This window comes from Martes martes (assembly GCF_963455335.1).
Source record: "Martes martes genome assembly, chromosome: 4".
NCBI lineage: Eukaryota > Metazoa > Chordata > Mammalia > Carnivora > Mustelidae > Martes > Martes martes.
Genome location: NC_137891.1, coordinates 85,691,506 through 85,830,813, shown reverse-complemented (window position 1 = coordinate 85,830,813; position 139,308 = coordinate 85,691,506). Strand labels below are relative to the sequence as shown.

The 139,308-nt window shown below is 47.0% G+C and overlaps 4 protein-coding genes across 5 annotated transcripts; all 4 read right to left on the bottom strand.

The window, feature by feature from the left end:
- Window positions 1–2,542: 2,542 nt before the first annotated feature.
- Window positions 2,543–26,498, bottom strand: RORC (RAR related orphan receptor C). Of its 2 annotated transcripts, XM_080802133.1 has the most exons (11): window positions 26,408–26,498; window positions 24,185–24,214; window positions 13,152–13,237; window positions 12,649–12,790; window positions 10,936–11,439; window positions 10,586–10,707; window positions 9,550–9,682; window positions 9,275–9,382; window positions 8,979–9,089; window positions 7,523–7,632; window positions 2,543–4,636 (listed from the first exon to the last, which is right to left on the bottom strand). In XM_080802133.1, the coding sequence occupies exons 1-11, from the start codon at window positions 26,445–26,447 to the stop codon at window positions 4,475–4,477; spliced, it is 1,548 nt and encodes a 515-aa protein (XP_080658259.1). In that variant the 5' UTR covers window positions 26,448–26,498; the 3' UTR covers window positions 2,543–4,474. The 2 variants fall into 2 exon arrangements, with proteins under 2 accessions (XP_080658259.1, XP_080658260.1); XM_080802134.1 differs by lacking the exons at window positions 24,185–24,214; window positions 26,408–26,498 and adding an exon at window positions 21,316–21,534.
- Window positions 26,499–31,590: 5,092 nt separating this feature from the next.
- Window positions 31,591–32,622, bottom strand: C2CD4D (C2 calcium dependent domain containing 4D; the record flags this gene model as incomplete). The annotated part of the gene is made up of 1 exon (XM_080802260.1): window positions 31,591–32,622. One exon carries the CDS (start codon window positions 32,620–32,622, stop codon window positions 31,591–31,593), a length of 1,032 nt encoding a protein of 343 aa, XP_080658386.1.
- A 9,398-nt stretch (window positions 32,623–42,020) lies between these two features.
- Window positions 42,021–49,956, bottom strand: THEM5 (thioesterase superfamily member 5). The gene is made up of 7 exons (XM_080802129.1): window positions 49,900–49,956; window positions 49,646–49,811; window positions 48,100–48,301; window positions 46,706–46,844; window positions 42,903–43,013; window positions 42,462–42,586; window positions 42,021–42,197 (listed from the first exon to the last, which is right to left on the bottom strand). Exons 2-7 carry the CDS (start codon window positions 49,766–49,768, stop codon window positions 42,154–42,156), a joined length of 744 nt encoding a protein of 247 aa, XP_080658255.1. The 5' UTR covers window positions 49,769–49,811; window positions 49,900–49,956; the 3' UTR covers window positions 42,021–42,153.
- Window positions 49,957–72,717: 22,761 nt separating this feature from the next.
- On the bottom strand, window positions 72,718–111,018 carry THEM4 (thioesterase superfamily member 4). Its single transcript, XM_080800445.1, has 6 exons — window positions 110,826–111,018; window positions 103,471–103,654; window positions 83,471–83,630; window positions 82,383–82,493; window positions 77,514–77,638; window positions 72,718–73,297 (listed from the first exon to the last, which is right to left on the bottom strand). The coding sequence occupies exons 1-6, from the start codon at window positions 110,922–110,924 to the stop codon at window positions 73,257–73,259; spliced, it is 720 nt and encodes a 239-aa protein (XP_080656571.1). The 5' UTR covers window positions 110,925–111,018; the 3' UTR covers window positions 72,718–73,256.
- Window positions 111,019–139,308: the final 28,290 nt, after the last annotated feature.

Genomic DNA, 139,308 nt, shown 5'->3' with positions numbered 1-139,308 from the left:
CATGGAACCCTAGTTGAGCCTGACTCCAGTGGGGAAAGTTTCCTATGGATGGGACAGGAAACAAGGAAGTAACTCTGAGTCTTCCTGTATTGGGTTTTTCCTGTATCTGTGAGATCCAGGAATACCTCTGGTCCCTTCTCCCTGATACTTGTTCTCCCCAAGCCCTGCCCTCCCACTCTCTGCTGACCCTTGTTCTCCCGTGTTATCTGCCCCAGCTTTGCCCCCCTAGCTCAGGGGGAATCACATCCTTGGATTAAGATTGGAGTGAGGTCCTCACCTTGACTGAGTCCTCCAAGGCTGGGAAACCTGCTCAGCTCTGCTCCCCCAGGCTGCACTTACTGCCCCTCTGGCCTTCTCCAGTCTGGCCTGGGGCCCTGAATGAGCAAGATCCAATCTCCCTGAAATGCCCATGTGGACAACAGCCAAGTTGCACCTCAGCCACGGTACAGGCTGCAGGGGACACTTGAGTCCCTCACAAGAACCCTAAGGGTGATCCCCTAGTAGATGACACTGGGGTATGTGAGGGACCCAAGGGATGCCCAAGTTTTGAGGTTGTTGCTTGGTCCTTAGTCTCAGGCTTCTCTTCTATTCCTCCTCGATGGTGTTTTGATTTAGTCCAAGGTGTTAATCTGAGGGAGCTCTCTTGTCCCCTTTGGGCTCAGCTGTCCAAGTGATACACAGGAGACAGGCTGTGAGCCAGGGACGCATAGACAGGTGAGAGACAGCACCCGGCCCGGTGCTGTGGGTGGGGAGTGTGCGAGCCCTTGGCTGGCACAGCGATCGCTGGGGGAGGCCGTGTGCAGAGCCTGTGGACTGCAAGTGAGTTTTCTGGGAACCGAGGGCCTCGGTGGAATCACGATGATGGTGGGCAAAATGGCCACCAAGGAGTGATCGAGGTGCTAGAGGAGAAGGGGCCTAGTAGATGGTGAACTCACCCTCAACTTCCCCTGTTCAATGTCAACAGGGCATTGAACAAGGGAGGGGAGGCATTGGAATTGGCAAGTGAGGGCTAAAGAGATGGGACTAGAGACAAGTGATGCTCCCTGGGTGTCAGGCTGCCTGGGTTTCTTTCTAGCTGCGGATCCAGATGGCCTTTGGGGCTTCAGGCTGTCTGGGCCCTGCAGGGTCAGTTTTCTCCCACACGCCCCATTTTCTCCCATGTGGAACTTAGGAGAGGCAGTTTAAGAGATGGTAGGACTTCTTCCCATTCGGGGGGATCACATCCCCAGATCCTGATTGAAATGAGGCTCCACAGCCCCCCTTTAGAAGGGCTGTTCTGGTGGTGCTCCTGCTGTGGTAGTGGGAAACTGAAGATCAGAGAGGCAGAGGGAGGCAGGACACTGTCCCCAGTCTTGGGATGAGAGAGAAGGGCATGGGGCTGGCCAAGACTGCTGCTCAGTCTCCTCTTGTCCCCAGCCCAACCTAGCAGGTATTTCTGGCATGGGACAGACGTGTCCCAGTGTCCCTCATTGTCCCTGTGCCTGTTCTGGGAAGTCCACCCGACAGCTAGCTCTTTATCACAACCGCTGCAGTTCCTGCTCATCCTTTTTGCTGTGCATTCAGCAAAAGTGCAGTGAAGCATGTAACCCAGCTTCCCTTCCTCCTACTCCTGTGAGTTTCCTCTTGGTCCCCAAAGCCTGCTGGGCCAGGGGCTGGGGGATCTGGGGACAACCCCTTTTCTTTATTTTTAAGGTGGCTAATTTAATCACAAACTTCCCTTGCCAGTCTCCATGGCTACAGGACTGGCTTCCAGCCACTTTTGCAGGAAGAAATGGGTGTCAGAACCACTTCTTTCTCTAAATGGGGTGGGGTCTGGGGCATCATCTCTTCAGGGAACAGGAAGCTTTCTTCTTCTTGTGTCTATGTGGCAGTCCAGAAACACATCTGAACCTGGATTATCCCTTTTAAAGCAGACCTGACAGAGGTGTGGGGACCTGCATGGGGAGAGGGCTCTTGGGAGAAAGATTTCTGGAATTTCCACATTGAAATGTGGGAAAAACCCATCCCAGAGGTAGAGGAAGCACTGGGGAGATGGAGGGAGGTCTCCTTAGAGTCCTTCCCCACAGGGGCCTCTGGGACATTTTAGTTTTCCCATTGAAGTCCAGCGGGGCCAAGATCAATGGCTGGCCAGAGCCAGGAGGGGAGGCGGGAGGTGGGGGCTGGGGACAGCTGGCAGGGAGGGACAAGAGGGGCACAGACCCTCCAGCCTGACAGGCATGTTGGTCTAGCCATGTCTCTGAGAATGCTATAGAGAAGGGCAGCTGCAGCCTTGGGACAGGGGGTGGGGTCACTTACCGGAGAAGCTGGAGGGCGGCATCAAGTTGGACACTGCATCTGTCTGGGGCTGGGGGCCGTCCCATTCAAGCTGCACCCCAGAGCCGGGGTGGGGGCTGGCTGTACCTCCGGGTGTGTCTCACTCCTCGCTGCCCGCCCGCCCGCCCGCCCGCCCGCCTGCCCACTGTGGCTGCTGTCGCTGCTGCGGCCGCTGCTGCCAAGACCGAGGTAGAGAAAAGAGCCAGAAAGCATTTCTCCTTTTTTTTTTCCTCTCTCTCTTTTTAAACCAGGCGAGAATGAGTCTGCAGCAACCCTGTTGGTGCAAAATAAATAAATAAAGCAACCAGGGAGGGCTGCAGCAAGCGCCACTACAGGAAGGTGAAGGGGAGGGGAGCGCACAGGGAGACTTTGGGATCCAGGAGGGGTCAGGAGGTAGAGGCAGCCAGCAACTTAAAAGGGTCTTTTGTGGACATCCTGACTCCCCCCTGGGGAGCTCTGGGGCCCAGCACCCTCCTCAGGGTTGTCTTTTAGTCTCCCAGATGCAGGGAGAGTCTGTGCAGCCTCTCAGTCTTAATGTCCCCCAGGGGTAGCGTTTTGTGGGGAAAGTTCTCAGTCCAGAACATCTCCCATAGGGCTTAGTTTGAGACTCCTTTGGTGGGGGTTCCTGAGCAGCAGCTCCCAGGCCTCCCTGAAGGGCTGTGCAGAGTGGGGGCTGCAGTCCTCATGATGTTCATGGGTTGCTGGGTTAGAAACCTGGGTCTCCACACGGGAATGAGACAGGAGAGCAGCTTGTCTGTAATCAGATTTAAGAACCCCTACCCCTGTCTCTGGGCTTTAAAGTTGTCTTATGAAGAATAGCACAAGTTGGGGTTTATGTTTAGCTGACTAAACCCCTCCCCCGAGAGGAACACAATACCCCCACATCACCGGCTGTTTATCCCTCAGAGGAGGGCTCACAGTGATTTGTAAAGCCAAGAGAAGTTCTGGGACATGATCACAGCCAGAGACACAGGTGTCTGTCCTGTTCCCTGGTCTCCCCCCTGCTGGAGTCGGGATGAAATGACGTCTATTTCCTTTCCGCACAATGAAGGAGGACTCTTTTAGGGGTCTGTCTGTGGGCATCTGACCGACCAGTGTCCAATCATCTCTTCTTTTGGGGTTTCTTGTGCTGACAACTGGGGTTGGGATTGAGTTTGGGCCACCCCAGGTCTAAGGTTGGTGGACTGGTACATCATGAGAATGTTCTGGGGTCCCTCAGGATTGGGACTCTTTCCCTGAGGCCACTAAGTACCTCTGAGCTGTGACCTCGAGGAAGACAGAAATCGTGTTAGGTTAAATGTGTCTACAGAGGTGCAGAATTGCAGTTTGAGTTTGTGAGTGTGTGTTTCCTTGTATGTGGATGTGTGTCTCTCCTCAGATTTATGCTGACGCCTGAAGTCTATTTCTAAAGAGCACAGAAGTGGTTTGAGTTCTAACTATCTATGATGTTCTTGGCCTCCAATTGTACCCTATCCTTGTACCCAAATGCCATAAAAAAAAAAAATTATCCCAGCCTCTTACCCCCGTTCCATCCATATTCTCCACATATCCCGGGGGTTTTTTGGTGTATTTTTTTTTTTTTTAAAGACCCTGAGAAAAGGGCAGGGTGCCCAACCATTTCCTTGCTGAGCTAAGAGGAAGGGGGAAACAGAAAATCTAAAGATTTGGATTCATGTTATGTACAGGTTCTCCTGGGCTTCAGCCATCAGTCTCTGAGCTTGACATATCTCACCAGCCAAAGCCCACGGGGAAATGCAATGAGGTATTTTAAAGTCCTATTCTTAACTTCTGAGCCCAGAGGTGAGTTCTATTCATCCAGGGTGTCCTGGATCTGCCTAGTGTCCTGAGGACACCATGGTCCTTCTAGAGGTCCTTATGTGCCACCTGAGGCCTCTCAGAAGCTGGGGGTGAAGGGTCATGGGAAAGGAGACGCAACAAAGCTGAGGCTGGAGATGGTGTTCCTTCATCGCCACCCTCTGGCTCTTGGCCCCACTGCCAGGCAAGCCTGTGGGGGAAAACCAGTCTCAGCAAATGCGCACCCCTCAAGAACAGGCAGGGACCACCCTCCAGGGGCACAGGTAAGAAAAACGTGAAGGTGGGATGAGATCCGGGGAGGAAGGCCAGTAGGCTATAGGGAAGGGAAAGGGGTCCCTCCTCCAGGTCACTCGGACAGGCCTTCAGGTGACTCAATTTCAGTGCTGAAGAGTTCCTTGTAGAGTGGAGGAAAAGCAGCTTGGACCACAATGGGGTGGAGATGCTGGAAGGTCTGCAGCTTTTCCACGTGCTGGCTACACAGGCTCCGAAGTTTCCCCTTGGGTGGCAGCTGGAGATGGGTTAACAGGGGAGGAGGGTCAGTACTCTGGCCTTCCTCCCAGAGCAAAGATGTCCTCTCCTCCCTGGGCTAGGGCAGCCTGCCTTGCTTTCCCCCTCTGCACTTGGCACTGGAAGAGGGGCTCGATAAGAGCCCATCACAGGGGGGTTATGTGTTTAGGAAACCGGAGGCAAGCGAGGGCTGCTGCTGGACAGGTGCATGTTTTCTGAGTGAACAACCCCCGCCCCCATTACACTCCTGCTATTCCTAAAATGAACCCTGGTGAGTACTCTAATTCGCACTTTCTGCTCTTAGAAGAGTGATGCCCTGTGGCTCTGTTGTAATCCATTGCATGCCTCTGGGACCTTCCTTGATGCTGTTCTCCTCACCTGGAATACCTTTCCGATCCTTCTTTGCGTGGCTAATACTTCCTCACTTTCAAGTGTCCCCTCCTCTGGGAATATTTCCCTAACCTGGATGAGGTGCCTTTCCTTTGGGCTTCCCTCTGTGTAGTAGCACTTAAACCCCATTTTAGGAAAACGATCTAATTTGTTTGCCTTCCCACTCTAGCTAGGTTTAATTTCCTTAGGTAGGGTCTCTCCTTGTCTCCCTCTCTCCGTCTCCCTCTCTGTATCCTCTGTTCCTGTCATAATGCTTGGCACATGACAAATGCTTAATACCTCTCTGAATTATAAACGGTTTCCAAGCAGGTACCCAACACCACCAGCACTCAGCCAGAGGGGAACAAAAGAGGCCCAGAGACCCATGAGGAGACAGGCAGGGAGACCTCACTGGAGAAAGGCTGAAAAAACCATTCAAACTTTGTAGCTTCCTGTATAACCAAGCTGGGCTTGAAAAGACCGCTCACTAGCTGCCCCCTTTTCCCCCCACTTAGTTTCCTAGGAAAGGAGCAGTCAGAGAAGACCAGGCACATAGATCTCTTGGTATCTCTTGGATTCATCGTCTTCTCATTTCTGCTGGTTTAGTCTGAGTTTGTCTGGACCGCCACAGTAGCTTCATCTGCCATCCGTTCATCACTAACTGTTGAGAACCTACTCAACTAGGTACTGTGATGGGCTATGGTGATATGTCACTGGATAAAATAAAGCATAATAAAATAAAATATCTAGCTTTATTAAATGCATATTCTAATGAAGGAGCCAGAAAACAAACAAATATATAATAAGTTTGAGAATTTCTTAAAAAACAGCACTGCCAGGTGAGGGGTGGAGGGCTTTTTGCCTCAGGCGGTCAGGGAAAACCTCTCCAGAATGAAGAGAAGGAGCCATTTGGAAGACTGGGGAAGAACTTTCCGGGCAGCAGGAACAGCAGATACAAAAGCCCTGAGATGCACGTGTGTGTGATGTGCTGAAGGAATGGCAAGGAGGCCAGTGCTGCTGGAACAGGTGACTGAGGGGGCGGTGGGAGGAGAGGAGGTGAGAAAAGAAGTCGGGGTCATATCGTGCATGAGGCCAGTGAGCCGTGACAGACTCTCGGGTTGCCTCTCAGCAGGATGGGTGGCTACAGCAGGACTGAAGCCTGTGCTAAATGGCTCTCCTGCAGGATGGCCGAGCGGGGACTGGGGGGCCTAACAGGCCACAAGAGAACGGTTGGGGGTTAGGTGTGATGGTGGAGGGTTTGTATTCTGAAGGTGGAGCCAACAAGATCTGCTTTCCAGCTGCGCTCCCACGCTCCAGTCTCTCCTTCCAATCCCACCGACCGGACTCGAAGTTCTTTAGGACTTAGAATGTTGTGTAAGTCATCTCTCTACCCTCAGGACCTAGCACTCACTGTGCCTGGCACATAGCAAGGGCCCATTGCTTGAACGATTACATAAATGCTTCCTCTACGTGGGTTCCAAATTAAATTGCCTAAATAATAGCTCTGATGATATCATTCCTCTAGCCTTCGGAGCTCTCCATTGCCTGGAAATAAAGCCTTCATTCTTTAATATGGCACTGGAAGTCCTCTCTGATTTGCTACCTGACCTAATTTCAAGCCTGTCTTCTGCTACTTCCCTGCCCTCATCAATCAATGCCAGCTCTCAATCTTACACGTTAGAATGTACCACGAGCTATTCCCCATATATGTGCTATTTTGCCTCCTTATTTTTGCCAATGGTTCCCACAGCCTGGAATGCTTGCCCTACCCCCATGAATGTCTGTTAAAATCTGACATACTTCATTGCCAACCTTAAATGCCACCTTCCTAGGAAGCGTTTATGACCCACTCCTTTTACCCTGAATTATTTTTAATTCCTGTTTTATGCTGTAATAACATTCCCCCACTATCTCTTATCGAAGTAACCTATGAGTAGTGAGGGGATATGGTAGGAGAGCACTGGGATTAAATCTTACATTTATTACTTACCAATCGTGCAAACTTGGACTAGTTGCTTAAGTCTCTTCATCGCTAAAAGGAGGTTTTAATACCTGTCCTATTGACTAAGCTGCCCTGAGGATGACTGCACATCTGGGACAGCATCTTGTTAATTGCATTACTATTGTATCACATACTGTAGGCTACTCTATATTAGAGTCACTGGTATACGAGCCTCTTTGTACCAGACCAGAAACACTCGGTGAGGGCAAGGACCGCCTCTTGGGATCTTTCCATTCCACGGTGCCTTACACAAACAGGTGCTGGGTGAGTGTTGGCTAGATTAAGCCAAATTATTTCCTGGCAGTCCCTCCCAATTCCAGGTTCTCTTAACCTTCCGTCTGTATGCACATGGAAGCGACGTCTCATCCCCTTGGTTCCCGAGCTGCTGCAAGCTCTCAACACAACATGGCACTCAAGGGCTTCCTACCCCCAACCTTGGAGCCTGGCCCTCGCCAGTCCTGGGGGCCCTGCTCCTGCACTGGACCTGACCTCCTCCACCTCAGGGACTGCTCCTACCTTGGCCAGGATGCCTTGGCGGTGAGACTTGTAGAGATGGTGATGAAAAGCCAGCTCCAGGTTGTGCTGCAGCTGCTCTACTTTCCTCTTCTCTTGGAGCCCTGGCCGGTCTGAAGGAGGGCATGGGACCATAGTGAGAACGAGAAAGAACATGGACGTTAACGGCCCCCAGAAGGGTGTATAAGTTTGGACATCTGTGCTGGACAGTGGCCTTCTCAGCTGAGTGTGTACGCACGTGCATGTGCAACCTGGTTTGGTCATGAGAAGCTCTGGAGCCTGGGGCTTGGCTAGCTGTCTACAAGGAAAGCTAGGGAGAGATGAAATGGATAAGGACATCCAGTCTCCTGGGGAGCCTGGGTGACTCAGTCAGTTAAGCATCTGCCTTCGGCTCAGGTCATGGTCCAGGGTCCTGGGATCAGGCCATGCATCTGTCTCCCTGCTCAGTGGGGAGCTTGGTTCTCTCTCTCCCTCTGCCTCTCCCCCTGCTCCTTCCCTCTCTCTTGCCTTCTCTCTCTCAAATAAAATCCTTAAAAAAAAGAAAAGACATTGAATCTCCTGACTCCAAGCGGCCTTCTCCCTGGTACCCTGATATTTCACATAGCCCATTCAATGCTCGGATTCCAATGCTCGGGAAAAAGTGAGAGGGAGCCCTGTCTCCTGGCCAAGGATGAGCCTGACAGCAGGTGGCCCTGCTGAAGACTCCGAGGCCAGCACCAGGGCCTCTGCAGCCATCTGGGGCTAATTTCAACAGACAAACCACCTTTTGCCCTGGCTCCATAAAACGGCCAGAAGTCATCTTTTAAGTCTTTATCTCTAGTTCAAAGGATGTGTTTAGGTCTCTACCCATAGGCAGAGTCAGACAACAGATAATCTTGATGGGCAAACTCAGGTTAGTAGCTCGACCCACTTCTCCGGGTTCTCCAAATACTTAGCCTTCCCCGGCTCAGCCCAGCCTGCTCCATTCCAGGGGGGTGGGCCCCCCGAGTCCTGCCATGACAGCGCACAGTCCTCAACCCAGCTTACACAGAGCAGTGATCCCCACACACATGGCAATCACCTGCGGGAGGCTATAAAAAATCCTGGTGCTCTGGCTGTTCCCCAGATCAATGACCTCAGAGTCTCTGGGAGTGGAGCCCAGGGAAGAATCACTTTTTTTAAATCTCCAGGTGATTCCAGTGTGTGGCCTCACTGAACTGACTGATAAGAGAGCTCAGGAGTGAACGAACCTCTCCCTGGGAAGCAGCGCCCTTCCTCTCCTCCTCACAGCTCCCCGGCTCCCCACTTCTCCAAGCCCACCTTGGAGGGTGTTTCCCTCCCTGAGGCTCCTCTGAAATCTTCTCTCTCTGCTCTTTAAAGCCATTTCCCAGATTTAATCTCATTTGAAGTTCCAGGCCCTTCAGCATCCGTCTCACTCCAGCCACCTGCTTGTCCCTCAGGCAAGCCCAGCGACACTCACTGGCATTGATGAGCACTAGCGCTGTGTAGAGAGCGATCTCGTCCTCAGAAAAGCGCAAGGAGCTCAGGGAGTGGGAGAAGTCGAAGATGGAGCTGATGAGCTCACTGCAGCCTGTGAGAGGGAAAAACCAAAGGATGAGCAAGGTAGATGAGGTCACAGTGCCCCGAGGACACCCGCCCTCTTGGTGTTGGGAGCAGGGGGGGTGACCTGCCCTGAAAAGAGGGAGCCTGGGTCTTGAAGCTTTAGATGGACTTGCCATCCAATTCTGGTCTCTCTCATTTCCCCCTGTCCCTCACCCAAGGCTCGGAACAGCTCCATGCCACCGTATTTGCCTTCGAAAAAGACCGTGTGGTTGTCAGCATTGTAGGCCCGGCACATCCTGACCAGCACCACTTCCATTGCTCCTGGAGGGGGGGGTGGGGACAGGCAGGCAGGAGTCAGGCAGAGCCAGGGAGCTGGCTAGGTGCCCCTCCAGTGTCCTGCTTTCCCTAAGCCACCTCCCTCTGCTCAGCCCCGCCCCACTGCATGCTCTCTCCCCCTCCCTCCAGGCCTGCCCCCAGTCTCCGGGCACCTGCTTTGAGAAGCACAATCTGGTCATTCTGGCAGAGCTCCATAAAGCCCGAAAGCCTCTTAGCAAACTCCACCACGTACTGAATGGCCTCGGTGAGGCGGTGGGCACAGCGTTCCCACATCTCCCACATGGACTGCAAAGAAGGAGGAGGGTCCCACTGTAGCCCCGTTTATGACCCTGTCACCCTCCCATGCCCCTGGGAGACCAGACTGATAAACTGCGGGCATGAGGTTCAGAACTCCCACACTCTCCACTCTGGCATTTTCAGCCTATTCTCAGCACAGATACACACTTGGGGTCAACTCCTGTCATTTGGTCCCACTCACTGAGCACCCACCAGCCACTGGCACCAAGTTAGCTGTCGTGGGGAAATGAAAAAAAAATCTGAGATGCAGCTTTGCCCTCAAAGGGTTTGTGTTTTGTTGAGGTGGGAAGCACCTACTGACCCCTCTCCCCGTGAAGACCTATAGAGCAGGAAAAACTGAATGCCCAACGAGTGTTTTTTAGAACAGGTGTGATAAGCAAGAGCACAAACTTTGGAGCCCGATGGATCTCAGTGTGTCTGTGGCTCTGCTACTTTATGACCTATGGTAAGTCTGTTAACTTCCCCGAGCTCAGTTTCCCAGTCTGTTAAATACAGAAATAAATGCCAGCCTCGTAGGTTGCTGTGGTGAGGGTGGAGGATCATTTCTGGGAAGCGTGCATTTAGCACAGTGCCCGGCAGAGAAGGGGTGTTTAACAAATGGGAATCAGGGTTCTGACTACAGAGGGGACTGGGGAAGGAGAGTGTACTGAGGGCTGTACACACTAAGGTCTGGGTGCTGGCGGAGGTAGGATGAAGTCCAGGCAAAACATCAATAGGGGAAAAGGAAAACCTATCCATCTGCTACACATAGACACGTAAGCACGCACACACCCCAGACTTAAAAGCAGGTACACACTTGTGTTTGTCTGCTTCGCCCCAGCCCCCCTGCGTGTGCAGGTAGCCATCTCTTACCCTCCCCCGAGCCCCTCCCACATGGTCTCCTGGCCTCACCTTCCTCTGGTAGCCGGCCACCTCCTCCCGGGAGAAGATGTTAGGGCGCTGCCGTAGCAGGTCCTCTAGCCGCAGCTGACACGTCTCTCGGTAGGACTTACAAACGTTCTGCACCAGGTGCTCTGGGGCCAGAGGAAGGCACAGGCTTCATCTCAGCCAGCTGCGACCCTACCCATACTTCTTGGGTATGCCCTTGGCCTACCCTTGGCCTGGCCCACCTCTGCTCTACCTCCCCCCACCCCGGCCCCTCAGCTCCCTCATGTTTGGTGTACACAGGGTGCTGACTAGGGCCCCTCTCTTGGAAGCCCCTCCCTCATCATCCCTACCCTCTCCGCCACCCCGTTGCTCACCAGTCTCTGTCAGGGAGGCATAAGGCCCCTCTGGGGCGCTGTGGAAACTGAGGCTGCAGTAGCTGTCTGGGCCCCGTCCTGGTTCCTCAAGCCCGGCATCCTCAAAATGAAGTCCACATCTGTCAGGGCTCAGCTGGATGCCTGTGCTGTAGAAGCCCTTGCCAGCCTCGGCCTTGCCCCGCTCAGGGCTATATTCCAGGTGGTATGAGGCCCCGTCAGGCCCGGCCTTGGCCAAGCTGCTGGGGTAGGAGGACCCGGAGCCCGGGGCTCTCAGGAGGCCAGGGGGGCAGGCCGCGTCCTCGGGCAGGTCAGGTGAGGAGCCCAGGGGCAGCTGCCCATCAGGGAGCCCTATAGGGCAGGCGAGGGGGTCGGCCCCCTGGCCCCCCGCTGGTGGGGTCTTGGCCACCTGTCCCCGCTGCTGCTGTTGCTGCCGCTGAAGCTGTTTCTGCACCTCGGCGTGCAGGCTGTCCCTCTGTTTCTTGGACATGCGGCCGAACTTGACAGCTGAAAGAGGTCGGGGATCAGGAGTTTTCAAGGCAGGAGCTCGGGGTACAGGACAGTATCGACAGGCATTTTGATCATTACAGAATTCACTTGCTGTTCCCTGAATAGCTGGCTCCAAACAGAGCTTCTCCAGTGTGGCCTAAGAACCTCCCCTGGGGACCCCCACTTTTGCTTGAGAGCCCTTCGACCTCTTGCAGGTGTTTGCCGCGGGCTGTGTCCAGCCCGGTCTCCCAAGCAAACTCTCCCAGCTGGAAACCAGCTTCTGCTGGTAGCAGAATTCAAGCAGCAAGTCTGGACTGAGGACTCTGGCCTCCTGATGTCGGGGCTGGGGGTGGTCGAGTTGGGGACCTTGAGCTGTATTGGGGTCACCTCGCCTGTCTAGGAGGGTCGGAGGAAGAGGAGAGCTGAGAACACAGGTCTCCCTGTGGTCAGGCCTGCAGGCTCCCTGGTGACCTAGATACTCACCACAGCCCAACCCAGGCTCCGCGGCTTGTTTCTGAACATCCTCTTCTGCTCTCTCTTTCCTGCCTTTTCACTACCCCCCCACACCCCTCCCAGGTGTGGGGGCACAGCCCCTCGCCCCGCCTGCCCCTTTGCACCCCTGCGTGTTTCCTTTCACTTTGTTATTTTGGGCGCTGAAAAGTGCTGACAGCCTCTTTCTGGCTCCTCCTCACCTCATGCCTCCCCCAACCCCACCCTGGGCTCCCTCTGTGTTGGTGATGGGGGGCTGCACTGAGGGGGTGGGCAAGGGCTGAGGAGAAAGGCCTCGGGAACTGCAGTCCTCCCCACCCTCATGCCTTCCAGGTGGTTCTCAGGCTGACTCTGGCTCCAGTCTTTAGCCACTGTCCCATGTCCTAACAAGGGGATGGGGGTCTGGGGGGATGGAGCTAGTTCCGGAGCCATGGGGCAGGAGGGAGTGTGGAAGCTGGATGGTAACTGGGCCACAGGCAAAGGAAGTAAGGAGAATCCATCCCAGGAAGAAGGAAGTGAGGAGCCTGGGACACTGGGGGAAGGAGGGCTGTTCTAGCAGAGCCTACAGTTGGGGACCACGAAGAACTTTGGTGAGGTAAACCCCCACGATGCGTGGCCAGCCCATGCCCCATGGATGGAAGGACGTTTCTACGGGGCAACCTCTGCCTAGCACAGCAGGCCCGCCTGCCTCTTTGGAGACTCCAGGGAAACCCCAGGGGGCTGCCTGCTTGGCCTCACCATCTCGGGACATGCCCAGTGCCAGGCATTTCTGCAGGCGACAGTGCTGGCATCGGTTTCGGCTGGTGCGGTCGATGGGGCAGTTCTGCTGGCGGGTGCAGGAGTAGACCACATGGCACTGCTGGCTCCGGCGGAAGAAACCCTGGGGAAGGCAGGCAGAGACCTCAGTTACCCATCCCGGCCAGCCCCAGCTCTGTCCCCAGGGCTTCCAGCCCAGGTTCTGGCCCCAGCATTCCCAGACCCCATGACCGGTCCATTTTCTCTCCTCCCTTTCTTAGCAGAATTATGACTTGCCACACAGTCATGTCCCCAAGAGGAGGGGGAGGCCCTCCCGAGTCAGGCCCTCCCGAGTCAGGCACTGCTCCAGCAGCCCCCCAGTTGCCTAAGGAGACTGACTTGGAGTCAGAACAAACACCACAGAAAGGGAACAAAGCCCACATCACCCCTTCTGTCCACCTTGGAAGAGAACCTGTGTGCAAGTGTGCCTGTGTGTGCATGCTCACCTTGCACCCCTCACAGGTGATAACCCCGTAGTGGATCCCAGATGACTTGTCCCCACAGATTTTGCAAGGAATGACTTCAATTTGTGCTGAAAGAGAGAAGGAACAGGAGGTCAGCCCAGGGACCTGATCCGCCTCCTATCCTGCGCCTCTGGGCTGTAGATACAGGTACACGGTGCGTCCCCACCCTGCTCCGGCTTGCTCTACCCCGTCTTGCAAAATGGAAGAAGGGCAGTGCCAGTGCTGCCCCGCAAAGGGTCTGGGGAGGCCGTTTACAGTTTCACGGGGCAACCAGGAGCTGTCTCAGCTCCATGGGGGCAGAAAATGCAGCTGCAGAGAGGACACCTGCTCCACCCTTGAAGTTGAAAAGCTCCAGTCGCCCCACTCACTCCTGAGGACCTAGGAGTTCTTGCTGCTTAACACCTGCTTCCCGCCCAGGGGGCTTCCTCTAGGCCACCCTCCCCCACCAGGCTTTGCTCACATGGGCAGAGGCTGAGGCGTGGGGGTAGGGGGAGGAGATGTGGTATGTTAAGGCAGGAGGCCCCAGGGGACCAAATAGAGATGCTGGCCATGCTCTGGCCATGCTCTGGCTGTGCTCGGCTGGCAGTGAAGGCTCAGGGATGGACTGGGCAGTGACCAGGGGCCAAGAGGACAGGGTCCACCGAGTAGGACCCAGAGAGGGTAAGGAAGAGTGAGATGGAGCCCAGGGGAAGGCTCAACAAGCCAGGTCTGTCAGATGCTGAAGATCCAGGCAAGAATCAAACAGGATGCTGAGGCCCCAGGCCCTGGAGCAGAGAGTGGGCAGCTCTGCGTGTGTGCGCCCATGAGAGTGCCTGTGTTTATGGGCCCAATCACATGTGTGCCAATCATGAATGTTAACTCTGGCTGGGACTAGAGACCATCTCATGCAACCTTTGTCCTTTCCTTTCCTTTACAGGTGGAGGGATAGACCAGACAGGGTAAGGTGGTTGGCCTGGAGTTCATGAAGCTAGTTTCCCCCAGAGCTGGGTCTACACTCTATCTCCCCTGCTTTCCATTATGTTGTTCCTTATACCTGGCTTTGGGGTCCATATGCCAGCGGGCATGTATGAGGGTGTGTGCACACATGGAAAGTACGTTTGTTTATTAGTCAGCAGGCACAGTTGCCTGTTGGTGTGTTAGTGTTTGTTCATTGGCCAGTAGGGCCCCCGGCTGCCCACTGAGCCCATCGTGGCCTTTCAGGGCTCCAGATTCTTCTCCTCTACTTCGCCCTGTCCTTGTCAATGCCCAAAGCTCTCTACTGAGTTTCAGGGACCAGCAGTTGGGCTTCTCCCAGCTCATCTTTGAAGGGGAGTTGGGATTGCTGCTATGTCAGGGGTTTTTATCCATCCCAAGGGGACAAGCGTCTCTTCTCTGCTGTGGATGCCCTGCTGCCTCCCCTTTGAGCAGGGAGGCTGAGTCTGAGCAGGCCAAAAAAGTGATCTAAGCCCACATTCCCAGGTCATCTCGGACTGGTCCCCAACTGTGTCCCACCGTGAGGGTCAGTGGAGGCAACAGGTTGCCTTGTAGGGCAAGCCTGTGTTCCGTTGAGCTTATCTCCAGCCCAGGCCTGGACCCTGGTCCTGCAAAGGGCCTCCTGATGTGAGGTGGGGAGGGGGACAGTGGCTTGCCCACCACCCTGTGGAATTTTGTTTCCCTCATCTTGAAACCATCATCCCCTCAAGCCAACTTGGAGCTGAGTCAGAGTAAGCAGCTGCCTTCTCCTGAGGGACAAGGCCCACGGGTATCTGCAATTCCTTCATGAGAAGTCACTTCTTTCCCCAACCTCAGCCCCCACTTGCCTGCCCAACATCCACATAGGAGGCAGTGATCATCATGGACAGACGGCAAGAGAGCCTTTCAGATTCTTCCCAGTAAATTAAGAGCAGATTGGAACGCATGGAAGGGAAGAGAGAACAAGAGGGGACCGGTAGCTGGAAAGGGGGCAGAAAATGTGGAGGCACCTGCATGTCAAGTCACTTAGATTCTCTAGGCCTAGGTTCCCTTGTCAGTGAAATCAGGATTAAAAAAGAACTTTGCTTGTCCGTGGGATGATTGTAGGTAGGACAGTAGGTGTGATGCCATTACCTGCGGAAAGCACTGTGTTTAAGAGGCGAATTCTATGTATGCTGTTACCACAGAGCACAGCTGAAGGTGAAGAAATGCAATGGGCACCTGAGGCCCAGCAGAAGCCTTGTGCCCCATAGAATCTGCGCTTGCCTTGATACCTTCCCCTCCAGCAGCGTGGGTCCTCTCCACGGTGGCCCTCAGCCCAGAGAGGGGAGAAACCAACGTGGGTCACCCAAAAATGCAAGCAGAGGGGAGATTAGGCCAAGCCACAGTGGGAACTCGGACTCCAGCCCAGCAGTCAACCACAGGCCTCCCGGCCTCTTCCCTTCTCCCAGAGCCACATCCGCGTGCGTGTGTGCACCAACCACACAGGTGACCCAGACCCATCTCTCTCTGCCCCACACCTGACCCACAGCTGGTCCCAGCCCCAGGAACCTCACAACGCTGTGAACCAGACCTTGCTCTTCTCATGGGATGGTGTAGCCAGCCATGGACCCCTTCACAGATACCTGTGCCTGGGGGGATGCTGAAGTTTGGACCCCAGCCACCAGGCCAGCCAATCTTCAGGGTTTCCCAACCACAGGCCCCCAAGACAGAGGTACACAGTGAGGTAGGAACATGGAGTCAGAGGTTCTGAGCTAGGGGGTTCAGACCCTGTAGCCTCTGAGCTAGAAAGACCAAGAGGCTTGGGACTGGCAGGCAACAGAGATTTAGACCTTGAGATGGAGAAACAGGGGCAGAGACACAGAAAAACCTGCAGTGAGGTCCCAGTCCCAGTGCCCTACGCCTGGCCCTGGTGTACCATCAGGCCCTCTACTCCCACTGCTCCCTCCTTCCCCTGCCACCTGTACCCCGTTCAATGCCATCTGCCTGAAACCTCAAAGAGAAAGTACTGGTGCGCATGAGTGTGACTTGTGGAGGCGGGGAGGGGAGAGGACGGGAAGGGCTGGCAGAGGTGGCAGTGGGGTGAGCAGGAGCTGAAAAACACCTCGGATCCCTCACCTTCACAGCCTACCCCTGAGCCCCTGCCTGAAGCAGCAGGTGATGGGAACCCAGGTTGGGGAGGGGGAGCTGAGTAATCACAGGATTACTCAAACTGTTGCGCTGGAGCCTGGCCTGCCAGGAACTTACCATCTAAGGGCCTGCGGGTGCCAGGAACTCGAACCAAGCAAAGGTCAGGGCTGTCTAGGCCAGCCCCTATGGCCCCCGCTGCTTCGGGAAGGTCTTTGTATCTCATTGTTGCTCTCTCCCGGGGAGGGGGGGGGGCCAGCAAAGGAAACCCTCACACTCCCAGGAGACAGAAGTGCCTCCTTGCTCAGGAAGGCTCCCGAGATCATCTAGGGACTTTGTGATTCTATCCTTTTGCGTTTCACACAAGATCACCGAGGGATCTTGTGAACGTATTGCGAGCAGATCCCTTCTCAGGTCTGGGGGCCCAGACTGTGCATTTGGACAGGCTCTGGTTGGTGCCCACTCTGGCTGGTCGTCAGCCTATGCTTTTGAGTAGCAAGAATCTGGGCCCTCTTGAGGCTTTTTGGGCCAGGCGGATCCTCCGGGGGGGTGAGGGTGGGGTTGGTCATCTCCTCCCCTAGCTCATTCTTGTGTCTTCTCTTCAACCTGGGAGACCTCTAAAGCTTCAATTCTGCTAGGGTGCTGGAGAGAGAAAAGGAATCTCTTCTGGATTGCTTCAGAGACTGAAGTATCCCCAAGGAGCTTGCTATGCACATCTCCTCTATGGGGAAATCCGGTGGCAACAAAGTGGTCTGTCTGCCCCTCCCTCCAACCCCTCTAATCTCGCCCTTCCCACAGCTGTGAGATTCATTGATAGCGCTCTCTGAATGCATCCAGAGCCTGGCCCTGGGCCACCTTAGGAAGCCAGCCGTGGGCTTTGTCCAGGTGCCCTATGCCACAGAGAGGAAGTGGTAGGAGCAAAGGAGGGGCTCTAACCCAAGGGGATCTCTCCCCTCAAACCCCAGAGCCTCCCCTAGCCCTGCTGGTGAGTGGGTGCAGTCAGAGGAGCCGTGGGATCCTTAGCTTCTCCTGGTGCTTTGTCAGTCTTCCGCTGGGCCTTCCCTCTCTTCTCTTTCTCTCTCCTTTTCTCCACCGGACAGTGATTAAGGTGGGATGGTAGTGATAGACATCAGCCTTGGCTGAATTCTTACTCTGTGCCAGGTTTTGCATATGTGTTTCCTTAATGATTATGCCAACCCTGGGAACTAGGCATTACTTGCCTTGTCCCCATTGCACAGATGAGAAAGCAATCTGGGAGGGCGTAAGTGGCTTGACTACGGTTACACAGTCTGAAGTGGCATATCTGACATTTGAACCCAGGTCTTTGTACCTCGAGAGCTCATGTCCCCAACCGTTAAGCTACACCCCCTCCAAGGATGAGATGCCCAAATGCATCAAGGAGATGGGATAGGGGACAAGATTACTGGCTGTAGGGGAAAAGTGTGAAGTGTGGAGGTGGGCTGGGAACAGAATTCAGAGAGGACCCCCTGTGGAACTAAAGCTGACACTCGTGTCTAGTGTAAAGACCCATGGAGACATGGCTCCCTCTGTCCCAGCTCTTCCTCTCTGGAGCCCACCTCCTCCTGCTTTTACTCATGTCTTGGGGCAGGCTTCCAAGGCCAAGGTGGAACAGCTCGCCTGACCCAGCAGAGCTCCTTCAGGGGTGTGGACTGGTTTTCATACATCTTAGTAGACCTCTGCAGAGATGAATGAGTGAATGGGAAAGAGGAATGCATCTCTTTTCTTAGTTTAGCTCCTCCCAACCCCCCACCAGCACAGAGACCACAGCTCGGCCCAGGGGTCCCCTGTGTACCCCAGCCTGCCACCAGCCTCCCTCCTTTCTCAGCCCTCCTTCCCACAGCTTCTGCAAAGCTGGAAACCACGGTGGTGGGTGCCACCACAGGGGAGCAGGAGGGGGAGGGTCGGTGGGGGGCCAGGAGAGAGCCGCTCTCTACCTGCTGAACACTACTCCCAAGCCAGGGCGAGGATTTTCTGCTGATACACCCAGATCCCGGGGCTGAGAAAGTCGTGAAGCTAAAACTCAGGTGGGCGAGGGAGAGTCTGGGGTTCTGAAAAGCCACGAAAGCCAGCCAGCCACCTGAAACCCCTCCTGGTGCCCCCGCCACCCCCGCAGTCTGGGACAGGAGAAAGGAGGGGAAACAGAAGAATTGAGTGAAAACAACCATGGTGGGGGGGGGAGGGGATGAATCACCAGGAGGAAGCTCTGAGGAGTGGGAGCCCCAAGTCCCAGTCATGGGCTTCCCAGTCACCAGGGTGGGAGCTCCCTTCCACAGGGCTCTGCTGTTCCAGGACACACGGAACCCAGTGACACTCCAGCTCTGGTGCTGAGTCCCGCCCTGTTAGTGTCCCTTCCCGAAAGAGACACCCTTGTCTGTTCTGAGGCCAGAGTCCCAGGACAGCATTGCGGTGGCAGGAGGAGTAGAGGTTAGATCTCAGAAAGGACTGGCCATGGAGGATGAAGGAGACCCCAGGGCTTCCTTCTGTAGAGGGCTCTTAGCATGGGAAAGTCCCTGTTCCCTGTTTGAGTCAGGGACACAGAGGCAGGCGAGGGGAGGGGTGCCTCTGGGACTGGTGGGGACACCAACGCCCATGCTTCGCTATATGGGACAGGCTGGGATACTCCAGCTGCTAGTATCTTGGGCTGGGGGTGTTCGGGATTCCTGTTAGGAATGGAAGAGAGGAAAAGGCAAAGGTGCAGGGGTGATACAAGGAAGGAGGGGGCCCTTTGTAAAGTCTTCAGGTGGCCCTGGGCTCTCAGGATAAGAGCTGTGACCCCCTGGGGACCTAGACTTCTTTCTGGCCCACTGCTCATCATGATCATGACCAGACTTGGGAAGATCAGGGCACAGCAAAGACAGGCATGAGACCTCCCATCTGCCCCCCACCCCCCCACCTCGCCATCCATAGCCAGTGCTGGGGCCTCATGCCTCTTGGCTCTACACTGGCATGTCCTCAGAGAGAGATGACTAGGGCCACCATCCCTCTGGCTGGCTGGGGAGTCTGTTTGGCCAATGGACTTTTTCTCTCTACTTAGCAGCAGGTAGCCATGGCAGCGAGCTGTGCCATCCCTTCAGAACCTCCATGCGCTCCATGCCTCCCTCTCTCTGCCTTCCTGGCCCCTGTCATTACTTCACGGCTCCCCTTGGCCACCCATCCTCCTCCCTCTGCATCTCTCTCTCTGTGTCGGTGTGCCTTACTATCTTCTGTGCTCCAGCTCTGTCTCGGGTTTCATACCTCGATGTTTTGGTGGTATTTCCTGGTACTTCTCCATTTATAGCTCCATCAGGACATCACTGGCCTCTGCTCCTCTCTTTATTTCCTGGTCTGTGTCTGCCTCTTGGTCTCTGGGTGTGTCGTAGTCCCCAGCCCCCAATGTACTGCCTCTCTCTGACTATGGTCAGAGGGCATGGAGGTGGCTGGCACTCACTAGGAGTGTGTATGGGGCGGGAGTGGGGGACAGTCAGGTAACCCAGGGCCATGAGATACCCAGAGATGTCCAAGTGAGAAGCATTGGTGGCATCTGGTCCCAGATCGGAGGGGACCCCTCTCTCCTATCTACCAGCCTGGATGGAGCTGTTGGGGGATATCATGTGGAGCTGCCTAGAAGCTCCCTCATTCAGTCCTGGGGACTCCTGCTCTCCTGCTGAGTTCTGAAGCATATCCGATCCTTGCTTGTTAGGGTGGATTTGCTGACTGGAGGCCATTTCTGGGAAGATTGGTTTGCTAACCTTTGCTGCTAATCGGAAGAAGCTAGAAGGAAACGAAAGCTCCAAAGGGCCCCTCTTCCTGTGGAAGGTTTGGCTTTTTTCCTCGCCTCACTGACCCACCCCAGCTCATACACCTGCACTGGGATCTCTGTCCCAAGCTCTTCCTTTCCTATGGCCTCCTTTTCGTCTGTGTCCTGGGAGCGTTGAGACGCTTTCACCAGCCTTGGTGATGCTCACCTCGGGGACCAGGGCTCTCTTCTTGGTCGTGGGTCCTTAGAACTGGGAGCCTCTCCCAAGCTGGTTTTGTTTTTAGCTTCAGCTCTCTTGTTGATGAGGAGACCAGGGCCCAGTGACTTGCCTAAGGCTACATGGCGAGTCAGTGACAGAGCTGGCACCAGAACCTGGTTTTTAGACTCTCGACCCATGGGTCTTTCCAGGACCCAATATGGCTTCTCTTCTGTGGTTTGTGGGAAGACCCCAGGTTGAGGCTGGGGCTGCCTTAGGCCTCAGGCCACAGGGACATGGAGCTTCCCTTTTGCGCATTTGCCTGCTGCTCTGAGAGGTTCTCTAGCTTTCCTTACATGAACACAGGGATTGTCTGATTCACTCATCCTTGCTCTGCTAGAAGGCACAGGGACCCCAGACATCTGCCCACTAGTTGTTGGCCCATGGCTCCACACCACGAAGGGGGTGAAGCTGAAGGCTTTCTGCTCCCATCTCCCTTCCCCTATCCCCCTCATCAAATGGGTGACTGAAACTGGGGACACACACACCCACGCATGTTGAGACCTGGATGTGGGGTTCGGCCCCCCTCTACCTGCTGATCTGGCTTTCCTCTCCCTGTCCTGCTGCTTTGGGGCACAACAACCCCTCTGGCCGTCTGGCTCCTCTTTCACCCACTCGGAGGCAGGTTGGAGGCACGGAGGGAAACTCTGCAGTGAGAGTCCTGGTCTGTGCCTGTCAGCAGCCGCCCTCTGCTACAGCAGTGGGATCTGGGGCGAAGCTCTCCCCTTCCTGGGGCTCAGTCCTTTCTTGTTAAACGAGAAGCAGAGCACCTCAGATACTCCTGCAGGTCCTTTCCAGGGCTCACGACAGTGGCGTTCCTCTACAACCCCATGTATTACCCAACCCGCTCTAAGAAAATTGCCTGGGGAGCAAGACTTGTCAGTTACTCCACCCATCTCCCAACAGATCTTGGCCTTAACTGGGACACACGTTGCCAGCAAGAAAGAGCACTCAGCTTTGCTCACACTGTTCCCAAGACACCCCTCTGTTCTAGAGGCCCAGGGATGACGATGGCGTCCAGGCTTCCCCACTCCCAGGTGGCCCCCTTCACTTACTTCTCATGACTGAGCCTTGGGCTTTGCCTCCTCAGCTCTCTGTCCTCAGCAGGGGGTGGTCCAGGGATGGGGCACAGCTGGCAGCTGGGTTGGGGTTGAGGCCCCTTCTGCAGAGCCTCAGCCCGTAGCTCTGCACCTAGCTCTCTCCCAATTTTTCTGGGCCAGGGGGGTTTAAGCCACCACCACACAGGTGGCTGAGTGACAAACCCCCCTCACCGCATCCCCACCCTCTCTGGGGTGCAGCAAGTAGGATGACAGGCGCCCCACGTGGCCAATCTGGGCCCAGGGCAGGGTGTGAGGGGCGGGGCAGCCAATTGCAGGGGGCGTTGGAAAATTCCAAAACCACATGCGACAGCCACACGCGGTAAAAGCTGTTTCCACCCGCCAGGGTAGTTCTGGCTGGGGAACCAGAATGGAGCTCACAGGAGCGGGGGGCCAGGTTCCTACTCCCCCCTCCCACTGAGGACCCAAGCCTGACCCTCTTTGCCAGGTGACTCCAGGGACAGGGATGTTTCTAGAGGTAAGTCACAGGATGTCTGCCTGGAGGGGGCAGTGGCTTGTGCCACCTGAGACCCTGTGGACTGCCAACAGCCACCCAGTGGGGTGCGATCTGGGAGGCTGCCCCACCACCCACCATGCTCAAGCCCTCCTTACTGACGTGGTGCATGCCCCGGGGCTAGGGAATCAATGATAAGAGCAGTGGTAATAATCATCAGACAAATACCCATTATCTGCAGGAAGTGTTAGTCTGTCAGGAATTTCCTCAAGAGCAAAACTGAAATTGGAATGCAGATAACGATGATAGCGGTGATGATGGTGAGGGTAATAATAATAATGTTTACATTGTGCCAGAAACACTTCTTAAGGTTTTATATGGATTATCTAATCCTTACAAAATACTTTTATAAGGTAAGGTACTGTTATCCCCATTTTGAAGTTGAAGAAAATGAGACACAGAGAGGTGAAGTAACTTGCCCAAGGTCACACAGCTAGTAAGTGGTGGGGTCAGGATTCAAACTCCGGCAGTTTGGCCTCAGGAATGGCACAGTTTCTCTGGTTCAAGTCTGCTCTTGAGGGTGTCTCAGCTTGGGAGGTCTCCTGGCATGTGAGTCTAGAGTTTTTTGGCCTGGGGGTCCTTTTGAGGGGCTCTTTCAGCCTCATATCTGCTCTGTGGGGTACCTCAGACTGGGAGTTCCCTTTTCAGGGCCCTCCAGTAGCTAGGCCCTCTCTTCGTCTGGGGGTCTTTCCTGGGTTCCTCCCTTCTTGGGGTTGTCTTGGACCCCTCCTTGGGGTTGTCTCAATTTGGAGCCTATTTCTCTGAGCCTCCCAGCCTGGGGGAGTCAATCTCTCCTGGGTTCTCTGCACCAAACTTCTTAAAGAGGTCTCTGATCTTGCCAGGCCTCCAGTAGCTCCTCAGCCTGGTACAGACTTTTCCCCACTGGCCTTCCTCTGGCTCTCAGGACCTGGGCAGTGGATTGGGGTAGGGGCTGTCCCCCTGGCTTCTCAGAGGACGCTCTGGACTGGGGGTAGGGGCATGGTTGCTCAGGACCTGTGGGCTGGGAAGGGGGCGTGGTCCTGGCCAAGGTTTCTGTGGTAAGAGGTTAAGGTAGGAATGGCATGTAGCCTCTTCCAGTTCCAGCTGCTCCGAAAGTCCCCCTTCTCCCTCCCCACCCACATATGGTCCCTGACTCCCATCCCCCAGCTCACGAGCACGTCACTCCTTGACCTGCTTTCCTCCCAGGGCCCTGCTCAGCATTTCCGTGGGGCCCTGTGGCTAGGGGCAGGCGAGGCACTGATCAGGATTGTGCTGAGCAAAGCAAGCCCCCACCCAGGAGGATGTGGCATCCTGGATGCCCCCCCAGCCCCTGTCTGCCCAGCTCAGGGACCAGGGGATGCTGTTGTCTCTGAGATTTCTCTACCGGGAACGGGGAGGCTCTAAGCAATCTTGGAAGCCAGAGTAGGATCAGCGAGCTCTCCGGAGGAACTGGTAGGTAATCCAAGGGAGGGCCATGGAGAAAGGCAGGTGGTCTCTTGCCCCAGAATGGTCCTCTGTTCTCATTAATTCAGGGACTTATGCTTATGGAGGCCTTCCCCCAGAGTACCTTCAGGCTGTTAAGGGCAGCGTGCATGGCCCTGATGGGATAGAAGCTTTGTGACTGAAGTGGAGTGGGTGTATTTTCTGGGAGAGTAGCCTCTCCTACAAACTAGGGGGGTAGATCTGCTGTGCTGAGAGGTCCCTAAAAGAGAGTACATACTCTCCAGTATCCTTGGGAAGTCCTTCCTGAGCTCTAGACCCCTTCCCACATGCTGTAGCCTCAATCTTTCAGGGCCCAGAGTGTCCCTGGGTATCATGTTTCCTACAGAGGTGAAGGCTTTCCTGCTCTCCAGCTCTGTACAGCCTGGCTTCTTCACACCTCAGGACGTGTTAACCACCGAGAGGAGCACTAAACATGGCTCAGCTGCCACGAAGCCTGCTGGCACAGGCTCCCTGAGTTCCCGAGGCTGCCCCTGCCTCCCTCTGCTCTCTCTCTCCCTCCTTTCCCTTACTGGCTCCTGTGCCTCTGTCCAGCACCCCTCCTTTCCGTCTCCCAGGGATCCCTTTAATAATCATTCTCTCCTTGTGTCTGTGGTGCCCCCTCTCTGTGGGCTTCCCCCTGATCTGTCACCCTGCTTTTGAGGTTTCTTCACCCCTCCCCCTTCTGGGCTTCCCATCTCCCCTCTTTCCCTAGGCGCTGCCTCTGCCGCCTCTGCTGGGCTCCCCTGTCTCTGGGCCTGCTCTGAGCCTTGCTCTCTCGTGCACACCACCAGAGCCCTGTTCAACTCATCTCTCCATACCCCATGCCAGGGACCGCCCCAACCCTCTACTCACAAGTGTGGGTCTTCTTTGCAGCCAGCAGCTCTGGAAAGAGAAGACAGAGGGCCGGGGCCAGAAGTTGAAAACTGTGGGCACCAGGAGACAAACCCCTCCCCATCACAGCCCCGATCCTACCCCATTCCTTCCTCCAGAGCCTGGTGTCTGAGCAGAAGGTAGCCCCATCCTCCACAGCACCCGTCTCTCCGTTCTCTGCCCTGCAGGGCCTCCGAAGTGCCAGGCTTCTCATCACGTCTGGGAGTCCCCCAAACTATTCCTTCTCTCAAAATGTCCTTTCCTGACACCCTGCTCAGCATTAAGCCAACTTCTCATCGCTCAAGCTTCTGACGGGAGAAGCTGCCCACGCCCCTCTCTCCTGACCTCGTGCTGACACTCAGTCCCTAGCGTTTGGTTTCCCAACACTCACCGCCATGTGGTTATCTAACTGCTATCATTGTGTCATTATCCATGAAATGAGGCTCTCTCGCTAGCTGGGAGGCTGTCTCATTGACCTTGTTATTCCCAGAGCCTTCCATGGTGGCTGGCCCATTAGAGGAGCACGTAAATATTTTGGAGCTAGAGTTACAGCTCTGTGGGAGTTAAATCTCTTGGTTGCTTTCCGGTGCCTGAAAGCACCCAGGGCTTCCAGAGGTGTTGAGATTGAGGGTAAGACCCTGAAGATATCTGGAGGAAGAAGAGGGAGAATCTGCCTTCCCAGACATCTGGTCTACCAGCCCGCAGAGGAGGGAGTCCCTTCCTACTGCTAGTGCAGGTAGACAGCAGGCAAGTAGAGTGCCTGGGTGGGTTGACACAGGGTGGGCAGGGACGCACATACTTCTGAGGGGCGGCTGCTAAGGGGAAAGCCTTAGCTACAGCGTCCTGGCAGTGGTGGTTTTGGTGGTGGGGTGGGGAAGGTGGTTATTCATTTATAGCATTTATTGAACACCTACCAAAGGAGCCCCTGGGAAGAGGTTTCCCCTGCCAGTCCTTGGTCCCTCTCCTACCACCATACAGCAGCTCCTCATAGAGCACAAGGCCAGCCTTTTGTCCCAGAAAAGGCTGCAGCCCTCCCTTATGCCCCCATAGTCTCCTTGATCTCCGAATCTGCTCTCCTGTTACATTTTCCCTTCCGCTGCCCAATCCTGGACATCTCTCCACCACCCCCCACATACTGTCCTTCTGCACAGGAGATGCTCCCCACTGGCCATCTTCCTCCACGGGGCAGGGTTGGGGGTGGTGGTAGTGGTGATGAATGGACTAGAAGGGTTGGGCTCTGCTGGGGTGGGGTGGGGGAGGACTGCCCCAGGAAGGAGTGGTTCCATCCGGCCCCTCCCCCCTCCCCCTGATCCTGACTGGCCCCACCCAGCTTCCTCCCTGACGTGGCACTCTCTCTCTGGCCTCCAACCCTGTACCTCGGAGCAGTCCTGAGAGGGGGGTGCTCCCCTCACCAGCCAGCCAGTTGCCTGCCTGGGAAGTGGATTTCTCCCTCCACCAGGTGGCCTCAGAGCCTGCTGGCCTCACTCCCTTTGGTGCTCATTACTGACCAAGCATGTGGCAGTGGCTCCCTCTCTGAGAGGGTCTCTGAGTTAGACCACACGTGGGGCCAAGGACTGCCTGACTGTCTCCCACTGCCCGAGTCTGCTGCAGAAACAAAACCCCACCTTCCTGGGCCAGTGGGGAGGAAAGTGCCAGGCTAGTGGGCATAGGCAGCTGAAAGGGTGTGCTTGCTTCCATCCCCGACCCTTGGTCTGTCACCCTTAAAGGTAGGAGAGGTCCCTCCGTTAGTGAACAGAAAAGGTGGAGTGGCCAGCCGTCCAGCCCTGGCTAGGTTCTGTTCCGCCAGCAGTGTCACCACCTCCTCGCAGGGGGCGCTCGTGCTGGGGAGGGCCTGCCCACATTCTGACCCTTCCTGGCTCAGCTCCTCACACACCACCCCCACTCCTGCCCCACACCTGTTGCTTCCTTCTCCACAGCTCCCTTTCTTTCCTCTCCATGTGTTTCCTGCTTCTCCCCCTTTCCACGCTCTCCTCCTCTGCTGAGTCCCCAGCCTCTCCTCCTGCTTCTCCTTCAGTTTCCATCAAGACTGGCCGGCATCCCCAGCTAGTCCATCTCTCTCCTCTTTTCTTGTATTGTCCTCCTCCTTCTCCTCCTCTCTTCTTGACCAGACTCTTCCAATCTCTCTCTCTTCTGAACCTCCTGGCAAGTCCTTTCCACCTGCCTGCAGGGCCATGGGCCTCTTACCCTGCGAGGCTCGGTGCTGTCTCTGTGGGCCCCTGTCCATGGGGCAGCTCCCTTGGTGCCGTCCTTGCTGCCCTGGCTGCCCAGGAGGGCAGGGAGCAGGGCCCAGGGGAGGGAGGAGGGAGCAGGGAGGGAGCACCTGGCCCGTCAGCAGGCAGGGGAAAGGAGTGGCTGGCAGAGTGGCCTGGCAGCAGGAGGGGACAAGGCGAGAGACTGGAAGAACAGAGTTTGGAACCTGGAGGAGAAACAAGAAAAGGGAAGGGGACTAGCATTTATTGCCAGATGCTTTATGTAGGTCCATGATTTTTTTTGATCCTCACAACACCCACCATTATTCCAGTTTTACCCCTAAGCTACATGGTGCGCAGAGATGTTACTGACTTGCCCAAGGAGAGTAAGTGGCTGAACTGTGATTTGAACCCAGGTCTTTGTGACTTTAGGATGGTGTGTTTTCTACCTGACCAAGAGAGGCAGCAAGAACAGAGGAGATGGGGAAGGGATGGCTTCCCTGGGTGGGGGCGGGGGGCCGGATTGTGCTGCTTCTCTGGGATGAGGTCAGACTCATCCCATGGTTCCTCAATTTCTCAAGGTCTCTGGCTGCTTAGCCCCTGCACCTCCCTGTCCTTCCCCTGAATTCCCTGGCTTGCTGATGCCTCCACATTTTCCTGGTCTGTCGGGGGCTGCATTGCAGGGCTGGAGGAGTGTGTGGGGGTAGAGAGCAATGGGAGGCAAGCAGCCAGGAGAGATGCCCCTGCACTTAGCTGGAGGAAGTAGAGGCGCCCCACCCCGACTCAGTGGGCCCACACTGGAGCCCACGTAGAGGAAGGGCTCTGCAGAAGGCTTCAGGACAGGATGAGGCTGGTGCAGGTCTTGGATGCCGCTTCTCTCCCGCACAGCCTCAGTCCAGAGTTTGATTAGCTGGGCCTGGCTCTCCTGGTTACCCAACAGGCTGGCTGGCCAGGGGCCAAGACGCAGTGGGGCGGCTCCCTGGCCCCGGCTCCTGCTCTTGCTCCCAGCTGGTAAACAGCAGAGCAGGAGCCAGCCACGCCACAGCACGTGGCACCTGGCGTGGAGAGGGCAGGCGGCTGTCCCTTCCCTCTCCTGCCCTCCCGTCTTGCCATCCTACCCTCCTGCCCCACCCTGGAGCTTCGCACTCTGCTGCCATCAGCACCTCCATTCCTGGGTAACTCCTGGTATCTCCCAGTGGCTGCAGCTTGAAGGACAAAGGTTAGAAGTGAAGAAGGACTTCCCAACTCCTAGGATGGTGGGCAAAGGGACAGGGAGTGAGGAAGAGTGGAGTGGCCACATTGGGGGACCTTCTTATGCCAAGATTCTGACGGTGTGTCCCCCACACCACTTTGGTAAATGGAGGGCCCACACATTTAAGTGGCCCACACTTCTATGGACCACACTTCTCCACACAGAACAGGATGCAGACCTGTTTTGGTACTCTCCCCCTCCGGCAGGCTTGGATTAAGAGGCAAGGCTCCCCAAAGTACCACCCCACCTGGTGCCCTCTGGCAGACAAGTAGAGCCAGCCCAGAGGCAGAGGGACAGGGGTACAGGGGAAGGCTGGGGTCCCGCTGTACTGCTCTCCCTTTCCCAGCCCAGTGATTGGCTTTGCTTCCACTCAGGATCCTCTCCGTCTCTCCCTGTCCGCCCCTTCCTGTCTATGGTTCTGTTTTCCGTGCCTCTCCGTCTTCTTCCAGCCTCCCTTCCTCTGTGATTCTGGGTCTCCCAGGGCCCTTTCTGACCTCCTGGTTGGGGGCACCATGCCAGGCTATCGGGCTACCCCCCCAAACCACAGGTATGACTGCCTCTCCCAGCCATGCCACTGGTGCCACTGTGTAGGGTGGGGAGGAAGTGACTGGGGCTTTGGAAGACAGGGTCCTGGCATCTCGGCCTAAGCAAGTCACGTGCTTTCTGGACATTCCAGGGTCTCTACCCTTTTCCTTTCCCAAGCATGGATTCCTGGGGTTCTTGTCCCTAGGACAAGAAGTTACTGTGATCATCCTTTTGGGAAGTCCCCCCTCATGCCTAATCTTCCTCCCTCCTGCTCCAATTACAGCCCCTTTTCTGGAGGAATTGGTCCATTCAAAGCGGGGCAGTGTTTGTTTGTTTGTTTTCCCCTCCTCAAATTTATTCTTACAATTCTTATGCAAGGAAGAGGCTGATAGGGATCAGAGAATCATTTCACCCCCACGTGCCCAAGTTCCCTTATCAGACTGGGGAATCTCAAAGCAGGGGGCAAGCAGCCTGGAGGAGGTAGAGGGTGATGGTGGTGGCTTGGAACTGGGGGAGCAGTCACCGACTTGTTTTCCCTTCCTCCCCACCCTCTAAACCACAGAAACCACTTAAAGCTCAGTGCAAGCCTGCCCTTCCAGGGAGGGCCTGGGGGTGTGAAGGTGGAAAGAATGTGGGGTCTGGGCAGCCTGCAGGCCCTATACTGCCCCAGCGCCATCCTTCCAGGGCCACCCCCTCTGGGAAGCCTGAGTCAATGATGAAGACGGCTTTTCTTGGGTCCTTTCTCGAAGGTCCAGGCCTGGGGACACCTCAATTCACGGGTGATCCAGGCAGGGGGCTGTACCTCCCTCCTCCCTCAACCATTAAAAAAAGCATAACAGAGGCTCTAGAAACATCTGTAGAGCTCGAGGTCTCCACCCCTCCCCCTTCCTGTCACAAAGGCCACTGTGGGTGGAGGGAACAGTAGTAGTTTGACCCCAGCTACTGGCCCTGAACTTTCTATGGTGACCTGCCTGTACCACTCATCTGTCAATTAACATCTGTGATCACTTAGGCTTGGGCACAGCAGCGAGTGCTGAAAGGTGGAAGCTGGGAGTTTGGGAGCTGAAAGACTTGGATAAGAACAGGGCCTGCTATTTATGAGTCTTCAATGACCGCATCATGTAAAAGGGGACGATAGTAACTCCTGGGAACGGGCTTTGAGGCCCCACCAGTGTGCACACAGGAGGGATTCTTGGCACAGTATTTGTCCGGGGGCACGTTTCTGTGCCTTCAGCTAGCCACGAAATTCCTCCGGGGACCCTGGCCTCCAGCACAGGGGAACAGCTTATAGCTGTGACTTGAGTGAGTCGCTCTTTGAATTTGCATCTCACAGCCTCCTCTGAGCAGTAAGTAAGATGGGAATGACAGTACTTCCCTTACCGAGCAGTTGTAATGATTACTGGGAAAACAGAGGTAAGCTACAGGACCTGGTCCAAAGTACTGTGGCTAAAAAACGATGTTTTGGCCCATCCATTCCTATGACCTTCCCTTCCCTTTATCTGACTCCCCTTTCCTAGGCCCCTTCCTGCTTTCTTTTTCTCCATAACATTTTACCAAGTAACTTAACTTCTCTTTTCTTTTCTTTCTTTCTTTTTTTTTTTTTTTTTAACATTTTACTTATTCATTTTTAACTTGTCTGATCCCAATGTCTGTTTTGATCACTGGTACCTCAGTGGGGCCTCCCTACCTTGTGTTGCAGGAATGCATGAAGGAAAGTTAAATGACCTCTGTGTTTCTCTCCAGGGACTTTCAAATGGGCATCAAATCCAGTTGCTCATCAAAGGTTGTGATGGGGGGATTTGGGGCTGACGTAGAAGGACAGTATTAAGGAGAGAGCTAGACCCATGGATGATTTCACAGACTGGAAAAAAAAAATGGGAACACTGTCCTTCTAGGGAAGGAGGAGACACCTTTCAGAGTGACGGGGGTGGGAGGTGGCAGCGGGCACTTAGAGATATAGTGGGGTATTAAGAGCCCAGACTCTGGAGCCAGACCCTCTGAGTTTGAATCCTAACTGAGTTTGAATCTTCACTACAGGAGTAAAGCCCAAGGTCACATTGGCTAACAAAAGTACTTAACCATCCAGGGAGCTGCTGGGAAGAATAAACGAGTTGACAAGTTGTTGAACAGTTCCTTGCTGGGTGATAATCCTTGTAGCTGTTAGCCCTTCTTATTGTTTGGTCAATGCTACCCCCTGGTGGACGGCTGGAGCAAGGGTTCCCTGGCCTTGGGCTGGGGCGGCTGGTGGGGGTACCTAATCAGGGGAGGGAGAAGGCATCCCGGCGATCTGAGCGAAGTACGTCTGCGTTTTGTTAGCACCACTCATGCTGAGATTTATCAGGATCCAGCAGGCTCCTCTCTGGTTCAAGGCACCATGGAAACTGAGAAAGGGCCCAAGGGGGAGGGAGAAAGAAGCTGGGTTGGCCTAGTGCCTTCCTCCTCCTCTCCCTCCTTCCCTCCATCCCTCTTTCTTTCCTCTAAGTCGGGCATGAGCCAAGAGGAACCAACTCCAGGGAGGGTGGAGAGAGTGACAGAGAGAGAGAGAGAAGAAGGTTACCACTGCTGACGTCAGGGACATTCAGGTAGGAGGCAAACACAATGTGACCTACATTTTCTCCTTCCCCACCCTCCCCCTACTCACTGGGGTAGCCTTTCAGAGCATCTTTGAGAAGAGCTCTCACACTCAGGTAAGACGCCCTTCCCATCTCAATCCCTGGGACAGTTTTTCTCTGCCATTCAGTCCTCAAGGGCTGCTTGGACTCTTGGCCGCAGCTTTGCCCCCTAGGGTGGCACAGGCACAGGCAAGAGAGAAAACACCTAACTCAGCACCGTGTCTGACATCTCCTGACTCACTCTCAAGACACAGAAATTTCTTTTCTCCTCAGGACACACGTGGGTACAAGTGGGGAGGCAGAGGAGTGGGGGACTGCTGATTTCCCCTATGCAGCCCCAAGGAACCCCCTTGGGGGAAAGGTGGCTGATGTTGGTTTCAGTTACAGAGCTTTTTCTGGAGTGACTCAGTGATTAGAGGACCCCTGAAGGGGTGGAGGCCTTTTGGGACAGAGCCTTAGGACCTACCCCACCCAGACCTATTAATCTAGCTTCTGCATCTCTTGGGGATGGAGCCCAAGACTGCGGATGTCCGATTATTCTAATGTTCACTCAAGTTTGAGAACCACCACTTGAGGTCGGCTCTAACTCGGTATGTGTTTCTTCCATCTCTGGTGTAGCCAAGGTGGAGGGAAGAGAGTAGGCTGCATATCGGAGCATAGGATGCCAACAAGGGGCGAGATCCTGCTAAAAACAGACATTTTATTAGCAAAAATAAATACAAGCTGGGCAGACAGAAAGAATACGCAGACCTAGAGGAGATCTCTTTGAGGAAGAGACAGTCTCTCAGTCTACAGGCTGAGATGGGCAGGCGCCAGGGAGGTCCCCAGACCCAGCCCCCCGCCCAAGGGGGGCAGCAGGGCAATGAGGGGCGTCTCACACTCCCCCAGCAGCACGTCTCTGCGTAAGCCTGCGCCCCTGTCCAGCACCTTGGCCCTCAGACTGCGGGCGGCCAGGTCTGGCGGGCCCAGCCCGTCGAAGAAGAAGTCCTCGTTGAAGATGGGGTTGACGCTGCATTTGACCACGCGGCTCCGTTGGCCCCGCGGACGGACGCGCGGCCGCAGCCTCAGCACCACGCAGCAGCCTCCGCCGCCGCTCCCGGGGCCGGGCCGCGACCGCGGCAGGCCCTCGGCGCTCACCAGGCGCAGGCGCAGCCGCCGGGGCCCGGCCTGGTATTCAGCCGAGAGCCGCAGCTGGCCGCCGCGGGGCCCGAGGCGCAGCACGCTCTCCTTGGTCGGCCGCAGCTGGCAGCACAGGAAGTCCAGGTGGAAGAGCGGCGGCCCCACGCGGCGCGGCGCGTGCGGACTGGTGTCGGCCGAGCTCGCCTCCTCCGGGGACAGCGAGTGCGGCCGGGGCCGGCCGGGGCCTGACCGCGGCGAGCCGAAGGGCGACGACTCGGGCGACGAGGCCGTGTCGCTGTCGGGGGCCCGGCAGAGGCGCAGGTCCGGGGCGGAGACGTGCCGCCGGCCGTGCGCTGGGGAAAGCCCCCCGGAGGCGGCGGGCGGCGGCGGCGGGTGGAACAGGGACTCCCGCCGGCGCGTGTGCGGGCTCTCGGGCAGGAAGGCCCAGCCTTCCCGGCCTGCCAGGTGGGGCAGCGAACAGGCCACGGGGAGGCTGCGCCCGTCCAGGGGCTCGGGGCCCCCAGAGTCCGGGAGCCGCGGCGGGATGCAGAACTGCGGTATGCGATCGGGAGTGAGGACGTTGGGACAGGCGCGCGCGGGCGGGCCCGGGGTTCGGCGCTTGGGGAGCAGGCTGGAGGGCGCCCATCGGGGCCTGGACTCCGGGGGCCCCAGGCTGTAGCCGGCTTTCTCCAAAAGCCACATGCAGTGGGGGTGGGGGTGGGGAAAGTCCGAATTCAGTGTTCCGGGCGGAGGCCTGTGGAGGACAGAAGAGGGCCCAAAGTGGGTGATATGGCGAACATACACCGGTTGGTCCACCACGGCGCACTTTCCCCGGCGCACGGGCCCCTATCCGAGCGGGAAAAACAAGGGACGGTGAAGCCTGGGGGCCTGAGGAGAAACGGAGGGCATCAGGGCATCGGACAGTCACATTTGCAGATGCACGCCTTAGGCACCCGAGATCTCAGACTCCGCCATTAGTGCTAAAGATGCTCAGTGAGAATGCCCAACACACCCACTGAAACTCTAGGCTACTATTAGGAGAATGGACGAACATGCTCAAACTACCGAAAGGTCCATAGTCACAAACACGGACACAGGTCCCGAACCCTGCTGGGACATCCTGTTCCCCGGAAGAGACACAGAGGCCCTTGGCAAGCTCGTCCCCTTCTCCCTCGCCCAACCCGAACTCAGACTCTCCTCCTAGCTCTTGTCTGGCTCCCCTTCCAGAGGAAGGAGGAAGCTAGCTCCGGCTACCTTCCCGGCAGCCAGGAGCGAGCCTCTCCAACCTGAGCCATCCTTTGGTCCTGGCCCCACCTCCCTCCTCTTGCTCCTCCTTCTCCTTTCTGAGTGGCTCCAGGCCGGAGCCGACTCGCGGCACACCAGGCTGCTGCCCTGCGAGCCCCAGGGCCGGTCCAAGGAGACGCACCTCTGGGGGTGAGGGCGTTACAGAATACCCTCCTTCCCAAGCCCTCGTTGTCCTGCCGCAGCGTCCCAGCCCCACAGCGTCCTGAGTCTGCAAGGCCGGCCGGCCGTTGGGCCGCCGCTCCCACTCTCCACTCCTTCTCTCCCTAGGAAACCACTGAGCACAAAGGCGGTATTGATTCTCTGCCACCCCCAGAGTCAGTTCCCGGAGGCTCCGCCGCTGGTCGCTCACCACACCTCCGCGCCCCACCCGCGGGACCGCGACGTCCTGACCGTCTGACCATCTGCCTGGGAGCCCGAGCCCACAGCCAGCTCGGTCAGACGCCCGGAGGGCAGGCCTCACCCGGGGGCTGCCGTTGGTTCCTGGCTTCTGGCTGGCAGGAGTTCAGAGCCCAGAAGGGAGCAGCTTCCTCTCCAGCTTGCTCCCCCAGCCCAGTCCTTCTGGGAGGAGCTGGCAGGGGCCTCTGTTGCCTACGTACGACCTCTTTTCCTGGATAAACAGAGCTCTGTCTCCACGGTCATCAGCCCGGCCTTCTTAACTCCTTCCTCCAGGTTTCTAGCAGCAAGCCAGTCCTGGGCCCTGACCCTCTCTGCGGGGAAGAAGAAGGAGGTCATCAGTGGGCAGTGGCCTCCATCCCTCTGTGCTGCCCCGGCCCTACCCTCGGCTTGCTAGGTGAAACCCATAGCCATGGTCACACACACTGCATATTCTGCAAAGCCCTCCTTGATGGAGTCCCCCGCATTGTTCTGTTCTGGAGTCATCACATTAACTCTCAGACAGAGGGACTTGCAGTGTAACTAGTTCTCTGAACTATACTGGCTCAAGGAAAAGTGACCAGGATTCAGATTTCTGGACATAGAGACATTGAAGACAGAGCTGGTTCTATCAGTGGGTCAAGCGCCAGCTGGCCTGTGCTCCTTGTCTTTCGCAGAAGGCTGTTAAACTGGAAACATGGAGGGTGCCTCTCCTCCCGTCCCCTCCCCTGCAGGCAGATCCCACAAAGCACAGGCCACCACTAGCAAGATGAGACCCTCAAGTGCACCCACCATCCCTCACTCTCTCAAAGGCTTCAGGCTCATTCCCTCCTTAGGATTTTTGCATAGGTTGTTCCCTCTCCTAGGACGGCTGCCCCCTTTCATCCTTCAGATCTGGAGGCCCTCACTAACAGCCTCCCATCTAAATTAGGGGCTTCTGTTGTATACTTTCACAGCACCCCATATTTTCCTTTCTGGCATTGGTCACAGGTGGGTTTTTTTTCCCTCTGTGATTTTTGTATGTGATTATTTAACATCTTATTAGACTGTGAACATCATGAAGACAGCACTTATGACAAGGCAGGTGCTCAATCAGAACTTGTTGAATGAATTAATGACATTAAGCAGAATTATATCTGAATTTATTCATTCATTCACTGTGCTAGGTGCTGGGGATACATAGAATGGGGGCAGGCTAAAGGAAGAGACAGTTAATAAACCTGCAAACAACAACAAGATGCAGGAAACAAGATGGTTATTTTCACATCTGATACCTGAGAGTTTTAAAAGAGCATATGTTTCTTTTGCGGAGATCCCTGGTGACCTCAAACCCTCTAGTCCCATGGCTCCTGACTCAGCTCGGCCCCGGTGTCCTTTCTGGGGAGGGTGGTCTGTGCAGAGTGCGGCAGCCAAGAACTCCAGGCTTTGGCATTGGTCAGACATTTTTGGCTTCTATAATAAGAGGTCCAGAGGTAGGGTAGAATTCAGGGAAGTTTGATTCTGTGGCTTCATTCATTCAGTTACAGACCACCTATATGTGCCAAGCACTGTGCTGGACTGGAGGATATAGCAGTGAGAAAACAGATGTATCTCCTAGCCAGCTGAAGTTGATACTTTATTTATTTATTTATTTTTTAAAAGATTTTATTTATTTATTTGACAGACGGAGATCACAAGTAGGCAGAGAGGCAGGCAGAGAGAGATGGAGAAGCAGGCCCCCTGCTGAGCAGAGAGCCCAATTTGGGACTCGATCCCAGGACCCTGGGATCATGACCTGAGCCGAAGGCAGAGGCTTTAACCCACTGAGCCACCCAGGCGCCCTGAAGTTGATACTTTAGCAGAGGAAGAAAAGATGATAGAAAAAAATTAGTAAAAAAAATAAAGTACAGTTTATGAGAAGTGTTGGGAAGAAAATAAAGGATCATAGAGGAGCGCTCAGTTTTAAATGGGGTGGTCAGGGATGGCCACCTTGAGAAGGGAACATTTCAGTAACAACATGGAGAGAGGAAGGGTTTCTGAAGGAAAAGCATTCTAGGCAGAAGGAATCATCAATGAGAGGCTCTCAGGCAGAAGCATGCCTGGAGTGTTCAAGGAAGCAAATGGGTCCACAGAGCTGGAACAGAGTGAGTGAGGGGGAGGTAGAGTCAGAGGGATAACAGAGCCAGATGTTGTTGGGACCTGTAGCTATTGTGACAATTTTAGCTTTTATTTGAGCTGAGGGGTAATATGACTTGCCATGTATTAAAAGGGTTGCCTGGTGACTATGTTGAGAACAAAATGAAGGGGATAAAGGCATAATTAGAGAAACCAGATAGGACACTATTGAATTAATCTTTGCATAAGATGATTGGGGCATAGATCAGGGTTGTAGTAGTTTCTAGATCTGTTCTGAAGATCAAGTCAATAAATGGATCCATCCCCATCTAAAGAGAAAGAACGATGCAAGGTTTTTGGGCTGAGCAACTGGAAGAACAGAGAATGGGCTGAGAAGAGGAAAGATTAGGAGCTCAGTGTTAGCTCTGTATAGTCTGAAATGCCTGCTGACATCTAAATAGAGACATTGAATAAGCAGATGCATATACGAACCTGGAGTTCAGAGGAAAGGTCCAGACTGGAAATATAAGCGTGGGCACCAAGAGAAATGAAGATAGAATTTAAAGTCAAGAGACCTGATGAAGTATAGGTAGAAAAGAGGAAGGATCCCGGGCTCAAGGCTCAAGACTGAGCCCTGGACATGCCAATATTTTTTTTTTAAAGATTTTATTTATTTATGAGAGAGAGAGAGAGAGAGAGAGAGAGAGAACAAATGGGAGGAGGGGCAGAGGGAGAAGCAGACTCCCCGCTGAGCAAGGAACCTGTTGTGAGACTCCATCCCAGGACCCTGGGATCACGACCTGAGCAAAGGCGGATGTTTAAGCGACTGAACCACCCAGGCCCTGGGCATGCCAACATTTAGAGGGGAGAGGAACCAGCTGTGCCAGATGCTGTGGCAAGATCCAGTAAGATGAAGACTGAGAACTGATCATTGGATTTAGCAATGCAAAGTCACGACTATGCTAACAGCAGTTTCAGTGCAGTGGTGGAGGCAAAAGCCTCATTGGAGTAGGATGCAGAAATGTTAGGGAAAAGAGAGACCAAAACCAAAACCAAACCAAACAAAAAAGACCAGACCAAAACCCCAACAAACCTCTCTTGAAGAATTTGCTGAAAGAGCAGGGAGAAGTGGGGTAGTGGTCCAGGTGGGAAGTGGAATCAAGAGAAAAAAATTTTTTTAATTTATTCATTTGCGAGAGAGAGAGAGAGTGAGCATAATAGGAGGAGGATCAGAGGGAGACCGAGAAGTAGACACCCCACTGAGCAGGGACCCTGATGTGGGGCTCCGTCCCAGGATGTTAGGATCATGACCTGAGCCAAAGGCAGACGCTTGACTGACTGAGCCACCCAGGCGCCCCAAGAGAGAAATTTTTAAATCACAGAAATAATGGTATGTTTGTATGCTGATGAGAAAGATTCCATAGAAAGGAGGAAATTGATAATGCAGGAGAGACAGACAAACGAGAATTAATGCAGCGATATTCCTGAGTAGACACGAAGAAATAGGTTTTGGGCATGGGAAATCAGTCTGGGGGTTGTCCTTTGCCTGCTATGCAGACAGTTCACCCAGTTACTGAAGAGAAAATAGAATAACTGAGTAGAAGTAGAAGGTGAAGGAGTGGGTGGTGGGAGCTTGTTCCCTCTGAATGCTACTAATTGCTCATGAAGCAGGATGCAAGGTTACCAGCCGAGAATGATGATGGCTGGAGGAGGAGGTGACTCTAGGGTTTGGGTATGTACCAGGAAAGGAACAATCACCCAGGAGGACAGGGGAGTGAAAGCTCTAGGGAAATGCAAGCTGGGAGCTGGGCAGTACTGCAGGCTTGCCTGGAGGATAGCAAGCCGTAACTTTATGCTGCAACCAAACAGCAGGGTTGTGAGAGTTTTCTCTAGCTGTATTCAGTTGTACAGATGCAGGGGGAAAATGGGCAGAGATTTGGTTCAGGATTGTGCTCAGTCATTGATAGTTCACTTTTTGGCTCCCTCTCTCCTTCCATTTCCTTTTCTTGGTGGATAAAATCAAGGGCACATACAAGCGCACCCACCACCTGGGTCGCACAACAGTGGGACTGAGAACGGAGTATAGATAATTCACAGCCTGGTTGCCTCAGTCAGGGTCAGGTGAGGTGAGGAAAACAGCACCTGTTGGGCAGTTCAACAGAGGGAGTTTAACACGGGGAACTTGTTACAAAGGTATTGAAAGAGCTAAAAAGGCAGATAGGTTGGTGAGGACAGTCTAGCAGAATCTGGGACCTTGGAGACACAGCCTTTCAAAGCAAAGAGAAGGGGAGAACTCTCTTAACTTCTTGCTACTTCCTGCCTTCCAACCGGTCACCAGAGCCTCTCAAAGACCTCTCAAAGGTGACAACGGGACACCTGGGTAGCTCAGTCGGTTGAGCGTCTGCCTTTGGTTCAGGTTATAATCTCAGGGTCCTGGGATCGAGTCCCACATCCAGCTCCCTGCTCAGCGGGGAGCCTGCTTCTCCCTCTGTCTGCTGCTCCCCCTGCTTGTGTTCGCTGGCGTTCTCTCTGACAAATAAATAAATAAAATCTTAAAAAAAAAAAAAAAAGACGAGTCACAACGGAGCCTGGTTTCCCAGGTTGTAGGCACTGGCTTTGCCCAATCCAAGGCAGAGGAGGGGAGGAGGAGGGATCTGAGAGCCATCAAGCAAATGACTGGCACACAGAGGAACCACAGGTCAACTTAACGAGAACAAGAAGATGTCAGACCTGGAAGGAACTTAGATGTCACCTCACCTGTCCTTCCACTTTTATAGAGCAAGGAACAGAGCTAGAATGCCATGATGTGCCAAATAGTAGCAGAGTTGAGGCTAGAAGCTAGATCTTCTATGTTAAAGAGCATTGTTTTTTTTTTTTTCTTGAACCCTAGAGGTCTTTGGATTGGAGCAGAACTGCTCCCTTCAATGAGGCCCAGAGTGCTGCCTCCTCGCCTCCACCAGCCCTATCACTGCCACTCCTGGAGAACATCACATGTGACCCAGGGCCCTGATCGCCTTATTCCTGCTGGTGCCATTGTAGAGGGACCCCTGGAAGACTGGGCATTACAGAAGTTATCTGGGTTCAAGCCTGATGAAGAGGCAGGCAGGACTTTCTCCCAAGTAGGCAGGCAAGTGCTATAAGACTCCCTGGGCTTTTGGGTCTTGCTAAGCTTTCTGCCCCATGGCCTTGAGTAGTGGCCTCAGCATGATTTGCTACAATGTTCACTGTGGGCACTGGCAGGTGATGGAGTTGGTGATATGTTGTGTCTTACAGCTCTGGCTCCTTACCTAAGACCTTTGATGAATGACTTAGCTCTGCAGCTCCAAGAAGGCCTTAGGGGCCCTTTCTTTAAGAGCTGGTATGAGGTAGTATCTCCTGCCTTCTTGAACTCGTTGCTCTTACAATTACATTATCCACTCTTCGGTTCTCTTGGCACTGGACTCAGGCACCTGGAGAAAACATATCCTCTGGTTTTGTTTTTTTATTTTTTAAAAAATTGATTGATTGATTGATTGATTGATTGATTTGACAAAGAAAGAGAGAGAGAGCACAAGCAGGGAGAGCAGGAGAGGGAGAAGCAGGGTCCCTGCTGAGCAGGGAGCCCAAGGAGGGGCTCTGTTCCAGGAGCCTGGCATGATGACCTGAGCCAGAGGCAGACGATTAACTGACTGAGCCACCCAGGCAGCCCTATCCTCTGCTTTAAGCAGTATAAGCTGCCTCATTTGCCAGGATGGCCAGTGGATTCCATTTCATCTACCTTTAGAGTAGTTGCGTTTCCAATGGCTTTTTTTAAATTGTGGAGGCAGCAACTCCCCTTTCCTGCCTAGAAAGCTGTGATACTTGACCTCCTGGAGAGGAGAGAGACTTCTCAAAGCCCTAGAGCCTAGAGCCTAGAGAAGTGTGCCAGCAGCCTATAACCTTATTTCCCTTACCAGGATCCCTGCCTGCTTTATCCAGTCAAGCCTGATATTCCCAGCCGTGCTGTGGGGTCTTGCCTGAGACATTCTCAGCTCTGTAGATTTCCAGCCTGTGCCTGTTTCTGTTAGAGGTGCTGGGGTAGGGGCCCCAGCTCCTGGAATCTCAGCCTAGGCCCGAACTTGAATTCTTCACTTTCCAGGGTGAGCGTTTGGATATAGACTCTTCCTTCCTCTGCCCATCCTCCTCTCAAACGGAGACCATGGTTACCAGCTATTCACCTTAACCTTTCTTCCCCAACATATAGTTAGACCATGTTTTCCAATCAATCTCCTTTTGTTGTTTAGTGGGGCCTCGTGACTGAGTTCTGGTCAATGGAAATATTTTGAGGCTTGGTCCCCAAACACCTCCATTATGATTCTCTCTTCTGGCAACTAGATATCAACATCAGGATGATCTTGGAAGTCATGTGTTAAAGACAGCAGAGCTTCTGTCTGCCAGATTCCTGCATGACTCCTACACACCAACAGCTGGACTTTATGTCCATTCTTTTTAAAATATGGTGACACTTCAGAGATGTAAAGGTGTACCTGTCTCAGTATTTGGCTTTACCACACTTGATAATAAAGTCCTTTGTGATATGCCCCCTTGGAGTTCTCATTCTTTGGTAAAACTGCTCAAGCCCTTGGCCTCTTCCTGGGCCTCTCCTGCACCCCTTTAGTTTGGATGGCATTCTGCCTGTCCCGGAGGCCGCTGCTCAGTTTCCCACTTCTCTCCTCTGCAGGCTCAGAGGAGGCTCTGGCTTCTCCTTGGTGACGATTTCCTCCTTCAGTCTGTATTCTTCTCCTTCATGTCAGACCATTCCTTCTTAAAAATATGCACCGGCCATATTCTTTTTCCTCCATCACCGCTGTTTCTTTGCCTGGTTTACTGGCCATTGTCCCGTAGTCTTGCCAGATGGCTCCCATCTTTCCCTCATCCCAGGTCAGTACACTCCAGACCCCCATTTTCCACCAGCAGTTGGGCCTTCTGCATGCCTCGGCCCACGTGTACCTGGTCGGTTTGTTCTGATCCCCACAGTGGCGTATGGCAATCATTGCCGTTCTTCCAGACCCCTCTCCCCACTGAGGGCCTTGCTTCATGTTTCACTGAGGATGCTGAAGTCCTCTGGCATGAAGCCTTTCCCCTCCCCCCTACTATGCACTCCCCCTTCTACTAATTCCTTCTTTGGTATCAGAGTCGCTGATGCTGTCTCCACCTGTGCTCTCAATCCATCTCTGAGACCAGATAGGTGTTCTGCTGAATGACACCTCTCTCCCTCCTACAGTGTCAGCCTTTCTCCACTGGCTCCTTTCAAAGCAATTTATAAATATAGTCAACCCTCTTTCCTTAAATAACTTCATCAACAACAACAACAACAACATTCCTAGAAAGAATCGTTTAGATTCACTTGTCATTCCCTCCCATCTTTTCACTCACCATAATCTCGATTTTGCTCCCACCTGGCAAGGAAGACCCTCATCTTCCTCATTGCCAAAGGCAAAGGCCTATTTTTAGTCCTCATCTGTCTTGCCTTCTCTTGAGTGTTTGACACTGCTGAGCTCTTCCTCTTCAGAATAGTCACTCCTGTCCTATCCCCAGTCTCTGGTGGCTTTTCATCCTTTGCCCCAACTTTAAGCCTTAGCATGACTGAAAGTTCTATCTGTGACCCCTTCCCTATCCTTCATTTCTCATGGTTCCATGTCCCTTTTTATATTGACGACTTACAGACCGAGTCAGTTGCTCATCAGTCTCGAGCTCCAGACCATAATATCCAGGTTCCCGCTGGTGCTTGCCATGTGGCTAAAACACCATGGGCACTTCAAGCTCCATGGGTGGGAAACTAAGCTCATTAACCACCCCACCTCAAAACTGCTCCTCTCTACTCCCGATAATGCCACCTGCAATTCCTAGGCCAGAAACCTGGTGTCATCCTGCAGAGCTCTTCACCAGTCCATGACATGTAATTAGCAGCAAAGTCCCACACTCTTTTGTTTGTCCCATGTTCCATCTCTTTCATCTTCAAAGCTCTGACCCATGTCAGGCCCTTACTATCTCTAGCTGGGGGCCGTGCTGGGGTCTCCCAACCAGGGTTCCCACCTTCAGGCTTGCTGACCCTCTCTTTACTGCCACCAGAGTTCTCTTTCTAAAAAACAAAACTTTATGTCCCATGCACCGCCTCCCTTCCCCGCCCTTACGACCACCACCAGGCTATACCCTTTAAAGTCTTTCCTTGCTGTGTGCTTGGTGCCTCACCCAGGGCCTGGAACCTGCAGATGCCCAGGAGATCTCTTGGTGCTGAATGGGAAAGTGGGTGTATGGGAGGTGCTGGCGGGATTCTGATTTCCGGGCACAGAAGGGTCTTAGCCTGAGAATGAGGCCATGGATCTATTTATTCAGAGGAGTGAGCCTTCTCCTTTACCTCACCAGTCACTTCCTGGGGACCCCTCCCTGCTGAGTAGGGGGTCCCTAGCAGGCAAGGCAGTCAGCAGGAAGGCTTAATGACTATTATTGAGATGATTCCTCTTCCAGCTGCAGCTGAAGGAAAACACCTGTGGAGGAAGAGGAAGCTGAATGGCAGGAGCTGGATGGGGTGCCCTGAGCATTTGCATCCTGTGATCTGGCGCCCGATCACGTCCCTGTGGAACAGGTCAGGCCACTCATACATAGAAAAAAAAAACCCTAGCCTGGTTCTCCAGGTGCCCAATCCCACTCTAAAAAGCTGGTCCCTGCTTGGGACAGCATCATCAGCATTCTTCCTTCCATTTGCCCTGAGGGTGATGGTGGCAGGGGGCTGAGGCTGAGAACCTCTTTACCTGAGCACTTGGCATAGACTGTCTGCTGGTCCCTGCTCTGGGCGATGCAAGACATGTAAAGCTTCTGGTCCTCGATCTTTTCCACGTCAACGTTCAGGACAGCCACAGAGCCCACAGGGATCAAGCTGGAAAAGGAGGTGGTTTAGCCCGTCCCTCATAGGACTCCCCAGCAGCCATCCCTTCACCCCTCCATTTCCCCCAGCCTTCTCTTCATTCTACTCTGCCTCAAGGAATAAGTGGCTCAGGACTCAGGGCCCTGTTTGCAGACTTCCAGTCTGACGGCAGAGGCTGTGCTCTGGCCGGGACGCAAGGAATGGCTGAGCAGTGGCTGGGGAAGGAGGGCAGCAAACAGGGCTCCCACACCACCACCGCTGAGCATGGCCACTCCTCAAGGATAAAAAGGGCATGACTTTGGACAGGGCCCCAAGGACCCATACTTACTTTTTGAACCTGATGTTGAGGCTTACTGTGAGCAGCCCCTCTCCAGCCAGGTAAGCCGTTTTAGAGAAGGTCTCGTCCATCAGGGCAGCCAAGGACCCTCCATGTGCAAACCTGGGGGTGGGGCAGGAGCTAGCCAGGGTCCGCAAACCTCCCCGCCCCCCTCCCTGATCCTGACATGGAACCACCCTGCCTCTGCCTCTCTACGGGAGAGAAAATGAAGCAGAGCAGCATCCCAGCTCATCAAACTGGTCCCAGTCACTTCAGCTTTTCTACCATGTTCCTTCAAAGGCGTCAGCAACCACCTGACATAATTCTTTTATTTTGCTAGGAAAACGTGTTGTTGTTGTTGTTTTTCCGATAAAGTTAATGGGAAAACATTTTTTCTGATTCATCACCTAGTGGCTGGCAGAAATGGCCATCATTTGGAAAGGTGTGCTCATACAGGGGCTGGAAAATGCCCCGTGTCTTTCAGTGTGGGCTCCAGGGCATGGCCTTGGGCCAGCTCCCACCTTACCCATCAGTACATCTGGGGCCGAGCCCACATTTTCAAGACAGAGGAATGTGAACTGTAACTTATGTTCTCTACAGGGCCAACAGGACGGCCTCCTGAGCAGTTCTGCCTGCAGAAGGCCCAGGGCCCCCCTTTGGCAGATTGCTGCCAGCACCTGCTTTCCTTAGAGCGAGAGAATTTCTCAATCTCAGTTGTGTAAGCTGACCTTATGCCAAAGCTGCTTTGCTGTTGGTGAGGTTGGGAAAAAGAGAAGTGCGCCAAAATCTAGAATGCAGATAACACGAGACAGATTCAAGCTTCTGATTTCCAGAAGCATGATTCTCCATGGACCAGGCCAGCTGCCCCGCTGTGCTAGCATGGATTACCCTCCTGTTCCCAGCACCAGGAGGGGAAAGAGCTGGAAGGCTGTGGAACCACCGCCAACCTGGTTTGACTCCCTGCCCCACCTCCCACTACCTGTCTGATCTTGAGCAAGCTGCTAAATTGCTGAGCTGCTAAGTGGCTAAGCTTTTCTGAGCCTAAGTTTTTCCACTATAAATTCTGAATAGAAATAATTCCTATTTCAGCAGATTACATGTAGTAATGTTCATAAAACCCCCTACTTCCACGTTGCTTTAAAGAGGGGAAAATAAGTTGGTGCCAAAGAACCCCAAATCTGCTCTTCCCTTGGCGTCCTCATTGGCCAGACAGGGACCCACTGGCAGGCTTGTGGATTGGGCAGGATAGTTCTTGGCCAGCGCGCAACCTAGCCCTCCTCATTGCCTAGGGGCTGGGTGGACACTTGTGATAAGATAGGTGATATGTATTGGTCTCTGTCCTGCATTCAGCACAGTGCTGTTGAAACCCTTGTAATTTCCTGGGTGATGGGAGTGTCTTGTTTTACTGAGGTGGCTCTGGGCAGGCTCCTGGATGAGAGCTGGTCCCCAGAAAGACCAAGCCATGATTAGAAGCTTCTAGAGAAGGGAGAAGGGCTGGAAATGGAATATTTGATGGATCACACCTGGTGAGGAAGTCTCCATAAAATCCCAATGGTACAGGGTTCAGAGAGCTTCCAGGCTGGCAAACACAGGCCCGGGGGAGGGTGATGCATGCCAACCGCACAGAGACAGAAGCTCCTGCATGTGCTTAGGACCCTCCCAGACCTCGCTGTATGTGCATCTTCATCTGGCAGTTCTTCTGTATCCTTTATCATATCCTTTAATAAACTGGTAAATATAAGTGTTTCCCTGAGTTCTGGAAGCATCTCTAGCAAAGTAAGTGAGCATGAGGAGGGGGTTGTGAGAACTCTGACTGGTAACTGTAGGGGCCAAGGCAAGCTGCCCCAGGATGGGCCATTCGAGCATGAATATTATTTTGAGCTGAAGGCAGTTGAGACCCTGTGGGATTCCTTCACTACATAGAAGAATTTAAACTGGGGGGGTCTTTCCCAGAGTAAAGGTTATTACCAGAGATAAATTTTACCTGAGTGATCCATCTGTAAGGCAGGGTAAGCATCTAGTTACCAAACATCTGCTCTTCTTCTTATAGCCATGCAAAGTGCATTCCTTCCCTTCTAAGTCCCAGATCCCTGCCCCCTGCTCCTTAGTTCAGGATGACAGATAGGCTTCATTTTGCCTGTCTTTGGAATTCCCATGTCTGTGTGAATTTCCTGTATGTACACTATTAAATTTGACTTTCTCCTGTTAATCTGTCTCAGGTCAATTTGATTCCTAGTACAGCTGCAAGGACCCTTGAAAAGGACGGGAAATTCTTGCTTCCCGACATAGCCAAGTCAGACAGAAGTTGTGGGAACCTGGAGACCTGCCACTTGCTCTTGGCATCTGAAGTGGGGGGACTGAGCCTTTACCGTGTAGGATCTGATGCTGTCTCCAGGTAGATGGTGTCAGAATGGAGTTAAATTGTAGGACACCCAGCTGGTGTCCCAGAATTGCCTGGTGTGGGGAAAGGCCTCTACCCATTTGGTGATCAGAACTATCAGCAGTGTCCTGTGTGAGCAGTAAAGGAGACGCACAGGAGAAAAAGACATAGTAGGTGAGAACTGTTGTTCCCCCCCCCCACCCATGCAGTAGATAGACTGAACTGGGTATCTCTTTCTCTTCAGTATTCATCTCTTCTCTGAACCACTCAACCCACTGGCTACAGTGGTGGGTGGTCCTCCGCTGCCTTTCCATGAGCCCCTAAATCAAAATCAGCTGTACTTCACCCCTCAGCCCCGCCTTCTACAGATTTCCTCTTGAGAACGACAGGCATTCCTGACCTGACCTGACCTAGTCCGCCAGTGCTCAGTGGGAAAATCAGTGTCCTCATGGAAGATGCCTTTTGGGATGGCCAAGGTGGCCAAGGGCTGCAGTCTGAATCCATGGCCTGTGGAGGTGCTGGCATCTATTAAGATCTCTGAATTTAACTGCGAGTTTCTCTCAGGCCTTGGGACCCTAAAGCTACCCCCCACCATTCTTTCTCTCTTGTAGGAACTCTGGCACCACCAGCAGGCTTCGGTGACTGTCTAAAGAAGGAACAGGGATGCAGGAAAAGGTGGACAACCATGGACTTGGTGGCCCAGTGGCCTTGGGCAAGAGGTTCAAGGCCAGCTTGATTTCCCTTGTGGAATTTACCTAGTGTGAGTTCCTTCCTGGGCCTATCCCAAGTTCAAAGGCAGCAGAGTATAATGGAGAGACGAATGGCTTGGAGTCCCAGATCCTGGACTAGAGACCTGATCGGTTGCATGGGCTACTGTGTTACCTTATCTCTGTGTTTGCCCCTAGGCAAAAGATGAAGTCTGGAGAGATGGTGTCTGAGAGCTAACATTGTGCCATATGATTTGTGAGTACACAGACATGGTCCTGTAATACCGTATCTCTCAGTCATTCTGGCAGCTGAATATTATTGCCCCAGGTTTCAGGTAAGAAGGCTGAAGGCCAGAGGGTGAAATGCTTGCTTAGGGTGCCAAGGCCAGCAAGGCAGAACAGAATTGAAAGCATGGCTCCAGATCTTGTCCTCTTCCAAGTTCACAACACATTTCTCAAAGTGGCCTCTAAGACCACCTTCTTACTAGAAAAAATTTCAGACCTCCATACAGAGGCTCTCCTTATCTGCCCAATGAGGCCTGGACCAGGTGACCCAGAGTGCCCTTCTAGGCCTGGTGTGGAGACAGAAGCCCAGTGCCCACCCTCCCATCCCCCAGCTCCTGAGGGAGAGGGACAGACTCTGGGGCCCTGTGTGTGGCCCATCCAACAGCTGAGCTGAGCCCAGAAAGCAGCCAGGGACATCCACCCAGGCTCTGTCTGTGCCTTACCCTGGGGGTCCCTCCAGGTAGGGGCCAGGTTGGAAAAGACAGATGGACTTCTTCTTGGTTGGGTGGAAAAAAATGACATACTCGTAGCCTCGTCCTTCCTCTTGGATGCATCTGGTGAAGATGCGCCAGTCGCTTTTGTCTAGGGAGAGATGGGCAGTGCTGTAGCTCGAGAAGTGGGTGCACAAGTGTGTGGGGCCCAGTCGGGATTCAGCACCACGGTGGAGCCCTGCCTTAGGCACAGGGTCCAGGAGAGAACCAGAGGATGCCCCGGCTCTGCCCTCAGGGAGCGTTCAATCTGAGAGTGGAGAGTCTGCCCTTTCCTCAGGGAGCCCTTGGTCTGGAGGGGGAAACACTCAGGAAGTTCCCTAGCTGAAGGGTAGAGACAGGCTCATGGCCAGATCAAGACTTTAACAGACCTTAAACCTGGGAAATTAAAAATGTAACATGTACTGCACATATAATTCAAAATAACAACAGTACTAAACAGTAAAATCAGGATGCCTGGCTGGCTCAATTGGTAGAGCACATGACTCTTGATTTTGGGGTTTGAATTTGAGCCCCATGTTGGGTGTAGAGATTATTTAAAAATAAAATCTTAAAAAAAAACCCACAGTAAAATAAGTGCAGAAAAGTCCACCAAAGTCCTGATTTTTTCCCCAAGATGACTACTACAACAACTACATCCTTTTTTGGTGGACATCAAATTCTTAAAAAAAAATTAAATTGGTGACCCTGCTTTGTGGCATAAATGCAAAGGTCATGTGCCTACCGTACCACAGATTCATCAGTGGGCCGGAAAACCACATACATGAATGAGAGAGACAAGAAAATAGGGACGTGTGTGCGCACAGGCACACATGCACACACCCACACACATGAAGGAAGGTGAAGGTGGAAAGTTCTATCCGTCTGATCTGGTGGGAGTTTGGGGAGCCTGGCTATGGAGCCAGTAGAGTGGGGACGCTGTGTTGAGGCCTGCAGTGGGGGAGGCAGGCCCCAGGGCCCATACTGGGTAGAGAGGAGGACTTGGGATAAAGCTTGACGGCATAGGAAGAACACCTGGTGGGAAGGCAGAAGGGTAGGGGGCTAAAGGCTGTGCTCAGGGGGGTGGCTCTTGGCTGGAAGCAAAGGCCAACACTAGGTTGTGTTCTCTTGGATGCGAGGAGAGAACCAGAGATCAGAGAGAATACTCTTCTCTTCTCCTCTACCCGCCTGGGGCTGCAGCATCTGAGGTGGGTCAGACACAGAAAGAACTTCCCGCTGAGAACTAGAAGGGAGGTTGTGGATCTCCTTCCCGAGGGTCCTGAGGGTCAACACAATGAAAGGGACTGGCTGAACCCCCCGGTGGGCTGGGGAGCAGATGTGCCCACAGGCCCTCCCAGGCCAGGCCTTACCTGAGGCAACTGCTAACCCAAATGGGAGTTTCAGCCCCTGGATGTGGTCTCTGTTGGACTTGAAGGAGGGGAGTTTGATCCAGCCATCGGTCTTGGTCTTCTCCAGAAATTCCTGGTATAGGTTCAGCATGTCGGGACACCAGCTGGCATTGGGAAGGGCATAATCCTTCAAATCCGTCTTCTCCGGACAGAACCTTGAGACCTGGGCAGAAAAAATCAGGGAGATTAAAGAGCTTCTTGGGGGATGGGGGCTGCTGCTTGTGCTGTGGGACCTCTAGGTGGTTTGCTCCTGGGTTCACTGGCTCCACCAGTGTCAACTTACAGGAAGTGGCCCAGGTTCCTTGCAGAGGGTTAGGGGACACCTGTGGGTGATGGGCAAGGGGACCCTACAGTGCAAAGGAAGGATAAAAAAGGAACGGGGGCTGACAAGTAGAGGCATGCCGCTCTGTGGTGTGCCTTGCAGCTGTCCTGTTTAAAAACCCGTGAGCTGTTCTTTGAGGCTGAGAACTACTAGTCTAAGCCGCACTGTACAGATAGGGAAACTGAGGAAATATGGCTAAGGTTGCCAGGCTTGTGAGTGTGAGAGCTGATGGTCAAACCAGAGCCTGTCCTGAGACATTGTCTATCCCAGAGGGTGTGTCCAGTGGTTGAGGACCATTGCTGCCACCTGCTTGCTTCAGGGGCTAGTCCAGCTCTGTCTATAGCTATGGGCATACCCTGGCAAGGTGGCTCCTTTTTTTTTTTTTTTTTTTTAAGGTGGCTCCTTTGAAACATGTTTCAGGTGCCCACACAAGGGTGTTACTATCTGTAGGAAGAGTGAGCCCTCTGTGGTGTCAAATACTCACGGACCTGTCACAACTGTGGGCAGTGGGCTGGCTGCTGGCCAAACCACACACAGGTCTGTCCATCAGGAAATGCCCAAATGCAGCTGCAGCAGTCTGAGTTCCACGGGAGGAAAGTGACTTATGCATGGCTGCACAAGATCCAGACCAGCATAAAAGTGTCCTGGTGGTCTTAGTTTTGGATTGCTTGCCCTTTCTTTCTTTCTCCCTTCCTTCCTCCCTTCCTTCTTCCCTCCCCCCTTCCCTCCCTCTCTGCCTCCCTCCCTCCCTCTCTTTCCCTTTCTTTCTTCCTCCCTTTCTTCCTTCCTTCCTTTCTTTCTCTTCCTTTCCTTCTCTTTCTCCCTCCCTCCCTCCCTCCCTCCTTTCTTTCTTTCTTTCTTTCTTTCTTTCTTTCTTTCTTTCTTTCTTTCTTTCTTTCTCCCTTCCCTTCCCTCCTCCCTTCATATCTTTAGGCTCAACATGGGGGTTGAACTCACGACCCTGAAATCAAAAGTCATGCTCTACCAGCTAAGCTAGCCAGGAGCTCCTTGGTCTGGGTGACTTGATATCCCAAGAGCGCCTTCCCTTTGCCAAATCACATAGCTCCCCAACACACTGCGCACTTGCCCCAGCCATCATCTGGGAAGAAGAAATTTGGGGTGTTCCTTATGCCCTAGGCCCCCAAGAGAAGGAGGGCTGCCTACCTGGCTGAGCTGGGAACTTACCAGGGAGTCCGTGGAGGATCCGAATGCTGAGGTGGGGCTGAGTCTGGGTAGGACCTGGGGGACGCCAGGAAGGACCCTGTGCTGGCCAAGTCTTACTGCCCCCAGGAAGCCTCTCCTGATCATGGCTGAGTTCTGAGGCTGGGGCTGGCGGGACCACCGGCAGACTCTTGAGAAAGCAGCAAAGTGAGTGAGTGCTTTTTGGATGTACCTGGGTGCTGCGGGTACTGCTGCCACCTCTGGTACAAGCCTCTCACCTTTTCAGTCCCCAGGCTTCCAGCAGCAAGCTGCCTGCGCAGATGATTAGGCAAGGCTGGGCTGGGTTGACACAAGACCGCAGATGTTTGGAGCCTTTCACTGGTCCCAAGCCCCGCCCAGCGCTTGGGGAGGAGCGGACCCTGCTTGGGCAGGAATGCTTAACAGGACTGGGCTGAATCCAGAAAGAAACATTTGTTAAAGAGAAAGAAGCGCATAAAGAAATAGCATATGGTACACGGGGCCTCGGAGGGCTGCCCTGAAGTGTTTGGGGGTGTGATACGAGAAAATTCCCAGAAGGATAAGGGAGGTCTGTCTCTCAATTGGAGAGTGTTGGTGGAGCCTTTGTGGCATGTGCTCTGCAGCAAGACCACTTAAGCCCCCTGGTATGGTCCTGACACCCCTTCGTATATCCCAGACAAGGGGTCACACAGAGAAGCTTCCATCTGCTGGTTCCCAGAGGGGATACTGGCAAGAAGGAGCTGGTCTTAGAGGCACAGACAGAAAATCATTTGGGAGCAGTGAGCTTAGCAAAGGTGCTCTCATGCTTTGGGAAGCCCAGGGAAGGGGATGAATGCTGGGGGTGAGGTGGGGAGCTGGGCAGTGGAGGCCTTGTTCCTGGCAAGCCTGGAAGAGAGACAGCTTTCAGGGGAAAGTGGAGAGGAGTATTCAGCAAAGTGTCTATGAAGTTGCGGGCTTTTCTGGTGCTGGTATTTTTTTCTATTGAATTAAAACTGCCAGTTTTCCACTAGAAGTCCCGGTTTTTAATTTACTGGAGAAAAGCATGTGCTGAAGGTCAGAACCATGTAAAGGTGGAATTCTGATGACGATGGTGGTGATGGTGGCGATTGGGGCAGTTTCTGAACAATAAAACTGATTTAATAGGAAAGTTTACAGGTTTTGTCCCACTTTCTGTATTTGGCTTCCCTGGAAGACTAGACTATAACTATTTCCCTCATGTCCTCTCAAGATTTGAATGAAATTTCTTCAAGGATGGGGAAACCAGGTTTTTGATTGAGTTAGTCTCTGGATCTAGCCCAAACGATTAGAATTAGTTGCTAGCATTTAAAAAACAGGGAGTTTCACACAAAGCAGGTCAAGGATCTCCAGATAAGTAGGAAGATCTGGCAGCAGTGTCCTTCTAGCACCGTGCCGCAGCAGCCGGCCGGGGGCAGGCATTGTGTTCTCTGGCTTGGCCCAGGCCTCCCCCTGTGCCTGGCATCCTTTCATTCCCTTGCAGCCTCTATGTGTGATACCTGATGGAAAAGACGGGGCTTGAGGAGGAGACGAGAGAGGAAAGAGGGATCTCAGGAAGACTGGAGAGGGGTCTGAGGAAATGGGAGTAGGGAGGAGGAAGGGTTCCACAGGGGCCTGATCCCAGGAAGGTTGCCGTTTCTGTCCAGATTCCAAGAAGAACCAGTAGCTGAACCTGAGAAAGAAAGTCCTTGTTTCCTTGCTCAAGAGCCAGGTGGGAGCTAGGTTATCACCCTTGCACAGCCCGAAATCCCTTGCAGATCACATACCTCAGCGGGATCAGCCTCTCTTGTTGCTGGACTAGCAGAGAAATACTCTCTGCGAAATAATAGAAGATATATATATTGGTTTCTGCCCCTGGTTTCTGAGCACAGCTCCTAAATCCCTTGGAGTTTTCTGGATGATCCAAGTGTCTTTCGTTCTAATGAGGCAACTCTGGAAAAGGAGTCTCACTGGAAGGACCAACCCAGGATGAGAAGCTTGGAACTTACAGTCCCTGTTGGTTTGAAACACCTTGGGGGTGCCTGGGTGGCTCAGTGGGTTAAGCCTCTGCCTTCGGCCCAGGTCATGATCTCAGGGTCCTGGGATCAAGCCCCACATTGGGCTCTCTGCTCAGCGGGGAGCCTGCTTCCCCCCCCCCCTCTCTGCCTGCCTACTTGTGATCTCTCTCTCTCTGTCAAATAAATAAATAAAATCTTAAAAAAAAAAAAGAAAAAGAAACCCCTTGGGAGCTTCCCTGTGTAATCTGAAACTAGCCCATAAGGGAACAACAAAGAGAGACTGGAGAAAAGAGGCAGGCCATGCCAGGTTGGTAGGTGGCAGTTTTAAGGAGGCAAGGGAACTTACAGGAGAGGTTAGTCTTGGGTGGCAGCAAGACAAATGGAACCCTACACCCACCTGGCACCTTTTAGGTTCAGGGACAGAGGGGCCCTAACTGGATTCAGTCATGTAGACTATGCAGGGCTTCTCAACAGCACATTGTTACTCAAGGCTGTGTCCTTGGAGCAGCCTCTCAGAGTAGGAAAGACAAATGGAACCCACATTCCAAGGACAGGGGTGGAGGCAAGAACCTCTGATTACCAGGGTCCAACTTATGGGTCAATTGGCAGTTATGTCTTCTTCTTCTTTTTTTTTTTTTTGGCAGTCATGTCTTCTTGATGACTTTCCCCAACAGGTACCCTCCTCCATTCTTCAAGAAGGGGACAGAGGCTGGAGATTGAGTTAATGATCCACCATGCCTATGTGAAAGCCTCCATACAAATACCAAAAGTACGGGGTTTGGAGAAGCTTCCAGGTTGGTGCATCTCAATCCTGTGGGAATAGCAGTTTCTGAGCTCAAGACCCTCCCAGACCACATCTTATGTATCTCTTCATCTGGCTGGTCATCTGTATCCTTTATCACGTGCTTCATTGTATAATAAACCAGTAAGTGTAAGTGCTTCCTGGAGTTCTGTGAGCAGTTCCAGCCAACAATCGAATCTAGGAAAAAGGGTATGGGAACCTCCGATTTATAGCCAAGACAGACAGATGTTGTAATTAACCCAGGGACCTACCACTTGCCATTGGCATCTGAAGTGGGGGGCAGTGTTACAGGACTAAGCCATTAACCTGTGGGGTCTGCACCTAATTCCAGTTAGTGTCAGGATTGAACTGTAGGAGCGCCTGGGTGGCTGAGCTGGTTGAGCCTCTGACTCTTGGCTTCCGCTCAGGTCATGATCTCAGGGTCATGAGATTGAGCCCTGCGCTGGGCTCCGTGCTCAGAGCAGAGTCTGCTTGGGATTCTTTCCCTCTTCCTCTCCCTCTACCCCTCCCCCTGCATGCTCTCACCATCTCTTAAATAAATAAATAAATAAATAAATAAATAAATAAATAAAAAGAATTGAATTGTAGGACATCTACCTGGTATTGCAGAGAATTGCTTGGTGTTGAGAAACCCCACACATCTAGTGTCAGAAGCGCTATGCAATTAAAAAGGAGAAATGCAGGAACATTTTCTGATGGACATCTTCCCACTTTAATTGTTTCACAACTTTTGATTAAATCTGCTTTCAAGTATTTACATCATTACGCTTATGTAAGTTTTGTTCCCAGTCTGCTCAAGTCCTATTGTTAAATTTCCTTACTTGTGTAACTAATTTTCTGTGAGCTGGTGATTCCCAAGGTTCTGCTGGATGGTGTAGTCCGGGGCAATACAGGGAACTGAAGGGGCTGTCCCGCAGATCAACCTTCGTTTCCCAGCTGGAAGGGAAGAGATCCATAAGAGAGAGAAGAAAAGAAAGAAAGACCTGGTGATGTCTGTGATATTTAAGACAGTAAAATGGGGTCAAGGGTATAATAGATAGAAGGTGATTAGAAGGAAGGATACCTGAGAGAACATCTATGCTGATGGCAAAAGCATGGGTATGGCCTTGCAATCGGTGAATGGAGGAAGTTATTCAAGGCCATTCCACATATCTTGCAGGTTCTCTGTGCAATACGGAGCCCCTTCTAGAAATGGGCTGGGAAGTCAGCTATGCAGGGAGGTGGAAAGGTATTGGCTAGGGCCTTGAATGGATTTTGTTACAACATGAAATTTGGCCCTGATCCTTCCCTGTGAACTCAGTTTAGAAAGAACAACAAAAACAATAAAAATAAACCCAACTTAGCTCAGGGGAAAGAAAGCTTCTCCCAGACCTGGACTCTCTGGAGAAGCAATTAGAAAAAAGAGGGAATGGAGTGCCGGGCTGGCTCAGTCTGAGGAACAGGTAACTCTTGATCTCAGGGATGAGTTCAAGCCCCATGTTGGGTATAGAGATAAAAATAAAACTTAAGGGGCACCTGGGTGACTCAGTGGGTTGGGGCCTCTGCCTTTGGCTCGGGTCGTGATCCCAGGGTTCTGGGATCGAGCCCCATGTCGAGCCCCATGTCGCGCTCTCTGCTCAGCGGGGAGCCTGCTTCTCCCTCTCTCTCTCTCTGCCTGCCTCTCTTCCTACTTGTGATCTCTGCCTGTCAAAATAATTAAATAAAAATTAAAAAAAACAAAAACAAAAACAAAACAAAAAAACAAAAAAAAACTTAATGAAGTACTGTCTGATGACTAACATAACATAATAAATAAAAATAAAAATAATTAAAAGGGAAGAAAAAAAGAAAACAGAAGGAAGCCAGTGAAGGTTCATTATAATTTAGAACTCCTGTTGAATTCTGATTCAGCCTGTTTGCCTGTTTGGTTCATTTCCTATTTGGGACCCATGGGGGGATGTGGAGTCTGGGAATTTCTCTCACCAGGGTTCGACCTGTCCCCAGAAGCACGTCCTGGGCCAGATCTGACAGGTGGGTGGTCCATCAGGAGAACCAGATAATTAACAACTGCCTCTTGGGGGTGGGGAGAGCTCAGAAGTTTGCCAACTTCTGGGGTGGAAATATTCCCATGGTGGCTGGTTTCAGGCTAGCACTATGAAGCCACGGACCCTGACTGAGAAGCTGGGAAAAGATGTAGACAGTTGGCTCCTGCAAGCTGGTAGGTATTGGCTCCAGCACTCCACTGATCTAGGAACTTCTCTGGTGTGTTATAAAGCAACAGGGGTGATCAAGGGCTGGTAGATTCCGTGGATCACTTTCCAGTCCCAGGACTCTTTCTTCCTTATAGCAGGCTCCCAAATCTGAATGCATACCCACCTCTGTCTCTTTGGGAATTTCTTTCACTGTAAGACTATGTGGTAGCCCTTAGTCTCCCCAGCCTGCCCTCCTCCCCTGCTCTCACCAAACAAACTCAGAGGACCCTTTTTGCTTAGGGGGATTTACTGTAAATCGCTAAAAGGAAACAGGTAAAGATGAACATTGCCAGAAATCTTACAAAGTCCTTCTCAACTTGGGGGCCCTGGAAGCCCTCTCAGATCATTCTAGACATGTAGTGGAACTCCCCATGTGGGCTGGCCAGCTCCCATCTGTGATGGTGGGTTCTGGGCACTTCGGAGTTGTTCTGTCAGAATGGCCCCAGGCCCTTCTGGATGAGGAAGGGACTTCCTAGATGTCTTTGCTCTTCTGTGATCTCAATCCCTCCTGAAGACTTGGCTCTTACACTCATCTCTGCAATTTCTAGAGGGCTCCCAGACTACCCCAGGCCTCTCTCAGTCTGTGACTGATCTTCGAACTTGTCAGGCTAGCCCCAACCTCAGGGAAGCTTGGTTTCTTGACCTTCTGAGTCAAGGGTCAGGGGCCAGGCTGAGTGATGGGAAACTGAGGGCACTCAGAGGGGGCCGCCCTGGTCTTGCTCCCCTCAGGAGTTGCTGTGAAGGAACACAGGCTCAGTTACTAGCTTCCTAATTTCTCCAGAAAAGCTGGTATAAAACCAGACTTTTATGTTATGTGAAACCTTCCAACTTGCAAACATTGCCCCTAATTTATAAGTACCCAGCATACACCAACTCAAATGCCTCTGCCTGGATTTTATCTGGCAGGCTGCTTGATCACGCCAGCCAAGTATAAGCTCATGTCTGGACCTTCTCACACTACTGCTCTCTCGGGAGTCCTCTGCTCTTCTGTTCGGGTCCCGTCTCTCTGACTGTCCCCAGAACAGTCCTCTTTTTATGGCTCCCTGAGGGAGGGACCCTCCTCAGATGCATTTTATATCCTGGACAATCACCATGGGCACTTTGGAAAGGAAAATGACTGTCCAGTGTTGAAACTGATAAATCAGTTGCCTTGGAGTTTTTCCCTCCATCCTGTTGCTAAGAGGTTTTGTCTGTGCTGTTCATGGGACCTGTGAATGGACAGCTTGGGGAAAGGCAGAGGCTCAGCCTCAGGACAGCCAAGACTGGAAGGGGTGGGGGAGGCTGCCTTCATGAAACCAGGGCATGGGATGGAGCTAAAAGAAGTGGTTGCTGCGGACTGTGCCCAGAGGGGCCTTGACTGGGCCGGCTGGTGGGTGTTGCCTGGGGGAAGGGTGAGCAGGGCTGTGGCAGGAGACCTTGTGTCCAGGGGAGCTGGGCAGCCGATAAGCAGACACTAGATCCCGGTATGATCATTGCACTGATGGAGGGGTCCCAGCAGAACACAAAGCAGGGACTGTGCCGGGACTGATAGGGACCTGCTCTCCTCCTCTGAGATGTGAGCACCCCTACCCCAGCTCAGCCGGAGTTCCTATTTGTGAACGGCCAAGAGGTAGAGAGCTGGGACCTCTAAGCTCGGAAAGTAACAAATCCTGAATGGGTGTGTGTGGGTGTGTGTGCACACCCAGGGTAGGGCTCCCAGTTCCCAGCCAGGCCTGTATGTGAAATCCCTTCTTTTTCAAACCCAGACGGTCATTCGAGAGATAGCACCTTCACATCAAAGGGACAGCCACATGGTGCCACTGGCTAATCTGCTTTTATGATCTTCGGACACAGAGTAAGGTCACATTGCCTTTTGAAAACATATCACGTGGCTAACAAAGATCCCATGATACCTGGAACATTTTCTTCCCTGAAAGCTCTGGAACAGGGGTGTCAACCATCTATTGAACGAGTTCAGGGGCCAAGTCTGTGAGGCCTCCAAGTACAGGTGACAGTAGCTTCACTAGCTGCTGTGGGGCGCCCGGTATTTCTGCCCACTTTCCTCAAGTCACGGGCATCCCGGTGGTAGAGTGTGTGTCTATCCCATGGGCATGGAGCCAAGTCCTGTGGCCCTGACACTCCCTGGCATGGGCTGGGGAGGAGGGTGTGAAGGCAATTCCTCTTCAGGCCTCCAGGAGGAGCCTCCTCTAGGCCTTGGGAGTGGGCTCACAGGATGAGTCAGTGGCCAACTAGCCCCCCGGAGGAGGCCTTGAATACTGACCTCACAGGGTAGCCTCCTAAGGCTGTCCCCCTCAAGGTCCCACCTCTGTGCTTCCCAGGCAAGGAACCCCCTCCTTTTTGGGGCAATTTCCCCTGCCAGCCTCCTTGTAGCCCGCCGTCTCCACCTCCCCTTCTCTCCAGCCAGTCCTCAGACCTCCACTTAGTCCCCATGTAGGAGGCCCACTTACTTCTCCAAATTCTTCCCATAGAGTTCCCAGAGCCCATAAACCCTGAATGATTAGCATCTGGGGAAAAAAAAAAAAAAAAAAACCCAACCCAGAACAGGTCTTCCTTTTCTTAGGTGTTGTAGGGCACTATTTCCCACCAGCTCTGGGAGATAAGAAGAACTATTCCATTCTTTGAGTGGCAGGTAAAGATTAAGTTTGATATTAAACCAGCCTAACCTTGGATTCCCTCCTCAAAGCCAGGCTTCCCGGGAGTGCCTGGCTGGGGCTCTGCCTTGGGTTCTACGAAGACAAAGAACCCATAGGGAGGTCCCTTCCTGAGGCCGGGGCTCCTGGCTTGGTGGGGCAGGGGAGCTCGGAGGATGTGGCCTCCTCAGAGGGCGGCTCTCCTGACCACGGCTGGGCACTGGGCACACGGCATCAGCACTGAGCCTTGGTGGTCCTGTCAGCAGAGAACAGTGTTGCAGCCGCTCCCTGGTATCAGGAAAGCCTTGCTCCCTCCGTTGGTGTCCCCTGCGAGGCTGAGCTGGCCTGGCTCCTGGCCACCGTGAAGCCCAGGGCTTTACTCCTCTCTCCTACCTTCAGTCCAGCAGCCTGAGTCCCCGCCGTCTCAGTGCATACACACTCACATGCATGCACATACAGCCACACATGGGCACATGTACTCACTTACAAACATATTATGCATGGCTACACACACTCACACATGCACACACATACTCACCTGCTGGACTGGGAGAAATTACCAAAGAAAGGCTTCCCCCTCATCTTTCATGGCGTGAGGGGCAGTGAAGTCCGTGAAGGGAGGGGAGCCCATCACGGGCCATACGTTGTGGCTGCCTTCTGGCCAGGGGCATCTCTGGCCAGGTGTCTGCAAGTGACATTGGTGTGATCACTCCCTAATGGAAGCAGGTAGAAAAAAATAAAAGAGCAGGAATATTTGGCTATCCTCATCTCTACGTTATTGTCAAATGAAAACAGATTTGAAGATTATAGATATTTTTTGGGTTTCTTATCCAACTCAAAAAGATCTAATGTTGCGATCACCAGAACCAAAGCCTTGCTGGGAGATCCTCATGTTTTAGATCCCTGCTTTGGTACTTTACTGGAATACAGCATTACTAGGGGTGTCTACATGGGGTGCAATTCACCTCCTGAACTGCAGTTCCTGCAAAAAGCCAGGATCAGAGGGACCCACAGGACCAGGTCCACAGCCTCAGTTGGTACCACATCCGAGGGAGCTGCTGTCCTCACCTCTGTGCCAGGGCCCCTGCAGCCTGCCTTGTGTCCCGGCCTTCGCCATGAGCATGGGGGCCATGGGGTCCGAAAAAGGCTGCTGTCCATTCTCCACACCAGCTGATTCTGGCCACTGGGCAGTTACTACAACCTGTCACTAAAATAAATGCTCACATGGGACACCCAACACGACTGGCTGGAGGAGGTGGGCATCAAAGTGCAGGTTGTCCAGCTAAACGGCTGAATGGCGGGCCACGTCCTGGTCACAGACTGCAAAGACCTGGACCTGATCTTTCACGTTGCTCTTCCCACAGAGGCCGAATTTCAGCTGGTCAGGGACGTGCTGCTGAGCTCCCTTCTGAACTTCCTGCCCAGGGCGTGAACAAGCTCAGAATCAGCCTGGTCACTCTGAAGGAGGCGTATGTGCAGAAGATGGTGAAGGTGTGCACGGACACGGACCGCTGGAGCCTGATCTCCCCCTCCAGCAAGAAAGGCTGGAACGTAGAGCTGAAGTTTTCGACTCCATCCAGTGCCAGTTTGAGTTTGACGTGGACTCAAACTCGACTCTCTGCTCTTCTTCTCAGATCATCCTGGACTCTCTGCTCGTCTTCTACCACTGCAGACCCTGAACCCCATCTCCCTCCTGGCCTCACACGTGCTGGCAGAACAAAACATCATCCCCAATGCCACCAATGTCACATGTTACTACCAGCCAGCTCCCTACGTCAGTGATGGCAACTTCAACAACTACTATGTTGCCCATCCTCTGGTCACCTACAGCCAGCCGTACCCTACCTGGCTTCCCTGTAGCTAAGCTTGAGACCTGAAGGCTTCCACAGTAGGAATCCCAATAGGGCAGGGCTTAGAGGGAGGGGCGCCTCCTTCTCCATGTAGGTGTTTGTCTTTTAAAGGGGCACTCAGCTCTGATTCTGCTCTTTTTTTCTTTGCGCACCCATTGGAATGGGTCTACAGTCTATCACGAGCCAACCCTGAAGGGACCCGTTATTCCAGTGCCACTCTGGAAAATGCTATAGAATGGACGACCTCTCCACATCTTTCCAGAATAGACAGTAACACGCATGTCCCCAACACCAGCACAGGGAGATTGGAGTTCCATGCGCTAATGGAATCTGGGAGAAAGCTTGGTCAGTGTCTCTTCTTTCTCACTCAAGCTGAGAGTACATTTGCCCTCACATGGGATTCTCAGCTGTTCTATGAAAGTTGTGGTTGCAGTCTATTTTCTTGTACCGATTTTAGTCACGCAGAAAATGGTGGATATGAGAGTGGTCTCGTGACCTCATTTTTGTTCAAGGGACTGAATTGCTTATGTTTGTTCCCTATTAGCAGAGCTGAGGATTTCTTTCCTGAACAAACCAAAGCTGGTAGCTGGAGAATTGAGATCTGGTTGACAGTGGTTTATGGTTTAGAAGCTGTGCTCTCATGAGGAATTGCTTAGGAAATATCTCATGAGATATTGCTTACGAAAAAAAATGACCTTTGCTTGAAATGTAATTTGAAAACAAAATAAAATGTAGAACATAATGTCTTTTGTTTTTGTTTGTTTTGCCAAACGCTTTGTTTTTATTTCATGCTGGGCCCGAAGACCCATGGGTGCCCTTCACCATTTCACCAAGAAAGAAGCACCGCCCACTCCCAGCCTCCCATGACCTGGTCCCAAGGCCATAGAGCAAACGCCTAGAATCAGAATTGTTTTCTGAATCGAATGCAAAGTTCTCCAAGAGCCCTGAGCCTGCCTGGCTCAGCCTTGGGTCAGGCTGGCTCTGCTCCCGGGAGAAGTGGGGCTGGGGGTGTGCAGTGGGGCTGCACAGGAGAACTCCAGGGTGGTCTTCCAGGTGACGCTGGGGACAGAGCCTGGGGTACTTAGGAAGGCCACGGCTTCCCTCTTGTTTTATGCGGCCTGTTGTGATGCCCCCTTCGAAACAGAGCGGGGAGATCAACCCGATAGCCTCTCTCCCAGTGGTTGCAGGTTCGGTGTTTGGGCAAGAGTGGATGATGTACAAAGTAAGAGGAGGGGTAACAGTGCTACAGTTCCAGTGGTTTTAACTCTAGAGTAGGCTCTTTTGAAACTTGGGGATGTTTGTGGGGCATGTCACAAATGGACAGAGGACTTGGAAGCTCTTTTTTTATTCCCCCATATTTTAGATATGGGTGAAGTGGATATTATTCTTGAATCTTGTTTCCAGTTGCTTTCCTTTGTCACATTTATTCTTACCTGTGGTGGCGGATTAATTTTTCCTGAGAACAGAAAGTTACTTCAGAGGAAATCAACAGCCTGAGTCTCGTCCCCTTACTTAGAGCATTTTGTTTGTATTCCTGACAGGGCCGATGTACTCAGCTAATCAGAGACAATTAGCTATGACTCTGTAACATTTACCCCTAGCCCTTTACACTTACTTTACTTAGTATTGTTTACTTCAGAGGGTTTTCTCCTTGACCCTTAAAATGGACACTAGTGATATACTACTATCAAAATTTGCCTTATGATTAAAACTTTACCAATTTCTTGATTGGAGTATCATTCTTTATAAAGTAGAAAGTTTTCAAAATTCAAGTTTGTAAATTCTGGCCTGAAATCAGTGATAAAAGAAATGTCTGTTCCACCTTTGCCTCCTTGTGGATCTCTGTGCATCATACTTATACACTTGCCTGGGTTTGTAACAAGAGGAGGACAGTAAATCCTGGTGGTGGAGTCTTGAGATCTGGAGTTAGAACGACAGATGTAAATCCTAGGTTTGCCTCAGCTTCCCCATCTGTAAAATGGGAACAATCAAGAGTTCCTACTTCATGAGGTGGCTGTGCGATTTTGGGAAATTTACTTAACCTCACACAGTTTGCTCACAGGTACGATAAGAAGTAAAGGAGGTAAGGCAATAATGTGTTTGCATAATGACTGAAAACTTGTAATTTTAGGCAATAGCTATCCCCCCCCTTTTTTTAAAAATAATTCTTAGACTGTTGTAGGCTTGAACCACTCCAGAGAAGCCCTATGGGCCAATTGTCTTCGTTTCATTCACACAAGGATACAGCCTCTGTAAACATCCTGTGCATACCATCTCTAACACTGCTTCTCCCAGGGGCAACTCAAGACACCGTCAGCCAATGAGGGCAAAGGCCTTGTAAAAATCTATTGTACAGGTTCTGAGAAAGAAGATTCCTTTTTTTTTTTTTTTAAGATTTTATTTCTTTATTTGACACAGAGAGAGAGCACAAATAGGCTTAGCGGCAGGCAGAGGGAGAGGGAGAAGCAGGCTCTCTGCTGAGCAGGGAGCCTGATGCAGGGCTCGATCCCAGGATCCTGGGATCAGGACCTGAGCGGAAGGCAGACGCTTAACTGACTGAGTCACCCAGGCACCCTGAGAAAGAAGGTTCTTTTTTCTTTTCTTATTTTTTTAAAGATTTATTTATTTATTTATTTGACAGAGAGGTCACAAGTAGGCAGAGAGGCAGGCAGAGAGAGAGGGGGAAGCAGGCTCCCTGCTGAGCAGAGAGCCCGACGTGGGCCTTGATCCCAGGACCCTGAGATCATAACCTGAGCTGAAGCAGAGGCTTAACCCACTGAGCCACCCAGGCACCCGAGAAAGAAGATTCTTAAGGTCAGTGTAGATTGCTGCAAGCTTGAAATTGATAGCCCTCGGGTTTGGGTCCCTTTCCTCCCCTTTCCCTTTCTGTCCTTGCCTAGATTGCCATGCTGTGGAAGCATAAGGCTGAGGGCAGAAAAGGGTTTACAGAAGGGTGGGTGGACTGCCACAGTTCAAGGCTGGCCACAGTTTTCCCCAGGGAGCTAGCTGGGGACCTTCACATTTATAACTATGCACACACTAGTCAGAGTGTTTAATGCTAGTTCTAACAGCATGGGGTAGGGATAGCAAACACGGCATAGGGATGCTGAGGGAGTCTATCTCTGTGGCGGTGCTCTGTATTTCTCCAGTTGACCCTTAGTTCACTGTAGTGACTGAGACATGTCCCCCCACCAACCTTGTCTTTCTTCCATGGTTACTAGGAGTTACCTAGGCACATCTTGCTTTCATGGTGAGAGCCACCACTGCTTTCTGAAGGGGGGGATGGCAAGAAGTTGTTTTCCCAGAGTGAGGCTCACCTCTTTGTGTTCCTGCCAGCTGAGCCTGGGTTCCCACTGTGCTCTAAGGGTAAATTACAGATAGACACTGTTCTTCAGCAGGGGGCCCGGATGTGACCACTTCTGGGTCTGCAGATTCTGGCACCCAAAGGGCTGAAAGGAGGCAACTCTAGAGTCCAGCCATCTCATACCCCCTCCAACTCTTGTCCATGACTTCTGCCTCTTTCTGCCCTCCTGCCTCCCACCACACCTTACTCCCCGACCTGGGTACCTCCAGACATGATTAAAACACTTTGACTCTTGGAAAGGTCCCAGGATCTTTACACAATTATCTCCCTACCTCCTCACGGACTCTCTGGGCTTCAAATGTCAATAGCTGAAGGGGAAGAGTTTGTGAGGGGGTGGAAAGAAGGATGATTTGGTTCCATTTGTCCCTCTGCCAATCTGACAAGTTTCCACTAGTAGAGACAGAAATGGGGTGACATGTCAACCAGAAATGGCTAATCCTCTTCAAAACATGTTTTGCTATATTAACTCACCAGGCAGTTCTCCATTAATTGTAGGTTGAGTTTATCTCATATAAGTTATATGAGACTATATATATGGTTCCTGGACTATAGCTATGCTTATTTAACATTTAAACTCTAAATACTTCACACATTGCTGCATCCTGTGGGCTCAGTAGTGTGCTGACATGGCTCCCAACCAATGTGGGCGAAGAGGAGAGTGACGGTAACAACAAACATGCATTTTACATTCATTTACTCACTTAATTCCCCTTACAATCAAAACTAGGGACTAAGATTACCTAACTTGCTCCAAGGCACAGTCGGGATGTGAAGCTAGGCTGTCAAACTCTGAAGAGTAGGCTCTGACTTTCTTTCCCTGTGACAGAACCTGACAGACCTTGACTGACAGAGCCTGAAAGACCCTGACTGACAGACCCTGACAGACGCTGACAGATCGTGGGCTACCAGAAGACTTCTCTTCTGAGGAAACCTGGGCGGATGAGAAGCTACCAATAAGAGGACCTATAGTTACCAAGCTCTTCCACCAGCCAGAAGCCATAAATTACTACGTAAACGTCTCCTTAGATGAGCACAGAACCCAGCCCTAGCCAGCAGAAGCCAAACTTCAACAAGTTTTGTCTTCTTTTTAGGGGCAAGGGTGTCTTATTCAAATCACTTCTTCACTGGGAATTCATTCACATTTTTACTGAACTCTTTCTCTGCATCATACTAAATGCTGTGTATGGATTTGCTGCTTTAAGCCTCATATCCTCATGAGGTATGCATTATTTTTTTAAAAATTAAAAAAAATTAATTTATTTAACAGAGAGAGAGTGTGATAGAGCACAAGTGGGGGAGGGGAGGAGGGTTCCCCTTTCTCTGCATCCTCGCCAATATCTGTTGTTTCCTGACTTGTTAATTTTAGCCATTCTGACTGGTGTAAGTTGGTATCTCATTGTGGTTTTGATCTGTATTTCCCTGATGCCAAGTGATTTTGAGCATTTTTTTTTTAAGATTTTATTTATTTATTTGACAGACAGAGATCACAAGTAGGCGGAGAGGCAGGCAGAGAGAGAGAGGAGGAGGAAGCAGGCTCTGCGCTGAGCAGAGAGCCCGATGCGGGGCTCGATCCCAGGACCCTGAGATCATGACCCGAGCTGAAGGCAGAGGCTTTAACCCACTGAGCCACCCAGGTGCCCCTTGAGCATTTTTTTTTCATGTGTCTGTTGGCCATTTGTATTTCTTTGCAGGCATGTCTGTTCATATCTTCTACCCATTTCTTGACTTAACCCCTATTTTTGTATCAACATCACCCCCAGGCTTTATCACAGATAAATACAATGTACACTCAGGAAATCACTCACTCCTCCTAATATCAGTCTATTAATTAGACCTGAAAACTTGCTACATAAAAATTTTTCTAAAAATTCATAAAATATTCCCCCTATCATTATCTAGTTTGGGATCATCTGTGCCACTAGCATTTATTCACCTAATTCTCTATCAATTGTCTACGGCCACATTACAAATTACCTAAAATTTTAGCTCAAAATAACATTTATCTCATATCATTTCAGAGGGTGAAGAATTTGGAAGTGTGTTAACTCTGTAGTTGTGGTCCCATTTCTCAGGAGGTTTCAGTCAACCTGGTGGGTGGGGTGGAGAGAGAGATTGGATGGGGAGAGGGAAAAAGGAAGGGGGGAGGGGGAAGGGAGGGAGGGAGAGAAAGAGAGAGATAGGGATGGGGAGGGGGAGGATTTGAGATGTAAAGATGTAAGCTTTTTTTTCTTTTAAAGATTTTTATCTATTTTACAGAGAAAGAATACACAAGCAGGGAGGAGGGGCCGAGGGCGAGGGAGAAGCAGACCCCCAGTTGAGCAGGAAGCCCTGATGTGGGGCTCCACTCCAGGACCCCAGGATCACAACCTGAGCTGAAGGCAGATGCCCAACCAATTGTGCCACCCAGGTGCCCCAAGATGTAAGCTTTCTATTTGTTAGACGTGCTATTAAGTCCCACCCACACTCAAGGGGAGTGGAATTAAGATGTAGTATAGTTAACATACAGTGTTATATTAGTTTCAGGTGTACAATATACTGATTCAACAATTTATACATTATTCAGTGCTCATCATAAATGTGCTCCTGGGTGGGGGGATGGGTTAAATGGGTGATAGATTAGGAGGGCACTTGTAGGGGTCCGTGGGTGGCTCGGTTGGTTAGGCATCTAACTCTTGATTTCAGCTCAAGTCACAATCGTTGTGAGATCAAGCCTCGTCAGACTCCACACTAGGCATGGAGTCTGTTTAAGAGTCTCTCTCTTCCTTTCCCTCTGCCCCTCCCCACCACTTCCTTCTCTTAAAAAAAAAAAAAAAAAAGGGATAGCACTTGTTGCCGTGAGCACTGGGTGTTGTGACTAAATTCTACACCTGAAACAAATATTACACTGTACATTAACTAACTGGAATTTAAATAAACTTAATTTAAAAAATAAAATTTATAAAAACTTTAAAGAGATAAAAACATTTATGCAAGAAGTTGTGGGAAAAATATATAATACAGAATCAGCCATTTAAACCATATTCAAGTGTACAGTTCAGAGGCATTAATTGCATTTATAATGTTGTGCACATGAAATGTAAAACTATTTCCCAAAGTTTTCAACACCTGGAACAGAAACCATATCCATTATGCAGTAACCCCTCATTCTCAGCTCCCCCCAAGCCTCTGGTAACCTGTAATCTACTTTGTGAATAAATTTGCTTATTCTAGATATTTCATACAAGTGGAATCACACAATATTTGTCCTTTGGTATCTGGCTTATTTCACTTAGCATAATGCTTTCAAGGTTCATTCATGTCAGAATTTCCATAAAAATGGCTAATAGTATTCTTTTATATGTATATTCCATATTTGTTCATCCATCCGTCTGTTGATGGACACTCGGATTATTTCTACCTTTTGGCCACTATGAATAATATGGTAATGAACACTGGCATCCAAGTATCTAAGTCTCTCTTTTCTTTTTTTAAGATTTTATCTGAGGGGCACCTGGGTGGCTCAGTGGGTTAAAGCCTCTGCCTTTGGCTCAGGTGATGGTCTCAGGGTCCTGGGATGGAGCCCCACATCAGGCTCCCTGATTGGCGGGGAGCCTGCTTCCCCCTCCCCCCTCTGCCTGCCTCTCTGCCTACTTGTGATCTTTGTCAAATAAATAAATAAGATCTTAAAAAAAAAAGATTTTATTTATTTGAGAGAGAGAAAGCATGAGCAGCGGGGAGCAGCAGAGGGTGAGGGAGAAGCAGGCTCTCTGCTGAGCAGGGAGCCCGACATGGGGCTTGACCCCAGGACCCTGGGATCGCAATCTGAGCTGCAGGTGAGTCTCTCTTCTTAATTCCTGTGGGTTGCCAGGGAATGTGGGAGGAGAGAACAGGGTGTGACTACTAATGGGGCTGTCTTCTGGGGTGATGAAATTTTGAAACTAGGGAGAGGTGGTGGTTGTACAACACTGGAAATGTACTAAATGCCCTGAGTCATACATTTTATTTTATTTTATTTTTTAAAGATTTCATTTATTTGACACTCACACAGAAAGAGAGAGAGAGGGAATACAAGCGTGGGAAATGGGAGAGGGAGAAGCAGGCTTCCCGTGGAGCAGGGAGCCCGATGCAGGGCTCCATCCCAGGACACTGAGATCATGACCTGACCTGAGAGCAGACGCTTAATGACTGAGCCACCCAGGCATCCTGAGTCATACATTTTAAAAGTTAATTTTATGCTATGTGACTTTCATCTTGATTAAAACACACATGCACAAAGAGGTTTCTCTTCACATCAACTGGGATGGCCATATATACATACATGCATGCGTGTATGTATATATAAATATATAGATACAGATTCATTTATTTTTAAAAAGATTCTATTTATTTATTTGACAGACAGAGATCACAAGTAGGCAGAGAGGCAGGCGGGGGGGGGGGGGGGAAGCAGGCTCCCCGCCGAGCAGAGAGCCTCATGCAGGGCTCGATCCCAGGACACTGGGATCATGACCTGAGTGGAAGGCAGAGGCTTTAACCCACTGAGCCACCCAGGTGCCCTGATTTTTTTTTTTTTTTAAGAAAGAAAAAAACTAAGTGTTGGGAAAGACGTGGAAAAATTGTAACCCTGACATGATGCTGGTGGGGATGTAAAACGGTGCAACCATTATGGGAAACAGTTTGGCAGTTCCTCAAGAAACTCAACAGAATTACCATATGAACCAGCAATTCCACCTATAGGTATTTACCCACAGGAATTGAAAAGAGAGATTCACCTGCATCATATGAGGGTTACAATTTCTCCACATCTTTTCCAACACTTCTTTTTCTTTCTTAAAACAGACAAGATACAGACACATGGCCATCCTGGTGGTGTGATGAGATACCTCCTTGTGCATGTGTGTTTTAATCAAGGTGAAATTCATGTAGCATAAAATTAACTATTTTAAAATGTATGACTCAGGGTATTTAGTACATTCACAGTTGTACAACCACCTCTCTCTAGTTTTTAAAATTTCTTCATCACCTCATCAGTAATCACACTCTGTCCTCTCCTCCCCAATTCTCTGGCAACCACTAACTTACTTTGGCTCTGTGGATTTTCCTGTTCTGCATATTAACTTTTCATTTAGCATTTAAACAATATTTTATTTTTTTGACAGAGAGCAAGAGATCACAAGCAGAGAGGCAGGCAGAGGAGGAAGGGGAAGCAGGCTCCCTGCTGAGCAGAGTCGGATGCCGGGCTCCATCCCAGGACCCTGAGATTATGACCTGAGCTGAGGGCAGAGGCTTTAACCCACGGAGCCATTCAGGCACCCCTCATTTAGCATGTTTTTGAGGTTCCTTCAAGTTGTAGTATGTCTCAGTATTTCATTCTTTTTTATGGCTATATTCCACTGTATGGATATACCTCAATCTGTTTATCCGCTCTTCCACTGCATTTGGGATGAATAATGCTACTCTGAAGATCTGTGTACAGGTTTCTGTGTGGGTGTGTTTTCATTTTTCTTGGATTAGAATTGCTCAGTTACATGGTAATTCTATGTTTAGCCTTTTGAAGAACCACCAAACTGTTTTCTCTAGTTGCCGCACCATTTTATAATTATGAGCAGCAATGTATGAAGAGTTCTCATTTCTCCACATTCTTGCTGACACTCATTTCCATAAAAAATACCTATATATATGTGTGTATATATACATATATATCTCCATCTCAGTGACTGTGAAGTGGTATTTCATTGTGGTTCTGATATGCACTTCCTTAATAACCAGTATGTTGAACATCTTTTCACATGCTGACTGGCATTTTCTCTCTCTTCTTTGGAGAAAGGTCTATTCAAATCCTTTACCCTTTTAAAAATTTTTAAAGATTTATTTATTTTAGAGAGAGCGTGAGCAGGGGGTAGGAGCAGAGGGAGAGGAAGAATCCTCAAGAAGACTCCCTGCTGAATGTGAGCTGGAAGCAGGGCTCAACCCCATGACCCCAAGATCAAGACCTGAGCTGAAATCAAGAGCCAGCTGCTTAACCAACAGAGCCATCCAGGCACCACCACCCCACCCCACCCCTGCCTTTGCTCATTTTTATTTTATTTTATTTTTTTAAAGTTTTTTTTTTTTTTTTTTTAAAGATTTTATTTATTTATTTATTTGACAGAGAGACAGAGAGCACAAGCAGGCAGAGAGGCAGGCAGAGAGAGAGGAGGAAGCAGGATCCCCACTGAGCAAGGAGCCCGATGCGGGGCTCGATCCCAGGACCCTGAGATCATGACCTGAGCTGAAGGCAGCGGCTCAACCCACTGAGCCACCCAGGCGCCCCCTTTTGCTCATTTTTAAATTGGGTTTTTGTTAGGTTGTAAGAATTCTATATTCTGGATACTAAACCCATTATCATATAAATGATTTGCAAATCCCTTCTCCCATTCTGTAGGTCATCTTTTCACTTTCCTGATAATTTTGATGGATAAAAGTTCTTAATTTTTATGAAGTCTTTGTACCCTGCAACTTTGCTGAATTCACTCATTAGCTCTTGTAGTTTTTTGGTGGATTCTTTGGGATTCTCTACATATGGAATTATGTCACCTGTAAATAGTTTTACTTCTTTCCAATGTGGGTGTTTTTTCTTTTTGTTGCTCAAATGCTCTGCCAAGACTTCCAATACTATGTTGAATAGCAGTAATAAACTTATAAATCCTTTCTAAAAAAAAATCTTTTATTAATTCAGTTAATTAACATATATTACTGGTTTCAGAGGTACAGGTCTGACTCATCAGTCTTATGTAGCATCCAGTGCTTGTTACATCACCCGCCCTCCTTAATGCCTATCACCCAGTTACCCCATCCCCCCACTCCCCTCCAGAAACCCTGTTTGTTTCCTATGATTAAGAGTCTCTTTTGGTTTGTCTCCCTCTCTAGTTTCATCTTGTTTCTTCCTCTTTTCCCCTATGATCCTTTTTTTTTTTTAATTCCATATAGTAAAAAAAAAAAATTCCATGTATCAGTGAGGTAATTGTCTCTGATTGACTTATTTCACTTAGCATAATACCCTCTAGTTCCATCCACATCAGTGCAAAGAGTAAGATTTCACTTTTTTTTGATGGCTGCCTATTGAATCCTTATCTTGTTCTTGATCTTCGCAGGGAAGCTTTCAGTCTTTGACCAATTATGCTGGCTGTGGGTTTTCCATAGATGCCCTTTTATTATGTTCTGCAAGTATTCCTAGTTTTCTTGTTTCATGATAGGGCATTGAATTTTGTCAAGTGCCTTTTTGCATCAATTGATCATGTGGTTTTATTCCTTTGTTCTATTAACATGGTGTATTACACTATTTTCTTTTGAACTACCCTTGTATTTCTGTGATAAATCCCACTTGGTCATGGTGTTTAATCTTCTGAATGTGCTGTTGGGGGAGGTGGGCCTGGGTGGCTCAGTCGGTTGGATGTCCAGCTCTTGATTTCAGCTCAGGTCATCTCAGGGTCCTGGGATTGAGCCCCAATTCAGACTCTGCTCAGCTGAGTCCGCTGGAGATTCTCTCTCCCCCTCTGCCCTTCCCCTCCTCTCTCTAAAATAAATAAATAAATCTTTAAAAAATAAATGTGCTGTTGGATTTAGCTTGTGTTTTGTTGAAAATTTTTGCATCTATATTCATAAAGGATATCGGCCTATGGTTTTCCCCCCTTATCTTTGTCTGCAGTTCACTTAATTTTAAATCCATAACTAAGACAAAAAATAAGCGAATTCTTTAATTCTGAGCTGATCTTAGTAGTGACAAAGAGTATTACCAAAAGAAATTTTAAATCTTCCTGAAACATAAAATCCAAGACTTTAGTGATTTAAACTTGAGATTTTCTTGTGTCTACCATAGAGAATGCTATATGGTTGGCACTGGAAAGAGATGTGTGCCTAGGGTTCCATGATGGCTGGTTATTAGATAAAATAGTAATTTGGCCTCATGACTCCCTGTGATAGGTCAGCATCTTGAGAAGGAAATGCGAAGTGAAACATAGAACATGAAGGACATCTGCACCCTAAGACAGAACAATAGGTTTTTCTTGACTTCCTTTTATGTTTCATTCCACCTTTCCACTAGAGAAAAAGAGTTAATTTCTTTTTTTAATTCCTTCAATGTACTTCTGTACATGACCATCTATTGTTATTTTCTAGGCATTTAGAAACCCGGGGTTAAGAGAAAAAGCTGGCTGCTGCCTAATTATGTTTGCCCTGATAGTTCAAAAGTATTTTAACACTGACCCACATCAGTTCCCAATCTTTATTCAAACTGTTCCCTACCGGCCAGAGTAATGAAGGGAAACGGGCACAGAGGAATACCTGCACAGCAACAGCTACACAGCAAGCTAGTGACTGAGCAGAGCTGGCCCAGTTCTCAGAAACCTCCCTCCTAAGCCACCTGCCCTCCATCTTACAGATTTATCAAAAATGCAAGCTGATGAAGGTAAGAAGGCAAGCTTGGTCAAGCCTAGGAAGAGTCTGCTGCATAGCAGGGAAACCATTTTGCCCTTGCTGTGGGAAAGCCCTGTGTAAACAGCTACCAAGCCTTTCCTGCGGCTGACCCTGTGCAGGTGCAGGCAGAACACCCACAGTACAGTGCAGCCCACACACCAACAAAACAGTGAGACGAAAACCTTACATGTGGATGGGAAGGAATATGTAATAAAAAACTGGTCCTCTGGGAATCTTTCAGTTAGGTTCTTTTTAGCTTGGATGACGGCCTGGTATGCTTTAGCCGTCTGGCAAGCCTGTTCAAATAAATGAGATTTTTGAAGTACCTTCTCTGTCTAAACTCCTTTCCACTAATTAAGTGAAACTAGATGGCAGTGTTGGCTCATTCCTTCAGCTTCACATTTTTACACATGCCTACTATCCATGAGAAGTTATGAGAGCGGCACCAAGAGCCCACAGGCTCCAGTGTCATTAGATGGAAGATCTGGAAGGGAGGCTGTTGCCAGACATGCAAACTGCACAGATGCGGGCCAAGCACCTCCCCAAGCTCTGCCAGGATTTTGAGGAAGGAGGAACTGTTAGCCTCACCCTTACTGTGACCCTTATCTTCTGCTGGGGCCTTTCTTGCAGCCTGGGAACTGCAGGTGGGCCCTAGGAATGGGAATCTTCTTTGGGCTTGGCCATCCCAGGGTCAATCTACTCTGGCAGTGGAGGAGTTCAGCTGATCTTTTAGCTGTGCAAGGATGACTGGGTACGGGACCGCAAGGCTATCCCCAAGTCATTAGGTCGAGCCATAGGAAATTGTATTTGACCATTCTGACCTTTGAAAATGGCTATTTTGTGCGGTTCAACCTAAACTTTCGTAAGGAAAAAGAAAGGCAAGAAACCGAAGCCCAAACTATTGTCTGCAGTAGATTCTATTCGATCTATTAGAAGTAGAATAGGTTTCCTAGAACATTAGTCTCCCAATTCATTTTTTCATCTTTCATCTTTGTTTAAGGTTCTGTTATGGGGTGAACCATGTCCTCCCAAAAGGCATGCTGAAGTCCTAATCCCCCTACCTCATAATGAGAAAATATATGGAAATGGGGTTTGTGTGTTTTTTTAAGTAGGCTCCATGACCCCAGTGCAGGGCTTGAACTCATGACCCTGAGATCAAGACCTGAGCTGAGACCAAGAGTTAAATGCTTAACTGATTGAACCACCCAGGTGCCACAGAAATGAGATCTTCATCAAGGTAAAAAAAGCGAGGTCATTAGTGTGGGCCCTACCAATGACTGGTGGCCTTATAAAAAGGGGAAATTTGGTCAGAGGGAAGATGATGGGAAGGCAGGAGTGATGCATCTACAAACCAAGGAATGGCTGAGGCTACCAGCAGCTAAGAGAGAGACTTGAGCAATCCCTTCCCTAGCGCCTCGAGAGGGAGCTTGGATTTGTAGAACTCTTGATTTTGTATTTCTGGTTCCAGAACTGTGAGGCAATGAGTTCCTCTGTTGTTTTAAATCACCCAACGTGTGATACTTCATCATGGAAGCTCTGATGTGAAGCCAGTTAAGCTAGCCTTCACCAGGTGACTGTGCTGGTGTTTGATCCTTGACTTTCTAGGTTCAAGAGCAGTGAACATTAAATTTCCGTTGGTTATTTTGTTCTGTATTTTGTTATAGCAGCCTGAATGGATGAAGATATCTGGGAAGTAAATACAGGTTCCTTCCAGTGAAGATCAACTATGCTGTTGGTAAGACACAACAGGACAGCATACATTAAAAATGGTACAGCTGTTTAATCCCTAGGATTCAGAGTTGAGGTATCATTCATTCCTATAGGAACTAGTTGTGCTTCCTACTGTGGCCAAAAAGATTTGTTTGGATATAATAAAGCTAGCTTTGTAATTTACCTCTCTCTCTCTCTCTCACACACACACACACACACACACACCTTCCTTTGGTTTTCTGGCATTTTCTAGTTTGTGGTAAGAGTTTCAATATGAATTTTCTTCAGTCTGCAATGGGGCAAACACCATGCTTATGCAACCTTAAGGAGCCCATTCAAATTTAGGAGAACCATAAACTTATTCTGAGGAGACACAAAGAACTGCTGATACTGTCACAGAGAGTCCTTCTGTGTTAAAAGAGTTTAGAAGGTGCAAACAGCTCCTGGAGTTGTATTCCGAAGATTTGTTCAGGAAGATCAGTATTAGCAGGCTTCACCCCCTGGGGGCCTCAAAAGCACGTAATCAGCTTCTTCTGGAGGGAAGGAGAGCCCAGTGCAGGTTGGTACAAAATGCACCAGAAAGTTTTATGGCGAACTTTTTTTAGGATCCAGTTTTACAAATAAGCCTAAACAAACAAAATAACAGAAGGTGATTATAAGTTGGCTGACTACAGTCGGATGGGACTTCTCTGAGTAGAAACGTATACATAAGGAAAGGGATTTTCACTCATATTTGTACCTTCCCTCTTTGGGCCTACTCTCCTTTCTTAGCCAAATTAAGAGTCAGCTTTTGACTATCCCAATACAACAGCACCTTCAGGAACCATCCGCTCCCACTTGGTCATTTTCATGGTTCATTACCACTTCCATTAGAGAGAGTTAGGAAAGTGAAAGGAGGTGAAATTACAACTAAGCCATATGGAACCTTTGATACTGAAAGCTTTAGGGAGACAGGACATATAAACCACAGCCTGGAATGGAGTCTTTAAATTTGCTATGGATTCAAATTATTCAGGATCTTATTCCTGCTTCTTTTACCCATCATTTCTGCAAACAGCTACTACTTGGCAGGGGGTGGGGAGGGGGAATAAATATTAAGACACAAAAAGGAGTAATTGTAAAGGAAAAAAATTAATAAACACAACTATATTAACATGAAAAAAAATTTCCATTCATAAAAAAGATACCTTAGAGCAAATAAAAGAAAACTTACATACTGGAAGGTAAGGCTTGTATGTCCAACAAAAACACTAGTTTAATACAAAATATAGAAAGAACTCCTATAAATAAGTTAAAAAAAAACAATAGAAGAGGCTGAACAAATAGGAACTTTACAGAATGGGAAACGAATACAGTAGAGAAATAGTATGATGAAACGCTCATCTCCATGGGTGATTAGGAAAATGCAAATCAAGATCACACAAAAATAACATTTTACAACCATTTCATTGGCAAAAGTCCAGAAGTCTGACTTTATCAAATGCTAGAGAGGACAGGGATCAACAGAATCTCATATAATGCTGGTGGGAGTATAATTTATTAACAGCTTTAGAAAACAAGCTGGTTTTCTCTCTGAAGCTGAACACTCCCATACTCTACAACCCAGAAATTCTACTAACTATATGCCAAGCTCTTGCCCGTGTATACCACCAGAATGCTCACAGCAGCACATTCATGAGTCCAAGGCCCATGGGAGACCTGAGTGGCTCAGTCGGTTAGTCGACCAACTCTTGATATCCGATGCTTAGGTCATGATCGCAGGGTCATTAGACTGACGCCCACATCAGGCCCCAGGCTAGGTGTAGAGTCTGCTTAAGATTCTCTCCCCCCACCCTGCCCCCTTCCACTCCCCCTGCCTCTCTTTAAAAAAAAAATAAAGTAAAATAAAAATAAAAAAGAATCCAAAGCCCAACATCAGAAGAGGATATAAATCCACTGTAGTATAATAACACAATGGAGTATCACTAAGTAGCAAAAATGAGGAAACTACACGCCAACAACAGAATGAACTTCAGTAATGTGAAGCTGAATGAAAAGACAATCAACTCTCAGAAAAATACATATAGTGTGAACTTTTTACAAAGTTCAGAACTAAACTGTACATTCCTTAAGTACACACATATATTCTGATAAAACTTATTAAAATAAAAAATTAGGTATAAGCAAATGTAACTTTTTAAAAAAAATTTATTTGACAGAGAGAGAACACAAGCAGGGAGAGTGGGAAAGGGAGAACAGGCTTCCTGCGGAGCAGGGAGCCCGAAATCAGGGCTCGATCCCAGAATCCTGGGATCATGACCTGAGCTGAAGGCAGACACTTAAAGACTGAGCCAGCCAGGCGCCCCTAACATTTTATGTTAATTATACTTAAAAAACCTCAGGAAAGTAGGAGGATGAGATGGGAAAGTAATTAGATAGGAAGATGATAGTAAGATTCTGATTCTTGGCTGATGGTAAGTTTTCAGGGTGTTTCTTATTAAACTGAAAAATACTTTAGTGAATAAAGAAATGAAAGATGACTGTTTTGTACATCAATGATGCCTACTGTGTCCTAACTCAAAGATTCTGATTAAGCCAAATGTGGGCATCTGAGGTCCATTAAAATAAAACAGAACAGGGGCGCCTGGGTGGCTCAGTGGGTTAAGGCCTCTGCCTTCGGCTCAGGTCATGATCCTGGGACCCTGGGATGGAGCCCGGGATCAAGCGTGCATCTGGCTCTCTACTCAGCAGGGAGCCTGCTTCCCCCTCTCTCTGCCTGCCTCCCTGCCTACTTGTGATCTCTCTGTCAAATAAATAAATAAAATCTTAAAAAAAAAATAAAAAAAAATAAGACAGAACAGAAACAAACAAAAAGCACTGGATATCTAAATTAACTCGTCTACCAGCTAAAGCTACGGAATGTAAGACTTCAAGGGCTCCTCCCTTGCAAAGGCCCAGTCACTCCAGGGGCCATGAATGCTCAGGGATACAATCTGGAAGCACTTGTGGTGAACAGCTTAGAGAGACCGCAGAGGGAAGGGAACTGCATGTCCAGACAGCAGCAGCAGCAGCAGCAGCAGTGCTGCAGTTTCTTTCCTCTTTTTAAATAAAGACTCACATTTGTACCCAATTCTGCATTCTTTAAACTGTGCAAGCTTTAGGTGCCACAAAACCTAGCTCTTGTCCTGCTAATCCACTGACATAATCATGCCACAAGCTACACACAAGGGCCTCCAACCTACCTGGTCCTCCTCCCAGAGGAAACCAAAGTTTGTGTGGCACTCCTGAAGGTCTATGCAACACAAGAATATACAAATACTTCCCCCTCTCTCCCACTTTTTACTTTGAAATGTCAAGCTGACAGAAAATTGTGAGACTAGTACAAAGAATGGTCTCCTCTGGCACCACTGGAGATTAACTTGCCAAAATGTGTGTAAAATGACAACATATGAAGTTACTCACACGGTTATTTCTAAGAGCAAGAGACTAGGAAAACATTCACGTCCAAGACCTTCAATTCCAACCAACACCACAGGGTTCATTCTAGTTTTCTCTTTCCGTATCTGGAAATCCCTTCTCTGACAGTAAGGTACCTGGCTTCCCTCTTGGCAGCCAGCCTGTATAGATGTTACCGTCCCACAAGGCTCTGACACCCTGCACTGGGCCACCTGCCCTTTACTCCACTCGGGCTCTAACGTGGTGCTAAGCCATCATAGCCATACCTCACCACAGCCATACCTTGCTGCAGCCTTTGGTCAATCCCAAGCCTATCCTGCCCACTCTACCTAATGGCTTTTGGAATAAATTATTCAGGAAGGAGGAAAGGAGTAAAAGGGAAAGAGGAAGAAAAGGGTAAGAGAATGCAAAGGGTCTCTACATTTTCTATATTAATGATAATGATACCACATTCACAGTCCTGTTATCTTATGGTTTTCATTCAATATATATTAATGAGATAGCCCCATAGCTAAAAAATTTCCTTATTATTTATGGTACCATAACATTCCACAAAATTTCTTGTGGCACACACAAAAATGGTTGCTCCACCAGTCTCCTACTGACAGGTATCTGTGTTCTGCCAATCTTTTGCTCTCCCAAATAACTTTACAAGAGTAACACAATTACTGTGACAAAAGAGCAACATATACATTGTAATTTTGCACACTTTAGTACACCTGTGGGATAAAGTCCTAGAAATAAGTGAAAAAGAGTACAATCTAGGGGTGTTTGCTTTTTGTTTTTAGATTTTATTTATTTGACAGAAAGAAACACAGCGAGAGAGGGAACACAAGCACAGGGAATGGGAGAAGGAGAAGCAGGCTTCCCACTGAGCAGAGAGCCCCATATGGGGCTCGAACCCAGGACTCTGGGATCATGACCTGAGCCGAAGGTAGATGCTTAATGATTGAGCCACTCAGGTGCCCCATGACTTTGTAGTTTTTTTTTTTTTTTTTAAAGATTTTATTTTTATTTATTTGTCAGAGAGAGAGCGAGCACAGGCAGACAGAGTGGCAGAGGGAGAAGCAGGCTCCCCGCGGAGCAAGGAGCCCGATGTGGGACTCGATCCCAGGACGCTGGGATCATGACCCGAGCCGAAGGCAGCCGCCCAACCAACTGAGCCACCCAGGCGTCCCGACTTTGTAGTTTTAATAGATTTTGGCAAGTAGCTCTCAACCAGTGTTTAAGAATACCTTTAACTTATATTTTTACATGATAGGGAACTGAGAATTTCTGGGCATTTGTGGGTTATAAAGCCAAAGCAAAACAAAACCAAAAACAAAACCCAACCACTTCCAAGTCCCCCAAACACAAAACCCAAGAAACGAAACCAAACCAAAAAAAGACATAGTAGCAGTTTCTTACTTGTTGCCTCAGAGTATAGGGTCTTTTCATCCACACTTTGGACATTACAGGAAACAAACAGTTTCCTTCCTTCAATTTTATCAAGCTGGCTATTTATCACAACAACAGAACAAAGGGGGATAGGCCTGCAGAAGAAAAAAAAAAAGGAGACAAAATTTGTTTTTATTAAATTTATGTAACACTGAGATGACCAAGTGCTTGTGAAGGGCTGGAAATCTCTGATAGCTGGTATCAGCATGTGTCAGATAGAACTTTCTCAGATCAGACACCCCTGCCCTGGGCTGAACCCAGGCTGCCCTTGATGTTAGCTTCAGAGACCACGAGGAATTCCAGCTTTTCAATGGCACAGGCTGTCCCATCTGAAGACCCAGAACAAACTCTGAAGGGTACTGGAATCCTTTAAAGAAATAAAAACAGGGCCATGGGAGGTCTCATTTTCTATTATAATCCAAATTTCTCACCCAATCCCCTTTAGAGTGACTGTCACTAGAAAGACACCCAATAACAACAAACTGCAGGTAATAGCTTAATGTACTAAGCTAGGGCCATCCAAGAGAACTTTCTATAGTAACAGAAATGTCCCACCTCTGAGCTGTCCACTACAGTAGCCACCTTACAATGAATACCCAAGAGGGGCTGCTGTGAGTTAGAAACTGAATCTTTAAATTTAATAAATTTATATTTCATTTTAAATAGCTACACATGACCAGTGGCTACAGTGGCCTTTGGGAATCCTGGAGACAGAGTGCCATGATGAAAGAGGTACCTTTTCAAAGGTGAAGTGTTATTTGGCAGAAATGTAACATGGAGCAGGATGGGGTCTCTGCTCCTACAGTGCCACCACGGAAAGGAACTACTCCAGGTGGAAGGGAAGTCATCCCAAGTGACTACCTCTGCCCTGGTTTTGCTCCCATTAGCTTTTCCTGAACCTCCTGATAGAACAACCAAATTCCACTTTTATTACTTTAAACATATTTAAATATATTCTTTATCATGTAGAAAAACCATCCCTAGGATCTAATTTTATAGTATAAATAGTATAAAACTATTTGTTTAATGTCAATGTATAAAAAATATACACTGTATAAATATATTTAAGTATAAATGTATGGTAAAATGTATATATATAAATGTATAAAATAAAGTCAATGTAAAAAACCACTGACTATATGTAAAGATGACCATTTTTCCCAAGTTAATTTTTAAGTTAAGGCAACTGCTATCAAAATCACATTTTGTTTTTTGGTAGATTTTAACAAATTTATTCTAATTTTCATTTGATTCATTCAAATGATACAGAGGTTGTTGGTAAGACACAGGATTACATAAGAGAAGGTATGATGACAGTTTGGGTGAGGAGTTAAAAATCTCAAATACAACTAGGAATAAAGGAAACTACCTCAACATAATAAAAACCATGTAAGAAAAGCCCTCAGCTAACATCATACTCCATGAAGAAAGACTGAAAGCTTTTCCTCCTAGATCAGAAACACAACAAGGATGCCTACTTCTGTCACTTCTATTCAACAATTCCACTTCTATATATTAACAATGAACAATCAGAAAAGAAAATCAAGAAAATAATTATATTTAAAATAACAGAAAAATAAAATACTTAGGAATAAACATAACCAAGGAGGCAAAAAAACGTGTACACTGCAAACTACAAAGCCCTGTTAAAAGAAATTAAAGACACAAATAAATGGAAAAAATATCTGTGTTCATGGACTGGAAGAAAATACTAGTAAGATGTCAGTAGTATGCAAGCCAATTTACATATTCAATGCAATCTTAGAAAATACCAGTAGCATAATTTTTTGCAGAAAAAGAACAATCCATCCTAAAAGTCACAGGATTCTCACGAGACCCTGAATGGCAAAAACAGTGTTGAGGGGTGGGGAAGCAAGCTCCAAGTCTCACACTTCCGGATTTCAAAACATATTACAAAGCTGTAATAATAAAAACAGTGTGGTACTGGCATGAAGACAGACATACAGACCAATGAAATCAGAACAGAGAACCCAGAAATAAACCCTCTCATCTTGGTCTAATGATTTTCATTAAGAGCATTAAGACCACTCAATGGACGGTGCCCAGGTGGCTCAGATGGTTAAGCGTCTGCCTTCCCAGGTCAAGTTCCTGGGACCAAGTCCTGCATCAGGCTCCCTGCTCAGCGGGGAGTCTGCTTCTCCCTTTCCCTCTGCCTGCACCCCCTACTCGTGCTCTCTCAAACAAATAAAATCTTTAAAAAAAATGCAAATCAAAGCACAATGATGTATCACCTCATACCATTAGGATGGCTACTATCCAACAAAAGCAAAAACAAAAAATCCAAGATAACACAGGCTAGCAAAAAGATAGGCTGCTGATGGGAATGTAAAATGATGCAGCTGCTATGGAAAACTTGTACAGTGGTTCCTCAAAAAATTAAAAATAGAGCTACCATGTAATCTAGCAATTCTACTCACTGTTTGGTACTTACTCAAAAGAACTAAAAGCAAGATTTCACTGAGATATTTGCATATTCATGTTCATTACAGCATTATTTGTAACAGGTCAGCAGTGACAACACCCCAACTATCCAATGATGGATGAATGAATAAACAAAATGTGATATATACATGCTGGCATATTATTCAGCCTTAAAAAAGAAAAAAAAAAATCCTGGGATGCCTGAGGCTTAGTTAAGTCTCCAACTCCTGATTTCAGCTCAGGTCATGATCTCAGGGTTGTGAGATCAAGCCCTGCACTTGGCTTGGCACTCAGCGGGGAGTGTGCTTGAGATTCTCTTCCTCTCCCTTTCTCTGTGTACCTGTACCTCTCCCACCTGCTCTCACTCTCTAAAATACATATATCGATCTTTAAGGAAAAAAAAGAAAGAAAGAAAAAGAAAAAATCCTGTTACATGCTACAATATGGACAAAACATGAGGACATTTCACTAAATAAAATAATCCAGTTACAAAAAGAGAAAATGTTGTATGGAGTCCACTTATGAGGTTAAGTCAATTCATACAAACAGAAAGTAGAATGGTGGATGCCAGGGGCTGTAAGGACAGGAACATAGGGAGTTAAGGTTTAATGGGTATAAGGTCTCAGTTTTGCAAGATAAAAAAGTTCTGAAGATTAGTTCTTAACAATATGAATATATTTCACACTACTCAAAAAATGTTAAAAATATAAGGCACAGGGGCGTCTGGATGGCTCAGTCGTTGAGCATCTGCCTTTAGATTTGGTCGTGATCCTGGGGTCATGGGATCAAACCCCGCCACCAGGCTCCCTACTCAGCAGGAAACCTGCTTCTCCTTCTCTTATTCCCCCTGCTTGTGTTCCCTCTTGCTGGGTTTCTGTCAAATAAATAAACAAACAAAATCTTAAAAAGAAAAATATATATATATTAGGCACAAAGCCCATTAAATCTAAAACACCACTGTGGGGATGCCTGGGTGGCTCAGTCAGTTAAGCATCTGCCTTGGGCTCAGGTCATGATCCCAGAATCCTGGGACTGAGACCTGCTCCTTGCTCAGCAGGGAGCCTGCTTCTCCCTCTGCCTGCTTTGCTTGCCGCTCCCCCTGCTTGTGCATGCTCTGACAAATAAATAAATAAAATCTCTAAAAAAAAAAAAATTAAAATATCGTAACGTAAGATACCAAAAAAACTAAATACCATGTGAACTCATAAACTTACTAAATGTTAAGATTTTTCCAGCTGTGACACAGAAATGGCCAAGCAGCAAGGTTATCCTGCCCACCATGAGAACACATCTAATATTTTCCTAGTCTTCTGCACTATTCTCCACTCAAAAGAAATCAGCAATCTTTACAGAGTAGCTACTGGATGTCTTGGCATAGATACTTGTTGCTAAAATAAAAGTAGTGATAAAACAACACTAACAACAATAATAATAATAAGCAGTCAAACACTTACTGAGTACTTACTATGTGGCCAGATATTGTTCTAAGTGCTCTACATGCATTCACTCATTTACAGCTCATAATGACCCTATATTTATGGTGGATATTATTATCCTCTTTAAGATGAGGAAATTAAAGCATAGAAAGGTTAAGAAACCTGTCCAAGGCCATACAGGTGGTAAGTGGCAAAATGGGCATTTGAACCTGCTCCAACGTCTGTCCTCTTAACCACTACATTATACTGTCACTCTGGAGACAAAAGTACTTAAAATTCCATCTAGAAAGAACTGAAAGGACAGGACCTAGTCCAAAGAAACTCCTAACAGGCCAAATGCAATTTAAGCACAGAAAAGAGTGTGATAATTATGACTATGTTTTGGAAAGCCAAGAGTCCCTAATGATTCTGAAAAAAGGGAAAAATTAACACAAGAACTATAAAACTATAGCTGTAATTAAAAAATAAGGATGGCTATGATTGGATAGGTTTAATTTTTTAAGCAGTTTACATATAGAGAAGAATGAAGATAAAAGTGTATGTCTGCCTTCACAGTATTTTACTTTATTAAAGGTCATGGTAACAGGTGAGCTGACAGGTGAAAAGAACATCTATGTATATTGGTGGATTTACACCCAGACAACTGCCATTTGGGGGTTTATGTATGTCTGGCACAATCTAAGAACCCTCACTAACCCTCCCCCCACATCAACAGGCAGAGAACTGTCAGGAAGCCAAACAATTCCAGAAAACGCAGGAATGGTACCCTTTACAGAAAGGACTGATTACAGAAAAGAACCAAGTAGAAAGAAGGCAAATGTGTTGCCCACCTGAGTATCTCTGAAAGAGAAGGCTAGCTTCCCTAAGAAGCATTCCCTTTACATGTGCACACCAATCTCTGTCTCAAGGTCTGCTGCCTGATCCAGGACATGTAAGAAGCAGATAATACCCAGGAATTTACCTTCTAAAATTGATGTTGAGATTGGCAGTCATGACAGCTCCCCCAGTTATAATTGCACACATACCAACAGTAGAATCAATTATGGTTGCAATGGCACCTCCGTGAAGGAATCTAGTTACAACAAAAGAAAAAGAAAAACGTTTTCAGAAGGTCTAAAAACAGAGCCTCTGGAGAGAAACTACCCAAGCACATCTCCATATAATTTACTTATGAAAGGTCCATTTGGTCCATGTTCAATGAACTCAAATAATATCCATGTCCCCAGATTCTTTTCATTCTTAGCATAATACTATAGTGTTGCTAATACACCAGAACTTAATGGTAATTGGATACCAATTCATTTGTTTTATTTAACTGTATATAACACTGTTTAAAAATATAAGAAATGCAGGGGCGCCTGGATGCCTGGATGGCTCAGTCGCTATGGGGCTGCCTTCGGCTCAGGTCATGATCCCAGGGTCCTGGGATCAAGGCCCACATCAGGCTCTCTGCTCGGTGGGAAGCCTGCTTCTCCCCTCCCACTCCCCCTGCCTGTGTTCCCTCTCTCACTGTGTCTTTCTGTCATATAAATAAATAAAATCTTTAAAAAAATGTAGGAAATGCAGATCAACAAAGAAAAATAAATTAAAAATTGGAAGGCCTGGGGCGCCTGGGTGGCTCAGTGGGTTAAAGCCTCTGCCTTCAGCTCAGGTCATGATCCCAGGGTCCTGGGATCGAGCCCCGCATCGGGCTCTCTGCTCAGCGGGGAGCCTGCTTCCTCCTCTCTCTCTGCCTGCCTCTCTGCCTACTTGCGATCTCTGTCTGTCAAATAAATAAATAAAATCTTTAAAAAAATAAAAAAAAAAAAAATAAAAATTGGAAGGCCTATAATGCCACCATCTAGTGACAAATCAGTTAACATGTTAATGATACCCTTTTGCCCTGTCTCATACTTTTGAGATTTAATATTTATAAACATCTTTCCATGTCAATAAATATGTATCTACAATATGCCACTTCAGTGCCTTTATTGTAGTCTATGGATATGTATGACTACAAACTAGCAATCTTTCAGATGCTACTAATCAATGGGATGCTATCATTCTTACCCAGGTACTCCTTGCAGGTAAGGACCTCCTTGCAATATGCAAACTGTCCTGTTTTCAACATGATTATGGAACATCGCATATTCAAACCCCAGACCTTCCTCAAGGCTTCTGGGAAAGAGCCGAGCCTGTGACAATGGTTCTTCTTTCACAGGCTTTGCATCTGTAGGGAAATGAGGTGGATGAGCATATCAGAAAACAGGTACGAGAAAGATGCCCTGATAGAGTTAAGCATCTGTACCGTGCAAGAACCACAGGTTAATGGATGACTGATTAAAATGTCAACCAGGTACAAAATTAGAGGGAATGGGAGCATCCCACAGAAACAGAATATAGGGTCTTGGGGCACCTGGGTGGCTCCGTGGATTAAGACTCTGCCTTCGGTTCGGGTCATAACCCCAGGGTCCTGGGATCGAGTCCCGCATCAGGTTCTCTGCTCAGCGGGGAGCCTGCTTCCCTCCCCTCCTCTGCCTGCCTCTCTGCCTACTTGTGATCTCTCTGACAAATAAATAAATAAAATCTTAAAAAAAAAAAAAAAGAATACAGGATTTTTGCCCTTATGGACTTAACAGTCTAATTGGGGACACAGTAAACATAAATGAAATCAAAACCAAGTACTTACTCACACATGGCAATCAGGAAATATAGTGTATCAATGCTGAGGGTACACTAAATGAAACAGTAAATAAGGCACAAATTCTTCTTGGAACAAGTACGACTTAAACGGGATTTAAAGAAAATTAAGTGTTAACAGTAGGGAGGTTTTCTCTGCAGAACTGAGTCCAGCCTCAGCAGAAGAAAAGTTATCATACTGAATCAAAATCAGGTCCAGTTCAATTGAATATTCTGTGTGACTAGGACTCTAAGGCCCCAAATTCAGGGTTAGAAGCATTAAGGTTAGTAAAATCAAATTAGTGAGTTGTAATCAGACTTTAAAAGAAATAGGATGCTTCACATATATCCCAGGCAACAAACAGTATTCTTATTTAGACACGCTTTTTCAGTTACATATCTGTGCCCAAGTTGTGTGTTAGTGGGCTGCGAGTCAAAACGCAGGTCACTTCCAAGCGAAGACTGAAAACTATTGTTCTAAAGGTAGGGCGTGTTTAAACTTACACACCAATGTTAAGATTTAATTCCCCAGGGCGCCTGGGTGGCTTAGTGGGTTAAAGCCTCTGCCTTCGGCTCAGGTCATGGTCCCAGGGTCCTGGGATTGAGCCCCGCATCAGGCTTTCCGCTTAGCGGGGAGCCTGCTTCCTCTTCTCTCTCTGCCTTCCTCTCTGCCTGCTTGTGATCTCTGTCTGTCAAATAAATAAATAAGTCTTTAAAAAAAAAAAAAAGATTTAATTCCCCAAACTCTACTTTCTTGGCTCATCATGATTTGCCATGCCTAACACTAAATTTCTTTTGTTACTAAACTTGTATTTACAAAGTTTGAAAAAGATATGAGATGAGACTACTTGGGAGAAGAGAGGAGAATGGCTTTTATTTTAGGCCATGAACATCCCGGGGGGGGGGGGCAGGTGCCCTCTTAGACTCTGTCTGCTCCACAAGTGGCATACATTGTGTATGCACACACTATATGCACTCTAGTGGTTGTGGAGAAAATTAAGGGAGCCAGACAGTTAAAATGGAGGACCAATATCATAGGAGTTGGGAAAAGTGAGTTCTTTGCCTAGAACTTGTTCCATCCTCCACACTTTATCCAGACAGTGAGGAGATAAACCTCAATGACTCTGAGAGCCATCTAACTCTGACATTGGAACTTTAGTTAATAAGCAACAAACCCTTCTAATTTTTTACTTAAAGAGTTCAAAATTTCTGGGGTGCCTGGGTGGCTCAGTGGGTTAAGCCTCTGCCTTCGGCTCAGGTCATGATTTCAGGGTCCTGGGATCAAGCCCCACATCGGGCTCTCTGCTCAGCAGGGAGCCTGCTTCCCCTTCTCTCTCTCCCTGCCTCTCTGCCCATTTGTGATCTCTCTCTCTGTCAAATAAATAAATAAGATCTTAGAAAAAAAAATTCAAAATTTCTGATCTAGATTACCAAACCCTGAGGTTACCTCACAGAAATGAGAAAACAAAGATGTGAAGGAAGTTCTGTTAGAAATGCAGACTGTCAGGCTCTACCCTGACCTGCTGAAGCTTGGCCTGCATTTTAACAAGAATCTCAGGTGCCTCATATTCATGTTCAAATTTGAGAGGCACTGGCCTTTTACAACACAGGATAGCAATGATGGTAGCAGGAGTGACATGGTTGGACTTGCATTCTGAATCACTCTGCTGGCTGGCTGAAGGAGGGATTGATGGGGATGAGAAAGATGAGGGGAAGACCACTGAAACACTACAAAATCACGGTCACCAGCTTATTCCCTGGGTGAGGTGACTGTCCCCAGCGTTAGAGAGAGAGGATGCAGCTAGATTCATCCAGGGTTGGGGTTTTCGTAGATGAGTAGGCCAGAAGTTCAGACAAATGAGGTCAAAGAATTGCTTCTGTGAGCCTTAAGCAAGCAAGCTGGAAGGAAGACAACCATGGTCAGGAAACTGTCTATATGTGTGAAAGTGGAGGCTGTTAACTTGTCGCAGCAAGGCTCAGGATGTCTCTGGCTTGTACAGCTGGGGCTAGGTAAAGAGAGTTCACAGCTGACAGGAAGCTACGTGAACTGAAATGATGGGGACTCAGATGGTGAACCAGGTGTTGAAATACTCTGTGAGGGAGAGGTTGGCAGAGGACAGCCAACACAGAGGGTGACAATGTTAGACGGTAGAAACCCCGTTCAAGGGAACGGGTTTCTAAGAGGAACAGGAAATATGGGTTGAAAGCAAGTGTGGGTAACAAGGAGAACCTCCAAGTCCCCCCAACCAAATTCAGAGAGAGTCAAGTTTCAGGCAAGAACCATGAACCATGTGGGAAAGGAGCCGTAGAAAACACTGATATTTAAGGAGCAGGGAGGAGAGAGAGAAGACTGGTCAGAGAGGTTTGTGAAAGCCAAGAGAGATGTTCCAAGGAGAATGAGATCAACAGAGAGGTCAAGTACTGTAAGGGCCAAAAAATGCCCTCCAAATTTGGTATTTAGGTCACTAGTAGTTTAAGTAAAGAAACTTCCATAGAGCTGTTAGGGGAGAAGCCAGATCACACTGTTAAAGACGTTCAACTGTGTGACAGGATAAAGAGCTAGAATGGAGTTAGTAATACAAGTTACTAATTTTCCCCTTCATTTGTAAAACAAAGTAATTCTTATTTTTTTCTATTGGCAGTTCTATAAAGAAACTTGTGAACTCTACCATTTTTCTTGGTTAAAACTAGTTTTATTTTTCTTTCACTCGTTCTTTCAACAAATGCTGAAGTACCTACCATGAGGAAATGGAGGCAAGGAATAACTTGCTCAAGATCATACAGCTTTAAACTGTGGAACCCAACTGGAACCCACACACTAAACTTCAACAGTAAAATAGGAAGCTGTCAGCTTTTGGATTGTGTCCAAAGCCATGTGAATGAATGGGATTACCAACAGAGTAGCTGAGATGTGGGGCACCCTAACATTAAGAGTTGGAGGACAGGAGCGCCTGGGTGGCTCAGTGGGTTGAAGCCTCTGCCTTCGGCTCAGGTCATGATACCAGGGTCCTGGGATTGAGCCCCGCATCGGGCTCTCTGCTCCGCAGGGAGTCTGCTTCCTCCTCTTTCTCTGCCTGCCTCTCTGCCTACTTGTGATCTCTATCAGATAAATGAATAAAATCTTAAAAAAAAAAAAAAAAAAGAGTTGGAGGACCAAAAAAAAAAAAAAAAAGAGTTGGAGGACAATGAGGAACTGGCAAAAGACATGGACAGGAAAGGACCAATGAAGTAGGGGAGTGTGAGGTCTTGGAAGCTAAGCAGAGGAGTGTGCAGCCTTGGAAAGGAGGCACTGGCTGTGCCAAAAGCTGAGAGGTCACTGGTTAGCATCATGAAGGTCACTGTGCCCTTGACAAGAGTAGTTTCAATGAAGTGGTAAAATTCTGACTGGAGTGGGTTCTAGAGCAACTGGGAAGAGAGAAAGAGAGTTGTGGCATGTCTGGCACTGATGACAAAGACCCAGCACAGTGGGAGGTCTGTAAGTAGGCCAAAGGTGGGGGGAGGGGGTGGAATGCAGTGCACAGAGACAAGGCTTGGCTCCACTAAGAGGAGCCATTAACAGGAAAAACAGGAAAAAGCAAAACACCAGGCACAGATGCAGGGAGTGGATAAATGAGGCAGAGGGTGCATGGAAGTTCTTTTCTGAATGCTTTTACTTTCTCTTAGGGTTACAGGAGGCAGATCAACTGAAAGCAAGACTTGAGAAGAAGGTAGGATATAGTCTTCTAGGACAGCAGGAGCATGAACAGACAGGCAAAAATGAAAAATGCTTCTCAGGCAACATTAAGGGCCTACTCAAGGTTATTTTGTAAAAAACCATACTAATCCCGGGGCGTCTGGGTGGCTCAGTCAGTTAAGCGTCTGCCTTCAGCTCAGGTCATGATCTCAGGGTCCTGGGATTGAGTCCCACCCCACCCCACCCCCATCAACATCAAGTTCCCTGCTCCACCAGAAGCCTGCTTCTCCCTCTTTCCTTCTCCCTTTTCCTCCCTCCTCAACCCCAACTTGTGCTCTTTCTCTCTCATAAATAAAGAAAATCTTAAGAAAAAACAAACAAAACCCCATCACAATCCCCAAATTATCCTCAGAGATGAGTTTGGATGACTAAAAGATAATAACTAAATTAGGAAATATCTGTATAAGCTCTGTTTACCATCTGTTTACTAAGGCCTATTCTAGAACTACAGTACTTAGGGCAGCAGAAATGCTCAAAAGATAGTTACTGAAGGAACAAATCCTGCATTTGCAAATAAGAAGCTTAAAAGGTCTTTACAGGCTGACTCTAAAAATGAAGAATATATTAGGTCTATACATAAACTTCTTCAGTAAGGTTCAAGAGTTGGCCACGTAGGTGCAGAAGAAGGGAGACCTATAGTTCACACAAACGACACAGGGTGTTTAGCTGACTCTTAGTGAAAGTGGGACATGGCTACCCACCTATTGCTAATGTCTTATTCTAAACTGAAAGGATATAAATGGTTTCAAGCTTAGTTCTGGGAAGCACACACTAAGAATTCTGAGAAACTGGAACATGTCCTGGAAAAAGCAACCAGGCTTATAAAACAAACTGAAATGTCCTCTGGGAAAAATACCTGAAAATACAGAAGAGAAGCCTGGCAACAAGAATTGTCAGGCACAGGTGTGAGATGCATGTATCTAACTTCTACACATAAAAATATGTGAAAGGATGCTTACTCTATGTGATCCTAGCTGGTAGATAGAACTCAACAAATGGATGAAAGGCACAAGAGTGACTGTAGCTCAATACAGTTTAAGGAAGAAATCACTAATAATTTGAGCTGTCCAGAATGGATAAAGCCCCTTTGTCCCAAGCACCCTATGACTGGAAGGGTTCAAGTGAAGTGTGGATGAATGATCCTAAGGGTTAATACAGAAAGCAAGAGGAGAGAGAGAAAAAGTTAGACTACAGTAGTGGGTCCCAGCCTTCCTTCCATTCCGAAACAAGGGAGCCCCACTGTTCTTTCCAACAGCAGCTGGAAACTGCTTTCCAAAAGCAGTTGGCTTAGTAAGAGTGCTGGGTTATGAGCTCCACAAGGGTGGGGCAGCCCAGCTCTTTTCTTCATTGCTATACCCCAGTGGCTAGCATAGTGTCTGACACACAGTAGGTGCTCAGTAAATATTTGTGTAAGGAAGAAAGCTAGTAATCTCAAGAGAGAAAAGAAGGAAGCTGCAATGATGACTAAGAACCTCTCCCTAAGTGATTCTGATGGTCCATTCTTATATGTAATCTTCCAGGTCCCAACTCTCAGATTCTATTGTCTCTATTTTATCCTGGTTTGATTTAGTTAATTAATATATTTATCTCAATAACTATCCACATGTGTAACTCTTTAAACTTCCTGACATTTCTAGGTCATGGATTCCTTTGGGAATCTTATGAAAAACACCGATTGGTCCCATAAAAAATGGACATTCCTTAGGGAAGGAAGACTATCACTTTGTTTATCTGAAAGTCTGACATACTTCTTACATTCTCTTAAGGGCAGGTATTTCAAGTGTTTGTTTCTGTTTTAAATGCAGAAGTCTAGGGGCTCCTGGGTGGCTCAGTGGGTTAAAGGCTCTGCATTCAGCTCAGGTCATGATCCCAGGGTCCTGGGATTGAGCCCCAAGTCGGGCTCTCTGCCCGCCTCTCTGCCTACTTGTGATCTCTGTCAAATAAATAAATAAATAAAATCTTTAAAAAATAAATGCAGAAGTCCAATTTAGGAGCCTAACTGGGCAACAGAGCATCACCTAAAATGGCAGATAAAAAAAGGTTTTATTACCTCCACTTAAAGGGAGATAAAACCAAAGGTGAGTTCAGTAAGACTGGCTTTTGCAATGTGAAGATCACACCAGTTTAAAGAACTTTCAACTTCTAGTTGGTTAACATAACAGAAATCAGTGGTTCCCTAATTCCAGGACCAACTGCATCCACAGTGTTAAAGCTTGTTAAAAATAGATTCTCAGGCTCTACACCAAAGGGTCCAAATGATTCAGATCAGGAGAAACACAAAGGAGCTTAACTCTTTAGCTAGTGTAAAAGCGGTAAACCTATGCAGACTTGGAAACACAAGTTTTTCAAGTTTTCAGATGTGCCCCCTTTAAATCATAACAGCTGACCTGTGATTTTCACTCCTACCAGACCCAAGAAGGGAGGTAAAGCAAGCAATGGCCTGGTGCAGTTACTTCTTTTCCCCTGGTTATCTCTCATGTATACATGAGGTATACATGTTAATAAACTTGTTTATTTTTCTTACTAATCTGTCTTTTATTACAGGGTTCCACCAAGAACTTGGAATTATTTTTCCTCCCCTATAGTTTCTGGCGACCCAGAAGGTACCTGCTGAGACATATCACTTTTTCCAGAGCCTACAGATGGGATCCTGGGAAAACAGGCAGGAGCCAGCCAAGGGTAAGAATTCTTACCTAACTTTGCTCTCCCAGATCTCCATCTGTAGTGCCCGGACAAGAAAGGAAGGTAAAATGTTGTTCCACCCTTCCCAAATTCAGCTTAGTAGGAGAAAAACACGTGTAAGAATTAATTCTTTGAACTGTGGCTCCTGGATTTGCTTTCAGGTACCCACTGGCTATCAACCCTTTCCCTCTTGTGGGTGGTTACTACTTTTCTGTTTGTCTTGTTTTCTGTTCCGAGAACTTGGGCAGCATTTCTGCCTGCTGGGGCACATAGGTTGTCGGTTCTTATGTGTACAGGTGGTCCAACTGTCAGGCTGGGGGTCCCAAAATGTGGCCAGACAGAAATGTGAACTGTACCCCATTTGTGGCTAGTGTCCTGCCAACTTTTGCCAGCTCTCAGGGGGCTGTATAGGTCTTTCTTTAGGTTACCTTGGGGAGTGGTTCTGGGTCTTGGAAGGTCTGAATCTTTTGCCTCTCTTTGGGGACACTTTGTGTGTCTGTAAGCCATAAAAGGCTTACTTGTTTTAGTTTTTAGTCACTTGATGGATATGCCTTTGACTTAAAAGACACAGGAAAAAGTATTTTAAAAAGAAATAATGTCAGGAAAATTTACTGTTTCAGTTGAAACATGAGAAAATATTTGCAAGGAATTTTTTAAAAAGCTCAATGGTCAACACCTGGCCACATTGGAAACTGACAGTTTTTGTTTTAAGGGGGAGGTGGCTGCACCTGGGTGGCTCAGTCTGTTAAGTGGCTACCTTCAGCTCAGGTCATGATCTTGGGGTCCTGGGATCCAGTCCCACTTTAGACTCCTTGCTTGGCGGGGAGCCTGGTTCTCCCTCTACCTGCTGCTCCCCCTGCTTGTGCTCTGTCAAATAAATAAATAAAATCTTGGAAAGAGTTGGGGTGGGGGGGGGGAGGCAAAAGGAGAAGGAGATCTTAAGCAGGTTCCACACTCAGTGGGCAGCCCAATGCAGGGCTCTATCTCATCTCATGAGCCTGAGATCATGACCTAGCCGAAGCCAGTTAACAAACTGAGCCACCAGGTGCCCCAGGAGTCTTTTTTTTTTTTTTTAATGTCTCTCTGCTCTATTTGATCCTGACTCCTCCCATGTGAACACCTCAAATGACTGAAACCCCCTTCTTGAATCCCTGCTGACTATATGCTCTACCAGCTCTGTCCACCTCCTTCTTGCTCACATGATTTAGTTAAGTATAATTTGGAACTTAACTGGCTTCTTTGGGAAACTTAAGATTTCCCTAGATTGGCTCCTCTGGGACCTCTTCCTTCCTACTCTTTGTCTTCCATTTGTCACCTTCTATCTTCCATTCAGTTCCCTGAATCCTTGCTAAGTCCCCTACTTCAAACTCCTACCTCGTCCAAACCTTCTCCACCCCTGCCAGATTTTCCCTTCCCCCTTCACCCCCTTAGTTCCTTACAGCCACCTGAGCTTCAGACTGCTTTCCTCTACTGGGGGCTCTCCAGGGACCCAGAGATCCCAGGCAACTCTCTGAGACTGCAAAGAAAAAAAGGAGCTATTTGGACATGGGGCAAATGAAAAACTCTTTTAAAAGTCTTCTACACAAATGTTCGTAAAAAGCTTTAGCTGAGTGGGTTAACCCCAACTTATTCCATCTACCTGAAATACAATTTGGATTCAATTGTTCTTTCTAAACTGAGTGTAAGATTTCTGTTTGCATTTATCTGTATGTTTATGTAAGTCTATATATGTATGTTCTAGATGTATGGTATTTTTCTACCTCTAGGTGGCACTGCCAAAATTACTCTGTAAAAAGAGCTCTACTTAATTGGCTTAAAAAAAAAAGTGCTTACATATAAATTAAGCATTCCTCAAACTCAGAAAGAGACTAAGCCAAATGTTTTTCAAATTCACATGACTTGGGTAATCTTTTGTAAATATAAATACTGTTGATAGGCTTTCAGAATTGTCAGCACTAAATGCAGACATGCAACTTTTTCTACCTCGTTTGCCAGTCAAATGAGCTTCTGTTATTTATTATACAAATTTGTTAGGAAGAAAAATAACTTAAGATGATGAAATTTTTATGAATAATGTAAACATTGCTAAGAACAAATGAATTAAATGGATGTAAGCTAAACATTTATAAATGAACAACAATAATTAGATTTTAAGTCTACCTAAAAATGGTTTCTGAAATCTCTTTGGTAACTTACATTCTTAGAATTTTGCTAAGTTATGGGTAGTCATTAAATATCTAGATCATTTCCAAATAACATAAATACTGAAACATTAACTGTTAAATTATTAAGCCTAAGTTTTTTTTTGTTTAAACTTTTTTTTTTTTTTAAAGATTCTATTTATTTATTTGACAGAGATCACAAGTAGGCAGAGAGGCAGGCAGAGAGAGAGGAGGAAGCAGGCTCCCTGCCAAGCAGAGTGCCTGATGCCGGACTCAATCCAGCACCCTGAGATCATGACCCAAGCGAAACGCAGAGGCTTAACCCACTGAGCCACCCAGGCGCCCCTAAGCCTAAGTTTACCTGCTTGTGGCTTCTTATTACAGAAGAAATAAACATACTGGGGTCTGTTAGTAAACATGTCCTGTGCCACACTGAAAAACTGTACTATGAGGAAGTGTATGCTTCTAGAAATTGTAAAATTGTATTCACAAATTTGCCAATCTCCACAATGCTGGCATGACACAGTTCTTAACTGCTTACTTTCTTCATTTTCACTAGAAATTAAGGTGTCTATGGGTTAAGAATTCTAATATATGGTATTAAACGTACTAGAAGTAATAAGGGAACCAACTCTATGCAAAGCAAGCAGAATGTATTTTTAGTAAGAAAATGTATGAGGTGTGGAGATGTATTTTTGTTAAGGAAAAAAAGGTAAATCTGTCCTCAAGTAACTAGTTGTTTCAGAATGAAAAGAAGAGAAGAAAGGACAAGCTAAGTAGATAAAGTTGGAGGGGAGAGGGAGAGACACTCTTACCTTTTGTGGTCAAAGTGGCTAAAACTGAATGAAATTATTATGAGGGTTTTTTTTTTTAAAGAATTTTTTTTAAAATTTTATTTATTTATTCTTTTATAAACATGTATTTTTATCCCCAGGGGTACAGGTCTGTGAATCGCCAGGTTTACACACTTCACAGCACTCACCATAGCACATACCCTCCCCAATGTTTATAACCCCAACCCCCTCTCCTGACCCCCCTCCCCCCAGCAACCCTCAGTTTGTTTTGTGAGATTAAGAGTCACTTATGGTTTGTCTCCCTCCCAATCCCATCTTGTTTCACTTATTCTTCTCCTACCCCCCTAACCCCCATGTGGCATCTCCACTTCCTCATAGCAGGGAGATCATATGATAGTTGTCTTTCTCCGATTGACTTATTTCACTAAGCATGATACCCTCTAGTTCCATCCACGTTGTCGCAAATGGCAAGATTTCATTTCTAAAAGATTTAATTTTTAAGCAATCTCTATACCCAACATGGGGTTCTAACTCACACCCCCAAGATCAAGAGTCGCATGCTCCATAACTGAGCCAGCCAGGTACCCCTATTTTAAGAGTTTTTAAACTAAGTTTTAACTGAATGGCTGTACAAAGTTAAAATTTCACCACCTTTCCTCAGGTTTCTTAAAAGACTACTGGTCTGGGGGATAAAAATACATTATATGTTTATTAAAATAAAAAAATTAAAAAAAAAGACTATTGGTCTGCTCTTGGTAAGAGATTGTGGAAGGGTTTTTTGTTTGTTTTTTACCTTTTAAACATCTGCCTAGAAAGCACAGATTTTGTATCTTACCAGCATCATTTCCTATGCTCCATGTTGTCTTTTGCAGGTCTTTACCTGAGAACCCGAGTCTTCTCTATTCACAGAGGTTAAGTTTTTGGTGTTTTAACAACTAAGTATTCTTCTGGTTTGCCTCTGACATCTTTTAACCATCTCTGGTTAAGAGTGCTGTTTCAGTGACATGTTTAATAAGGTGTTCTAAAACATTTAGTATCTGACAAACTTCCCCCAAACAAAGTCTAAGTAGGTCTTTCTAAACTCAGGGACTAAATTCAGGGACTTCCCAGCATGTTCCCTGGAACATCTTCTAAAGCAGAGATTATTTAAATCATGTGATTAAATTCCTAGCAATCCGCTCTGTTCTGGTATAATGTTATCAGTCATAATTCTAGTTATCTTACAAATCTGTGCCACAGAAATAACCACATTTCCTTGTCATTTGCATTAGAATGAACTCTCATCAGATCTTTAAACCATGGCCATTTTAAAGTCTTTTTTGGTCATTTACAGTTTTACTCTGATGATTTTTCAAGTGCTCTGTCTTCTGAGATTCAAGAAAAGGACTCTGATATGCATAGGTTTCTGATAACTAAGATCTTACCACTGAACTGGGTAAGAATTTCCGTAACTCTAATGGAAAACTCAATTCACAAAACTGCCAATGATCAAGTTTTAGAATGTAAGTGAGGTTCGGTGGGGTGAGGTCCGGAGCCGATGACCGGGAAAGAATTCTTGAGACATCTTTGGTGCAAAATGGTGGTTTTTTAAAGCACAGGGACAGGACCAGTGGGCAGAAAGAGCTGCTGCCCCGGGTTGTGAAGAGTGGCAGGTTCTGTACCACGAGGGTGGGGGAAGTAAGGGAAAGGGAGGTTTCACAGAACTTTCATATGCTGAAGAGGACCTACAAGATATGGGATACCAGAGGCCAAGCCATTGCCAAGGTCATTTTGCCCTTTTTAGCAAGCTATTAAGATAGTTGGGAGAGTCCTAAAGAATGTCACATATGTCCCACCCAGGAGGGGGGGGGGCGGGGGGAGGTTGCAAGGTGTCAGCCTTTTGCTTTATCCTCAGCCAGCCTTCAGTTCCCTCATCACCAGGATCATGCAAAACAAGAATCAATTACAAGGGGCTAAATGAATTGATGAAGATAAACAGAACTGGAACATTTATCTTTCTCCTTACCTGATCTCATCAGAATTTGGAAATGCTTATTAATTATTAAGTATTCTTATTTTCATGGTATTATGCATTCATTTGCAGATAATCTGTTCCTTATAACAGACACAGACATGACCAAACAGCCTCAAGAACTAAGGCTGACTTTACAGAGCCAATAAAAGCCCTTCAGAACACTGCCTGGTATCTTGCTTACTGGGTTTCCAGCATCACAATGGGATAAAGATGGTCCCCTCCTGGCAGCCTGAGAAGTTCAGAATACTTTGGGGGCTCTGAGAAGAAAGGAATCCATTCAAATTCACAGGTATTGCAGGCAAGGACAGTGAGTCCTTGGCTTGGCTTCTGGCCTTGAGTAGCTTTTAAAAGTACATCTGAGGGGGCACCTGGGTGGCTCAGTTGGTTAAGCCACTGCATTGGGCTCAAGTCATGATCCCAGAGTTCCGGGATGGAGACCGTCAGGCTCCCAGCTCCTCGAGGAGTCTTGCTTCTCCCTCTGACCTTCTCCCCTCTCATGATCTCTCTCAAATAAGTAAGTAAAATCTTTAAAAAAAAAAAGTACAATCTAAGGGATGCCTGGGTGGCTTAGTTCGTTAAGCAGCTGCCTTTGGCTCAGGTCATGATCCCAGGATCCCAGGATTAAGTCCCACAAGGGAGCTTGCTTTTCCCTCTGCCTGCTGCTCCCCCTGCTTGTGTGTGCTCTCTCTCTCTCTGGCAAATAAAATAGTAATAAAATAGACGTCGAATCGGAGATTCCGTAGAAAAGCAAAGGAGCGCCTAAGTGGCTCAGTTGGTTAAGCATCTGCCTTCAGCTCGGGTCATGATCCTAGGGTCCTGGGATTGAGCCCTGCATCAAGCTCCTTCCTCAGCAGGAAGCCTGCTTCTCCCTCTCCCTCTGCTGCTTCCCCTGCTTATGCTCACTCACACTCTCTCTCACTGAAATAAATAAAATCTTAAAAAAAAAAAAACCAAATCCAAAAAACCCATGTGGCCAATAACTATTCTTATGGCAGCTATGTAAATAATCAGGCCATGTTTAATGAGACCAGATTTATTTTGCAAACAAGTTAGTCTTACTACGATTATCTCTGATACAAATAGATGACTGCAGAAGAGAAAAAGTATGTTTCAATAGCCCACCTCTGTAGATATCAGATCCCAGTGCTGTTGCTGTCTTTGAAGTTGTTATCTATCTGCAAACTGACATGGATCCTAAATTCTTCTGGTTTTCTCAAATATCTGATTAAGACTCTCCAAACAAACATTTCCAACTTTCTTCCACCCTTCTGACTTGGAATCACTAAGAACAAAACTGCTTTTCCTGAAGTCCTGCAAACTGAAACTGGACACCCTGACAGAAATTTCCTAGAAATCACCGTAAAAGCCATGAGTGGACGATGTTCTTGCCTGTTGCAGCTGGGCTACTCAGAGGGTTCACACCTGATGACATCACCAGAGATCGTCAAACTGCACACAAGGAAAATGAATGAGACTGCTCAAAGCGGGCTTTCAACTACCTCCATTTTGACCTTAAGTTTTCTTTCCAGCTCATCTCTTAAGGCAGGCAAAAAGCCCTCGAGGCAAAGTATCCTGCCTAGGGAACCAAAACTGCCCCTCAAGCAATAAGGACTGCCTAGACCAGCAATAAGGACTTGCCTAGGCCAGGAAGACCCCCACCTGTGATTGATGCCAAGCTAACCATCAACCTGACCTTTATATAACTGATGGAAGGAGAGAATGGAGGCTCAGGAGGGAAGTTGACCCAAGTAAAACCATTCTGGTTTTTAGGTTGACTCTTAAGTCAGCAGGTCATAGACTCAAAAGACCCCACTCCCTCCAGCTATAAAAGACACGTCAGTTGGACATTTTTGAAACTGTTCCCTCAGAGTGTTGTGCTGACAATACTCACCCCATCTTTGGTCGTCTATCTTGTTCACATTTGCTCAGTAACCTCGCTTGGGACTACATGTTCTGGGCCACTAGGAGATTAATGTATATACCTTAGAAATGCCTGCTAAGGCCAGGATTGGTGGGCGAGGAGGGAGGTTTATTTTGGCCTCCCATGAATCTGTTGGAGATGATGCACAGGTGGTGCCACAAGATCTAATTAAAGGTCAGCTGCCAAATAAGGCGCATGGAAGCCCTTGGATGTGTGTGTAAACCTTTTGATCTCACTACAATGCCCTTCTGTGTGTCCCCCACTCTACATAACCTAGGGACTAAGGTCTGGATTTTGTGACAACTACGCAGCTGCTGTGGATTGTTTTCCACCAGAATCCCTCTGTCAGTAAGTTACCCTGAATAAAACTCTATGTAAACTATGGAGTGGCCTGCTTTGTCTTCTGGTCTCAAAGTGCCATCTTAGCTTGGGAATAGCTTACTGATATCCTTTACCTTCTAACATACTCCCTGCAGGTAATGCCACAACCCTATGTAGGACAGTAGAAAACCCACCACCAAAATATAGGAGATACACCCAAAGTTAAAGAGTAAGCTCCTCCCTATATGGTTAGCTAAGAAAAAAACAGACAAACAAAAAAAAACCTATCAAACCCTTTACCAGAAGCAAAGGGGCATAACTCTTCTTCACCCAGGAAGAGAGACCATTACTTTGTGAAGTAGCTCCTGATGAGAGAAACAAAGACAAAAGAAAACATTAAATTTCCTACTGCCTATAAGTCCTTGAAACAGGCAGAGTGACATATTCCTCTAGGAACTCAGCTGCCTTTATGTTAATACTTTGCTAAGGGCAACCTTAGCCCACCCCCAAGATCCTTTAAGTCTACTTTAACACACAAAAATTCCCTTGGAAACTTCCATTATCTCTACTCCCCATCCCAAGATACATGTTAGCAATCATCCTCTAAGCACACTGCCCACTGATCTACATCTGAAGGGTCTCATGACTCAGGTTTTATTTGACAGTAATAAATGACCTCTTCCCAACAACAGTCAGCCCCCTCAAGGTCCTGGAAACTTTGCTTCCAAAATTCCTTACAACTTCTGGTATATCCCTAACCCCTCCCAACTTGAAGGCATATAATCAGTCACCCATCACAATCCCAGTGCACCTCTTTCTACCCATGGGTCCTGTCCCCGTGCTTTAATAAAACCACCTTTCTGCACCAAAGACATCAAGAATTCTTTTTGGGCTGTTGGCTCCGAACCCCAACATTGCCACATCACTTGGGGCCTGAGGGTGTGGCTCAGTCATTTCATCTGAAGTCTGAGCTTCTCAGACTCACTTTCTCCTTTCTTCCTTTACTATCATTTCAGGGGCTTTTCAACAAGTATGGTCTTATTGGAACACTTTCAGGTCATTGCTCTGGCTGCAATCCTCTACCCTGGGGCTGCTCTATGGGGAGGAGAAAGCCTGCCTTTTGGCTGGTAGTACCCTGGACAGAATGGTAGTTAGACCCAGAAACCCAGAAACTTGAAGCCCTCCCTTTATTCCTGTCTTTATACAAAGTTGTCCTTTTGGGGACAGGACAACCACCTAAGTTGCTAGCATAGCTGCCAATCTTTAGACTCCCGTGTGAGGATTCTTCTCATTGGCTTAACCGTTATGTTCTCCACATCTCTGGTCTAGTGATCTCTGGAACTGGCTGAAACCAGTACCCAGACGAATTGAAGTCCAACTGGGACCATTTCCTGGAGAAGTTCCTACATGTGTTGTAATGTCACTTAGACCATGATAAATTTCTATCTCTACTGTCTTCTGTTAGTGTCCTCCACTTACAACTTTACTACAGAACTGGACAATTTCGCTTTGTAAAAACTTTCCTAATGTTTTTCCATGGGTTAAAAATGGTGAGTTTGGGGCGCCTGGGTGGTGCAAGGACCTATTTAGCCAGAGGCTTCCATCCAGGTTAAACAGTCCCTGCTCCCCTTCCCCCAGGGGACTGACTTAAAAACAAGTCCCGGAAACCAGCCCCAGGTAACAAAGCCCAGATACAAGGGTGGGTCAGCCCTCTCTGTAAGAGGCGCGGCCCTGGCTGATCAGTCTGATTCTTGATACCTGGCGCGAAATAAAGCTTTGCTTGACCTTCGCTTTTTATCAGTCTCGCTCCTCACGAACCCATTATTGGGAGACCTAACAGGTGGCTCAGTGGGTTAAAGCCTCTGCCTTGGGCTCGAGTCATGATCCCGAGGTCCTGGGATCAAGCACCACATCGGGCTTTCTGCTTGGCAGGAAGCCAAGCCTGTCTCTCTGCCTACTTGTGATCTCTGTCAAATAAGTAAATAAAATCTTAAAAAAAAAAAAAAAAGGTGGGTTCTTCAGGGCAAGGCAAGGTTTGGTATCTCAGTCCACAGGTCAGCACCCATTTTACAGTCTAGAATGCAACGGGAAAGCTGGGGAATGCAAGAATCCCTCCTACCAGGACTTTAAGGGCAAGGTGATGATCATAGCAATTTCCTTCAAGGGATGTCTGGGGTTGCTTTGACACCAGGAACCTCTGACAAACATGGAACTGTCTATACATGAGCTATTGCGGAAATTTCTCTGAAATTTACCTCAAGTTGTCTAGCTTAGGCAAACAGCAAACATTCAAAGACAATGAGAACTATAATTGTCTCTAACAACTATAATCGTCAATAACATCTGCAAAGGTGGGTTACTGAAACATAAATTTTTCTCCCTATAGTCACTCTCATTTCCAGAAATAGCCAAATTAAGACTAATCTGTATGTAGAACAAGTCACAATCTTGGCCTTACTTTTTCCTTTTGCCTTTGTTTCCCACATCAGTGTCACTCAGGCCAAGTCACCAAACTAGGGTTTGTTTATTTTCTAAGACTTTTATTTATTTGACAGAGAGCAAGTACACACAAGCAGGGAGAACAGGAGAGGGAGAGTGAGAAGCAAGCTCCCTGTTGAGTAGGGAGGCTGATGCAGGGCCCGATCCCAGAATCCAGGGATCATGACCTGCCCGGAAGGCAGACACTTAACCAGCTGAGTCACCCAGACGTCCTCAAACTGGGGTTTAATATCTAATCTACGTGCAGTGTCAGGCTCCTCCAGAAAGGTTTTAACTGAGTCAGGAATCTTCCAGTCATCACCAATGAGGTAATGTTACCTAGGCCCTCTCCACCCCCAAAAGTAAATGAGGTCATCTGCATGATAAGACCCAGTACCCTTTTCTCCAGGTGATAGTAATCTTGCCTGGAATCCTTTTCTTTTGCTATTAACTCCTTGCCCCACCCTCCTTCTTATAAAAACCTTCCATTCTGTACAACTCTCGGGAGCCCCTCTCCGCTTACCAAACGGGGTGCTGCCCAATTCATGAATCGTTTAATAAACCCAATTAGATCTTCAAATCTGCTCAGCTGAATTTTGTTTTTTGGCTGGGCCCTCACTCCCATCTGAGATGCTTTGAGCCCAGTATCTAAGAATCTTCTTGACTAACTGTCCTCTGGACTCAAAAACAGAGTTTATGGTTTGTTCCAACTATTAACCTTTGTTTTAGTTTTGTTTCCATAAAAAAATGCCTCTTATTAAATAGGTGATTGATTGCTCACGTTATGCAGAACGCCCCCTGCAATACCACCGCCTGAAATGAGACACAACTGTTTAACTGAACTAACATATTCTCAGGATTAACAGACTGGTTCAAAGACATGAAACTTCTTGGAAAGCTTCAAAGACGGGAATGAAGGATAGCAGAACGTGCCAACCCAAAGTATGGCTCTTTGGCATCAAGATTATTCTGAGAACAGCAGACACAGGGGAACCTCTGAAAACAGAAGTTAACCTCTTGAGTGGAAAATTTACATTTCTAAAGGAAATCTCCATTTGTAATGGTGTCGTGTGCCCCCCCCTCCACCGCTTCTAGATAGAAGAGGGCTCTACATTGAAGAGAATCTTATCTATGGAGAAAGCACCAAGTTAATTCTGCCTAACCAACCTTATCCTGTTTACTGTGCCTTTTCCTGGTTACTTCCCCACAACTGCTTCCCTTCTCCCACACCCTGCTTCGGTCTTGAGCTGAAGATGCTATTTAAACTGGTGACTAAGGCCACCTGGGGAATTATTCACTTTTCCCTAGGTATCTTCCATGTACATCTGAGGTATACTTGTTCAACTTCATTAAAAAAATTTTTTTTTTTTTAAAGAAAGCAATGGGCCTCCCAATTCCTATACCAGAGATCTGGCACCACATTTTAGGGACTAAAAAGTTCTCTTTGGGAGATGAAAAGAACTGAATAGGGACTCTAGTCAATAATGCTGTGATGGCAATATGCAGTAACAGAGGGTAGCTACCCTTATAGTGATGAGCACTGAGTAATGTAGAGAACTGTTGAATCCTATGTTAGGTCAGTTTAAAAGTTCTTTTTTAAATTAAGGTGCATTTATTTTTTGTATAGCACTCATCACCGTTTGACATACTTTTCTTTATTTAATGGTCTGTCTCTCCCCTCTATGGTGTTAGCTCAATGAGGGCAGAGATTTTAGGTAAAGAATTTTACCTTTTAGGTAGAGCACCTTCAACAGGTCTTCTGGGTTTGTTTTCTCTTTCCTTTCTTCCTTTCCTCTCTTCTTCCCACAAATATTTATAAGGCACTTACTAGGTAGCCGGTACTGTTCTAAGTACTGGAGATCCCAGAGAGAATAAAACATAAAAATCTCTGTCCTCAGGGCACCTGGGTGGCACAATAGGTTAAGTGATCTCAGGGTCCCGAGACCATGACAGCGAGCCCCTGCAGAGCTCTGAGATAGCAGAGTCCGCTTAGAACTCCTTCTCCTCCTGCCCCTCCCCCCACATGTGCACACTCTAATAAATCAATCTTGAAAAAAAAAAAAAATCCCTGCCCTCTTGGAGCTCACACCCTGGTGTGAGAGACAAAAACAGTCTGTCAAACAGTGGTTAAGTGCTATAGAAAAAATAAATGCACCTGAATAAATGATTTTTTTTAAGAAGATTTTATTTATTTATTTGACAGACAGAGATCACAAGTAGGCAGAGAGGCAGGCAGAGAGAGAGCAAGGGAAGCAGATTCCTCGCTGAGCAGAGAGCCCGATGCGGGGCTTGATCCCAGGACCCTGGGATCATGACCTGAGCCGAAGGCAGAGGCTTTAACCCACTGAGCCACCCAGGTGCCCCTGAATAAATGATTATTAAGAGAAAGAAAAAAATCTGAAGAAGCCACAGACTATATGATCCTAATTATATGGCATTCTGGAAAAGGCAAAACTATGGACACAGTCAAAGGATCAGTAATTGCCCACAGTTCAGAGGGAAGGTAGGGAGGGTGAAGGGGGGGGGGAGGGGGACTTTGAGGACAATGGAAACATTCTGTATGATACTCTGATAGATACCAGGCATCATACATTCGCCAAAACCCATAGAAAGCACAATCCAAAGAGTTAACCCCAATGTAACCTATGGTTAAGGATACTGTTATCAGTGCACCTGGGTGGCTCAGTGTTAAGGTTAAGCCTCTGCCTTCGACTCAGGTCATGATCTTAGGGTCCTGGGATCAAGCCCCAAATCGGGCTCTCTGCTCAGCGGGGAGCCTGCTTCCCCCTTTCTCTTTCTGCCTGCCTCTCTGCCTACTTGTGATCTCTGTCAAATAAATAAATCTTAAAAAAAAAAAAGAATACTATTAGCAATAGTAGTTCATCAATTATCAATTACACTTTAATGCAAAATGTTAATGATGTGGGAAACAAAGGCAGAAGGAATGTAGATAAAATTAAGTCTTACAACCAGACTGTAACATTCCTCTTTACGAAAGTCTGTTTGGAACTTCCCCTATCTTTACTTCTCCCAACCAGAAGGTATAAAATCACCTGCTACTCATAAGCCTGGAGCAGCAAGGCGCAACAGCATCCACAGCTCCTTTCGCCCACAAGGCCTGTCCCAGTGCTTTAATAAAATCACCATTTTGCACCAAAGACACCTCAAGAATTCTTTCCTGGCCGTGACTCTAGACCCCAACATTTCCACATCAGTATCCAGTGTCTCAATATTTTGTTTTATATTTAACATTTAAATATTCTTTATGAGAGATGGTTGTTCCTACCAGGAAAAAAGATTTTGACCTCTTCAAGCCTTTTAGAAGATGTAAATTTATATGAAGGCAAACGTTTCCAAGAGCCATCTTCACTCTTCTTCATGAACTGCTCAAAAATGAGTCTCATGTCCTTGCTCCAGCTGGGGTTGGGGAGAGAATGGTCCACGTGAACAATCTCTGATGAATATGACCTCTAGAAGAAAGAGAGGAGAAAAAGAAGAATGGGAAATGAACCTTATCTTGTAACATATTTTTCTTTTTTCCTGAGACTATCTTGCTTGCTGCCTCTGCCTCTCCTCTTTCCAGAAGGTGGTCATTTCAGAGTGGAAGCAAATTTTAAAAATCAGCCAGACCAATCTCCTTGAGAGGAGAGATTGAGAGAAAGGGTAAGCGATTTGCTCAGTGTCACCCAACTAGCTTATAATAGAGCAGCATTTAGCTCAGGTCTGTGGATTCCTTTCTATTTAAACAAAACACCTTAATCAAGCACAAGGTAAACCAGGAACTGGAGGTAAACAGATGAATGTAAAAATGTTACTAGTGGGGTATGCAGGAGCCAGAAAACAGGGGAGAGGTATTTAGCTCAGATGTTGTTGTGGGGGACAGGAGGGGAGCAGTGGTGGTGGTTCAGGGAGGAATTCTTTGACCTGAATCTTGATTTTGATGTAGGGAAGATGTTAGGGTTCGAAGCCAATGGTCAAGAAAGAATTCTTGAGCTGTCTCTGGTGCAAAAAGGTGGTTTTATTAAAGCACGAGGACATGACCCATGGGTAGAAAGAGCTGTATTGGGATTGTGATGGGTGACTGATTATATGCCTTCAAGTTGGGAGGGGTTAGGGATATACCATAAGTTGTAAGGAATTTTGGAAGCAAAGTTTCCAGGACCTTGAGGGGGCTGACTGCTGTTTGGAAGAGGTCATTTATTACTGTCAAATAAAACCTGAGTCATGAGACCTTTCAGATGTGGATCAGTGGGTAGTGTGCTTAGAGGATGATTGCTAACATGTATCTTGGGATGGGGAGTAGAGATAATGGAAGTTTCCAAGGGAATTTTTGTGTTTAAATAGACCTTACAGGATCCTGGGGGCTGGGCTTAGATTAAGACTGACTTTTGCTCTCAGCAAAGTATTAACATAAAGGCAGCTGATTTCCTAGAGAAAATGTCACTCTGCCTGTTTCAAGGACTTGTTAATGGGGTATAGTAAGGAAACTTAATAATTTTTCTTCTACCTTTGTTCATCACATCAATTAGCAGAAATTAGCTAGCTAGAAAGGGTACTATAGGCAAGGGGAAACTATACGCAAAAGCAAGGAGGTAAAACATAGTTTTATGGGGCCTCAGGACAACCACACTTACCAAATACTTATGAAGTAGGTACTAATTTATCATCCCCATTTTACGGATGACGAAACTAAGGCCTAAAGAAGTTTGGCTTTGTTTCAGTGCAAGGGGAAGAGCAGATGGCTGCAGAAATGCAGACAAGGGTATGGCTGTGAGAAACTTCCATACTACGCTAGTTGGCCTGAACTGGTCTGTAACCGCAGTTGTTCCCAGAGGGATTTTCATAGGGAAATAACAAGATCTCATCTGGCCATCATATGAAAGATAATGGGAGGGACCAAGACTGGATCTGGGGACTCCTGTGTCAAGGCTCTTAGAGATAACTTACCCAAGTGAAAAATTATGACCGCATTAGGCAGATAATGAGTAAGGGAAGAGTAAAAAAACACCAGCTCCAGGTTTCTGAACTATGCAACACTGTGAGTGACAGAGCCAATTACCAAGAAACAGAATAAAAAGAGGGGGCGGAGGTTGGGCGGACAGGTGCTTGCTGTCATAGTAACCATGGCTTCCACCCATGCTATTTCTCTGCAGCACTGGGCCATGCTACCACTCCTGTGCCCAGGCAGCAAGTGGAATGGTGCAGAGGTCCTAGGCCCTAGAGGGGAGAAAAGGTGACTTATTAAGGAGCAGGACAAAGCAAATGGCCATAGGCACTGGAAAGGAAAACTTTTTGTTTTTTGGGTCTTTTTTTTTTTTTTTTTGGCTTCAGCAGAAATCTTGGAATGTTTAAGATCACAGAAGCTATCAAGTCTATGCCATTCCACTTCCAGTCACCCCTGTCAGTTTAGATTCAATGTATCTACAATACGTGGACCACACCTGAAACCAAAATAGCAAGGCTGAGCCATGATGGAAGAACCAGCCAACCAACCAGCCTTCCACTGACACATGATACATGACACCTCCACTGGCTCTTATCTAGCTGGCTCTGATCCTGGCCTGACAGTTGAGAATACAGGCAGCCTGTCTCAAAACCCCTACAGAATTAAAAACTTCTTGGCTGAGGAGAAGGAAGTAACAATTTCATGAGGGTAACGTGAGCAGGGTCAAGACTACTCCACCCTAGCCCAGGATCTGTATCTGTTTTTTTCCTATGGCTTTGAATTTGCTCATATCTTAGAACCTAGTTCAGAAAATTTGGTAAAGAAAAGAAAGAGCAAATGGGACGCCTGGGTGGCTCAGTTGGTGTAAGCGGCTGCCTTCCGCTCAGGTCATGATCCCAGCGTCCTGGGATGGAGTCCCACATCGGGCTCCTTGCTCAGCAGGAAGCCTGCTTCTCCCTCTGCCTCTGCCTGCCTTTCTGTCTGCCTGTGCTCACTCTCTCTGACAAATAAATAAATAAAATCTTAAAAAAAAAAGAAAGAGCAATTTACAAGTGCCTGGGTGGCTTGGTCAGTTAACTGTCTGCCCTTGGCTCAAGTCATGATCCCAGGATCCCAGGATTGGGCCTGAATCAGGCTCCACGGAGCCTGGTTCTCCCTCTGCCCTTCCCCCCACTCATGCTCATGGACACGCATACTCTCTCTCAAAAATAAAGCAGTTTTAGAGAGAGAGAGAGCCCCCGTATGGGAGAGCACAAGCTGTAGGAGAAGCAAGCCACTCATCTAGCAGATAGTCCAATGTGGGGCTTGATCCCAGGACCTAGGGATCATGACCTGAGCCGAAGGCAGCCACCCAACTGACTGAGCCACCCAGGAGCCCCCAAAATAAACCATTTTTAAAATCCACCACTATTTCTCCATCTCAAGACAATGATAGATGTTGGGGCATCTGCTTTTGGCTGGGGTCATAATCCCTGAGTTTTGGGATTGGGCTTCCTGCTCAGAAGAAAGCCTACTTCTCCTTCTCTAACAACCCCCCCACCCCCACTTTCGTTCTCTCTCTGTGTCTGTCACTGTCCAATAAATAAAATCTTTAAAAAAGGAAAAAAAAAAAGACAACGATAACTGTTTATGTCTTTCTACCAACTTTTCTTAAATGTGATCTTTCTCTTATTTATTTATTTATTTATGAGAGAGCAGGGGTGCTTGAGCGTGGGGGAGCAGCAGATGGGGAGGAAGAGGGAGAATCTCAAGCAGACTATCCACTGAACTGAGCATGGAGTCTGACACAGGGCTCAATCTCATGACCCTGAAATCTTGACCTGAGGAGAAATTAAGAGTTGGATGTTTAACCAACTGAGTCACCCAGGTGCCCTTCAATGTAACTTTTTTTTTTTTTTTAAGATCTTATTTATTTATTTGACAGACAGAGATCACAAGTAGGCAGAGAGGCAGGCAGAGAGAGAGGGGCGGAAGCAGGCTCCCTGCTGAGCAGAGAGCCTGATGCGGGGCTTGATCCCACGACCCTGGGATCATGACCTGAGCTGAAGGCAGAGGCTTTAACCCACTGAGCCACCCAGGCGCCCCAAATGTAACCTTTCTTGATATACTTGTAATTTCAGTAAGAAATGTATTTTTCCTTTCTGCCTCACCACTTAAAATTATCTAGTACCCACTTTTTCATGTCCTTAATCTCAATTATCACCATTTTCAACAGCAGAAAAATAGTCCTTTAGACTCATGTACTATAATTTACTTAACCATTTAAGTTAGGCATTTAAAGCGTTTCTAATCTTTTGCTGCTTTAAGTAAAAATGTTCACTGGAAAATTTTGAATGTAGCTTTTTCTCTGCTTTGGATTATTTCCTTAGAATCCAGTCTCAATCACGTGGCTTCTAAAGTACATGAATTCTGGAAATAAACTGACATAAGCAGTCACAGATAAATACGCACTGAGCAATACATGTCAGCTAGGGGTAGAAAAGACTGTAGGGGAGCGCCTGGGTGGCTCAGTGGATTAAAGCCTCTGCCTTCGGCTCAGGTCATGATCTCAGGGTCCTGGGATCGAGCCCCGCATCAGGCTCTCTGCTTGGCAGTGAGCCTGCTTCCCTTCCTCTCTCTCTGCCTACTTGTAATCTCTATCAAATAAATAATAAAAAAAAAATCTTAAAAAAAAAAATTCTATTAAAAAAAAAAAAAGAAAAGACTGTAGGATCTGGCTCAGTCCTTAGGTATCTGCCTTTGGCTCAGGTCCTGACAGAGGCCCCACATCCGGTTCCCTGCTGGGTACAGAGATTGCTTCTCCCTCTCCCACTTACCCTGCCTGTCTGTGCTCTCTCACTGTCTGTCAAATAAATAAATAAAATCTTAAACAGGCAACTCTAGGATGGATCAGTTCCAGTGTCTTTTTATGTACCAGGATGAAAGAGATAATTGAAGACTTTTAGGAACTAGAATGACCCCTTGGCTGTGGGCTGTCCTACCGGATTTTAACTTTGAAGTGTGGGATTCAACTAAATGCAGTGAACTTTTAAAAATCTGCTATATGCCTGGTTTGGTGCCAGGAACTGGTTGAGAAAGAGAGAGAAAAGAGGACTTGGGCCTTGCCCTCAAGTGGTGGCAGCCTCAGGTGTGAAAAATACCGTTAACAGGAGTACAGACACAGGAGTGCCAGGAAAACTTCAAAAAGATGAGGACTGATGGAGTGATTTCTAAAGTATAATTAGTGCCCTAAGGACAGAATGGGAGAGCTATACCAAGCAAAGGCACAGAGAGATGACACAACTGTTTGACACCTTGGGGAACTGCCAGGATTTCAGTCCTCATGATGTAAGATGCAATGAGAATAGCAGCCAGATGTGGATGGCAAAGTAGAAGGGGAACACTCACCACCGAGCCTCTGTGGCCTTAACATGGGGCTTAGATTTCATCGGCTAGGTCAATGTTTCCAAATGTCAAAATGAAAGCTGATTTCAGGTAGCACAAGGACTACAGCATATGTATTTTTAGAATGTCTATTATCAAAGGACATAAATAACATGTCATATTTGGCGATCTCACAAATGTTATTTCTTAGGATGAAGTTCATTAAAGAAAGGTAGTCTTTAAAAAACCATGAAGGTGGTATTTGAATGATAAAATACTTTTTTCCACTATGGGGAGCTTTATGGAGTTTTAAGCAAAGCAGTAACATGAACTTAGGTTTTAGAAACCACTCTCTGTTGTAAAAAATGAATTGCTAGGTGAGAAAAATGGCAGGGAAAGCTGTTAAAACTGTTGCAAAGATCTAGATGAGATATGGTTAGAAGCCAAACTAGGTAGAGAGAAATGAAGGGGAAAAAAAGATTAAGAGACTTTTAAGATACTGGAACCAACGGATGTGGAGAGAGACTGATCATGGGGAAAAAGTAGTAGGAGAGTCTTGGATGATTCCAGAATTGCAGCTTTCCAGATTGGGGTGGAAAAAAAGGAGATTTTTGTTAGTCTTTGTGTGTGTTAGGAGGAGGAAAAGGAGGAGTAATTATTAATTTTAGAGGCATGTAGAGTGTAGGACCTCAGATGAACACTGTGATGTGAGAAATAAAAATGAAAGTTTCAGTTCAATAGGGTAAGGAATCAAGAGATACCTGATGTAAAGGCACTTGCAAATTCCCAGCACAGACTGTGTACGTGAGGGATAAATGTTAGGGATAATCATTACCTTTTGTAGCTCTCTGTAGAGGAAAAGTCTTTGGTTTTATGTTTTTCAAGGGGGACTTGTTAACTGAAATTATGACTTCTTTTTAATGTGTTTCCTTTTAAGATTAAGTTACTGAACAGGAAAAAAAAAAAAGACTTACAAAGCCTCTAAATACTATTGTTAAATATTCTCAACACAGATTACAAGGCACCAACATGTAATTAAAGTAATAAATTTATCTTTGTTGTGAAAACAGCACAGGCCATTTTCTTTCCGAGGTGAAAGATGGTATGGGATTAATAACCAGTCTGCACACATTATTCTTTAAAAGAAAGGTGCAACGGCTTGCAGTTCTTGCTCAGTACGGAACAGTTCCTTCCATGTTCCCTTAGTACTTCATTATAACATACAGCCATTCACCCTTTTCTCCCAAACTAGACTGTGAGCTCCTTGAGAGAAACGGTTTTCTTACTCATCTTTATATCATCAAGACCAATGTCTTACATGTTCTTGGGGTTCGATTAATAATAATTGAATACTGGGGTGCCTGGGTGGCTCAGTGGGTTGGGCCTCTGCCTTCGGCTCAGGTCATGGTCCCGGGGTCCTGGGATTGAGCCGCGGATCCGACTCTCTGCTCAGCGGGGAGCCTGCTACCCCCCCCCCCGCCCCTCCGCCTGCCTCTCTGCCTACTTGTGATCTCTCCCTCTCTGTCAGATGAATAAATAAAATCTTTAAATAGTAATAGTAATAATTGAATACTTCAGTGAAGCAAAATACAGGGAAGTAAGAACAAGCATTATTTATTTAGTACAGGCAGTGCATTAAGCGTTGCCTCATTTTCCTCTTACAACTGCCTTTAAAGTTGAGAAAGTGGCTTATGGGACAATTATCCGCTGGGCAGAGATGATCAGGAGGAAACTCTCGAAGGGACACCGCTCTTCTGGCGAGCACATACTGTAATGGTCAGGAGTGGTACTGCCTAGGTCAGACCCCAACTTCACTACGGGCCCCTGTCTGACCTTGCCCAAACGAGAGCGCTTTTTTTTTTTTTTTAAGATTTTTATTTATTTGAGAGACAGATCAGAAGTAGGCAGAGAGGCAGGCGGGGTGGGGGGGGGACAGGCTCCCCACTGAGCAGAGAGCCTGACGCGGGGCTCGATCCCAGGACCCTAAGATCATGACCTGAGCCGAATGCAGAGACTTTAACCCACTGAGCAACCCAGGCGCCCCCACAACCGCTTCTTCACCGGTCTCAGCCGCAGCCATCCTCCCCGACCTGCAGACCAGAGTCCAACATCCCGGAGGCTGCCTCACGCCGGTATCCCTTTCCTGTCCCTCTCCGCCTTTGGCTCTCAGGGCTGAAAGCGACCCAGCTAACAACGACGTCTGGCACTGACGTTAGTTTTTACCCCGCGGTCAGCGGATGAACAGGTCAGCGCGGCCGTCCTCACCGGTTCAACCCAGACACACGCTGTCCTGGCGCGGCCGCCCTCTCCCGACGCCCCGCCCCCGGACTCACAGGCCGCGGCCACGAGTCCCTCGCCGGCGGGGACGCGCCTCCCAGGGGGCCGCACAGGGCTCCTGGCGTCAGCAGTCGGGAGACGCAGCGCCGCAGCATCGCTCGGACGGCGCGCACGGTTTCGACACAAACGGCCGGGCGGTCGCCGGCTCGCTGGCTCTTCCCGTTCCCAGAGGGAACACGTGACCAAGGGGGCGCGGCTTGAGGCGGGCGGGGCGATGGCCTTTGGTGTCGTCAAACTTTGGCCCTCCCTCGTCAGGTCCGGGCCAACTACTGTTAAACCACCCGGATGGAGTGCAAGGGGAGCGAGGCCCCGGAAGCTGGGAGGGCAGGAGGGTCAGCCCACAGCCCGGCAGCTCCAGCCTGCCCCCGCCCCCACCCGTCCGACCCCTCCCGCCCGGCGCTGGGATCTCTGGGCGTGTTACCGGAAAGTCCCTCCGGCGGAAGACAGAAAGGCCCTCGGCGGGTGGGAGCGGACACACTGAGCGGTAGCGATGAGGTCTTTGTAGGCCAGAGACGTTCCCTGGGATCAGACTGGTATTGATTTATGGAGAGCCTTCCAACTACTGAGTGCATTTATACGCGTAAAATGCTCCTTTTCAGCCTCTTCCGCTGCCCCGAGTCTCCCGCCCCCTTAAAGCCCCAGGCAGAGCTAAAAGTCCTAAGTCTTGCTTTTTTCAAAAAGAAAGAACTCTTGAAGGACGTGTTCATCTGTAGCCTAGGAGACAGGCCTGAGCTCAAACTCCTCTCCACGCCTGGCCACTTTTTCTTTATCTGTTTGTGGAGAATACCAAAGGTGCACAAAAGGATGTTCTTTTTCAGTGGGAGTCACGAAGTTAGAAGTCACCTCGTACTTCCCTGAGGAAGCTGCCCCAGGGGCCCCTGGGTGGCTCAGTCCTTTAAGAGTCTTCCTGCCGTGGAGGTCAGGAGGGGCCTGGCATCCAGCCCTACCCCTGGGGTTCCCTGCTCAACTGGGCCTACCTCTCCCTCAGCTCTCCGGCCTGCCTGTGCTCTCCGGTGCTCGCTCGCTCTTTCTCAAATAAAATCTTTGATTTAAGGAAAAAAAAGAAAAGGAAGTGATGAAGTTCTAGAACCTAGGTGGGGTTCGGTGGGGTGAGGTCCGGAGCCGATGACCAAGAAAGAATTGAGACATCTTTGGTGCAAAATGGTGGTTTATTAAAGCATGGAGACAGGACCGGTGGGCAGGAAGAGCTGCTGCCCTGGGTTGTGAGGATGGCAGGTTATGTACCCTGCGGTTGGGGGAAGGTGAGGGAAAAGGGAGGTTTCAACCGAGCTTTCATATGCTAAAGAGGGCCTATAAGGTGCAGGGATACTGGAGGTCTTGCAGCTTGATCAATGTTGTCTTTTGGCAAGCCATTAATATCAAGATAGCTGGGAGATTGCTGGTGGGATGTCACAATCCTGCTATCAAGCATCTTTGTTAGTGAGATCTAGGTATAGAAGAAACTTAACTTTACTTACATTTCCTTCTACCCCAGCCTCCCTCAGTTTTATTTATGGAGGGGAGGGTGACATTAAGGCTTGAGGAACTGAGTTATTTGCCTCTGGAAGTTGTGCTATTGATAATGTAACTTCTTTGTTTGTAGATCTCTAGGACATTTGTAAAGCAAGGGAGACTCCTGTCCTGCAGGATTGTGATCTCAGCAAGTTAACTATTTGTTTCTCATTCATGGCAGTCAGGGGTGCCTGAGGAACGTCACATGTATTACTGAGGGGAGGGGAGTGGGTGGAGGGGGGGTGCAAGGTGCCAGCTTTTGCTTTGTCCTCAGCCAGCCTCCTGCTCCCTCATCAGGAAAGGAAAGAAAGGAAAAGGGAAAGTAAAGGAGAGGAACTGGCCCAGACCGGTGGTATGCTGGAGCTGGCTCCTCCTATAAGCTCCTGGGAACAGACTTAAAAATTCAGAATTTGGGGGTTCCTGGGCAGCTCAGTGGGTTGGGTGTCTGCCTTGGGGGGGTCCTCCTCCCAGGGTCCTCTGATGGAACCCAGCGTGGGGCTCCCTGCTCAGTGGAGAGCCTGCTTCTCCCTCTCCCTCTGCTCCTCTCCCCAGCTTATGCTCTGTCTCACTCTCTTTCTCTCTCAAATAAGTTTTAAAAATTCAGAATTTGGCTAGCCAATCCTTAAATACTGCTATTATTGAAATTTAAATTATGTCATGGGGCGGGTGTGGCTCAGTTGCTTAAGCAGCTGCCTTCAGCTCAAGTCAAACTCTCAGGGTTCTGGGGTGGAGCCCCAGGTTGGACTCCCTGCTCAGCCAGGAGTCTGCTTCTCCCTCCACCTTTGCCCCTCCCCCATGCTTGTGCATTCTCTCTGTCTCAAATAAATAAAATCTTTTTAAAAAATTATGTCAACTGGGACGCCTGGGTGGCTCAGTTGGTTGGGCAGCTGCCTTCGGCTCGGGTCGTGATCCCGGCATCCTGGGATTGAGTCTCACGTCGGGCTCCTTGCTCGGCGGGGAGCCTGCTTCTCCCTCTGCCACTCTGTTTGCCTGTGCTCACTCTCTCTCTCTCTCTGACAAATAAATAAATAAAATCTTTAAAAAAATTATGTCAACTTACAATTGAGTAAGTTATATTAAAAATGAAGGTATTTGGGGCTCTTGGGTGGCTCAGGTCATGATCTCAGTGTCCTGGAATGGAGCCGTGCATCAGGCTCCTTGCTCAGTGGAGAGCCTGCTTCCCACACTCTCTCTCTGCCTGCCTCTCTGCCTACTTGTGATCTTTGTCTGTCAAATAAATAAATAAAATCTTAAAAAAAAATAACGAAGGTGTTTGATACTAGAGTCTGTAACTTCCTAATTATTACATTTTAGTACTATTGTTAGGTCCCCCAATAATGGGTCCATGATTAAAGGAGCAAGACTGATACAAAGCGAAGGTCAAGCAAAGCTTTATTTCGAGCCAAGCATCAAGAATCAAACTGAAAGTTTGGGGCCGCACCTCTTACAAGAGAGGGCAACCTCTTTCTGTTTCACAGACTAGCTTTTAAGGGCAAAGGCCATGTGGTTGGGCCTGGCCACACACAGGTGGCCAATGAAATTGTAATACACAGAGAAAGCTGCACAGTCACGTTAGGTAACACATAAGTGACCAATTGAATTACAACTTACCCTATAGTAGACATTTGAACTAGCCTATCGCCTGGGTCAGAATTGGCACCCAAAAGGTGCCCAAAGGGCAGGGCCCATACTCCTTGGTAACTAGGGAGACAGTATGCATCCCCCCACTGATCGGATGTCTCCATCTGGCCTGACCCACCCTTGTATTTGGGCTTTGTTACCTAGGGCTGGTTTCTGGGACTTGTTTTTGAGTAAGTACCTTGGGGGAAGGGGGACAGGGATAGTTTAAGGGTTAAACAACAAGGTTATTGTTTAACCTGGATGGAAGCCTCTGGTTAAATAGGTCCTTACACTACCTGTGCTCTTGGGGTTATTTACCTCTATCCTATTTGTGTGGTGGGAATAGTAGGCATATATTTTCCCAACATCCACTTTCAGTCACATGGTGGCTTGAAATTCACTTCATGGGAGTATTCACTCAGATATTGCAAATGAGGGCCTTCTCTCCCCTTTTTATTAAACATTTACCAATAATATGCCATTAGTCCATTTAAGAATTGAAGTCTAAAAACCCTAAGTGTTACTAGCATAATAGGTTATTAAAATTGCTTACACTCAGCACATCATTCATTATATATTTTCACAACGACACACCTCTGTCATCACTCACATAGTTAAGAGATAGAACTGGAGGGACCATTATGAGGAAAGAGTCATCAGAGGTAAGAAAACTTTGCTTTGGGCTTGATGTTAAGTTCAGAGAGCCCCCTTCTACTTTTGTGTGTGTGTGTGTGTGTGTGTGTGAGCAATTAGTATCTGTGAAACTAATTTCCAATTATTCCAGCATCCTTTATCAAAAGGCTCTCTTTTCTCTGTTTAGTCGTCTTTGCACCTGGATCAAAAACTGATTATTCATATATGTTTGGGTCTATTGCTAGACTCTGTATTCTGTACGTTAAGCTAGTTATCTTTCTTGATGCTAATCCCATACTACCTTTATTCCTGTGGCTTGAAATTATTTTCAAATTTGTTTTTCTTTTTCACAGTTGTTTTGGCTATTCTAGATATTTTGACTTTCCATAGAAACTTTAGAATCAGCTTGTCAGTGTCTACAAAAAAACCTGCTGGGATTTTGAATTGACATCTCAGCAAATGGAGTCTCCTCATGAAAGTTGTTTTTCATTGATAAGTCTTATGAACAAGTTATATCTTCCCATGTATTTAAATCATATGTAATGTCTCTCAGCAATATTTTGTAATATAGATCTTGTACATCTTTTGCCACACAGACATACTTGTTTTTGTATGATTCTCTTTATTGCACTTTGCAGATACTGTGTTTTTACAGATTGAAGATTTGTGGCCACCCTATGTGGAGCAAGTCTGTTGGTGCCATTTTTCCAACAGTATTTGCTCACGTCATGTCTCTGTGTCACATTTTGGTATTTCTTCAATATTTCAAACTTTTTCATTATTATTATATTCTTTTATGGTGATCTGTAATCAGTGATTATGACTCTGAGTGCTCAGATGATGGTTAGCCTTGTTCAGCAATACAGTATTTTTAACTTATGTATCTTGCTTTTTAGATATAATGTTATCGCACATTTAATAGACTACAATGTAGTGTAAACCTAACTTTTATATGCACTGGGATAAAAAAAAAAAGCATTTGACTTGCTTTATTGTGATATTTGCTTTATTGTGGTGGTTTAGAACCCAACCTACAATATCCTGAGGTATGCCTGAATTTATCTTTAAGTATTTTGAATGTGTGATGTTATTATAAATAATATTTTTTATTTCAATCCCTGATTGTTTACTGCTACTATATGGAAATACAATTACTTTTTAAGGGTGCCTGTGTGGCTCAGTCAGTTGAGCAACTGACTCGATTTCAGACCATGACCTCAGGGTTTTGGGATCAGGCCTGGTACAGAGCTCTGCACTCAGCCCGGAATCTCCTTCTCTGTCTTCCTCTCCCTCTCCCCCTTCCCCCACTCTCTCTCTCTCTCTTCATAAATAAATAAATCTTTAAAACAAAAGAAATACTTTTTATATATTGATCTTATATTTACAAACTTGCTAAAGTCATTGGTTGGTTCTAGTAATTTCATAATAAATTCCTTACATTTTCTGCCTAAATGATGTTATTTGTGAATACTTTTACTTCTTTCTTTACTATCCATACAGCTTTTATTTCTTCTTCTTTTTTAAGAGTTAATTTATTTATTTGACAGAGAGAGACAGCGAGAGAGGGAACACAAGCAGGAGAAGAAAGAGCAGCAGGGTTCCCGCAGAGCAGGGAGCCCAAGGCAGGGCTCGATCCCAGGACTGGGATCATGACCCAAGCTGAAAGCAAACGCTTGACAACTGAGCCACCCAGCCACCCCTGTACAGCTTAAATTTCTTATTTTGGCCTTACTGCACTGACTAGAATCTCAGTACAATATTAAATAGTAGTGATGAAAGCAGACATACTTGTCATATGGTTGATCTTAGAGGGAAAGTATTCAGTCTTTCACTTTTAAGTATGATCTTAACTGGAGGGTTTTGTAGATTCTCTTTAACAGGTGGAGAAGTCCCTCCTATTTCTAGTTTACTAAGAGTTTCTGTTAATGGGTGTTGGACTTAATCAAATGCTTTTCCTACATATTGGGATGATTAGGTTGTTTTTTAAAAAAATTTGTTTCATATCAGGGTGCCTGGGTTGTTCGGTTGATTGAGACTCCAACTCTTGGTTTCAGCTTGGGGTCATGGGACTGGGGTCCACTTTGGGCTGTGCTCTCAGTGCAGAGTCTGCTTGAGTTTCTCCCTCTCTCTCTGCCCCTACCCCCCTCCCCTCACATGTGCTCTCTTTCTCTCAAATAAATAAATAAATCTCTAAAAAAAATAAGTAAAATAAAATTTGTGTCATATCATGAACTACGCTGATTTTTTTTCTCTGCCCCGACCATGTGTCTAATGAATTCTACATGTGAATCTATTCTTCAGAGCAGAGATCACATAGAGCACTAAACACATGGTTTGTAGAGGAAGAGCAACAGCATTTCAAAACTAAATGTGTGGAAGAGATTAGTGCTAGGTGTCTTCATGTTTGCTAAAATAAAGTTTAGAGATGTAACTGAGACTTATGCTCAAAAGGGAAATAATGTGTAAATAATTCAGATCAATTAAGACTCGGGGTTTTTTCTAAAGATTGTATTTACTTATTGACAGAGAGGGAGAGAGACCAGAAGCAGGGAGAGCAGCAGGCAGAGAGAGAAGGAGAAGCAGACTCCCCACTGAGCAGGGACCCCCCCCCCATGTGGGGCTCAATCCCAGGACCCCGGGATCATGACCTGAGCTGAAGGCAGACCCAGGTGCCCCAAGACTCAGTTGTTGATAAATAAAACCTGTACAAGTATATGTGGTTTCAAATAAAGAAATAGAACAGATAACAAAAACCATGTATGTGCATATGTGGAAATTGAAATGCAGTGTAGGCATGTATATGTCATATGAATATGTATATGCATATGTCATATGAAAGATAGTGCGTGTCAGTGATTAGAAGTGCAGATGTGGAGGTGCCTGGGTGGCATAGTAGGTTGAGGGTCCAACTCTTGGTTTCGGCTTGGATTGGGGTTATGAGATCCAGCCCCACATTTGGCTCTGCACTCAGTACGGAGTAGGCTTGGGAGCCCCTCTGCCTCTGTCCCTCCTGCTCGTGCTCTCTCTCTCTTCCACTCTGTCTAAAATAAATAAATAAATCTTAAAACAAAACAAAACAAAACAAAATAAAACAGTGAAGTTGTGGATTCCAGAATCAAACATCTGAATCCAAATCCTATCTTCAGCACAATATGTGTGGCCTTAGGCAAGCTATTCATTTAACTACTCTGTGCCTCAATTTCCTAATTTGTGAAATTGAGATGAAAAGAGTACCTATTTTCTAGAGTTGCAAGAAGGATTAATGAGACTATACATATAAAATCCTGGAAACAAAGCAAATGTCTAATAAATGTTGGTTACTATTGTGTACAAAATATATGTAAGACTTAATTCATGAGCACTGCAGGCAACTAATTTCATATGATACTGATTTTTTGGTATATTTCCACTCCTCATGCTTTTTCAGCACTCCTGGGAATATCTGAAATACTCAACAGACATGTTCCGCTTAGTCCATTTCCTGCAGCTCTCATTACAAACTCCTTCCAGGAAAGCATCTCATAATAGCAAAAGCATTGGATGCATAGGTGACTTTTGAAAATTGAAACTTTGTACCTTCCCTACATCCAGCCTGTGGAAGATTATTGCCCCATTCCCTTGGTGGCTAAGGATGTCAGAAGCACTTGGCTGTGGTTCCTGGCTGACTTCTGTTGAATGTTGTCTAAGGCAGGCCTCCTGGTTCTTTCACATGCCTAGAAGCCTCCATTTTGGGCATCCTCTAAGCAATTCTGTCATCTGTCGTGGTGTATCCTCAGCTCACAGCTTGGCTTTCTGGATAATTTTGAAAGCTGACACCCTTCTTTTTCACTCATAATGGAGGAAAAGGAGAAAAGGGTTAAAGCATGATTCTTTTTCTTTTTTTTTTTTTTAAGCTTTTATTTTTAAGTAATCTCTACACCCAACATGGGGCTCAAACTCACAATCCTGAGATGAAGAGGGGCATGTTCCACTGACTGTGCCAGCCAGGCCACGCCTTACACATTATTATTATTATTATTTTTTGAGATTTAATCCACGTATAACATTATATTAGTTTTAGAGGTACAATATGAATCAATAATTGGTATATATTATGAAATGATTACCATAATAAGCCTAACTAAACTTGCTTTCCTGGGTTAAAACCACATGAGGTATTTTGGACTGTGCTTTTCTTTCTTTCTTTCTCTCTTTCTTTCTTTCTTTTTTTAAGATTTTATTTATTTATTGGACAGAGAGAGATCACAAGTAGGCAGAGAGGCAGGCAGAGAGAGAGAGAAGGTAGCAGGCTCCCCACTGAGGAGAGAGCCTGATGCGGGTCTTGATCCCAGGACCCTGGGATCATGACCTGAGCTGAAGGCAGAGGCTTAACCCATTGAGCCACCCAGGTGCCCCCCTTCTGAAATATTTAAACTGCTATTAAATTCCATCTGTGTATCATGTAAGACGTTGTAAATTTTATCTCTAGAAGTTTGATTTGGGTCTTTTTTATAACTGCCTTTCTCTACTAACCCTTTTGAACTTGCAGATATATTAACTGTCATTAACGTGTCATTTTTGCTACTTCTGATATCTGTGTCAGTTCTGGGTTCGTTTTGGTTGGTTGATTTTTCTCCTTAATATGGGTTAGATTTTCCTGATTGTGTATGCCTGGTAATCTTTGTTTAGAAGAGGAAGAGCTGAATGTCAGACATTGTGAATTTTACCCTGTTGGGTACCTCATCATTTTGTATTCCTGTAAACCTCTTTTTTTTCTGTTTGTTTTCCAGTAAACCTTCCTGAGCTTTACTCTGGGATGCAGTTAATTTATTTGGAAACAGTGTAATCCTTTGATCCTTTTGAGACTTGCTTTTAAGTTTCCTTTGGAAAGACTAGAATAGCCTGTAGTTTGGGACAGGGTTTCTCAAACTCAGTACTACTGACTTTGGGCCTCATGGTGCTCTGTTGTCAGGAGTCTGTCCTGTTACTACAGGATGCTTACTAACATCCCTGGCCTCCCCACTAGGTGCTGGTAGCTCCTCACTGCTAGTCCTGATAGTCAAAAATGTGCCTAGATGTTACCAAATGTTCCCTGGAGGAGGGGAGCAAAATCATTCCAGGTTGAGAACCATTGGTCTAGGGCTATTTTTTTTTTTTTTTAGGGCTAATTATTTACAACTACTGAATAAAGACTCTATCCAATGTCCCGTGAACCATGAGGTTTTCCATTTTAGCTGGGGGGAACAGGCTCTTTTATGGTCCTATGTGTGTGGTGGGCAGTGCTTCCCCTGATTCTCTCAATAGTTCTTTCCCTAGTCAGTGGGGTAGTTTCCTCAGACACAGGCACCTCTGAATACCCTTCATAGATCTCAGAGTATTTTCTCTGTGTAGAGCCCTCTTTTCTTGCCCTCTGTCCCACAAACATGGCCACCTTTGGTTCCCATTCTCTCACCTGGGTTCCTCTTTCCTATGCCACACCCTGGAAACCTTCTTGAGTTCGTTGTAGGGCTCTCTCCTACAATCCCATGTTCTCAGGAATCACTGTCCTCTATTGCCTGATGTCCAGTGTCTTGAAAATTGTTGTTTCATGTATTTTTTGTATGTGTGGGGTTTTGTTTGTTTTTTTGTTTTGTTTTTTGTTTTTGTTTTTTTAGGTTGGGGGGAAGCTTTTTAAGGTGAGGGGGGTAAATCTAGTCCTTGTTACTGCATCTTGGCCTTAAGCAGATCCTTTAATTTGTTTTGTGTTTTTTGTTTTGTTTTGTTTTTAAAAAACCAGGCTTTTTTTTTTTTTTAAAGATTTTATTTATTTATTTGTCAGAGAGAGAGAGAGAGAGAGAGCACAAGCAGGGGGAACAGCAGGCAGAGGGAGAAGCAGACTCTCTGCTGAGCAAGGAGCTTGATGGGTTTCTTAAAACCAGGACTCTGGAATTGTGACCTGAGCGGAAGGCAGATGCTTAACTGACTGAGCCACCCAGGTGTCCCAGATTCTTTAATTTGTAACCTTGAACTGGGTGCCCAGTTTCCTGATAACTATTCCCCCTCTACCCGATAAACTTTTTTTTCCCCGATAAACTTTTATATTATATTTTAAAAAGTTGTGAACTTAGGCCTTTTTACTGAAACAAAAGTCAGAATGAATATGAGCATGTAAGCTAGTGGACTTTAGATCTTGAGAGTTAACCTTTCACAAATCTTCACATTTTCCAATATTACTATAATATCCCTTCTCTGCCAAAATATGATAAAGTATAACTAAAAACATTTAAGAGATACCTTAAGGAACCATGAACATAATTGAATTTTGATTGGCTCTCAGACTTACACTTCCTGGTTAGAAATTTAGGAATCACTCTTGACTTGTCCTTGTTCCACAGCACCCCCCACATCCAGTTAGTAGATACTCTGGAGTTACCTTGTAAGCCAATTGTCTTCACATTTCTGGTTTTTGCTAACATAACCTTAAAATAATTTTGAAAAATTATGTGTTCTTATATGTCTTAAAGTTGATATTTAAAATTGTTTCTAAGATTTTATTTATTTATTCAACAAAGAGAGAGCAGCAGTGGGAGAGGGAGAAGAAGACTCCCTGCTGAGCAGGGAGTCCCATGTGGGACTTGAGTCCGTGACTCTGGGATCATGACCTGAGCAGAAGGTAGATGCTTAACCAACTGAGCCACCTAGGCACCCTAAATTTTTTTTTAAGATTTTATGTATTTATTTTTATTTTTTAAATATTTTATTTATTTGACAGAGAACACAAGCAGGGGGAGAGGCAGGGAGAGGGAGAGGGGGAAGCAGGCCCCCCACGAGTAGGGAGCCTGACGTGGGGCTTGATCCCAGAACCCTGAGATCACAACCCGAGCCAAAGGTAGACACCCAACCAACTGAGCCACCCAGGCTACCCCATTTATTTATGTTTTAAAGATTTTATTTATTTATTTGACAGAGAGAGAAAGAGAGAGCACAATCAGGGGAGCAGCAGGCAGAGGGAGGGGGAGAAGCAGGCTATCTGCTGAGCAGGGAGCCCAACTGTAGAGCTCCATCTCAGGACTCTAGGATCATGACCCTAGCTGAAGGCAGATGCTTAACCGACTGAGCCACCCAGGCACCCCTGTATTTATTTTGAGAAAAGGAGAGAATGGGCAGGGTGAGGGGGAGAGGGAGTGGGAAAGAGAATCTCAAGCAAACCCCATGCTCAGTGCAGAGCCCGATGCAGGGCTCAATCCCATGACCCTAAGATCATGACCTCAGCCAAAATTGAGTCTGATGCTCAAGCAGCTGAGGCACCCAGGCACCCCTGGTGTTTAAATTTTTCCCCATAAATTTAAATCATTGTAAATTTTATAATATTTTGTGTGATGTATAATGAATATGTACTTCAGATATATTTTCTCTTTTTTATAAAAAAATTTATTTATTTGAGAGAGAGAGTGTGTGTGGGAGCAGGGGGAGGGGCAGAGGCAGAGGGAGAGGGAGAGAAGCAAATTCCCTGCTGGCCACGAGCCAGTTGTGGGGCTTGATCTCACCACCCTGAGATCATGACCTGAGCAGAAATCGAGAGTTGGGCTGTTAACAGATTGAGCCACCCAGGTGCCTCCCCTTTCAGATATATTTTCATCAAAATCTTATGGGCTGCAGATTCAGCCCATTCAAGTTGTGAAAAATGTTTGCCCTGAGGTGCCTGGGTGGCTCAGTGGGTTACAGCCTCTGCCTTCGGCTCGGGTAGGGTCCTGGAATCGATCCCCGCATCGGGCTCTCTGCTCCGAGGAGGGCCTGCTTCCTCCTCTCTCTCTGCCTGCCTCCCTGCCTAGTTGTGATCTCTCTCTGTCAAATGAATAAATAAAATCTTTTAAAAAAAAGTTTGCCCTATGAACTAATTGGCAAAATTAATCCAGTCAAACGAGACTTTCCATTAGAAAGTGTCATTTTAAATTGGACAGCTATGTATAGAAAAATGAAACTCGATCATTCTCTCATGCCATACACAAAGATAAACTTGAAATGGATGAAAGACCTCAATGTGAGGCAGGAATCCATCAAAATCCTAGAGAACATAGGCAGTAACCTCTTCGACATTGCCCACAGCAACTTCTTTCAAGATATGTCTCCAAAGGCAAAGGAAACAAAAGCAAAAATGAACTTTTGGGACTTGACATCAAGATCAAATGCTTCTGCACAGCAAAGAAAACAGTCAACAAAACAAAAAGGCAACCCAAGGAATGGGAGATTTTCGCAAATGACACTACGGACAAAGGACTGATACCCAAGATCTATAAAGAACTCAAACTCAATACCCACAAAACAGATAATCATGTCAAAAAATGGACAGAAGACATGAACAGATGCTTCTCCAATGAAGACATACAAATGGCTAACAGACATATGCAAAAATGTTCATCATCATTAGCCATCAGGGAGATTCAAATCAAAACCACATTGAGATACCACCTTACATAATGTTCCAAATCAACATGACAGGAAATAACAAGTGTTGGAGAGGATGTGGAGAAAGGGGCACCCTCTTATACTCTTGGTGGGAATGCAAGTTGGTGCAGCTACTTTGGAAAACAGTGTGGAGATTCCTCAAAAAATTAAAGATAAAGCTGCTCTATGACCCTGCAATTGCAGTACTGGGTATTTCCCCCAAAGATACAGATGTAGTGAAAAGAAGGGCCATCTGTACCCCAATGCTCATAGCAGCAAAGTCCACGATTGCCAAACTGCAGAAAGAGCCAAGATGACCTTCAATAGATGAATGGATAAAGAAGATGTGGTCTGGGGCACCTGGGTGACTCAGTGGGTTAAGGTCTCTGCTTTCGGATTGGGTCATGATCCCAGGGTCCTGGGATCCAGCCCTACGTCGGGCTCTCTGCTTGGCGGGGAGCCTGCTTCCCTTCCTCTCTACCTCTGCCTGCCTGTCTGCCTACTTGTGATCTCTGTCAAATAAATAAAATCTTAAAAAAAATATGTGGTCCATATATACAATGGAATATTATGCAGCCATCAGAAAGGGTGAATATCCAACTTTTGTATCAACATGGGCGGTACTGGAGAAGATTATGCTGAGTGAAATAAGTCAAGCAGAGAAAGTCAATTATATGGTTTCACTTACTTGTGGATCATAAGGAATAACATGGAGGACATTAGGAGAAGGAAAGGAAAAATGAGTTGGGGTAAATCGGAGGGGAAGATGAAAGATGAGAGACTGTGGATTCTGGGAAACAAACTGAGGGTTATAGAGGGGAGGGAGGTGGGGGGATGGGTGAGCCTGGTGGTGGGTATTAAGGAGGGTGCTACTGCCCCTCAGAACAATGTGTTACTTAAACTATAGCCCCTGAAGGATTTTACTAGTTACCAAGCACATTTAGATATGGCCTTAAGAAAAACGTATACTGGCAACAGGTCTTTGGGGAGAAGGACGATAAACGACCGTGAAGCTGGGCAGCTGGGGATACCTGGCTCGCTCAGGGCGGAATGCTGCCCCTTCACAGAAGCCAGGCAGCCGGGAACGCCCGGTCAGCTCAGGGTGGAACGAAATACCACCTGCTTCCCTTTTCTGTTATCTTTTCTTTCTCTTCCCAGAAGCGCCCGTTAGATGAGTCCTTTGAATGTGCTTGATTAACTATAAACTTTGTCCTCCTTCTTGCTTGTCCACGAGACATGTGACTAATGTTTGACCTTCATCGGTTCTTCTGTTGGCTATTGTTTCTATCTAATAAAAGTGGGATTCTGGAGTTGCTTGGGACAGCAGTCTTTTTGACTGTTGTCCCCTGCTCCCAGTCTCTTGCAGCTGACTTGTTTGTGCCTAATTCTTCTCCGTTCGCCGACCGGAAGCGGCAGGAGGGTACATATTGCATGGAGCACTGGGTGTGGTGCATAAACGATGAATCTTAGAAATGAAAAAAAAAATAAAATTAAGATGTTAAAAAAAAGAAAGTGTAATTTTTCAGTTTAAATAATGGTGTTAATATGTATCTCTCTGATAAATCACTTCACTTCTGAATTTTTTTTTTAAAAAGATTTATTTATTTGACAGACAGAGACTACAAGTAGGCAGAGAGGCAGGCAGAGAGAGAGGAGAAAGCAGGCTCCCCGCTGAGCAGAGAGCCCGACGCGGGGCTCAATCCCAGGACCCCGGGATCACGACCTGAGCCGAAGGCAGAGGCTTAACCCACTGAGCCACCCAGGTGCCCCTCACTTCTGAATTTTAAGTTAAATTCTGAAGCTGGCATTTAGTATTCCTTGCTGAATTTCTCTCAAATTTGCTGTCATAAGACTCCCTTAGGAAAGATGCATCTTATTTATTTATTTATTTTTAAATTTTAATTCCAGGGGCACCTGGGTGGCTTGGTCAGTTAGGCAGCTTCCTTCAGCTCAGGTCGGGATCCCAGGGTTCGGGGATCAAGTCCAACATTGGGATCCCTGCTCAGTGGGAGTCTACTTCTCCCTCTCCCTCTGCCTGCCACTCTGCCTAATTGTGCTCGCTCTCTGTCAAATAAATAAAATCTTAAAAAAAATATATAATTCCAGTGTTGTTAATGTACAGTGTCATATTAGTGTTAGGAGTACTAGAGTGCGTGGCTGGCTCAGAACATGCAACTCATGATTTCGGGGTTATGAGTTTGAGCCCCATGTTGGGTGTAGAGAATACTTAATAAAATCTTTAAGGGTGTCTGGGTGGCTCTGTCAGTTGAGCATCTAATCTGGATTTCCACACAGGTCATGATCTCAGGGTTGTAGGATCTAGTCCCATGGTGGGCTCTGTGCTCCGTGGGGAGTCTGTTTGAGATTCTCTCTTCCCTCTTCCTCTACCCTTCCCCCCGTTTGTGTTTTCTATCTCTCTTTAAAATAAAATAAACAAATACATACATAAATACATAGATAAGTAAATAAAATCTTAAAAAAACAAAGGTGTACAATATAGTGATTCAACAATTCTATACATTACTCAGTGCTCACCATGATCAGTATACTACCTTGTGCTCTCTCCCAGGAATTTTGAGGTTTCAAGTTTCACATTTATGTCCTTGATCCATTTTGAGTTTATTTCTGTGTTTGCTGTAAGAAATGGTCCAGTTTCGTTCTTTTACATGTAGCTGTCTGGTTTTCACAATATCATTTATTGAAGAGATTGTCTCTTTTTCCGTTGGATATTCTTTCCTCCTTTGTTGAAGATTAACAGACCATGTGATTGTGTATTTATTTCTGCAATTTCTGTTCTATTCTATTGATCTGTCAATTTTTGTGCCATACTGTTGTGATTACTGCAGCTTTGCAGTATAATTTAAATCTGAAATTGTGATGTCTCCTGATTTCTTTTTCTTTTTTAAGATTGCTTTGGCTATTCTGGTTCTTTTTTGGTTCCATGCAAATTTTAGGATTGTTTGTTCTAGTGCTGTGAAAAATGCTATTGGTATTTTGCATTAAACCTGTAGATTGTGTTGGGTAGTATAGACATTTTAACAATATTTGTTCTTTGGGGCACCTGGGTGGCTCAGTGGGTTAAAGTCTCTGCCTTTAGCTCGGGTCGTGATCCCAGGGTCCTGGGATGGAGCCCCGCATCGGGCTCCCTGCTCTGTGGAGAGCCTGCTTCCTCCTCTCTCTCTGCCTGCCTCCCTGCCTACTTGTGATCTCTGTCTGTCAAATAAATAAATAAATTTTTTTAAAAAACCAATATTTGTTCTTCTAGTCCACGAAAATGGAAACGTGGAATCCATTTTTTTATTTCCATTTTTTTAAAGATTTTTATTTATTTATTTTAGAGAGAGATAGAAAGTGTGAGCAGGGGAAGAGGCAGGGAGAGAGAGAATCTCAAGCAGACTCTGTGCTGAGCACAGAGCCCAATGTGGGGCCGATCTCATGACTCTGAGATGGGGACCTGAGCCAAAATTAAGAGTCTGATGCTTAACTGACTGAGCCCCTCAGGCACCCTGTCTTTCCATTTCTTTGTGTTGTCTTCAATTTCTTCCCTCAATGTTTTATAGTTTTCAGAGTACTCGTCTTTTACCTCTTTAGTTAAGTTTATTCTTAGGTATTTTATTATTTTTGATGCAGTTATAAATGAGATTGTTTTCTTTTCTTCTTTTAAATATTTTATTTATTTATTTGACACACAGAGAGAGCAATCACAAGCAGGGGGAGCGGCAGGGAGAGGGAGAAGCAGATTCTCTGCTGATCAAGGAGCCTGATGTGGGACTCGATACCAGGACCCCAGGATCGTGACTTGAGCGGAGGGCAGATGCGTAACCAACTGAGCCACCCAGGCATTCCTGGGACTGTTTTCTTAATTTCTCTTTCTTTTGCTTCATTATTGGTGTATAGAAATGCAACAGATTTCTGTATCTTGGTATTGTATCCTGTGACTTTACTGAATTAATTTACCAGTTCTAGTAGTTTTTGGTGGAGTCTTTAGGGTTTTCTATATAGAGTATCATGTCATCTGCAAACAGTGAAGTTTTACTTCTTCCTTATCAATTTGGATGCCTTTTATTTCTTTGTGTCATCTGATTGCTGTAGTTAGGACTTCCAGTACTATGTTAAGTAACAGTGTTGAGAGTGGACATCTTTGACTTGTTCCTGACCTTAGGCTAAAAGCGTTCAGTTTTTCTGCATTGAGTAGGATGTTCACTGGGGTTTTTTGTTGTTGTTGTTTTGTTTTATTTTGTTTTTCACATAAGGCCTTTATTATGTTCTGTCTAGACTTACTTTTTAGAGGGTTTATCATGAATAGATATTGTACTTTGTCAAAGATTTTTCTGTATCTATTGAAGTGATCATATGGTTTTTATCCTTTCTCCTGTTGATGTGTTGTATCACATTGACTGCATTGCAAATACTGAACCACCCTTGCATCCAGGAATAAACCTCACTTGATTGTGGTGAGTGATTTTTAAAAATATTTATTGTTTGGGGGCGCCTGGACGGCTCAGTGGGTTAAACCTCTGCCTTCAGCTCAGCTCATGATTTCAGGGTCTTGGGATCAAGCCCTGCATGGGGCTCTCTGCTTGGCAGGGAGCCTGCTTCTCCCTCTCTGCCTGCCTCTCTGCCTACTTGTGATCTCTCTCTGTCAAATAAAAAAATAAAATCTTTTTAAAAATCTGTTATTGGATTTGATTTGCTAGTATTTTCTTAAGGATTTTTGCATCTATGTTCATCAGAGATATTGACCTGTAGTTCTTTTTTAGTGGTGTCTTTATCTAGTTTTGGTATCAGGATAATTCTGGCTTCATAGAATTCATTTGGAAGTTTTCCTTCCTCTTCTATTTTTTGGAGTAGTTTGAGAAAAATAGGTATTAACTCTTCTCTAAATGTTTGGTAAAATTCACCTGTGAAGCCATCTGGTTCCAGACTTTTGTTTGTTGGGAGGTTTTTGTTTGTTTGTTTTGTTTTCTTCCTTCCTTCCTTCCTTCCTTCCTTCCTTCCTTCCTTCCTTTCTTTCTTTCTTTTAAGAGAGGGGGTTGGTGGGGAGGGACAGAAGGAGTGGGAGAGAGAGAATCTTAAGCAGTGTCCATGGCAAGCAAGGAGCATGATGTGGGGCTTGATTTCACAACTCTGAGATCATGACCTGAGCTGAAATCAAGAGATGGACACTTAACCAATTGAGCCACCCAAGAACCCCTATTGGGAGTTTTTTGATTACTGATCGAGTCTCCTTGCTGATAATTGGTATGTTCAAAATTGCTATTTCTTCCTGCTTTAGTTTTGGTAGGTTATAGGTTTCTAGGAATTTATCCATTTCTTCCAGGTTGTCTAATTGGTTGGCATATAATTTTCATAATTTCTCTTAAAATTATTTGTATTTCTGTGGTATTGGTTGTTATTTCTTTTTTTTTTAATATTTTATTTATTTATTTATTTGACAGACAGAGATCACAAGTAGGTAGAGAGGCAGGCAGAGAGAGAGAGAGGAGGAAGCAGGCTCCCCGCAGAGCAGAGAGCCCGATGTGGGGCTCGATCCCAGGACCCTGAGATCATGACCCGAGCCGAAGGCAGAGGCCCAACCCACTGAGCCACCCAGGCGCCCGTGTTATTTCTGCTCTTTCATTAGTGACTTGGTTTACTTGGGTCCTTCATCTTTTTCTTTTTAATGACTCTGGCTAGAGGTTTATCAGCTTTGTTGATCTTTTCACAGAACCAGCTCCTGGTTTCATTGATCTGTTCTATTGTTTTTCTAAGTTTCTGTATCATTTACTTCTGCTCTAATATTTATTATTCCCTTCTTTCTGCTGATTTGGGTTTTGTTCTTCTTTTTCTAGCTCCTTTGGGCGTAAGGCTATGTTGTTGTTTTTTTGAGATTTTTCTTGTTTTCTGAGGTTGGCCTGTATTGCTATTAGAATTGCTTTTAGAATTGCTTTTGCTACATCGCAAAGATTTGGGACTGTCATGTTTTCATTTTTTTAAATAAAGATATTTATTTATTTGAGAGAGAAAGAGAGAATGAGCAGTGGGGACAGTCAGAGGGAGAGAGAAAAGCAGACTCCCTGCTGAACAGGAAGATTGACATGGGGCTCCATCTTAATCCTGGGACCCTAGGATCATGACCTAAGCCAAAGGCAGCTGCCTAACCACCTGAGCCACCCACATGCCCCACTGTGTTTTTATTTTCATGGGTTTTTTGTTTGTTTGTTTGTTTTGTTTTGTTTTTTGTTTTTGTTTTTGTTTTTTTTTTTGAGACAGAGAGAGAGAGTGTGTGAGCAGGGAAGGGTAAAGGGAGAGGGAGCTAGAGAATCTTAAGCAGGCTCCAAAATCAAGAGTCAGATGCTTAACTGACTGAGCCACCCAGGTGCCCCTCCATGTCATTTTTTATTTCTTCTCTGATTTCTTGGTTGACCCATTCATTGTTTAGTTTGCATGTTATTTAAACTCCGTGTGTTTGTGTTCTTTCCAGATTTTTTCTTGTGGTTGATTTCTAGTTTCATAATGTAATCAGAAAAGGGGTGCCTGGGTGGCTCAGTGGGTTAAAGCCTCTGCCTTCAGTTCAGGTCATGTAAGGGCCTACTTAGCCAGAGCGAGCCATTTTGTTGTTTATGCAGTAAACTTAGATTGACCCTGCCCCTCCCCCCCCCCCCCCCCCCCCCCGAGGAACTTACTTAGAAACAAGTCTGGGAAACCAGTAAAATATGACTGACCAGCCCCTGCTAACAGAGCCCATATACCAGGACGTGTCATGTCAGGGGGAGGTAACAGAGCCCAGAATACAAGGATGAGTCAAGCCAGGTGGAGACATCCAATCAGGAAAGCACCTCCCTAACCACCCAAGAATGTGGGCCCTGCCTTTTGGGCGCCAATTCTGACCAGAGTGATAGGCTAGTTCAAATAGCTACTATAGGGTGAATTGTAATTCAATTGGCCACCTGTGTGTGGCCAGGCTCAACCACATGGCCTTTACTCTATAAAAGTTAGTCTGTGAGGCTGGTAGGGGTCGCCTCTTTGCAAAAGACGGCCCTGGCCGGTCAGTTTGATTCTCGATGCTTGGCATGAAATGAAGCTTTGCTTGACTTTTGCTTTGTAGCAGTCTCGTTCCTTTGACCATGGACTCAACAGTCATGATCCCAGAGTCCTGGGATTGAGCCCCGCATAGGGTTCTCTGCTCAGCAGGGAGCCTGCTTCCTCCCCTCTCTCTCTGCCTGCCTCTCTGCTTACTTGTGATCTCTGTCTGTCAAATAAATAAATAAAATCTTTAAATAATGTAGTCAGAAAAGATGTATGGTATGACTTCAATCTTTTTTGAATTTGTTGAGATTTGTTTTGTGGCCTAATATGTGATCTATTCTAGAGAACATTCCATGGGCACTTGGAAAGAATGTGTATTCTACTGTTTTAGGTTAGAATGTTCTGAATATATTTGTTAGTTCTATCTAGTCTGATGTGTCATTCAAAACTACTCTTTCTTTGTTGACTTTCTGTTTGGATGGTCTATCCACTGATGTAAGTAGAGTGTTAAAGTCTCCTATTATTGTATAACTGTTGATTAGTTCCTTTATATTTGTTATTAACTGTTTTATGTATTTGGGTGGTCCTGTGTTGGGTACATAAATATTTATAATTGCTATATCTTCTTATTGGATTGTCCCCTTTATTATTAGATAGTGTCCTTTGTCTCTTTGTACAGTCTTTGTTTTAAAGCTTATTTTGTCTGATATTAGTATTTCTGCCCCACCTTCTTTTTGACGTCTGTTTGCATGGTAAATGTTTCTCCATCCCTTCACTTTCAATCTGCAGATGTCTTTGGGTGTGAAATGAGTCTCTTCTGGCAGCATATAGATGGATCTTGTTTTTTTTTAATCCACTCTGTCACCATACGCCTTTTGATTGGAGCCTTTAGTCCTTTTATACTTAAAGTAATTATTAATATGTATTTATTGACTTTTTTCCCCTTGTTTTGTGGTTGTTTTTATAGTTTTTTTTTTTTTTCTGGTCCTTCTCTCTTTCATGGTTTGCTGGCTTTCTTTAGTGATATACTTGGATTCCTTTCTCTTTATTCTTTGCATATCTGTTATTGGTTTTTGATTGTGGTTACCATTAGTTTTTTTATATAACATCTTCTGCATATAGTACTCTATATGAAGTTGATGGTTGCTTAAGTTTAAACCCAGTCTTTACTCTGTTCCTCCCCATATTTTGGTATATGGTGTCATATTTTGTATCCTTTTATTTTGTGAGTCCCTTGACTGATTTTTTAAAAAGAGTTTATTTATTTATTTGACAGAGAGAAAGAGGATGGAGAGAGAGAGAGAGAATGAGCAGGGGAGGGGCAGAGGGAGAAGCAGACTCCCCACTAAACAGGGAGCCTGATGCGGAACTTGATCCCAGCACCTTGGGATCATGACCTGAGCCGAAGGCAGATGCTTAACCGACTGTGCCACCCAGGCATCCCTCCCTTTACTGATTTTTATAGGTATATTTATTTTTACAGCTTTCATGCTTCCTATTTTTTGTATTCTCACTTATGATCTTCCTTTCCACTCCAAGAGTCCCCTTTAATATTTCTTGTAGCTGTGGTTTAGTGATCATGAATTTCTTCATGATCTCTAAATCTCTCCTTCTATTCCAAACGACAGGCTTTCTGGATGAGTACTCTTGGCTGCAGATTTTCCCATTCAGCACTTTGAATATACCATGCCAAGGAAAGATGCATCCTTGAATTGTTATGCCCAGGATAGTGCACCAAAATAACATTCTGGATGGCAAAGGGTACAGGTTGGTGGGGAGCAGGTAGTGAGGAAACGAGAGGTTAGAAAGAGGGCCACTTCAGACAGCTGCAATTCATGTGCGTCATTACTATGTTAATGTAGTATCTAGACATATTAGATGGTTCTTATCATCCTTTGAACCACGTGGCAAGAGGGAGAGTTCTGCCTTGAATGGCCAGACAGAGGGCATTGTCATTTTCTAAGAGTCATATGTGCTTCCCACATGGGTTCTCTTTCAGGGAATACCCCAGACTCTTTCCTGCCTCGGGCTTTCTTATATGCTCTTCCTCCTCCTGCATTGCTCTTACCCACAACTTTTCACCTGGCTAGCTCCAACTAATCCTCCAGTGTCAGCATAACTGTCACTCTTTTAGTGATGACTTCCTTGGCCAAGTGTATCAGAGCCAAAGCTAGGTGCTTTACATTCGATAGTTTATTTAATCTGAATTAGGTCCTTGTTAAGTTCTCCCATAGTAGCTGGGACTTTTCCTTTAAAGCACTTAGCATAGTTTGTAATTAAGTATGTATTTTTGTGCCCTCTGCTCCCTCAGGAGACTGTGAGCTTTCTCCAGGTCTCGAAGCTCAACCCTGCATCTCTAATGTCTGGCACAGTAACGGACAGATCATGGCACTCAGAAAACAGTTGTTGGATGAACTAATGAATGGGAAACATTTGGAAAGAGGCTGAGGACTCTTTTCCTCTCTCAATCCCCCTCTCTTTAGATTATCTCATCAATTCCCAAGGATGTAAACACTATCTATATGCTGATGCTCCCAACTTTTATCTCTAATTCAAAGCTCTCTTCACTTCATCATTAGGACAATTGTGTGTGATAACCATTATTATCCCTATTTTAGAGATGAAACACCTAGAGAAAATTATATGTCCTGGTACTGTCATCAAAGGTACGGTTTCTTGGATGTTAGGATGCATTCCTAAAAATGTTCTGCTGTGTCGTTCTTATTATAGAGTGCTGGGTCAGTCTTTTTCAACATTGCCTTTGCTGACTTCAGAATTAAAAGCTCGCATAAGGTTTGTAATGTAAAGACACCTGGATTGATGGATCCAACCATGCTGTTAGATGAAGATTCTGGTAGAGAGTGGGATCTGCTGAGCTGGATAAACAGCATTCTTTACAGACTTATGTTTTAAGAAAGCTTGTTTTTGCCTTGGTATGCCATGACTAATAAAAAGCACCATTTAAAAATACTTATAAATGGGGGTGGTTCAGTGGGTTAAGCATCCAAATCTTGATTTTGGCTCAGGTCATGATCTCAGGTTGTGGGATTAAGCCCTGTGTTGGGCTCTGTGCTCACTGTAGATTCTGCTTGTCTCTGACTCTTCCTTTGCTCCTCCCTGCACTTATGCTCTCTCTCTCTCTCAAATAAATAAATAAAATCTTTTGAAAAATAAATACTTACACATGCTCAATACAGATTTTAAGGCACCAGCATGCGACTAAAGAAACACATCTACTTCCACAGTTGTAGGATTACTGTAGGCCATACTTCCTTTGCTACTGATGAAACTATTTGGGTTGGGCACTAGCCCAAATGTCTTACGAGTCTTGAAGAGGAAAGCTGCAATAGGTTAATAGTGAAACTGTCCCTGTATAAGTCACTAAGTCCCTGAGTGGATGAAGTCTGAGTTAAGTCTTGTGGGGCTAAGATGAGTTGGCCCAGCAGGTGAAGCAGGAGAGGACATTGCAGGTACAGGGTGTCCAGGAGCAACTCCCAATGCCAGAGGACAGTGTGGAGGTGCTTGGCAAGCCCAGGGAACCACTTGTGGTTTCTTCAGGGTTTGGGCATTAGGTGGGAGAGGGATGTAGGGAAAGATGAGGATGGACCAGCAAGGTAGGGTCTTCAAGATCCAGAAGGATCATTACCGCCCAACTAATGTCTTGGTGTTTAGGCCCTGGGGAGCTACAAGGGTCCTGTTAGCAGAGGAGTGACATTATCTGGTCTATATTTTAGAATGATCACCATGGAGGTTTTGTGGAAATTGCATTAGAATCAAGGATGTGCTCGAGAATAGAGGATACTGCTCAAAGTGGGAAAAGAAGTGTGTTTGGGGACAGAGGAAAGAAGGAATATCTATTGATTGGAGATACCCATGGAGACATCCAATGGGCAAATAGAAAAGTCAGGAGTTTAAGAGAAAGACTTGAAAACGTCTTTTGATATATTCACACAGAGCACACTGCAGGCCTTCCCAAGAGCTGCCTGAGTGGAGTGAGGTTGGTGGCCAGACTGGAGAGGGGTGTGGCATGGGGGCGGAGCAAGCAGGCAGGACAGAGATGGGAATGGACTGACTGCCCCTCAGAAGCCTCCCTGTGAGGAGAAGGGGCGGCAGCAGCTGCAGCAGAAGAAAGGTCTGTTTGTTCTTAAAAAATGAGGCTCATTTCTGTTGTTGTTCTTTCTTTTTTAATACAGAGAATATCAACTATACATGCTAAGAACATTCAGACAACACAAGTTATAAAAGTAAAAGTAAAAACTTGTCAGCCTGTTTGGTGACCAGACTCCTGAGCAGACAGCCTGACTCCTATCCTTTGGTGCTTTCTGCACCTGGCCCCTTTCTGTTTAAATCTGCTCATTCACCCAAAACAGCAATAATGCTAATAGACATCCTCTCTCCCAGTGTGGCCCCTCTCTTCTGCCACAGCCACAGCTCTAAAAAACCCACATTTCTCAACCCGTTGTATTTTTCCCCAGGTACTACTGAATTGTCCCTCACAATTGCCACATTCAGTGGGGATTTGAAGGCCTCTTCTTGCTTGAGTCTCTTCACAGCAATTAAACATATTGATTTCTTTTCTTAAAGCTTCCTTTTGGGGCGCCTGGGTGGCTCAGTGGGTTAAAGCCTCTGCCTTCGGCCCAGGTCATGATCCCAGGGTCTTGGGATCGAGCCCCATGTCGGGCTCTCTGCTCAGCAGGGAGCCTGCTTCCTCCTCTCTCTCTCTCTGCCTGCTTCGTTGCCTACTTGTGATTTCTGACTGTCAAATAAATAAATAAAATCTTTAAAAAAAAAAAAAAAAAAAAAAAAAAAGCTTCCTTTTCTCTGCTTCTCTTAACTCCACCTCATCCAAGTTTAATTCTTGGGTCTCTGGAAAGTTGCTTCTGTGTGGAGTCATCAACTTTCTCATACATCTTGGGACATCTATCCTCGGCTGTCTTTCTTTTCATGGATTGCGATCTGGCAAACTTGGCTACTCTTTAATTCTGATAAAAACCTTGGGTTCAAATCTGGCTGAGTGACTTTTTTTCCAGGCCCTGTGGAGTAAGGGCTCAATCCCACACCACTGCCCCCACTTCAGATGCAACCTGCAAATGGGACACTCCAGCTACTTTCACTTCTGCCAGCTGACTAAAAATTCAGAGGTTCTCACACCCATCTCCCCACTGAGTTCAAGAATTCACAGAACTCAGGAAAGCACGTATTTACTCTAACAATTTTATCATAAAAGATGTTAACTTAGGGACAGCAAATCTGAGGAAGGTGTGTGGGGGGGAGAGGGTGATGCAGAGCTGCCATGTCTCTCTGAGCTCGCCACCCACCCGGCACATCAGGTTCACCAACCTGGAATTTCCCCCAAACCCTGTTTTTAAAATTGAGCTCTCATTATGTAGGGATGATTGGTTAAATCATGGGCCACTGGTGTTTGAACTCAGTCTGTAGCCCCTTTTCCATCTCCAGAGGTCCAGAGGTGAGACTGAAAGTTCCAACCCTCCAGTCCCATGGTTGGCTCTGTGGTCCTGAAGATACCCAGGGGCTCTGCCTTGAGTCCCGTCATTAGCTTGTTACACGCAGGTATGGTTGAAAGGGCCTATTATGAATAACAAAAGACAGTGTAGCACTCAGGAAATCCCCTTTTGTGTCTGGGGCATGAGACTCTCTTAGTTTTTTTTTTCCATCTTCTGGGTTGTTCCTTCTCAGTCTTCTTTGAAAGTTAAATTCCTTGACTAAACTATTAAATGTTAGAGGTCTTTAAGACAAGTTTGGTTCATTGATTCTACTTGTTGAGTTTATTTAATCAAATGTTTATTGGACAACTATATGTTAGGTCCTCTTCTAAGTGCTGAGGATATAGCAGCGAACAAAATAAAAAAAATTTTTTTAAAGTCCTTATGGGTGTTATGATTCATTCCTCTACTGTATGGTTTTCATTAAAGAGTGCTGGCTTGGTCTTTCTCAAAATTGCTTTTGTTGACTTCAGAGTTAGAAGGTGATCAGAACTAAGGAAAAAAAATAAAGCAGGAAAAGCAGAGAGGGAGTACTAGAATGGGGGTAATCAGGGAAAGGACCCCGAAAACATGACATTTGAGCAAAGACTTGGTGAAAATAAGGGAGGTTTTGGGAAAACGACAAGTACAGCGGCCTAGAGGCAGGAATGTGCCTGGTTTTTCAAGGAAGAGCAGAGAGGCCACTATGGCCACATCACAATGAGTAAAGGGAAATATTGTATGGAAAGAGCTAATGGAAGCCAAATTACACAGAGTTTTGTAGGGCATCATAAAGGCTTTGGTTCTTACTCTGAGCAAAATGGGGCACCATTGGAGGCTTTGGTGTAGAACAAGGCATGATGTGACTCACATGAGCTAACTTAACAGTGTTACTCCAGCCACTCAGTAGACAGTTGACAGCAGAGGGGCCTTTCTTCCCTCTGCCCCCAAACCAATTCCTTCCCTAGCCCATTTTGGAAATCAGTTTCCACCATTCATGCCCAGAAACCTAGATGGCATTCTGAGTCCTTCTATCTTCATACCTCACATCCAACCAGTTACCACTAGTCAAGGAGACCAGTTAGGAAGTTAATGCAGTAATCTAGATGAGAGAGGATGGCAGCCTGGATCAGGGAGGGAGTGATGGAGGTAGTGACTCTTGATCTATTTTGAAGGTAAAGACAACAGGATTTGCTGATGAATTGCAGGTGGAGTGTGAGAGAAAGAAAGGAGTCAGGATGAGACCAGGGATTTGGGCCTGGGCACTGGAAGTATGGAACTGCCGGCAACTGAGATAAGGCAGACAGTAAGAGGGGCAAGTTTTAGGCGGAAGATCAGGAACTCAGTTTTGGATGCATTAGGTTTGAGACAGACAAACAGATCCAAGGAATAGAAAAGAGCATGAAGACACAGATATATATATATATATATATATATATATATATATATATATATATATATTTATAGACACCTGACTTAAAACCAACGTGTCACTGCAATAGAACAGGGAAAATATGTTCTTTTTAACAAGTGGTGCTGGATCCATTGAATGGTTGATGGAAAGAAATGAGCCTTGACCCTCTTTCATGCTATGTGCAAAAATCAATTCTGGTTGGGGGCGCCTGGGTGGCTCAGTAAGTTAAGTGTCTGCTTTCAGCTCAGGCTATGATCTCAGGGTCCTGGAATCAGGGCCCGAGCTGGGCTCCCTGCTTAGTGGGGAGTCTGCTCTCCCTCTTCCTCTGTCTCTCCCTCCGACTCTTGCTTACATGCTCTCTCTCAAATAAATAAATAAATAAATAATATTTATTTTAAAAAAAATGAAATTAAAAAAAATCAACTCCAGGGGTGCCTGGGTGGCTCAGTGGGTTAAAGCCTCTGCCTTTGGCTCAGATCATGGTCCCAGGGTCCTGGGATCGAACCCCACGTCCGGCTCTGCTCAGCAGGGAGCCTGCTTCCCCCTCTCTCTGTCTGCCTGCCTCTCTGCCTACTTGTGATCTCTCTCTGTCAAATAAATAAATAAAATCTTAAAAAAAAATCAACTCCAGATGGATTATAGACATAAGCAGGAAGATAAAACAATAAAACTTAGAGAACATGGAGGAAGATGTTTAAGACCTTGGAGTAGAAACAGTATTTCTTAACAAGATATAAAAATCTCTGTCCATAAAAAGAAACCCAAATTTGGTAGCATCACAATTTCAGACTTCAAGCTCTATTACAAAGCTGCAATCATCAAGACAGTATGGTACTGGCACAAAAGCAGACACATAGATCAATGAAACAGAATGTGGAGCCCAGAAATGGACCCTCAACTCTATGGTCAATTAATCTTTGACAAAGCAGGAAAGAATGTCCAATGGAAAAAAGACAGTCTCTTTAAAAAATGGTGTAGGGAAAACTGGACAGCCACATGCAGAAGAATGAAACTGGACCATTTCCTTACACCGCACAAGAAAAATAGACTCAAAATGGATGAAAGACCTCAATGTGAGACAGGAATCCATCAAAATCCTTGAGGAGAACACAGGCAGGAACCTCTTCGACCTCAGCTGCAACAACTTCTTCCTAGAAACGTCACCAAAAGCAAAGGAAGCAAGGGCAAAAATGAACTATTGGGATTTCATCAAGATCAAGAGCTTCTGCACAGCAAAGGAAACAGTCAACAAAACCAAAAGACAACTGACAGAATAGGAGAAGATATTCACAAATGACGTCTCAGATAAAGGGCTAGTTTCCAAAACCTATAAAGAACTTACCAAACTCAACACCCAAAGAACAAATAATCCAATCAAGAAATGGGCAGAAGACACGAACAGACATTTCTGCAAAGAAGACCTCCAAACGGCCAACAGACACATCAAAAAGTGCTCCACATCACTCGGCATCAGGGAAATACAAATCAAAACCACAATGAGATACCACCTCACACCAGTCAGAATGGCTAAAATTAACAAGTCAGGGAACAACAGATGTTGTTTGAGGATGCGGAGAAAGCAGAACCCTTCTGCACTGTTGGTGGGAATGCAAGCTGGTGCAGCCACTCTGGAAAACAGTATGGAGGTTCCTCAAAAAGTTGAAAATAGAGCTACCCTATGACTCAGCAATCACACCACTGGGTATTTACCCCAAAGGTACAAATGTGGTGATCCAAAGGGGCAAGTGTACCCGAATCTTCATAGCAGCAATGTCCAAAATAGCCAAACTATGAAAAGAACCTAGATGTCCATCAACAGATGAATGGATAAAGAAGATCTGGTGTATGTATACAATAGAATACTATGCAGCCATCAAGAGAAATGAAATCTTGCCATTTGCAACGAGGTGGATGGAACTAGAGGGTATTATGCTTAGTGAAATAAATCAATCAGAGAAAGACAATTATCATATGATCTCTCTGATGTGAGGAATTTGAGAGGCAGAGTTGGGGGTCATGGGAGATAGGAAGGGAAAAAAAAAAGATGGGACCAGGGAGGGAAACAAACCATAAGAGACTCAATCTTATGAAACAAACTGAGGGTTGTGGAGGGTAGGGGGTAGGGATAGGATGGCTGGGTTATGGACATTGGGGAGGGTATGTGCTGTGAAATGTGTAAGACTGATGATTCACAGACCTGTACCCCTGGGGCAAATAATACATTATATGTTAATTAAAAATCTAATCATAAATGAAATATATTGATAAATTGTACTTCATTATAATTAAGAACTTTTATTACTCAAAAGATACCAATAAGAGAGTAAAAAGGCAGGCCTCAGAGAGGCTGAAGATACTTGTAAAAATGCATCTGATGAAGGGCTTTATGTAATTATTATTTTTAAA

What these genes read in the sequence shown, in the direction of transcription:
- RORC (XM_080802133.1), bottom strand. Translation starts at nt 26,447, where the DNA reads ATGGACAGGGGCCCACAGAGACAGCACCGAGCCTCGCAGG. An exon ending in TGCCTCCCTGACAGAGACTG is followed by an intron (nt 10,708 to 10,935) that starts GTGAGCAACGGG and finishes CTCTGGCCCCAG; the next exon opens with AGCACCTGGTGCAGAACGTT. An exon ending in GCTAGTGCTCATCAATGCCA is followed by an intron (nt 7,633 to 8,978) that starts GTGAGTGTCGCT and finishes GCCCTCCTTCAG; the next exon opens with ACCGGCCAGGGCTCCAAGAG.
- THEM5 (XM_080802129.1), bottom strand. Translation starts at nt 49,768, where the DNA reads ATGATCAGGAGAGGCTTCCTGGGGGCAGTAAGACTTGGCCAGCACAGG. An exon ending in TGGGTTAGCAGTTGCCTCAG is followed by an intron (nt 46,845 to 48,099) that starts GTAAGGCCTGGC and finishes ATCTCTCCCTAG; the next exon opens with ACAAAAGCGACTGGCGCATC. An exon ending in CTCAACATCAGGTTCAAAAA is followed by an intron (nt 42,587 to 42,902) that starts GTAAGTATGGGT and finishes CTCCTTTTCCAG; the next exon opens with CTTGATCCCTGTGGGCTCTG.
- THEM4 (XM_080800445.1), bottom strand. Translation starts at nt 110,924, where the DNA reads ATGCTGCGGCGCTGCGTCTCCCGACTGCTGACGCCAGGAGCCCTGTGC. An exon ending in GGTCAAAATCTTTTTTCCTG is followed by an intron (nt 83,631 to 103,470) that starts GTAGGAACAACC and finishes ATTTCCCTACAG; the next exon opens with ATGCAAAGCCTGTGAAAGAA. An exon ending in CTCAACATCAATTTTAGAAG is followed by an intron (nt 77,639 to 82,382) that starts GTAAATTCCTGG and finishes TTTCTTCTGCAG; the next exon opens with GCCTATCCCCCTTTGTTCTG.